This window comes from Pseudorasbora parva, chromosome 23 (genome assembly GCF_024679245.1).
Source record: "Pseudorasbora parva isolate DD20220531a chromosome 23, ASM2467924v1, whole genome shotgun sequence".
In the NCBI taxonomy this organism is placed as follows: domain Eukaryota; kingdom Metazoa; phylum Chordata; class Actinopteri; order Cypriniformes; family Gobionidae; genus Pseudorasbora; species Pseudorasbora parva.
Window position 1 is genome coordinate 27,668,321 of NC_090194.1, and position 144,179 is coordinate 27,812,499.

The 144,179-nt window shown below is 38.4% G+C and overlaps 5 protein-coding genes across 8 annotated transcripts; 4 read left to right on the forward strand and 1 right to left on the reverse strand.

Moving 5' to 3' along the window:
* Positions 1-4,661: 4,661 nt before the first annotated feature.
* samsn1b (SAM domain, SH3 domain and nuclear localisation signals 1b) lies at positions 4,662-23,759 on the forward strand. Of its 2 annotated transcripts, XM_067433153.1 has the most exons (16): positions 4,662-4,824; positions 8,667-8,813; positions 9,128-9,192; positions 10,653-10,690; positions 12,636-12,716; positions 13,026-13,120; positions 13,392-13,454; positions 14,042-14,165; positions 14,240-14,643; positions 18,107-18,181; positions 18,261-18,386; positions 19,904-20,024; positions 20,181-20,332; positions 20,777-20,983; positions 21,152-21,302; positions 23,253-23,759. In XM_067433153.1, the coding sequence occupies exons 1-16, from the start codon at positions 4,801-4,803 to the stop codon at positions 23,435-23,437; spliced, it is 2,058 nt and encodes a 685-aa protein (XP_067289254.1). In that variant the 5' UTR covers positions 4,662-4,800; the 3' UTR covers positions 23,438-23,759. The 2 variants fall into 2 exon arrangements, with proteins under 2 accessions (XP_067289254.1, XP_067289255.1); XM_067433154.1 differs by lacking the exons at positions 4,662-4,824; positions 8,667-8,813; positions 9,128-9,192; ... (4 more) ...; positions 14,042-14,165; positions 14,240-14,643 and adding an exon at positions 17,669-17,834.
* A 5,612-nt stretch (positions 23,760-29,371) lies between these two features.
* On the reverse strand, positions 29,372-95,431 carry gdpd5a (glycerophosphodiester phosphodiesterase domain containing 5a). Of its 3 annotated transcripts, XM_067433677.1 has the most exons (17): positions 94,922-95,427; positions 70,006-70,170; positions 46,280-46,383; positions 45,840-45,933; positions 43,319-43,378; positions 43,141-43,239; positions 42,925-43,018; positions 42,311-42,456; positions 41,961-42,043; positions 40,317-40,467; positions 40,015-40,236; positions 38,861-39,018; positions 38,128-38,275; positions 34,339-34,421; positions 33,993-34,007; positions 33,625-33,737; positions 29,372-30,066 (listed from the first exon to the last, which is right to left on the reverse strand). In XM_067433677.1, exons 2-17 carry the CDS (start codon positions 70,120-70,122, stop codon positions 29,951-29,953), a joined length of 1,803 nt encoding a protein of 600 aa, XP_067289778.1. In that variant the 5' UTR covers positions 70,123-70,170; positions 94,922-95,427; the 3' UTR covers positions 29,372-29,950. The 3 variants fall into 3 exon arrangements, 2 of the variants coding, with proteins under 2 accessions (XP_067289778.1, XP_067289779.1); XM_067433678.1 differs by lacking the exon at positions 33,993-34,007 and having other exon boundaries at positions 94,922-95,424; XR_010901279.1 differs by lacking the exon at positions 33,993-34,007 and having other exon boundaries at positions 30,034-30,066; positions 33,625-33,760; positions 94,922-95,431.
* On the forward strand, positions 61,266-63,741 carry LOC137063142 (uncharacterized). The gene has a single exon (XM_067434215.1). The coding sequence runs from the start codon at positions 61,266-61,268 to the stop codon at positions 63,630-63,632; it is 2,367 nt and encodes a 788-aa protein (XP_067290316.1). The 3' UTR covers positions 63,633-63,741.
* Positions 95,432-113,331: 17,900 nt separating the features above from the next.
* On the forward strand, positions 113,332-120,005 carry serpinh1a (serpin peptidase inhibitor, clade H (heat shock protein 47), member 1a). The gene is made up of 5 exons (XM_067432780.1): positions 113,332-113,758; positions 115,088-115,690; positions 115,772-115,870; positions 119,055-119,287; positions 119,373-120,005. Exons 1-5 carry the CDS (start codon positions 113,689-113,691, stop codon positions 119,673-119,675), a joined length of 1,308 nt encoding a protein of 435 aa, XP_067288881.1. The 5' UTR covers positions 113,332-113,688; the 3' UTR covers positions 119,676-120,005.
* A 2,974-nt stretch (positions 120,006-122,979) lies between these two features.
* Positions 122,980-140,109, forward strand: acer3 (alkaline ceramidase 3). The gene is made up of 10 exons (XM_067433437.1): positions 122,980-123,188; positions 126,653-126,763; positions 126,896-126,948; positions 127,140-127,192; positions 127,622-127,703; positions 128,499-128,534; positions 128,891-128,949; positions 135,052-135,153; positions 135,657-135,761; positions 138,193-140,109. Exons 1-10 carry the CDS (start codon positions 123,086-123,088, stop codon positions 138,290-138,292), a joined length of 804 nt encoding a protein of 267 aa, XP_067289538.1. The 5' UTR covers positions 122,980-123,085; the 3' UTR covers positions 138,293-140,109.
* The last annotated feature ends 4,070 nt before the right edge of the window (positions 140,110-144,179 follow it).

Consider the following 144,179-nt stretch of genomic DNA (forward strand, 5'->3'; position numbering starts at 1 on the left):
TTGGAGCAACAACGACCTCAAGTGGGGAAGAGTTTAAAAAACAAGCTAGATTGACTAATAGATAAACGTCTTCCTCAACTTTTGAGTGTGGCAGTTTTACATGTGCTGGTCAACAATTTGTTGCTTGTTGGGTGAATATTTTGCAAAGATTTTTAAAAGCTAAGCCCTGAAAAATTAAGGTTACCCTAGTCTCAGGTGGACGAAACATTTACCATGGTAACCAGAGTTTTATCTAAAAATCACAAAATAATTTCTGCAAGTTGGAAAATACGAAAAAGAGGCTACAATTTGCACAAGCTCACCAAAATTGGACAGTTGAAGACTGAAGAAATTTTGCCTGGTCTGATGAGTCTCGATTTCTGTTGAGACATTCAGATGGTAGAGTCAGAATTTGGCGTAAACAGAATGAGAACATGGATCCATCATGCCTTTCTTAAAAAATCTTTCTTTTCATCATGCAGGCTGGTGGTGGTGGTGTAATGGTGTGGGGGATGTTTTCTTGACACACTTTCGGCCCCTTAGTGTCAATTAGGCATCGTTTAAATGCCACGGCCTCCCTGAGCATTGTTTCTGACCATGTCCATCCCTTTATGACCACCATGTACTCATCCTCTGATGGCTACATCCAGTAGGATAATGCACCATGTCACAAAGCTTGAATCATTTCAAATTGGTTTCTTAAACATGAAAATTAGTTCACTGTACTAAAATAACCCCCACAGTCACCAGATCTCAAACCAATAGAGCATCTTTGGGATGTGGTGGAACGGGAGCTTCGTGCCCTAGATGTGCATCCCACAAATCTCCATCAACTGCAAGATGCTATCCTATCAATATGGACCAACATTTCTAAAGAATGTTTTCAGCACCTTGTTGAATCAATGCCACATAGAATTAAGGCAGTTCTGTAGGCGAAAGGGGGTCAAACACAGTATTAGTATGGTGTTCCTAATAATCCTTTAGGTGAGTGTATAGACAGTTTCAACAGCAGCAACATAAACAAACGTGACTGCGCATCATGCACGCTTTTGTGGCCCAAACTTAACTTCCGGTAAACGGCAATTATAACAGAGGCTGCGTTTTCTTTCTTATGCGTTATCATCTTTAATTTTAATTGTGCAACATTATCTTAATTTATTTGTTTTTGATGTTTTCGCATGTTTAATTATAAATAATCTTCCTTTTCTGTCTTCAATATAGAGTGGGGGAAACACCTTAAAGGATAGTTCATCCATAATTACTCACCCTCATGTCGATCCCAACCTGTAAATATCTTAAATTGTGTGTCTTGGAACGACATGAGGGTGTGTAATAATGACAGAATTATTATTATTATTTCTCAAAACAAACAAATAAATAACAAGTAAATCACATAAGACATACAGTCTAAATTACATTAGACGCCTATCTCATATACAGTCAGATTGGACATTTAATACGCTTTTAAGGCTTTTTGGTGAGTCACACACGCTGTTTTTATGTTGATGTCATGTGCTGTCTGCTTTATTTGTAATATGTGTATCATGTTATCCAAGAATAGTACGTCAAAAATGTGTTTCTACTGAGTAGTGCGCCATACTATCCACTAGCCAGACCAATAAACAAACACAGACCAGAAGTTAACTACGGGTCAGTCACGTAACCGTAGCAACGCATGTGCCTTCGATGAAACCGTCTATAGAGTCCTCATTAATGCCTGCACGGATCTGTCGAATGAGACATATATATCTATTTCATATATCTATGATCTATAAATATATCTATGATCGCGTAGGTATTTTTACCTTCTTTGAGTATTGGCGCTGGGGCATACTAGATGAGATTCGTCTGAAATCTTAATTTGTGTTTTAATGAAGAGACAAACACACCTACATCTTGGATGCCCTGGGGGTAAGCAGATAAACATCAAATTTTCATTTCTGGGTTAACTCTCCCTTTAAGGATTTTGGATCAAATGGCGAATTCCTGTTTGTCTATAGCTAATTTCACAGCTAGCACTTAATGTATCCTAAACAAACACAGCTCAGAAGTATTTTCACACTTTTTCTTCTTAATTGAAAAATAAAATATTATTTTCAAAGATATTCTTTTCACTCCTTACTTGCTTCACATTTCATTTGGGGATCTTTATCGATGTATAACCAGGTATACTAATTTTTGGAAAAGACTACTCAAGCAAAGTTGCTGGTCGCTCGAGCAAACGTCACATTTGAGATGTAATTTATTCAACTGATTTCCACACAATAAATACTGAATTTAAAAAAAAAAAATGGTTTTAAACACAGCAAGTTTAATATTATATTAAAAATATTAAAATCTAAAGATACATTGTCAAATTGAAAGTCTGTCCTCTGGGATAAAAGTCTCCTTAGACCAGGAATAGATCATATACTAGTATTATTATTTTACTGTAATAACTGGTATTTATTATATATTTATATATAATATATTATTTTGTACTTTTTATTTAATTTTATTCTTCACCCAGAAGGGGGCGCTAACAGATGAAAAATCCATACTCTGAGACTCCACAACCTGTGAAAAAAGGCACAAGTAGGCCTACCGCAAACACCTCTCCGACCTTGTTCACACTTGTTCAACTGACTTTTAGCATCCGCTATTTTTGTCTGTGGCCAGTCAATTTATCTGTGTGTGTGTGCCCAGAGATAATGTTCATACTGTAGGCTACATACAAGTACCAATTCAAAACCTGCATGTTCAGGAAATGATTCCAATTCAAAAGTCTTTAGCCGCTCACTGTCCTGTTCTGAAGAACGGAATTCCTGTGATTGACTAACCTTGAAACACATCCATGATGAGCATAAGAAAAGCACTTTAAGTACATGGTCAAAAATAGAGCTGCCGGTCATTGATCTCACAGCTAATCCTGACCAACTAATGTCTTACATTTAACCCTTATGCGCTATTCGTTTGTAATGTACACTCAGGATGTTGTGTTCTTCAGAGACACCAGACAATAAAATGTGATGATTAAGGGTTTTATTTTATTTATTTTTTAAGAAATGTAATATCACTCACTTAATTAATGTTTTTATTTACATTTATGCAGTGTTGGGGGGATTTAAGATATTTTTAAAAAATGTTTATGATTAATACGTTTTTATTAAAACCAACTTTATATGTAAAATTCACTTTAAAAAAATCCACATGTCTCATTTTTATTCATATGATAACATGCCATGGACAGTGTGCCATGGTTTAATGGAAGATTGCTGCCATCAACTGGAGAACAAGCCAGATGGCTTCAAAGCATTACTCAATGGCTCATGTGTTTTTTATTTAGATTTATTGTTAGACATTATAAAATAATTATTCAAAAAATAAAAATGACATTTTTTTTTGTACTGAAGTTTTTTGTTGCAATTATGACATTATAGTCAAACCTAAACATAGTGTTTATATATGTTTTATATGTGTGTGTTTGCATTTGTTTTCCATTTTGGATGTATTGCGTGTCATCATTTCTGTGTGTGTTTTTGACACATGTATTTTTGACAAATGATGTAACAGAGAGCAAATGCCAATTTTCCCTTTCTTATGCGTGATTTTGTGGGATGGGGGGGGGGGGTGTTGACTTCATATGGGATGCGTTGTTTTATCGCCCCTTCATTTTGTGTGTGTGTGTGTGTGTGTGTGTGTGTGTGTGTGTGTGTGTGTGTGTTTCCTGCATTGTAACTACATTTTTTGACAAATTATGTAACAAAAATCTATTTTTTATATTTTCCTTTTTTATAGTGTCCCACTGATGTCTAGGGTGATGTTTGGGGGGGGTCGAGCAGTGTGTGTGTGTGTGTGTGTGTGTGTGTGTGTGTGTGTGTGAGCACAAGTTTTCCACATTGTGGATGTGCTATAGGGTTGCCACTTTTGTGTTCTGTGTTGTGGCTGATTTAGTTTTTTTTTATTTGACAAAAAAAGTATCAATTTTTTTTGTATTATTTCCACATTTGTCTTTAAATTCTCCTGACACTGTAAAAATGTAGAGTAAAAACATTAATAAAGTGAGTGATATTACATTTGTTTAAAAAAATTAAAAATAATACATTATTATGTTACAAAATTATTCAGATTAATAATTTTTCTTTGTAGATCCGAGAGTGTCAACCACAACATCAAGTCTCATACCATTTAGCTGAAGGGATTTTTTTATTTCAGCAAACCTTATTTAGGGTCAAATAGGTTCAATACCCTGAATAGTGCCTGAGAGTCAAAGGGAATCAAGTTTTATGGTTTTGACTTTTATGATTATATCTTGTTTTTGGCAGCTACTTTAAAGTTAAAGTTACTTTAAACGATGATATAATGAGTACTGTAATAATTTAGCTCTATGGTACATGTCAAAATAGCATGGTTTTACCAGTACCTTTTTGTAGGCCAAATTCACTCTTAAACTTTGTTCTCACTTATCATTACTTGATTAATATCCAACTAAAAACACAACCGACATCATGTCAAAGGGATGCCCACCTCTCCCACATGTTCTCCTGTCCGCTGCTGATGGCACGTGGACGGCACGTTTGTTTTTGTGAAGGAAGGTTGGGGGTATTTGCAGCTCATTAACAGGCAGGGACGAGGCACCTAGAGAATGACGGCTACTGCCGCTATTGGATTATGGGAGGGATTTTCAACTTGCATTAATCTGAGGCCAGGCCACAGTCAGTACAACAGCCACTCAATCCCATCGCTCTTTGTGTGCGGGAGCTCACACACACACTCACGCACATACGCACCTCTCCGATAAAAGTGTGTGAAACGGTAAGGACTCAGACGAAAACTTGGAAAATGAACCTCTTCTGCTTCACTCTGGTAAGAGAACGTTTCCTTGCTTGATAATTTATACTGACAACAGGATATAGACACGATCTTTATCAGGAGTGATTCATCAGCTATTCCAGAAGATTAACAGAAATGAGAGGTTGACATATCTCGTCTGAATTGTTTCACACTGACAGTGTATGCCATATCAGATTGAACTGATTATCTGCGTCTCTGCCGGTAAAAGAACAAGATTAGATCATTGATTCCAGTGCTGTTCATTTAACTTGAGCTTTACTTAGTGCTTTTGTTTAACAGCAATGCCTTGGTGTATTCAAGTGTTGATTTTTCAATAAACTTTTATACTACAAAGCAATGTTTACCAGAAAAAGTTGCTAAAGTGCTAATTTTAGATGCGCTCATGGTATTGTCTTAAGGCAAGCGAAAGTGGGATAGATTTGGATTGGATTGGGCATGTATGGAAACTTTGAGCGGAGGTAAGGATTACCGTGAGTCAGAGCTCCTTATAGCAGATCACGGGTCAGCAGAATGTCAGGAAAATGTCCTATTCATGGATCAGGAATCCTACAGCACCTCTGACTGTCCTGAGCGAACACTGAATCCCCTGAATCCAGATGCATCCTTCCTTTTCAACAACAGCCTGCAGCTCCTGAACATGTGTGAGAGGAGTCTCTGGACAATCCATGCTTTATTTTCAGAGTACAGATCTAAAAATCATGGAGCAAGACTTTTAGCCACACATCTGCTGTTTGAATTAAATAAATAAAATAATATAAAAAAAAAAAAAAAAAAAAAATTATATATATATATATATATATATATATATATATATATATATATATATATATATATAAATTACAATTTACAATGGTACTTTTTCGGATTATGAAGTAATAAACATGATTAATTTACCAATTTATTTATTAATAATTACATTAATATAAAATTATATTGAATAATTATTAGGCCTAGGCCTATAAGTTAGGCCATTTGACACTATTAAAAGAACTATATGTAAGAAATGTATTTCAATTAGTCATAAAATGGCCCTGATATGTCACTAGACATTTAGAAATCATGTTAAAGGTCCCATTCTTCGCGTGTTTTCGAAGCTTTGATTATGTTTACAGTGTGCAATATAACATGAGTTCATGTTTCGAGTGTAAAAAAACACAGTATTTTTCACACAATTTACTTATCTGTACAGCGCTGTTTCCTCTGTCCTAAAAACGGCCTGATGATTTCTCTGTTCTATGAAGTCCCTCCTTCAGAAATATGTAACGAGTTCTGATTGGGCCAGCGCTTACCGTGTTGTGATTGGACAGCAGCTTAGCGCACTTTGCCTGGAAAGGTCCCGCCTCTTACCATAACGGGGAAATGCAAGCGCTGAATGCGTGCTCTTCTCCGCGTGGGAGAGAAACAAGACCACGCCCTCTATTTTGCATGTACTTGTGGCGGAGGGTTAGTCAACAAACGGTTCTAGTGACGTCATTACATCCCTGCACTTCCTGCTGTAGTCCAAACCGGCCGTTCGCTGTAGGCTTTGAAAGGGAACTTCTGTTAAATAAAATATCTCGCTTGGCATTGAACTTTGAGCTTTATAATTCTACAGGTATTATTTATGCTCTAACAGCAGCATTTCACACTAACTAAAGTTTGAAAGATAGAATCGCGAAGAACGGGGCCTTTAATTTCAAATACTTATATCACTGACAACAGTAGTCCGACCAGGATATTGTCATTTAAAAGTCGTTGTTGCAGCCCTCAACTGATGTTGATGTTGTCATGTTGTGTTTTGACCTGAAGCTCCACCCTCAACCTATCTACCAATCACAAAGTCAGTAGTGTTTGGGCATCCGGGTTGCCAGATCTGCTCTCACTCTTAGAAGAAAAGGTTCTATCGGCGCTACGTATTTGGAACCATTAAAAGTTTATATGTTGAGTATACTCCAAAGACCCTTTTATGCTTAAAGGGTTCTATAATGACAAGAAAGAACCCCATTGGCACTTAAAAAGGGTTCTATATAGAACACTGCAAATCAAAGAGAAAAAAAAGTCTTATCTTAGCAAAAACTCTCTTAATTTTGAGTTATTTTTCCCCAAAATAAGACAATTACTTGCTTGTCTAGTAAATACTTCTTGTTTTAAGAATGTTTAGATGTTTGGACTAGAAACAAGACAAAAAAAACTAAGTAAGAAAAGCCTTTTAGGAAGTGAACCTTTTAGGGGTTCCAACTACGTAGTGCCGATAGAACCTTTTCTTCTAAGAGTGTAGTTACCACAGCTGTAGCTACAAACGTTCCTGCTGGATCCTGCAGCCAATCTGGCAACCTTGAGTCAGCGGGAGACACCGCTCTAGTAATTCAAAAGTGATTGCAGTAGCAGTTTTGGCCACAATCTTACATACACTTTTAAAATACCGTCAACAGACACCGTCATCGTGCCGAAAGACAAGACAAAGCAGGTGTATTTTTTATATAAAACAAATTATTTTACATTTTGAAGTCAATTTAATGTGAAATTCAAACAGGTTTCTTATGATCGTGGCAAATCGATAATGCCTCAGTTCAAGCGCCACCTGAACCGATCATCTCTTAATCTTACCAACCAACTAGCCACACGAAATAAACATGAATAAACATAAGAAGGAATTTTGAAAGAAACAGTCGAACTTACTGAAATGTAGTACCATGTCTCATGTAATCTTTCAACCTGTGTTTCAACCGCGGAAAGACGTCATCAATAAAACAGCTGAAACAATGTCACGTGACGTAACGTTACATTTACCTCAGAAAAACCATGACCACAAAATCAATTATATTACATACATATTCATATTTTAGTCTTATTCAAAAAAGTTGTTATTTCCTTATATGCAATTAATGAGTTGTTTATTTTAACCTTTAATATTATAGCAGCTATACCAGCTGACTGGGTTCCCAATTCCCTGTATAGTTACAGCATTATATATTTTTTTCCTTTAGAAAAAGTATGTAGGCCTTATCCAAACGAAACAATATTAAATCTAATTGAATCTATAACGGGAAATAATCACATATTTTTGAATAGAAAATGTGCTAATATAAATTACTTGAAATATATTTTAATATATTGTAAATATATGGAATAATATATTGATGGTATTATAAAATATATAATATATTCATTAAATATATTGCAAAATATACAAATGTTGCCGAGTTCAATATATTGCAATATTTTGGAAAATATAAATATTAAATCCCATATATGTGAATATATTGCCTATAATGTATTGCATGATATTTTCCAATATACTGCAATATATTTTTGTTTCGTAAGGGATAGCCTGTCAGTCATTCTCATTGCAGCAGTTGGACGGACTATTGATGTCTTCTGAGGAGGACAGAAAACCTGAAGCAGATTGTGTATGTGTGTGTGTGTGTGTGTGTGTGTGTGTGTGTAGGCTACCATACACATATACATGTATGTATATGATTTAAAAAACTATTTTTCAATAAATCAATCGAAGTAATAAACCATTAACAATTAAAGAATGTAAAAAAGAGAGAGGCATAAACTAGTCTACAATAACAGACTTTTACTCAAATTGATAAAAAATATTTTTTAAATCAGAATAATGATTCATCACCTTTTACCTGTCATAGATCAGCTCCTCAATCTTAGTTACTCTGCTTTAAAGGGATAATTTGTGAAATTTTGGAGGTATTTCCACTCAGGTTACTATATACTGTGGTTCATGTTAGAAGCTAAACACAAAATGCATTATTGCTTTTTTAATATATGCTTAAATATTGCTTTATTTATATATGCTTATTTTTTTATATTGAATGTCTTTCTTACTATTTTTAATTTTTTTCTGTCTGGTCCAGGATGGCTCTACGGACAGCCTTTACGAACCAGCCCAGATTAGCCTGAAAAGTCAAGACCCATTACCCAGAAGACTTCCCAGCCCAAACCCTGCAAAGAACATGGGTGTGTGGAGTGGATCTGAGCCCTGCATAGCCATGGTGGGATCTGTACGTGCTTAGTAACGCAAGGGAATTCACATGCTATTTCATGAGACTCTGAACTGCAGTTTTGTTGAATGTGACATTGAGGACAATATTAATAAGCAAAAGTGCTGCCACCTGTATAACCGCTGATTAATCTGTGAGTGACGTGGGTGGGGTACAGCAGGGCACTCATTAGAAAATTACCAAAATCCCAGCATGACTTTTTATCCAGACGAGGTGCCGCATGAGCTTAAACACATTTCATGTGTCATATGGCCGTCTCATATAAATATCAAAATGAAGTCAGACATTAAATATGTTCTGGTCTCTCATTCCAGAAGCTTCCAGAGACTCACACAAGGAAGACTCAGGAAAAAAAGACTTTGGAAAAGGCAAAGAGAAAGTAAGTTCTGGATCTTTTGGTCTGTTAATGATACTTCAAGAACTGTAAAATGTTTCCTTTTCGATTTATTGAAAAAAATTGTATATAATTTATTGAAAAATGAAAATCATTTTAAATCATGGGAAGTTTAATTAACAACTTTGTATAACATAACAATACAATGATACAATGAATATTAATGCATTTCTCAAAACTACAACTCTAATGGAAATTATAATGTTAACATCTCTTCTCTGAAACTGTTACAGTCAGTGCGTCCGCCATTAGATCATGATGTGCTGTATGCAGCCTTTTATGAGAGAATGAGAGAGCTGGATTAGGATTATATTAATTGCGACAAGTGTGAGGGATTTAGATACTGTTCTAACCCACCGGTTTAAACCATTGTCAGATTTGTCCGTCGCAGCATCACATACTGGATTCAGACCGTTTCGCTCAACCTGTTTCATCTCAAAGACTTGACTTCAGTCAGAGTAGAGCGCAGTCTCGGGAGTGCCCCCCGGCCTGCGAGGGGTGATGGGGGTATGTGGTGTGGCAAGCAGCGGGGCGAGGGACCGCGAGAGCGGGCCGGTGATTAATGTTAACGAGTGCCAGCTGCGTGGCACACCGGTCTCGTCTCGCGGCCATGTGACGGGAGCATATAAGGAGGAGCAAGGACAGCGAAAGACGAGAGAGGACCAGGCCTGGACTTTATGTTTAGTTTTGTTTATGTGTTAGTGGGCAGTCGTCCGTGAGGGGCTGCCCACGGTTTTACTTTCATTTTGTTTATTTATTTTGAATAAATGTTTGTTGAACGTTCGCCGGTTCCCGCCTCCTTCCTTCCCATGAACGAACTTCTCTACAGTGGCCTTGTCTGATGAATCATGTTTTCTTTGACATCACGATGATGCACTATGGGAAGAAGGCTAGCCGGCAGAGGCAGTCAGATGCTTTGGGCAATGTTCTGCTGGGAAACCTTAAATCCTGCCATCCATGTGGATGTTACTTTGACATGTACCTTCCTAAGCATTGTTGCAGACCATGGACACCCTTTCATGGAAACAGTATTCTCTAGAGGCTGTGGCCTCATTCAGCAGGATAATGCGCCCTGCCACAATGCAAAAATGGTTCAGGAATGTTTGCAGAGCACAACAACGAGTTTGAGGTCTTGACTTGGCCTCCAAATTCCCCAGATCTCAATCAAATCGATTATCTGTGGGATGAGCTGAACAAACAAGTCTGATTCTTGGAGGCCCCACCTCACAACTTGCAGGACTTATCTGCTGCTAACATCTCGGTGCCAGATACCACAGCACATCTTCAGGGGTCTAGTGGAGTCCATGCCTCGAAGGGTTAGGGCTGTTTTGGCAGCAAAAGTGGGACCAACACTATATTAGGAAATCGTAATGTTATGCCTGATCTAACACTCTATTTTATATTTTAATTTATTCATCTTATGTTTTTTCTTATTCACATTACAGATCCCAAATACTATCCACATCTGAAGATGAGGCTACAGGTTTGTCTACTTGTTTTAATTTGAATGTATACCCATAATTCCTTGCTGATTAACTTCATTACTTCAGTAGGCCTGTAATCTAAAGGGATAGTTCACCTAAAAATGAAAATGTTTATCTGCTTACCCCCAGTGCATCCAAGATGTAGGTGTCTTTGTTTCTTCAGTGGAACACAAATAAAGATTTTTTTTAATTCCAGTTGCAGTCTGCCAGTCATAATGCATGTGAATGGGTAACAACTCTATCAGAGTAAAAAAAAAAAAAACATGCTTAGAAAACATGCGCAAAAACCCTGCTGCTCGTGACGACACATTGGGTGCGTTTACATGCACGTTCTTAAGCCGATTATGCCCAATAAGCCGACAATGAACATGGTCATGTAAATGCAGTAACCCGTTTTCTTGTATCGGAGTAATGTCAGTAAGCATATACCAGTCGGGACAGGTAGTTTTCTTCCTCTTACCTCGATTTCGTGCTGCATGTAAACGCATTAACCTGCTTTCTGTCGGCTTATTGAGGTAAAAAAACTTAAACTTAGAGCAGATTTAAACGCATCCAAACATATAAGGACATATCACAAACGCAGACTCGTTTAAGACCCAGAAAATTGTAAAGAGGTGTCCTCTTTTCTTATGCAGCAGAAGTAGCCTAGAAGAGGTTCAGTCAAAAAGCTGCATAACTGCATAAGGGATAATATGAGCCGTAAATCTCCCGCTGACACGGTGCACGCTTTATTTAACATCACAATTGACGTAACATTTGAAAAACTGAGAGTCAGTTATACGGACATTATTATTTTTGACATCACTACAAGGAAATTACCTGGTTTATTAATAAAGTCATGTAAACAGGGTTTACTTGCATTGTCACTGGTTTGCATGTAAATGGGGAAAACTTGTATATTTAAATAAGCTGATTTTTTGAAGTTATCAGCTTACGTGTGTGAATGTAAACGCACCCAGTGATGTCTTAAATTCGTCAGGAAAAGTTTTTTTTACCTCATATCCAGGCGAATCCCATCTAGTGTTCCCATCCATCATAACTTCCGTCTGGTAAGGTAAAACTGGCGCGATCATATATTTATGTAGTCGTATATTATGTAGATGCCTCATTCGGCCGATCCGTACATGGACTTATGAGGGATATATATATATATATATATATATATATATATATATATATATATATGATTGCACCAGTTTTGACCTTACCAGACAGAAGTAATAATGGATGGGAATACTAGATGAGATTCGTCTGGATATGAGGTAAAAAAAAACAAAAAAAAAACATAAATACTCTTTGGTTTCTCACAGAAACCGATCGGTTCATGTCTTAAGACATCAATGTGTCGTCATGAACAGCACAAGTGCATGTTGTATAAGCATAATTTTTTTACTCTCATAGAGTTGTTAGCCATTCACATGCATTATGACTGGCAGACAGCAACGGTTGAATTTAAAAATCATAATTTGTGTTCTACTGAAGAAACAGACACACCTACATGTTGGATGCACTGGGGGTAAGCAGATAAACATCACATTTTCATTTTTGGTGAACTATCCCTTTACTACATGCCTAAAACTACAGTACTAATAATACCGCTGGTCATAGAACAAAGGTCATAGAGTTTAAAAGTCTGTCAAATCCATAATCCGAGGGTCCGTTATTTCATTCAGGGCATCATCTGTCTGGACCTGTAGCTTTAAGCTTTATCTTTGTCTGATTTTTTGCTTTGTTTCAGGATTGAGGATTGAAATTGATAAAAATGAACTGATTTTTGCATTTGACCTACTGAATTCCAGCAAAGCACTTCTGCCTTATATTTTCGAGCACTGTAACCCAAATGCCAGTCCTGCTGACCTACTTGGCAGTGGCTTCTTTTGATAAAACCATTTCATTTGCCTTCCATGTTTTGCTCTTAAAATAACCCGTTATTATCTCCGACAGATCATATAGAGTCTAATGCGCACTGGCCGTCCACCAGGAAAAAAGATGGCTTTGTACACGGCAAGAACCATTCGAACACAGGTACCAGGTCTAAAGAGGTTGCAGTGTGTGTGTTTGTTAGCCGAGGAAGTAGGGTGGGCTAGGGGTGAGAGAAAGTCGTGTGTGTCAAATAGTCTTAGTGGATTAGATCCGTGACGACACAAAGCAATTCCAAAAGCCCATGTGAAACAGAGGATTTGATTTGGGCTCAGACTGATTCACTGACAGTCAGATAAAATCTGATCAGGGTCATACTCTCTTTCCCAGACTTCCCAAGTTTCCATCTAAATCTAAAGTCTGAATTGTCATAAATCCAGGGCTTCAGCTAAATTGTGCTGTATTTTAATCTAGAGACGGTCAAAGATCACCAACGGTCAAAACTCACTAGAGAAGAGAAAGATGCGCCGGGGAATTCAGAGAAAACTGTTAAAAATCCTCCTGTCCAGGTAAATCTCAGCAGCGACACAGAACAAATATTCCACAGTTTCACTTTCATGTGACAAAAACATAAAACACCATCAAATATTAATTTAAAAGTGGCATCCGGAGAATATTCCTCCCGATAATAATAGAGGATATTTCTCTGATTAAATTCTCCATTACACTAATGCGAGGCATTCATCTGTGTAATATTGCACTTTTATCATTCTTCCAATGTCTTCCAATGTTCCAAGACAATATCACGTATTAATGTAGCGTTGGTGTTTTTTTTCACAGGGCGTGAATTTTGAAGCCTGGAATCCCAATAGAGAAAACTCTGAAGGCAGACAGCAAGACTTGGTGAGTTTCTTCTCTGACAACAGCTATACAACTTGAACTTTTTAATAGTTTTTGCACTTTATTGTGAACTAAATGTATTTTTTCTATCTTTTCCATTATAATTTTAAGTAAAAATATGCAAAAGTATGCATAAACCATCAAACAATGTAAAATAAATTTAGAAATCTGTGGGCACAGAGCTTGCTTGTGCCTGCTTATGTTCTCTGAGATGTAAAGATAATCAAATTGAAAGTAAAAAAAAGACGTTTTGAAGGTCTGAGGAACATTCAGAAATAATATTTTCATAATGTAATGGGAACATTATTATATTATTCTTAGAATATATTTTGTTAGCTTATAAGAAATCATTTTTCCCACCCATAGAAATAGAGGTCAGATTATGAGGAACTGAAATGAAATGTGTTAAAAGAATGCACATCTGTGAAAGGCCTCTAATAAGGTCAGAGCCTGAGGGCAGAGCGTTAGTATTACCCAGAAGCCCCAGCAGTTCGTGGAATCTCATGTGTGTTGATCATCATGAGGCAGATTGAGAGAGGTCAACTGTACGGAGCATCTCTGATCTCCCTCTCGTGCTGTAATTATTTCAGACCAGGAGGTCAGAGAGCGAGGACGAGACGCAAGGCACGCTGAAGAAAATACAGAAACTGGTAGGAGTAAAAAAGGGGGGTCAAAGCATCACGGAGGAGTCGAGGAACAACACAGAGCCTGGCGGTGAGAAACCTCAAAAAAATGTTTTAAACTAAATAATAATACAAAAGCTGCATTATCTATGTTACTTCTTTTAGGTCATTTGACAGAATCCAATGGCAAAGATCACAGTCCTATCATAACCTGCATCAATCTGACCAAAAAAGCTGAGAAGAAGCCTACAAGACAACCACCACAATCCCAACAGCCCCTGCAGGAGAAGGATGTGCATACAACAGAAACAGAGGGTTCCTGCAGTCCAGGGCTCTTCCAGGAGTACTGGAATCCCGTGGCTTATTCTCCAGCGTGGGAGACGTCCACACACACCTGCCACAGGTCAACGGCTGAACAGGTCATGTACAACTTCAACTTCACCCTCCCCAGAGACACAGACTGGGATAAATACGAGGAGCTCTTTCACCGATTGGACCCCTACAAACGAGACCAGCAAACTAGATGGATCACCCACTCTGTCATGGACCTGGACATGCCAGACGCCCTGGTGAGATACTGATCAGAACTGCACTTCCTGTTGAAAAGACACACAAGTAGGCCTAGGAGTCCTAGCATTCAGAACACAAAATTCTGGTGTTTCAGGGAGAGTTGAAGAAGCTACAAAAAATGTAAAACAGGAAGCTAATTGTGTTTAACTAAATACCAATTTAATTAGGCAAAATGTTTTTCTTTTTATTAATACGTTCTTTGATTCCCAATGCAATCTGTGGTGCATACTAGACTGTGTAAACCCAGCCTGATCTGCCGGCAATTTGATTTCGCCCTGCAGCTCAGTCTGGAAACCTGTACAATAATTTCTACTGCTTCTGTAACATTTTTGCGGGAACCAATCACAGACTGGCTTATCCACCTTGTCGGGTTTAACACGATGGCAGATCGGATCGTTGCCCGTTGATCACGCCTCTTGTGGTCTGATTGGTTCAAGGACTATCCAATTGTGTACAGAGTCATTTGAATTATGCTCGTTTATCACGCCTCTTGTGCAGAAGAAAATACAGAGCAGACTCCCCAGACCAATGTTCAATCTTAAATTGAGCTTGGTCTGGTGATACCATACAGTTTAAAAGAACAATATTTTGTTTGTTCTGAGGAATTCTATAAACGTAAAATATATATAAAATTGCCTTTATATAATAGGTTTTATACACCAATTTTTTATATCGGTATATATATATATATATATATATATATATATATTAGGGACGGGACTCGATAAAAAAAAAAAAATCTAATTTAAAATTTTTTCAATTTTTCAAATCTAAAGGCTTTGTAATTAATTATTCGAAATTAATCGCATTTTAATTGCATATGAATATTTGACCTGAGAACAATGAGAAGTAATTTTTCACATGGATTTTTAGTATACCATTGAATAATGACTGAATACATAAGCTTAATCAACAAAATATTGTTTATTTATTTCAGTCCAGCGCAATGTTTCCCATTAAGTGTAGCAATAGCGTTTTTGGGATATCTGAGGCTCGATGTGCTGCGGTGATACACAAATTCGTTGTTGTATAGCTTGCACACAACCATGCTCCTGTCGACGCTTCCATCCTTTCGTTTTTTAAAACAAAATTTCCCATCGACGGGGCCAAGCAAAGCGGTCTCATCAGCTTCTTCGTTCATGTTCACTATGGTTTGTTGCTGTTGTGACTCGTGAGCGCTAGTTGGTGTTCCAGTATAATCGGCCCGTCGAAACTCATTCATTGAAAAACATTCCACGGTGCAAAAATAAGTGTGATTAAAATTATGTTATTTATTTTTTGCGTAATTAATCTTAATTAACACGTTAAAGTCCCGGCCCTACGATCAGGCATAATGATTTTACATACAGCCAATACAGCCCTGACCTGTCAAGGCATGGACTCCAATAGACCCCCTGAAGGTGTGCTGCGGTATCTTGCACTAATATGTAAGCAGCAGATCCTTTAATTCCTGTAAGTTGCGAGGTGGGGCCTCCATAGATCAGACTTGTTTGTTCAGCTCATCCCACAGATGCTCGATGGGATTGAGATCTGGGGAAGTTATAGGCCAAGTCAACAGCTCAAACTCGATGTTGTGCTCCTTAAACTATTCTTGAACCATTTTTGCTTTGTGGCAGGGCACATTATCCTGCTGAAAGAGGCCACAGCCACCAGGGAATACCATTTCCATGAAAGGGTGTACATGTTCTGCAACAATCATAGGTAAATGGTACGTGTCAAAGTAACATCCACATGGATGGCAGGATCCAAGTTTTCCTAGCAGAACATTGCCCAAAGCATCACACTGCCTCCGCCAGCTTGCCTTCTTTCCATAGTGCATCCTGGTGCCATGTATTCCCCAAGAGACGCACATCCACATGATGTAAAAGAATATGTGATTCTTCAGACCAGGCCACATTCTTCCATACTTCCAATCTTCCTCTGTGTTCCAGTTCTGATGCTCACTGTTGCTTAGCGCTTTTGGTGGTGGACACGGGTCACCATGGGCACCCTGACTGGTCTGCGGCTATGAAGCCCCATACACAACAAACTGCAATGCACTGTACATTCTGACACCTTTTTATCAGAACCAGCATTAAATTCTTGAGCAATTTGAGCTACAATGGCTCGTTCGTTTGATCGAACCACACCGGCCAGCCTTAACTCCCAATGTGCATCAATGAGCCTTGGCCGCCCATGACCCTGTCACCAGTTCATCACTGTTCCTTCCTTGGACCACTTTTGGACCAGATGCCCTGACCCAGTCTAGCCATCGCAGTTTGGCCCTGATAAAACTCAGTCAAATCCATATGTTTGCCAATTTTTCCTACTCCTAACACATCAGCTTTAAGGACAAAATGTTCGCTTGCTGTCTAATATATCCCACCCACTAACAGGTGCCGTGATGAAGAGATAATCAGTGCCACCTGTGAGTGGTCATAATGTTATGCCTGAATCGGTTCACAAATGACTAAAGTAACACATTGAATTAAACATGAATTTTTAGGGTACTTTTTTTAGAAAGTAATAATTTAATTTATCAAGGATGTATTACATTGCTCAAAAGGGACATTAAAGACATTTAAAATGTTACAAACTATTTCAATTTCAAATAAAAGCACTTTAAAAAAATCCTTAAAAAAATGTATCACAGTTTCCACAAAAATATTAAGCAGCACAAATGTTTTAACATTGTGTTTTGTAATAATATTTCACAATATAACAGTTTTTACTGTATTTTATGAAAAAAAAAAAAACAGTTTAAGCATAAGAGACTTCTTTCAAAAACACAAAACAATTTTTGGAATGGTAGTGTACATATTAATTCATGAATTGATAATAACTTAAACTCTCAGTCACAGTGATTTCTTATTTACGCAGATCACATAAACATTACATCAGAATAACTCCGTGTTGTGCTCTGAAACGCTGTTGATGCTGATAAGCCCGCATTATTTTCTCTTGAAAAGACGCATTAAAGTCCCTGATTAGAGATGTCAGAGTAGACGCTCATATCCTGTGTGCGGTTGAGGAAGTGTGTTTAGACTCATCTGCGTGTGTGAGTTGCTTCAGGCCAGCGCTGGTATCTTCAAGTAAGAGTTGAGCTGTTTTTTTGTCAAGAGAACTTAATAGAAAAACATTTAACACAATTGGCAGAATGCTTCAAAGGAAACCATCCAATGCCTCTGACAAATCAAGATCCAAACCTAAGGTAAAAACACTTTTTTTATTCCAAAAACAAACAGCTTGTCCATCTGTTGTGGTGAAATGATACATTACGCAAGTACTAACAGTTCGCTCGCTTAACCGTTTATTATTCTGTTTTTGACCTTTTATATTTGCAAACAAAAGCCATGAGAAATTGTCATTTTGTTGGCCATTAGTGATCTCTTTTGTGATCACAAAACTGTGGTGATCAACCCAAGATGCAATCAAGACAGCTGCAGACCACCATTAACATATTTTATAATCATTTTGTTTCAGCGATCCACCAGTTTTGGGATTTTTGACAGACAGCACCCGACGCAGGTCAAGGCAGAAGATAAGGGAGAAAGTTTGGTGAGTGTTTCTCTTTTCAATAATGCACAAACAGTATAAAAAACTGAACTTGTACTGAACTCCATGCATGTCTGTGTAGCCCGTGGAAGCCCCTGAGGTGGATCCCAATAAATCAGGAGGCCTCGGGAAGAAAATGAAGAACATCTCACTGACCATGCGTAAAAAGATGGGCCGGAAATACACTAAAGCCCTGTCAGAGGAAATGGTAAGCGCTTGCTTGACAGCTCAGCACCTTTAAAACAGCATCAAAACTCATCAGCCGTGTTGCTACACTCAGAATGAAGGTTCTTTAGGTTCAGCAAAGGACACTTTTTTTAGCAAAACATCTTTTTCCATAGCATTTGATTCAAGTTATTTTTGAGAACTTGACGTTCCATCGTAGGTTGTATATTCCATTGTATATTTTTTATATACAGATTTTTTTTTATATTTCTTTGACAAATTAAAGAAAAAAATCCTCACATTCCATTCATTTCCTAGAGGTCAAATTGACCCGCGAGTGAAGGATTTGTTACTTTTTTTCATTTCAACCACATAAACACTTTGAATCAGTACATTTTTTTGTGTGTTCCAAGTGTAAAAAAAATGTCTTAGGTCTTTCATGAACACTATTTTATTTATTTTTTTAAATGTAAAAATGAATTTTGGATCAAAATGACACGGGAAAAGGATGAAACTAGCTTGTTGGTCTTTTGTGTGGTCAATTTGGGTTTAAACCAATTTTTTTAAACATCAAAAAATGACAGAGTAAACACGGTTTCCACTCGTCCTGGAAAACCTTGACAACCTAGAAAAATGGATTTTCCAATCCTGAAAAAAAACACATTGAAGATTGAAGAAAATGTCAAATGAAATTTTTTTGAAAATTAAAAAAACTATTGAAGCTTGTTTCTGCCACTGACTAAAAAATAACTTTTTATCTCACAATTCTAATTTTTTTTGTATTAAGTCAGAATTGCATGATATAAACTCGCAATTGTGTTTCTATCTTGTAACTCTTACTTATTTTCTCAGAATTGTAGTCATAAAGTCCAATTCTAGGGAAAAAGACTGACTTGTATCTCACAATTCTGACTTTATAACTTGCAATTGCGAGAAAAAGAGTCTGAATAGCAAGATAAAAAGTCCCAATTACCTTTTTTATACTGTGGTGTAAACAAGCTTCCATAGTCATAAAATATGATTAAGAGCTCATTAAAAACGTTTATAGTAACTTTTTAATTTTATAGTTAAGTCATGGCAATAAGCTGTATGCCTTTTTAAGACTTAGACAGCAATATATTACTTTAGGATGTGATCTCTGTCTTTTATTCTCGCCATAGTAAAATTGAAAATGTCCTTGGAAAGTCCTGGAAAATGGCAGCTAAAAAAAAAAGAGTTCTTTGAACTTGAACGTTTCTCCTACCCCATTTTTCTCGAGTAAACAGTGTGAGGTATTAAAGCAGTAAAAACCAGAATGCACAACGTCTCTGTAGTTTTCTGATTATTTCTATTTAAAGCTGGTTCGTGAAGCAGTGCACCTTTATTTGCCGCTGTACTATAAAGAGCTTCTAAGGATGTGTGGGTGGATTACACACAGCAGGTAAAAATGGCATTGCAGCTCTCGCGGATTAAAGACTTTGCTCCCTCGAGTGGCCTTGCACGACCTGATTTGGCCTGAAGACTCAGCTTTTGGTTGGGACTCTCATCTGAGACTTTCTCTGCTCACAATATTTTTCACAGGGCGAGGAGAATGAACCTGCGGCGGCTGAAGTCGTGGACGGCATTCTGGCAAAAGGCAGCCACCACTCCAGCAACTCCGTGGAGAGTTTGTTCAGTTTGCACAGCGGCCAGAGTTCATCTAGTAAGCTGATCTTCTAACTAGTACCACTTATTATTGGACCTTGTGCATTTTAAAAAGTAAAACAGAGCTGCCGATCTGACATTTTGGTGCAGATGTGCTATTTCAGCCATGTGGTTTGTGTTTCACTGGTTGTTTTTGCATTTCCTGATGCTCTAGGTGGCGTGACCAGCAGTTCTGAAGGTTATAGTAACAGGGACAGCCTGCGTTTAGAAGAAGACGTGCCCTATACAGGACAGTTTTGCGGGAGAGCCAAGGTCCACACCGACTTCGTTCCCAGTCCGTATGACACAGAGTCTCTCAAACTCAAGGTAAAAACCAACCTGAGATGTTTAACTCAACTCAAAGGCTGTTCTTTTAAACATTCTGTTCATCAAAGAATCCTGAAAAACACGTACAACGTGGATTCCACATTTATAATAATGTTTCTTGAGCTCCAAATCAGCATATTCTAATAATGTCTGACTTAGTTCCCAATCCATATGACACAGCCTCTCAAACTCAAGGTAAAAACCAACCTGAGATGTTTAACTCAACTCAAATGCTGTTCTTTTAAACATTCTGTTCATCAAAGAATCCTGAAAAAAACGTATATGATGGTTTCCACATTTGTAAAAATCAGCATGTTAGAATTATTTCTGACTTCGTTCCCAGTCCGTATGACACAGAGTCTCTCAAACCCAAGATAAAAACACTCTGAGATGACCAGAAACAAGCTCAGAAGATTGATAGTTTGCATTCTGTTTGTTTGTAAGGCTGGAGATGTTATTGAGATCATCAGTAAACCCGCGATGGGAATCTGGACTGGGATGCTGAACGGTAAAGTGGGAAACTTCAAGTTCATCTACGTTGACATTCTGGTCGAGGAAAGCGTGCCTGAACCGAGGATTCGCTCTCACCGGAGGAGCAGAAGACCTCGACCCAAAACCCTTCAGGAGTTTCTGGAAAGGCTCAGTCTGGAGGTGCTTAAACTATTACATTTCATACTATAGCTGATGATCAAACTGCACCTTTCAGAACAGCCAAAAACATCCAGCTGTTAGATTCACTTTCAAAGATCTCATAAACAGGATGTCATGCATTATCTGTGAAGTTGGTGGTACTTTAACAGACCAAATTGTTAATTGCAGGAGCACATTTCATCTCTGCTGTTGAACGGGTATCAGACGGTGGAAGATCTTCGGGATTTGAAGGAGCAGCACCTCGTAGAGCTGAACGTGACCGACCCTGAACACAGACTGCGGCTGCTAGCAGCGGCAGAAAACCTGCTGGACTCTGAATGTAAGTGGTTGAACCTCAAGTCATCAAAATTAATATATAAAAAAATATGTAGAAAAAAGGAAATCCAAGGCACTCGCATCTTCAAAACGATTTTATTGGCTCGCTACGCGTGTGCTGCTTTTCAATTTTCTGTTATGAAAAGGCTTTTTACTCATTTTGAGATTTTCTTAGAAAATCCTAATTTGGATTTCCTTTTTTCTACATTCATTTGAAATCCCGACCCCAAAGAGCCCATTCAAACACCTGACTGAACTCCCTGAGACCCGGACTTTTTTGTATTTCCAATAATAATAAAAAAAAAATGTCAAGGAAATGCACATAAATGATGCTATCTTTGTTGAGATAAGACCTGTTATTGAATTTTCACTTTTATATAAAAGCTTTCACAGTTAAAGTGCTGGTGTAGAATGAGCTCCTCACCGCTCTGATCGTTTCAGAAGCTCAAAAACAAACCTCATCTAAGCCACAATGATGAAGCGACAGGCTGAAAACGCAAGTTTTCACATGTTTTCCCCTAGATACAAATCTAGTTTCTTCTCACTCTGTGATAACCACAGTGAGATACAAATTGAACACAAAAACATAATATATTAAAAAACATAATATTAAATATATATTTTAAAATTAAATATAGTATTTAATTTTAAAATATATATTTAATATTATGTTTTTTAATATATTATCTTTTTTGTGTTCAATTTTTATTTTATATATAAATATAAATAAACACACACACACACACACACACACACACACACACACACACGTTTGTTTTTGTGACAAAACTGTCAGAAAAAAAGGTACATTGCTGTCACTGGGGCGGTACCCTAAGGTACAAAACCGAAAAGGTACTAATATGTACCTTTAGGGTACTACTATGTACCTTAAAGGTACTAATTTGCACTCTTAAAGTACTGATATGTACCTTTTAAGGTACTAATATGTACCATTTAGGGGTGAGTAGGTACAAAGATGTACCTTTTTACTTTTGTACCTTAGGGTACCGCCCTAGTGACAGCACTGTACCATTTTTTCTGAGAGTGTGGGGACATTCCATACATAATGTTTTTTATACTGTACAAAACGTATTTTCTATCCCCTTACACTGCCCCTGCCCCTAAACCTACCCATCACATGAAACATTCTGCATTTTTACTTTCTAAAAAAACTCATCCTGTATGATTTATAAGCATTTTGAAAAGTGGGGACATGGCCAATGTCCTCATATTTCACCCTCTCCTTGTAATACCTGTGTCATACCCATGTCATTATACACATTTGTGTCCTCATATGTCACAAAAACATGCCCCCACACACACACACACACACACACACACACACACACACACACACACACACACACACACACACACACACACACAAAACAAAATAATATAATATTAAATTAATTATATGAAATATATATTTAATATATTTAACTAAAAGTGTTAACTTTAATATATTGAAACACATAATATAAAATACTTGAAAGTTAAATTAAAAAAAATCTAATTAATTTGTAAATAAACAATTTACAAAACATTTTAATAAAAAAAAATACTAAATTGATTTGTATTTTTTTTATATATATATCTTTAAAATGGTCCACAATGACTTGAAATGGGGTTTCAGTGTTTTTTAATTAGTGTAAAAAAAAAAAAAAAAAACCTGCTAGTGGAAAAAACTGAATGTCATTGAGGCCAGTTGCCTGCATGTGATGAAAGACCCGACAGGAAGTGCGTTGAGCAGTGAGTTTGTGGGTATCCGTCTTATTTAGCCACACCTCACGAACAGCATCAAATGCTGCAATACACTAAAAACATTTCATGTGTTACGTGTCAACAACATAATTCCAAGTAATGCATGAATGTTAATGACATTATCGGATGTTACATCTGTCTGTCTACAAGGCCAGAACTTGTGAAAGCCTTGTTTTTTTTTCTGATGCAGATATTAATCAGAGCCTGGGAGAGACAAATGAAGAGCCCGAATCTCCCTCTGAACAAGTCAAAGTCGAACTGAATGATTGTCCCAGAGACTCAGGCTGTTACATCAGCTCGGACTGTTCAGACAACAGTAAAGAGGACACAGAGACACAGCTGGCCCCTCTCAGTCCCCCTGCAACAGAAGCATAAACCACAGCCCTGCATAATGCTTTTTTCTTTCCTTTTTTTGGTGCAAAAACTGTTACCCGCTGACCACAACCTATTTTGGCTGGAGTTTTTGACTCTGTAAAGAAGCCTTTGTGTTTGCAATAAGGAGTTTTAGTCCAGGGTTTGCCCCTGATGACACTGAACTCTCACATCATGGACACTGTGAGAGGACTTTATTAGAGATATACAGATATTAACGATGACGTGTAAATATACTGTAAATATGATGAGAGGTAAAGCTTTGTTCTTGGAAACCATTTCAACTTTGCCTTGCACTAGACAAAACAAACTACTGAGATTACAAATGCATTATTTTATGAAATAAAAAAAGATTCTTTATATTGTACCAACTTAATCTGTTATATATCAAGTCATATTAATATAATGATAGTAACTGTTTATATCAGTGGCTTCCTGAAACTAAAAGCGTCACTGAAATGCTAAAAAAAGAGATCAGAAATACTCTTTCCCACTAGTGACTCTTGAGTGGTTGCTGCCATCTAGTGTGAGCACTTACTAACTACATCCATAAAAAAAGAGCAAACTATATATTTTATAGCAAACATGTAACTCAAAAGTGTTGAAACAGACTTTAGTAAGACCTATCTTAAAGCATAAAAATGGGTTACTCCCATTATTGACAAGTATGACACGCTATACTGGCAAAAGTTTTGGGACGCCTGCCATGCAGATGAACTTTAGTGACATCCCATTCTTAATCTGTAGGGTTTAATATAGAGTTGGTTCACCCTATAACAGCTTCAACTCTTCTGGGAAGGCTTTCCACAAGGTGTAGGAGTGTGTTTATGGGATTGTTTTTTTGTTTTTTTTACAATTCTTGAAGTCAGGCACTGATGTTCGACGAGAAGGCCTGGCTCAGTCTCCGCTCTAATTCATCTCAAAGCTGTTCTATTGAGTTGAGGTCAGGACTCTATGCGGGCCAGTTAATTTCATCCAAACAAAACTCTCATCCATATCTTTATGGATCTTGCTTTGTGCAATGGTGCGCAGTCATTTTGGAGCAGGAAGGATCCCCAACTGTTCCCACAAAGTTAGGAGCATGAAATTGTCCAAAATGTCTTGGTATGCTGAAGCATTAAGGCCCTATTCTCACTGCAGGCAAAAGTGGCCCAAATCTGATTTTTTTGGGGTCAAGTGACCAGGTCAGCCCTCTTCAGAGGTAGTGTGAACACTCAAATCTAGCCCAGATCTGATTTTTTAAAATCAGATTTAGACCACATACATACAGTCTTGTTCAAAATAATAGCAGTACAATGTGACTAACCAGAATAATCAAGGTTTTTAGTATATTTTTTTATTGCTACGTGGCAAACAAGTTACCAGTAGGTTCAGTAGATTGTCAGAAAACAAATGAGACCCAGCATTCATGATATGCACGCTCTTAAGGCTGTGCAATTGGGCAATTAGTTGAATTAGTTGAAAGGGGTGTGTTCAAAAAAATAGCAGTGTGGCATTCAATCACTGAGGTCATCAATTTTGTGAAGAAACAGGTGTGAATCAGGTGGCCCCTATTTAAGGATGAAGCCAACACTTGTTAAACATGCATTTGAAAGCTGAGGAAAATGGGTCGTAGAATAGCCAGAATGGCAAAGGCTCAGCCAATGATCACCTCCAGGATGATCAAAGACAGTCTGGAGTTACCTGTAAGTACTGTGACAGTTAGAAGACGTCTGTGTGAAGCTAATCTATTTTCAAGAATCCCCCGCAAAGTCCCTCTGTTAAAAAAAAGGCATGTGCAGAAGAGGTTACAATTTGCCAAAGAACACATCAACTGACCTAAAGAGAAATGGAGGAACATTTTGTGGACTGATGAGAGTAAAATTGTTCTTTTTGGGTCCAAGGGCCACAAGCAGTTTGTGAGACGACCCCCAAACTCTGAATTCAAGCCACAGTACACAGTGAAGACAGTGAAGCATGGAGGTGCAAGCATCATGACATGGGCATGTTTCTCCTACTATGGTGTTGGGCCTATTTATCGCATACCAGGGATCATGGATCAGTTTGCATATGTTAAAATACTTGAAGAGGTCATGTTGCCCTATGCTGAAGAGGACATGCCCTTGAAACGGTTGTTTCAACAAGACAATGACCCAAAACACACTAGTAAACGGGCAAAGTCTTGGTTCCAAACCAACAAAATTAATGTTATGGAGTGGCCAGCCCAATCTCCAGACCTTAATCCAATTGAGAACTTGTGGGGTGATATCAAAAATGCTGTTTCTGAAGCAAAACCAAGAAATGTGAATGAATTGTGGAATGTTGTTAAAGAATCATGGAGTGGAATAACAGCTGAGAGGTGCCACAAGTTGGTTGACTCCATGCCACACAGATGTCAAGCAGTTTTAAAAAACTGTGTTCATACAACTAAATATTAGTTTAGTGATTCACAGGATTGCTAAATCCCAGAAAAAAAAATGTTTGTACAAAATAGTTTTGAGTTTGTACAGTCAAAGGTAGACACTGCTATTTTTTTAAACACACCCCTTTCAACTAATTGCCCAATTGCACAGCCTTAAAGGTGCACTATGTAGTATTTTTGCAGTAAAATATCCAAAAACCACTAGGCCGGTGTTATATATTTTGTTCAGTTGAGTACCTACAATATCCCAGAAGTTTCCAACTATTTGTAAATTGTGAGAAAATTGCTATTTTAACTAAGGACCGGGACGTTTTAACATTGCATGTGAGAGAGTCGCCTGTCAATTGCGTCATATCTGCGTTACCCTCGGTTTCGGCTTTTATTTGGCAGGAGCGCTTTACTCTTAGCAGTGTGAACAAGTTAACGCACGGAGTAACGTCATAACATAGTTTTAAACACACTTAAATGTATCTAATATGATAAACAGACCTACATTACCTCAAAATCATAACCGGAAGAGCGGATCTGTGCAGGCGCCCGGCGAATGTCTCCCGTCCCGTCATAATAAAAGTCCCGGCATTCGCGAGGCGGGTATTTGTTTAACAATCGCTACAGCAGCTGTGCTCAGGTCCATAACACTCGGCCCTGCTCTGCTTTAGACTACAGTAACGTTAATAACCGCATGCATGAACGTGATTTCTGCCCGAGTCCTATTTTCCACCGGCTGTGATGAGGAGACCACATCTCCCAAGATGCTGCTCTCACACAATGCGTCATCAAACCACGATTTGTTTTGAATAGGCGCCCTCTAGTGGACGGAAAGCTCCATAGTGCACCTTTAAGAGCGTGCATATCATGAATGCTGGGTCTTGTTTGTTTTCTGACAATCTACTGAACCTACTGGTAACTTGTTTGCCACGTAGCAATAAAAAATATACTAAAAACCTTGATTATTCTGGTTAGTCACATTGTACTGCTATTATTTTGAACAATACTGTATGCTGAAGCATTAAGGCCCCGTTCACACTGCAGGCAAAAGTGGCCCAAATCTGATTTTTTGGGGGTCAAGTGACCAGGTCAGACCTCTTCAGAGGTAGTGTGAACACTCAAATCTAGCCCAGATCTGATTTTTTAAAATCAGATTTAGACCACATACATATGTGATCCTGAATCAGACCCAGATCTGTTTTTTCCCAATGCAGCCGCAGTGTGAACAACCAAAGCGGATTTCATGCGGATATGATGTGTATTTTACATCTATCTATGTAGACATTTGTCACAATTATGCACCAGCGAGTTAGCCCTACACACAACAGACACAGACAGTAACATTAAATAACTTGACTAGATATGGAGAACAGCGGTGGAGCAAGTAAATGGAGGGAGAGTGAGGTGTTAGACCTAATTGGTATATGGGGAGATACTTCGATTCAAGCTAAACTAGAAGGATCCTACCGTAACCGCTCCATTTTTTAAAACAAAGCACATGAAATGGAAGGACGGGGACACAGAAAAACGTGGCTTCAGTACCAAAGGAAGGTGACAAAAGGCCAAAATAACCAATTTTGCTCTCTTTCTTTTCTTTCTTCTCCTCTTCAGCACCTGCTCATTAATGTTATGGCTTCCATTACACAAACATGTTTAAATAAAAGCGAAAATGCTTACTTCCTCTATAACCTCCCGAACTTTAGTGCAACATTGTGCTACGTCTGATGTCATTGATATTGTTCTTTTACATGCGGGTTAGTTTGAAACCTCAAACAGTTCACACTGGAATCAGATTTAGGCCACATTTTAAAAGGTAATGTGAACAGCCAAACAAAAAATCAGATCTGAGCAAAAAATCTGAATTGATCATTAGGACATGCAGTGTGAACGGGGCCTGAGAGTTTCTTTCACTGAAACCAGGGCCAATCTCAACCCCTGAACACCCCCTCCAACAAACAGAGTGCCTAGGTGCTTTATTTTATAAACCTGTGTCCATGGAAGTGATTGGAACACCTGAATTCAATGATTTGGAGGGGTGTTCTGATACTTTGGCAATATAGTGAATAATGGTTTAGTAATCATTAGTTAATGGACAAATAGTTCAACTTTGATTTATTTTTGAGTAAGCATAAACTATGGATGTGTTAATAATTATACAGTAGAGTCCAAAGGTTTGGAGTCTGTATGTTCAGAAAAAAATCATTTCAAGTCTGCATTCCTTTTCATAAAAATTACAGTAAAACAGTAATATTGTGAAATATAATTACAATATAAAATACATGTTTTCTATTTAATATATTTTATTTAGGTACAAGGCAGATTTTTTTTAGCAGCTATTAATGTCAAATGATCATTCAGAAATCATTCCAATATTTTGTTTATTATTATCAATTTTGAAAATGGCTGTGCTGCTTAATATTTTTTTCTGAGAAAACGATATAATTATTTTCAGGATAGTTTGAAAGCTCAAAAGAGCAGCATTTATTTGAAACTGAAATACTATCATGTTCCTTCAATTTAATCCTCTTTGCTGAATTAAAGTATTAATTTATTTTCAAAAAAATCTCACTGACCGCGTGAACGATTTGCATATATGTTCTTCACATGAATGTATATGGCCAATGTTACACATTAGTATACAAACAATTCTGAAGTTTAAGGGTCTGTTTACACAACAACATTAAACTTAGAAACGTTTTTCATTCACTTTTTTTTCTGTACAGATAACAATATTGTCAAAACAATCCTGTTCACAAGGATCCGAGAGAATTATTAAAAATGCTGTCATATGCTGCCAGGCCAGTAGATGGCGATTTAACTTTTTAAAGAAACACCAAGCGCTTAAAGACTGAACATGTAATACGCATGCACATGAAATCATAGTTTTCACAAATTCGTGTTTTTTGTTGTTTACACACAGACAATAACAACGCAGGTTTCAAAAACGTGCCCTTTTAAAGAAATGTTTCAAATGTTCACATTTTTAGGCACCCAGAATGCCATTGTAGTGCTATGTAGTTGAACTTTGGTGTTGTGTAAACAGCCCATTAAAGGTGCAATGTGTAATACTTGGGATGATCTATTGCCAGAAATGCAATATAAAATATACATATTTGTGGTGTATAAAGATCTTACATAATGAACCGTTATGTTTTTATTACCTTAGAACGAGCCATTTCTATCTCCATACACCGCAGGTCCCTTTACAGTGAAGTCGCCATTTTGCGGCACCATGTTTCTACAGTAGCCCTAAATGGACAAACTGTTCTACAGAGCGCTAGCTACTCTCTGCTGTCTCAGACGACGACATCTTAGTCCTCGGTTGGCCACCGTAGCTTCTCTATGAGCTTTGAAATGGAGCGGTGTGCTGTTACAAATCACAACCTCACCACTAGATGTTGCTAAAATGTACACACTGCACCTTTAAATTACAAAAAGAGGATTTTTTTTTTTTTTTTTTTACTGAAGCAAAATGATTTTTTTGGGCCAATTTGAGGTGGCCCATTTTACTAAATCATTTTCCTAAACATAAATGACTTCACGAAAAACACTCAACGAAAGAGATTTCATTACAAAATAAATCACTTAGAAAGACATCAATACAGCAATGTAGAAGAAAACTGATCTTAAGCTACTGCAATGAGATATGAATCATTTGGAAGCAAATGCTACGTTACAAAAATAAAACAAATAAATACAAAATAAATAATGATATCAGCCTACAATCAAGCTTTACAATCTGGCTAGTTTGGGGTTCAAAACATTTCTGCATGCTTTAACATTTAATCCATCATCCTTCAGTCTGTGCTTCAAGAACATTAATCATAGGACACATTTATTACCTGCTTTCAACAGTTTAAACTCTAAAATTTACAGTGCACGATAACTCAGCTCCATTTGAAATACAACTTTTATACAGAAAAAAATACACCAGTACATAAGGCATCAAAGCAGAACACTGAATCCGTGGAATACCGTCCCCAGAGAGTCTGTGAACCGATGAAAACCACCAACCAAAATGAACATCCATCAGAGATTCCCGTTCAAAAAAGCAACTCTGCCTAAAATAATGAATGAACGGTTTTGAGCTTGAGATGTTCATGCCATAAAGTGGATTCAAGTCTTCACTACAGCTTCGCTGCATGACGTGCGGGCATCATGATGTCTTCGTGTGTGTACGAGTCCAGTCCGTTTTGTGTGTACATGGAGAGCTCGTCTGTGCTTCCGACACCGTTGTTGATCTCTAAAGGATGACACGAGCACAGGACACATTAGCTGAGGGAGAGTTTCACAGGGCATACTACTCCACTAGGGGGTGTTATGTGGTCTTTTTTAAAATTAGTAAAAATTCACAGAATCCGCAATGACATTTTATAGAATAGATCTTCTGATACATCGAGTAACAACGGTCCTGGTAATCAGCCTGGACTTTTGTGTGCAAGTATAAAGACTGAGTGATGTGAAAATGTTTCAGAACTGTAAATTGCGCAGGCGATCTATCTTAACATTATTTCTAAACATTTTGGTTGATTTCAATCATATAGGCCTAATGTTTTGGCAAATAAACATATAAATGTAACATATATAAATGTCTGTGCACAGTGTTCTACACATAACATCTGAAATTAACAACAGCATATTCATTAGTTTATATATATATATATATATATATATATATATATATATATATATATATATATATATATATATATATATATATATATATATATATATATATATAAAGGCACAGATCTGGCCAAGGTTACAAAAAAATCTGCTGCACTTAAGGTTCCTAAGAGCACAGTGGCCTCCATAATCCTTAAACGGAAGATGTTTGGGACGACCAGAACCCTTCTTAGAGCTGGCCGCCAAGCCAAACTGAGCTATCGGGGGGAGAAGAGCCTTGGTGAGAGAGGTAAAGAAGAACCCAATGATCACTGTGGCTGAGCTCCAGAGATGCAGTCGGGAGATGGGAGAATGTTGTGGAAAGTCAACTGTCACTGCAGCCCTCCACCAGTCAGGGCTTTTTGGAAGAGTGGCACATGAAAGTTTACTAAAAAAAACACCTGAAGGGCTCCAAAATGGTGAGAAATAAGATTCTCTTGTCTGATGAGATCAGGATAGAACTTTTTGACCTTAATTGTAAGCAGTATGTGTGGAGAAAAATACCACCTGTCCAATACAGTCCCAACAGTGAAGCATGGTGGTGGCAGCATAATGCTGTGGGGGTGTTTTTCAGCTGCAGGGACAGGGCGACTGGTTGCAATCGAGGAAAAGATTAATGCGGCCAAGTACAGGGATATCCTGGATGAAAACCTTCTCCAGAGTGCTCAAGACCTCAGACTGGGTTGAAGGTTCACCTTCCAACAAGACAATGACCCTAAGCACACAGCTAAAATAACGAAGGAGTGGCTTTACAGCAACTCCATGACTGTTCTTGAATGGCCCAGCCAGAGCCCTGACTTAAACCCAATTGAGCATCTCTGGAGAGACCTGAAAATGGCTGTCCACCAACGTTAACCATCCAACCTGACAGAATTGGAGAGGATCTGGAAGGAGGAATGGCAGAAGATCCCCAAATCCAGGTGTGAAAAACTTGTTGCATCTTTCCCAAAAAGACTCATGGCTGTATTAGATCAAAATGGTGCTTCTACTAAATACTGAGCAAAGGGTCTGAATACTTAGGACCATGCGATATTTCAGTTCTTCTTTTTTGATAAAGCTGCAAAAATGTCAACAATTCTGTCGGGTGCTGTGTGTATATTAATGGAAAAAAAAAAAGAATTTAAATGATTTAAGCAAATGGCTGCAATATAACAAAGCATTAATAATAAAAAAAAATGTATTTATTAATAACTGCATATATACATACACAGATCAGGCATAACATTATGACCACCTTTTAATATTTTGTTGGTCCAAATTTTTCTGCCAAAACAGCCCTGACCCATCAAGGCACGGACTCCAATAAGACCCCTAAAGGTGTGCTGTTGTATCTGGCACCAAGATGTTGGCAGCAGATCCCTTAAGTCCTGTAAGTTGTGAGGTGTGGCCTCCATGGATTAGGGCTGGGATGGTTACCATTTTACCGTAATACCGCGGTCACATGACGCCTACCACGGGTCTTAGATTTTCACCACCATCCCAGAAGAGAAGACAATGCTGAATAAAGTCGTAGTTTTTGTTATTTTTGGACCAAAATGTCATTCATAAAGCATCATATTTTCGATGCTTCACGAGATTCTAATGAACTAACTGATATCACATATGGACTACTTTGATAATGTTTTTATTCCCTTTCTAGACATGGAGAGTATAGTGTGCATACACTCTTGAAGGAAGAGAAAAGCTCTCAGACTAAATATAAAATATCTTAAACTGTATTCCAATGATGAACAGAGGTCTTACGGGTGTGGAACGACATTGGGGTGAGTCATTAATGACATCAATTTCATTTTTGGGTGAACTAACCCTTTAAGTCTATTATACACATTCACATCTTTTATTGTGGTAAAGTACAAAAACACTACCGCTGAACTGTGGGAATTTCTTGCTTTTCAATCGCGGTAAGAAAAAATCCAAACCGTCTCAGCCCTACCATAGATCGGACTTGTTTGTTCAGCACATCCCACAGATGCTCGATTGGATTGAGATCTGGGGAATTTGCAGGCCAAGTCAACATCTCAAACTCGTTGTTGTGCTCTTCAAACCATTCCTGAACCATTTTTGCTTTGTGGCAGGGCACTTTATCCTGCTGGAAGAGGACACAGCCACCAGGGAATACCGTTTCCATGAAAGGGAGTACATGGTCTGCAAGAATGTTTAGGTAGGTGGTACATGTCAAGGTAACATCCACATTGATGGCAGGACCCAAGCATCACACTACCTCCGGTGGCTTGCCTTCTTCCCATAGTATATTCTGGTGCCATGTGTTCCATGCGTACTTGGCCATCCATGTAATGTCAAAGAAAACGTGATTCATCAGACCAGGCCACCTTCTTCCATTGCTCTGTAGTTCAGTTCTGATGCTCACATGTCCACTGTTGGCCCTTTCGGCAGTGGACAGGGGTCACCATGGGCACCCTGACTGGTCTGCAGCTATGCAGCCCCATACGCAACAAACTGTGATGCACTGTCTATTCTGACACCTTTCTATCAGAACCAGCATTAACTTCTTGAGCAATTTGAGCTACAGCAGCCCATCTGTTTGACCGGGCCACACGAGCCTTTGCTCCCCACGTGCATCAATGAGCCTTGACCACCCATGACCCTGTCGCCAGTTCACCACTCCTTCCTTTGACAACTTTTGATTGATCCTGACCACTGCAGAACAGGAACACCCCACAAGAGCTGCAGTTTTTAAGATGCTCTTACCCAGTTCTCTAGCCATCACAATTTGGCCCTTGTCAAACTCACTCAAATCCTTACACTTGCCCATTTTTCCTGCTTCTAACACATTAACTTAGAGGGCAAAATGTTCACTTGCTGCCTAATATATCTCACCCACTAACATGGAAGAAATAATCAGTATTATTCACTTCACCTGGTCATAAGGTTATTGCTGATCATTATATATATATATATTATTAGTGCCATTATTAATGCCATTATTAGTTTCTTTAATAATTGGTTAAACAAATTGAAAATTGTTAGTGTTACCATATGCAGATATGAATACAGATATTAGCAGTGGATTATGACTGCCAGCAGGAGGCAATGTGCAGCAGCTATTTGCTGAGGTCAGTTGTGGCTTTATTAGCCAGGGTTTATCTCTCCACACAGCTGTGCTCATGAGTCTCACCTGAGAAGATCAGTTTCTCCTTCATGTGGTTGACGTCACGGCTCGGCCGACGCACTACAGCGCTCAGCATGATCTGCTCAGGGTTGTAGCTGCGCATGCCACTCATTTTCCACCTGCGGAAAAAGATGACAACACACTGTCGCAGAAACACACTTGTGAGGGTTTGAAAGTGCCAAAAAGTTTAGAGTATCGTATCTGGAGATATTTGATGAGATAAAGTGAGGTAGAAAACATATAAGGGTTAAAGGGAGAGAAGAACAGAGCTAAGAACTGAGATAAACACACGAGACGGATAATTAGAAAGAACTGAAAAACCACCTAACAACATGTTTAAAGAATTCTATCCCTAAAATACTCATCCTCATTACCTGATCAGGTGATAGCTGAGCAATTTCAGCGTGCAGCGGAGGACAGGCGCATGCAAAGAGCAGAGGACAGCGAGAAAATGGAGGGAAAGTAGATTGAGCCGTCAGTTGAAAAGCTCCCTGCCGCCCAGCAGAGAAATAGCAAGCATGCTAACTACAAAACAATCTAACATTAATGCCGAGGACTGCTCTGAAAATCAGGCAGGCGTTCGTGCAAACGTTTTTGAGTGCAGAAATCGACATATCTGACATTAAAGCCTCTACCGACACAGCAAAAGCATATTGATTTCAGTATTCAAAAGTATTAAGAAACACCTCAAAGCAAATGAAAAAAAAGAGATGCACTTACTTCTGAAATATGAAAATGCCAATGACAGTCGCCACAGAGATTAAATCTGAAGTGATCCATATCAGGCCATATTCATCTGCACTCTATAAAACATATTACAGCAGCAATCTGCCATTAGATATCAATATAAATACATAAAAGAACTTATGAGGAAGAATACAATACAGGCAGAATAGAATAAAGAAGAGTAAAATATAATACAATAAACAGATTAATATAAAAAAATTAAGATTTTTTATATATATATATTATATATATATATATATATATATATATATATATATATATATATATATATATATATATATATATATATATATATATATATATATATATATATATATATATATATATATATATATATACAGTCCCTCCAGGATTTCACAATATTTTTTTTTTGTGATTTTTGCGATCAATATGATTGAATTTGTGGAGGTAATTTCCAGAAATTTGCGAAAAATTTTGCGATGTTTTTTTTAAATAATTAAGATACCACATTTACCATATTATGTATTATGTTAGATGCACAATAGTCATACACAACGATAGAACAAACAAAATGCACAAATCTTGTTTATTTTGGTATCTTACAAAAAAAGGCCAGTGGTGTACTATTAGCTTTAATAACATGATCGCTTAGGGTGGGAAATATCTGGGAAAAGTAAATACAGCAATAAGCAATTGCCTTAGGCTATATAAAAAGTTCTCAAATAATTATTTCCGGTAATCAAGTAAACAGTCAGAAATAAAATAAGAACTAATAAACAAATGATATGAGGACAAATAACTACAATGATAAATAAATACAAAAATGCTTTTTTAAGTCGTTTTTTTCGTTGCTTTCACTTTAAAGATTACTGCCTACAGTAATACATGGACCTAATAGCCTATACTGACACACTTCCCAAACCTATTCACTCAAGACACTGCCAAGACGGACATTTAGACATAATAATGGATAGGCTATTTGATTATGATTGTTCAAGGGCATAAGCCTATATAGAACAGATCTGTCTACTCGCGAGCACTGTCGACAGACGGCAAACAATCCTCCGCCAGTCTGACATCGGTCCGTCACCGTGTGTCAGGAGCGAATTGAGTTCGTGGTATACAACGCTTTTATTAACTCTTTTTTTAGTGTTATCGGGCATATCATACTTTTATTTGGTCATTCATCCATCTAGAGTAATCAATTCGTCAGGTCCTGGCACTTAGGCCTATGCGAGACGAGATTGCAGACGAGAAAGATTTACTTTCACTTTTACAAAGACACACCGTGCAAGCACCCCAACGTCTGTAATCCTCATGAAAACAATGTATTTAAGCTTTAAATAAATTAGAGATAGTTCAGTTAGATATTTTTTTTTTTTGTTATTGAAAATATTTTTTTTGTGATTATTTTGCGGTGAAAAATTATGCAGGATCGCAAAAAAATGCAACATTTTTCTGATTTTGCGTTGTATTCAGCGATCGCGGAATCGCGGAAAACTGGAGGGACTGATTATAACTTCTATAATTATAAAATTGTATTTATTGAACTTTTAAATGTTGTCTAAAAGTTTCTAAACATCGAGTCTGAAAATAGTATACAAAGGGTACTTAGTGTACTATTTTCTAGGAGATTTTCTAGAAGTAGGCATGCTCCTTGAAGCTGTTTTTCTGATGTAAATGTATGCAACTAGGTTGCATTATTTCCCAATCCTGGATTACTAGTCTTTCATCATATATGAAGTAGGCCAAGACTCAGTGGCGTAACTTACTAATGATGGGCCCCAGTGCAGGCTGTGCAGTAGGCCCCCCCTAACCTAGCATGTAACACTTTAGGTTTAGGTTTCATTTCTATATCAGGATATCGGTTGTTTATTATTATTTACAAATCAAATATTAATGGCTTATTCTGTGTCACCGTAATGTAGGGCCTTCATCCCTTAATCGTAAAAAAGACACTGTTTTATAATCACGAAGGTTCCAAATGTGAGTTATTTACGGGGGTTGGGGGCATGCTCCCCCGAGAAAATTTAGCTTTCTAGGATCTACATATGTGCATTTTAAGATGTTCTGAAGGCCAAAAAAAGTAGATAACAATATTACTAGAGACTCATCAAGATGGACATGTTGACTTAGGCTACTTTTTTGTGAGTTTGTCCGTTCAAACGCAAGACTTGTAAGATAAATCTATATGCGCCCGATGTGAGACTGCGCGCTTTCAGATGAGTGCACAGAGACAGATGTTCTCATTCGCGTCTTCTGGCACTACACGCGGGTGATGATGGTGAAAATGACTGTCCATATTCCAACCTAAGGCAGCACTCGCATGCATTGAACAAAGTTTATAAAGGGAGACCGTTTTGCCCACATTTTTCTTTTATAATCGCTGGTGTTAGTGTACCACTGAGGAGCCCTTGCGTGTATCAATCAAGAGAAACATAAACAAAGTATTATTTTCAAGTTACAACCCATAGATGCGTCATCAGATGTGAGATGAACCACATCTTTAGACAAGCACGCATGTTGCAGTTTCTGTTTCCGTCATCACATTTCGGACGTATTGTTTCGGTGATGAAAGTCTTTCGGCCAAGAATGCACCGAGAATGCACATGGTCCATTTTCGGCCGAATATTTGATGCATCCCTAAAATAATAATAATAATAATAATAATAATAATAATAATAATAATAATAATAATAATAATAATAATAATAATAATACATTATATTATGGGCTATTATTTAAACATAAATATGAAACTAAATAGGCTACGGTTTCTTTAACCCTCTGGCTGAAGAACGCACCGGCTGTTTTTTCCCCCTCACGAGTCATGACGGGGGATAGCCTATAACTCGCAATACTCCGTAATTTTTGGTCATACAGATAAATGTGAGACATAATTATAAACTATAAATTGTCTACGTTTATTTGTGTACACTCACATAACAACAAAACTTTGTGCTTTAGTAAAATAAATAAAAAAGGTGCGCTTTCTATCTGCGAGAATCTGAAACTCGGTGAATACATGACATAAACATGAACGTCTAATGAAAGCTTGAAATCGCTAGATTTAAATCAAATAATTCACATTTTATAGTGAATTGTGGAGCTCGCTGGCATAGAGCGGAATATCTAGCGCAGCGTCACGCAACTGTGCTCCGCTCACATGCTGAAAAAGGTGGTCAGTAGCCTATCTAAGCGTGACGGTAGAGCGCGACAGCCGTGTGAAATCTGAAACAAGTGCTTTTCATTTGAAATGTGAGTGTCACAATATTCTGTGGAGTCACTTTGTCGCCAGGGGCACGTTTGCAATGTGGGCATGGGCCCGTGTGCGCTGCGGGCCCCCCTGCCGCACGGGCCCCAGTGCGACTGCACTGCCTGCACTGTCTATAGTTACGCCCCTGCCAAGACTCAATCTAGAGTCTTTTTGTACATATTATGTGTTGTTTTTAGATGGTAAATTGTTAAACGGAGCCAAGATTCACTACGTTTTTCTTGGAAGCTTACGACATAATCAAATTAGTCATTAAATGAACGTGGCCGAGGACTTTATGAATGACAGGCGTTGGGCCTGCTTGATTGTGGCCAGAAGAGAATGTACTTTTCGTATGTAATTGAAGTATGTGAATTGGGATTCAGCCAGGGAGAGAAAGAGAGAGAGAGAGAGAGAGAGAGAGAGAGAGAGAGAGAGAGAGAGAGAGAGAGAGAGAGAGAGAGAGAGAGAGAGAGAGAGAGAGAGAGAGAGAGAGAGAGAGAGAGAGAGAGAGAGAGAGAGAGAGAGACAGAGAGAGAGATCAGTACCATGATCCAGAGAGGATTAGGCACTTTCTTCAGGATGTGTGGGGCATCAGAGGAGACAGATTGAACCCCGCTGCACCACATGAGCGAATAGAGCCATGGCTCGTTCACCGGATACACGTTTACACTCACATTACTGCCAGAAAACCGCCTGCTCACAACACACACAGAGAGAGAGAGAGAGAGAGAGAGAGAGAGAGAGAGAGAGAGAGAGAGAGAGAGAGAGAGAGAGAGAGAGAGAGAGAGAGAGAGAGAGAGCGAGAGCGAGAGCGAGGAGCGAGAGCGAGAGAGGATCAAATTTATGATAAAATGTATATAAAGAGCAATAAATAATTACACATTAAAAACATTCAAATATATACAGTATTATTAAAAATATAAAACTACAAAACAATGCATTATAAGATAAAATGAAGTTATGCAAATTATAATAAACATATATAAACACAAAAATGTAAAACATTATACAGACCCGTCAATTATCTAAATACATCCATTTTAATATGGATAAAATATTAAATAATGACAGATGATAAATTAATATATTTTCAATAACTGTATCCCATAATAATATAACATTTTAATATAGGCTACTATGATTCCGTCTGTAATAGTGATAGTAAACGTTCGAGAGTAACAGAAATTGAGAACATCTGATGTTATATTTCACTGCATAGTGCATAATGCTTTAGGTATGATATTCAATAGAGATTGAGAAAGGCTGATGTGTGTGTACCTGATATCCTGAGGTCTGGCCTGGCTGTAATGCAGGGTCAGAGTACTGATCCCTCTTTCTTTCAACTCAGCCACAGGAAGTTTCTCATCTGACGTCTGCTGAAGGAGAGGAACTGCTGCACGCACCTTCTTCCTGTACCAGTCAGGCGTCCACATCACCTTAACACAGAGACAGTGGCTTGTTAAAAACATGGTTCTGAATATTTAGGACTTGCACTGAATATTAAGGCAAAACTGCATTGCAACCAGCTATATAAAAATTGTTTCATTTAGGTTAATTAGTAATTTATTACAAATAATTCAGCAGATAATGTATCTGATATAGGTCTTTTCTCATTTTAGAAGCTTATTAAGAATATTTTTCTCAATATTTATTTAAGATTTAGACTGACTAATAAGACATCAGACAAGATTTCAACAAATTATATAAAAATAAAATACATTTTATTTATTTTTATTATTTATTTGCACATTTTAAAAAGTATTTTTAGATGAATTCTGAATATTTTAGAAATTGTTTGCCAAATAACAATTATATCTTTAAACAAATTAATATTTTTTGGTTTTTGATTGTTAATAAACTTATTACATTAAATATTGTTAAATAAATTCAGAATTTATTAGACATTATTTGACTAATAAAATGATAATAAAGGCCTTTTCTCATTTTATAAGCGTATTTAGATAACATTTCAAGAAACTGTAAGAAAAAAAACTAATTATTATTTAGTATATATCTGTAAAAAAAATGTTTTAATAAATTCTGAATTTATTAGAAAGTATTTGGCTAATAAAATTATAATAAAGGTATTTTCTCATTTTATAAGCTTATTTAGATAACATTTAAAGAAACTGTATGATACAATGAGGATAAAGGTCTTCTCTAGTAAAAGCGTATTCAAAATATTTTTCTAAATATTAAATATTTAGACTAAATATTAAGATAACATTTCAACAAACTAAATAAACAAAATAAAATAAGTTAAAAACAACAACAAACAAACAAATAAATACTTGTTAATCTCAATTATTGATAGATAAATTATGAATTTATTTGAAATGATTTGGCTCATTCAGAACATTTATTTTATAATATTCACATTATTCTGTCATTTATAACACTGCTAAATGTCTCCATGAATTTTGTCCACTCACCTGTTCTGGTTGGATGCTGGATCTCTGAATCACCTTCAGTGCGTCACTGACCCAGAGCTGGTGCCGGGGATGCTGGGGTGGAGGCCGCCGCAGGCTGAAGATCACAGAGCGGTTCGTTCTAGCAGCCAGGCGCAGCAGCTCCGCGAGGCTACACACCGTCTGATTGGCTGTGCGGTTGCGGTCCTTCTCGGACATGTACTGCGCTGTCCAGTATGGGTCATCCTGAGGGACAAATAGCATCAAAATCATTGTAATCAGTGAATGTAGACAACAAAAAATGAGAAAGGAATATAAACCAATACCCTGAGGAACCAAAGTCCAGCATTGAGACTGCGAATCTCTGTCCAGTTAAAGAATGAGGCGTCGTGGTCCTGACGGTCAGGAAACAGTTTGTCCACGTTGGTGGTCCTGCGTAGCGTGCGGTCCCTCAACAGAAAGGGCACTCCATCCAGACTGAAGGGAAAAAAAGCATCCGATCACATGCGAGTCTGGTTATTGAGAGTCAATCAGAGCTGCTGTCATCCTTTTCTCATATTTTAAAAGGTATGATAAAATACAACCCAAACAAACAAACAAACAAACAAATTCATAATTTGTGACACTGGACCACAAAACCAGTCATAAGGGTCAATTTTTTGAAATTGATGCATACATCCCTTGATGTATGGTTTGTTAGGATAAGACAATATTTGGCTACTATTTGAAAATCTGGAATCTGAGGATGCAAAAAATCTAAATATTGAGAAAATTGCCTATAAAATTGTCCAAATGAAGTCTTTAGCAATGCATATTACTAATTAGAATACATTTTTGATATAGTTACAGCAGGACATTTTAAATATTAAAATATCTTGATGGAACATGATTTTTACTTAATATCGTTATGATTTTTGGCTTAAAGAAAAATCTATATTTTGAACCATACAATGTATTGTTGGCTATTGCCACAAATATAACCGTGCGTATACATATTAGACATTATTTCAACAAAATATATAAAAATACATACATACATACTATTATTATTTTTTTTAGATTTAAATCCTGAATGTATTAGAAATTGGTTATCTCAAAGTAAAAAGGCCCTTTCTAATGTTGGAAGCTAATTAAGAATATTTTTCTCAATTTGTCTCATATTCAAAAAAGTAATTAAATAGACAAATCAACCAATCAATCAAAGTCAGTCAGTCAGTCAATGAATGAATGAATGAATGAATGAATGAATGAATGAATGAATGAATGAATGAATGAATGAATGAATGAATGAATGAATCAATCAATCAATCAGTCAGTCAAACAAACAAAAAACAAAGTCAGTCAGTCAGTCAGTCAAACAAACAAACAAACAAAAAACAAACAGAAACAAAAAGTCAATCAGTCAAACAAACAAACAAACACAAACAAAGTCAATCAGTCAGATAAACAAACAAACAAAAAACAAACAAAGCCAGTCAGTCAGTCAGATAAACAAACAAACAAACAAACAAACAAACACAAACAAAGTCAATCAGTTAGTCAGTCAGATAAACAAACAAACAAACAAACAAAAAACAAACAAAGTCAGTCAGTCAATCAGTCAGTCAGATAAACAAACAAACAAACAAAAAACAAACAAAGTCAGTCAGTCAGTCAATCAGTCAGTCAGTCAGATAAACAAACAAACAAACAAAAAACAAACAAAGTCAGTCAGTCAATCAGTCAGATAAACAAACAAACAAAAAACAAACAAAGTCAGTCAGTCAATCAGTCAGATAAACAAACAAACAAAAAACAAACAAAGTCAGTCAGTCAGTCAAACAAACAAACAAAAAACAAACAAACAAAAACAAACAAAGTCAGTCAGTCAATCAGTCAGATAAACAAACAAACAGACAAAGTCACTCAGACAAACAAACAAACAAAATAGGTATATGAAATTTCATTTAAAAAGTCAACAAAATGGATACCTAATGGCAACATCTGCTTCCAGGCCAACGACTTTCTGTTGCAGTGCTTTACTAAAGGACATAATAGTGTGTTCTGGAGCGAGCTGAGAGAGAGAGAGACAGAGAGAGAGCGAGTAATGAGTGTGTAACGTAAAGAAGTCAAACAAACAGGTTTAAGCTTCATCATACAATCGGCTTAATGCTTAGAGTAAGTGTAAGTGTTACTCTCTACAGCAGGGATATGCCATCCTTCCAGCTCTTTCTATTTGTTGCTAAACTTCCAAAAGAAACCACAAACAAGCCGTGTCACAGCCCTTGGGCTCAAACAAAGGGAATGTTCCGGCCTGGAAAACCAGGATTATGAAACACACCATTGGAGCTCCACGGCGGCCAATGACAGCAGGACGGGGAACGAGCTTGGACCGGTCCATGATGCAGGGAGAAGTGATGAAGAGGGGAATCAGATACAAAACCAGGAGAATGCTCACATAAAGCACCAGCGTTACAACCTGGAGTCCTGAACAAACACACAAACACGTGTCAAAAAAACACACAAAAAAAAAACACAATTCAAAAGGTTGGTGGTCGGTACATTTTTTTTAAACGCATTTGAAATAAAATCACCAATACCTGATCACCAAGACTACATTTATCTGATCAAAAATATGCTGTGAAATATTATCGTAATTTAAAATAATAGTTTTCTCATTTTATATATTTTAAAATGCAATTTATTCCAGTGATGTCTTCAGTGTCACAAGATTCTTCAGAAATCATTTTAATATGTTGATTTGGTGGTAAGTAACATTTATTATTATTATTATTATTATTATTATTATTATTATTATTAATGTTTTATGTTATGGTTTAATTTTTGTGGAAATTAAACCATATTTTTGCAGAAATTTTGTGCACCTTATTCAAATTACAGTTGTCCTGGCTTTGACCCGATCTTTCATTTCCCCTCACATGACCTTCAACTCACTTGATCTCTCTCCGCGGACCACCAGACCTGCGATGACCCACCCTAATGCGGTGACCACAGCTAAAGCCCCGATGTGCAGAAATGGCCCAGTGAACTACACCAGCAAAAATATGAGACAGAGAAGACAGGAGACACTTTTAAATATTACACTACAGGATAAAACACATTTGTAGTAAGACTTCAAGACATTGGACAGTAATATGCTGAGGATCCAACCTGAAGAGAAATGATGACAATGTCCCATTCGTCCTGCCAGAAATCGTCAATGGACACCACTCCCGTAATGGTGGTGAGCAGAACAGCCAAAACTACAATCTGCGGGAAATATTTTTTTTTTTAATGTACATACAGAACCCCAGTCTGGTTTTAAACTTCCAAAGAGGTTCCATCTTACCTTATGCATCCAGTATAGGTTAAGCTGCTGCCCCAGTGCAATGTGACAAAGTGCAAGAATCTGAAAAAAGATATGGACTGCATTTATATAGCGCTTTTAACAGACCCTGTGGCCACCCAAAGCGCTTTACATTTTGCCTCACATTCACCCATTCATACACCGACGGCGATGCCAGCCATGTAAGGCACCATCCAGCTTGTCAGGAGCAGCTGGGGTTAGGTGTCTTGCTCAAGGACACTTCGACACTTGGTCAGGTGGAACCGGGGATCGAACCACCAACCTTTCGGTTTGTAGACAACCTACATGAACCACTGAGCCACTGCCACCCCACTGAGCCAAATAATAAAATAAAATTTGAATAATAATATTCTTCTTCTTTTTTTTCAGGCTGTTCCCTTCAGGGGTCGCCACAGTGAATCATCTGCCTCCATCTAGTCCTTTCCTCTGTATCCTCTTCTCTCAGACCGACTACCTTCATGTCCTCCTTCACTACATCCATAAACATCCTCTTTGGTCTTCCTCTTGACCTTCTGCCTGGCAGCTCTAACTTCAGCATACTTTTACCGATATACTCACTCTCCTCCTCTGAACATGTCCAAACCATCTCAACTTGGCCTCTCTAACTTTGTCTCCAAAACATCTCACATGTGCTGTTCCTCTGATGTACTCATTCCTGATCCTATCCATCCTCGTCACTCCCAAAGAGAACCTCAACATCTTCAGCTCTGCTACCTTGAATAAATGTAAATAGTAATATAAAATAATATATTATTAGTATATTATTAATGGTATGTTATTGAATATTAATATACAAATAAAGTTATAATACAATAAAGCTACATAAAAATCTAGAGGATCACCAGTGTCATATTGCCCAGCCCTAAAACTTGCTCTACGGTAAAGTACTATGGTCATAACATTATGAATTTCTGTTAAGCTGCTTTTGAAATTATGCATATTGTGAAAAGCGTGATGTAAATTAATTTAAAAAAACAACACTTTTGTCATTTATGTATTTATGCATGTATGTATGTATGCGTGTAATGTGTATATACTGTATTTACACTGATCAGGTATATTCATTGTGACCACCTTACTAATATAGTGTTGGTTCCCCGTTTAGCTGCCAAAACAGCCTTGACCCATCGAGACACGGACTCCACTAGACCCCTGAAGGTGTGCTGTGATAACTGGCACCAAGATGTTAGCAGCAAAACCTTTAAGTCCTGAAATTTGTCCTCCATGGATGTGTTTGTTCTGCACATCCCACAGATGCTCGATTGGATTGAGATCTGGGGAGTTTGGAGGCCAAGTAAATATCTCAAACTCAATGTTGTGCTCCTCAAACCATTACCGAAAAATTCTTGCTTTGTGGCAAGGATATTATCCTGCTGAAAGAGGCCACAGCCACCAGGGAATACCGTTTCCATGAAAGAGTGTACATGGTCTGCAACAATGCTTAGGTAGGTGGTAGGTAGATATCAAAGTTACAACCACATGGATGGCAGGACCCAAAGTTTCTCAGCGGAACATTGCCCAAAGCATCACACTGCCTCCGCCAGCAATGCCGTCATTCCCATAGTGCATCCTGGTGCCATGTGTTCCCCTGGTAAGCGACACATCCATGTGATGTAAAAGAAAACGTGATTCATCAGACCAGGCCACCTTCTTCCATTGCTCTGTGGTCCAGTTCTGATACTCACGTGTTTCCGGTGGTGGACAGGGGTCACCATGGGCACCCTGACTGGTCTGCAGCTATGCAGCCCCATTCACAACAAACTGTGATGCACTGTGTATTCTGACACCTTTTTATCAAAACCAGCATTAACTTCGAGCAATTTGAGCTACAGTAGCCCATCTGTTTGTTCGGACAACACGAGCCAACCTTTGCTCCCCACGTGCACCAATGAGCCATGACCCTGTCGCCGGTTCACCACCGATCCTTCCTTGGACCACTTTTGATAGATCCGGACCACTGCAAACCAGGAACACCCCACAAGAGCTGCAATTATGGAGATGCTCTGACCCAGTAATCTAGCCATCACAGTTTGGCCCTTGTCAAACTCGCTCAAATCCTTACACTTGCCCATTTTTCCTGCTTCTAACAAAACAACTTTGCGTACAGAATGTTCACTTGCTGCCTAATATAGCCAACCCACTAACAGGTGCCATGAAGGTTATTCACTTCACCTGGCAGTGGTCATAATGTTATAAAGTTATCAAATGTAATACTCTTATACAGATCATACAAATTTTCTAATTGTTTGTCATAAATCAACATCTTAGGTTTCTAATTAAAATATGACTGTTACAAAACAAGGCATTCATTTGATTATATATCAATATTCCTATAGCTATTAGATATTATTATTAGCATGTTGCTAATTATTACTCCCATTATTGTAGTTCTTTTGTCATTGCATGTTGCCCCAAGAACATATCCATATGCAAATTAAATACAGTGTATATATACATTGTATTGAATGGGACTGTCACATGTGTGTGTGTGAAGAGTGCTCACCATTAAAAATGCAGTGTAAGCGAATCCTGTGAGTGTTGTGGCGAGAATAGGGACTGTGCCATCCTTCCAAAGGGCCGAACGATTATATAACAACCTGCCAGAGAAACAAAACCAACAAGAGCGGCTCACACACACACACACACAGGGGGAGAACAAAAAACACAAAGCATGCTTTACACACATGGGAAAGATGTTTTTCAACCCCCAGTGTGTAAAATTAATTGAGAAACTTATGCAATCCAATTTTTGCAAATATAATGAACAGTAAACCTGCCAATTAAAGTAGGTATTTATAGTAAACTCCTAGAACATGCTTTAGCTATGAAATGTGTAATCAAATGTGTTGATGTCAGATGTGTGGCGAGGACACAGCAGGGTCCAGAGTTAATGACCAGCTGATGTCACTTCCAAAACAGCAGGTTCCTCCGGGCTGAACTCACCAGTTGAACTCATTGTAGTCATTACGAACCTCCAACCAGAAGTAGGACCAGATGAGGAGGAGGAAAAACGAACAGCAGAGAAGGAAGAACCATGAACATTCCCACTGAAAAGCAAAAACAGGAACAGATGTATACACACATGCACTGCAGGATAGATTCTCGGTATGAGACAGACATTTAAGGTGCATCCCAATTTGCGTACTTGTGCAATATTCTAAGCCATTTTGTAGTATGCATAGTGAAACTAGATACTACATGCATGGATACTACATGTCTGTCTAGCTGATTATTATTTATTATCAGAATTATATCTGCCGAATACGATACTGATGCTGATACCAATACTTTGATTTTCATAAGGGGGGAAGAATCTCTCCCAACTAATGCCGTAAAGCGTAAACTATACAAGGAACCCTTTCATTTGTTACTGTAATATTAGAAGTTAAAATTAACAACAGAGCCCAAACTATTGCATTTAACTGATGTTAATTACACAGAAAAATAATACAACTTAGTTGCACAGTGTACTTTTCATAAATACTTGTCTTCATGATAAAACGCATACATAGGCCTAATTAACAGTAAATAAGCACATCTTTAGTGTTTTTATAGCTAGCTAACCAACGAACTGTGAACATTAGATAACTTTCCTGAGGTAAATGCAACTTTAAAGGGATAGTTCACCCCAAAATTAAAATTAGCCCATGAATTGCTCTCCTTCAAGCCATCCTAGGTATATATGACCTTCTTCTTTCAGACGAATACAATCAGAATTATATATAAAAAGTCCTGGCTAATCCAAGCTTTATAATGGCAGGAATTGTTGCCATAAAAGTTCATAAAAATGTATCTGTCCGTCAAATAACGTGCTCCAAACAGCTCTGGGAGGTTAACAAATGCCTTAAGAAGTGAATTGATGCAGTTTTGATAGGAAAAAGTGTTGAAAGTGCCTTATGCACTTGTGCAAGGCTTATGCACTTGTCCGTTGTCACGTACGCATCTTGAACTCTGAGAAGGCACTTTCAGCACTTTTCCACGGAAGGCGATTGGCCGGAACTTCAATTAAAAAAGTTAAATATGGATATTTTTCTTACACAAATGCAACGATTTGCTTCAGAAGTCCTTTATTAAAGGCGGTATGAAATCAAATTTTACAATTCGTATTTTTATATGTAATATTGTAGTGTTTACTATAAATGATTTATCTGTGCACTTGATTCATTAAAAAAACATGTATTAACCCTTATAATCTTTATCTCTTATTTCAGAGTCCGTTTCACTCAGATATACGTCACAATAAGGAGAAAAAGACGATCTCAACTCGGGGGTGGGGGATGGGACACTCAGTTTCAGTCAATCTTGAGTACCTATAGAGTAGTATTGCATCCTTCATAGCTCCGAAAAGTCGTTAGTTTTATTATATTTATAAAAGAAAGACAGGCTGTACCGAGTCTTTCTGGAAAAAAACGAGCGGCTGGAGGCATATCGTGTGGGCGGCGTTAAAGAATCACTAGCGCGCGCAGCTGTTGCATTGAGAGCGTCTGAAAGCTGACATACTCAAGCGTGGAAAAGAAAACGTTACCCTAATAAACCATGGCTATCAATCAGATTCAACTAATACAGATATGATCCAGAATCAGATCCGGAGGCTGAAATAAATTGAACAGGAGAAACAGCAACAGCAGGACGTCCGTCTCTGTGGTATGTACTGTATTTAGTGGCCTGTCAATATTTGTGTGTGTTTACTCGCAGTTTATGAGGACATGATTCGGTTTATGGACTATTGTATGCGACTAAACCTTAGCAGTAGCAAGCAAAACGGTTTTGCACGTCAGACTAGTGTAACGTTATACTTAGAACAACAATGGAGTAACGTTAGCGCATTTGAATGACGAAGCTCGCTTTGTGAGAACGCTAGGTTTATGTTTGGGTGGTTTTACAATAAACAAACTGACACCTATAGTGGTCAGCTAAACAAATGTTTTCAAACAGACACCATACATCGCATGCTTCATTGATAAATTAACTAACGCTATACACGATTGTGTTGTTTACTGATGTTTACTTCATGTTGTTGTTTTTGGAGAGAGCAGAGAGTGACAGTTTATGAGCATGAACATGACAGATGAACCAGATTATGCACTTATTTTACAGATAAAAATTAAGTATGGAACATACACTCAATGGTCACACTTTTACTTGTTTAGCTAAAGGGGAAAAACCGTCCTTATTTTGTATTTATTTGTTTTTATTTCCCTCTTTATATCCTTCACAACATGTTCACATTATCCCAAAAAACAACATTTATCACATATCAGGTGTGGAAAGGGAAAGTAAAAAGCCGTTGAGGTCAAATATGTAGCTTTTAAGATGCCTTACATTTTTAGAGAGCCTATTAAATTGTGCAGTTAAGTAACACCTAATAAGTTTAAGTTGCCAATTAAATTCCTTCACTATAGAAACCACAGAGCGTTCCACAGCAATGGATTTTCAGCACAGCAGGATCTTTGAGAGAGAGCGAGAGAGAGCGAGAGAGAGATTTGGTGTCTGGCACCAAAGTGCATTTCCTTGGAGACCAGGAAAGGTAGCCGTTAGGAGACAGAGAGGGCGGAGCTTCATTGTTCTGTTAACAGGAATTAAAGGGTGCTGTGATAATCCAACTCAATACGGCTCACCTGATGCGGATAGTGTAAAAGATCTCACTCAGTGAATGGGGATGTCATGCAGACATTAAATAACATTTGAGAATCATACCTAAGTTATATAGTGTCCTGTGGCATAGTCAAGTCACCTTTATTTATGTAGCACATTTACAATGCCACTTGCTTCAAAGCATCTTCACAGTCTTAAAAGGAATATAATGCATCAGAATTTGATTCGGCTGTACAGCCGCTCTGGTGAAAATGGTGATGTCATCAGCTCATTTCAATTATCATATAGTGTCAATGCGGACAGATCAGTAATATAGTTGAAATTTAAGTGTCCCCAACTGAGCAAGCCAAAAGCCAAAGGTGACCCAAAACTCCTTCAGGGCCAGAATGGAGAAAAAACCTTTGGAGAAACCAGGCTCAGTCGGAGTGCCACTTCTCTGACCGATGAACAAATAGTGTATGATTATGATTCTGGCAACATTACAGGTCAGAAGTCATATTAGATCAATAGATATTCGTAAGATTATTCGAAAGATTGGAGTTGTCACACTGGAGACGGGTTTAAAGGACAACTCCGGTGAAAAATTAACCTAGGGCTTGGTGAACATTAAGAACTTTGTAAGTGTACAAACAGTTTAATAAGAAGATACTTTATAAAGACAGTCTATTCCGTTTACGGACAGGCGCCATCTTGGAAAAAAGTCTCGACGGGTCGAGCAACGAACGCTGTGCCAAGTGAGCTGATCAATAGGAATTAAGTTTGTGAAATCTAATTACATGGACATTGGTTTTTTTTCTTTTTTTTCTCTGTTGCATTCAGTGCTTTCTTCCGGAAACAATGGACCATATGAACAGTGGTGGAGGAAGTACTGAATCTCAGTACTTAAGTAAAAGTACAAGTAACCAGAGCCATATTTACTTAAGTAAAAGTAGAAGTACTACAACGACAATACTACTTAAGTAAAAGTAAAAAAGTACTTTTAGTATTAAAAGTAAAAGTACTTGTAGAACTATTTATTTTCTTAATGTCTATATTCTAATAATTAAAAAGAAGAAAACAGTATGGGCTGTTGCGTTTTAATTCAGTTAGTTTGGGGCTAATTGTGCGTATCATCTGTTGCCCCGTTTACATTCTGACTCACAATATCAGGGCGATCTGCAGAGTTAAATATCAATATTTTATCAATACTTTGATGTATTTAAATCTTCATATTTATGAGGATTAATCTTAAATATAGGATATTCTTCAGCTTTCCTTTTATATTCTTAAATTTGATCAATAAATTAAATTAGAATAACGCTATATGGTTGTTAAATTAAATAATTTACACTGACAAATTACAACTGCATTAAATAATGTTATGAGATTGTTTTAACTAGGCCTATATATGTTTAATACAATAAGAAACGTTGGAAAGATTGTTTAAACCATAGAACCTCCAGTAGGTGGCGGCAGGTCTTAATGAGTGAGTCATTGAGTCGGTTCGTTCAAACGGCTGATTCGTTCATGAATGAGGCAGTCGTTTACTAACATGTCATTGAATCTTTGATTCAACCGATTCATTCGAACGCTGAATCATTCATTACCACACTGTGAGATGCATTGTGGTTCTGATGTGGAAAATTGATCTGATCTTGGAAATATTTTCGCTGCTGTAATAGAACAAAAGCAGTTTATATTGCATCTAAAATGTAAGTGACTAATTTTAATTAATTGTTTATGGAACTGTCATGAAATCAGTGTCACATTTTCAGGCGTGATGGTATTCAGGAAAACAGCATTCTTGGTCGTGTCATATGATGTTTTTTAACTATATTATACGTTATCAAATATAAAAACCTTCACATTTTGAATATTTACTGCAGTGTGTTACTGAGTTTCTCTGTACGAGCGCCGTTGGTTTGTTTCCATTTCTCCTCGAGACGCTGCGCGATTGTCAAAAGCGCAACCGTCAGTTCATACATTAGCCTATTATTATCCATTAATTATCCGAACAAACCTTAATCTCGAGCCCTGAAACTGATCAGAAAATGTAACAAAATGCTGTAGAAATGTAGTGGAGTAGAAAGTAAAATATTTGCTGCAAAATGTAACGAAGTAAAAGTAAAAAGTATGCACTATTGATTCTACTTACGTACAGATACGTGAAAAATTTACTTAAGTAAAGTAACGAAGTATTAGTACTTTGTTACATTCCACCACTGCATATGAGATTCCAAGTCACAGTTCATCACTTTAGCTCAAGACTTTTTTCCAAGATGGCGCCTGTCCAGTATCTTCTTATTCAACTGTTTGTATACTTACAAAGTTCTCAAAGCTTCGGTTTGCATGTAGGGACCCTCATTATGCTACCGTGTTAGTGTGAGGCTATTTTGAGCCTTGTTATTGGTATTAACTAGCGATTTAATTTCACTTACTCAGTAGACAAGCGTTATAAGCTAAACTGTTTTTAAAGATAAAACTCTTTACGTTCGATTTTCATGAAAATGCATCCCAGAGAATGATCTACACGGTAACCATGTGCTAATTACCCCTAGGTTCATTTCTCACCGGAGTTGTCCTTTAATGAGGCTGTCGTGTTGATGCGGCATTTATAGGGGGGATCTACTGGACACAGTAGAGAAAGGGGTTACTTTTAATAATAATTGAAATGTATAATTATAACATTTAGAATGAATAATTAAATATATAATTATTACTGAAAATGTTGTAATTTAAAATGTATTATAATTGGGCAAGGATGTAATCAAATATTCAAAGTAGTTTATTAAAATATAAAAATAAATTAATTCAGGGTTTCAGGATTTGTCAATCCGTTACTCATTAAGAGTAATTTGCTCATGAATTGGACTATAGTGGTTGCACTGTACATTTCTGCATGTGACATGGAAGAAAGCCATTTTATTTGCCACTATTTCGCAGTACATGAATCTGTTGGGTAAAACAAGGTGCAGAGAGACATTCAAGTTCAGTTACCAGATCAGATGGCTCGCATCCTGCTGGCACGCAGACTCTCAGAACCCAAAAAGACCTTTCACTCCTCTGGAGGTGTGGAAGAGATCTAATGACCTCGTCCTCAGATTTAGTAGGTGTTTTGTTCAGACGCAGGGTGAATTAGGGAAACTTTTAACTTGTGAAATGTACTATGATTCTCACCCCAGCCCAGTTCGAATATACTTATATTTTGAAGACAGACATCTTTTATGCTCACCTAGTTTCTATTTTAAAGGGGTCCTTGACTATGATTTCACTTTTTAAACTTTAGTTAGTGTAATATTGCTGTTTGAGCATAAACAACACCTGCAAAGTTACGACCCTCAAAGTGCTTTTTAGGGATTACAACAAACAGCTAGTAGGGACTGCAGCATGCTTCTTCCCGGATTGGTGATATCACAAACCCTAAACTGTACATAAACCTGCCCCTGGGAACATGCAACAAAGAGGTGAGGCCATGTTGGGCTGCTTCAGAGAAGAGGAAGATTTGCTGTAGCAGAGGACATTTAGGAGTCTGCTCAAGTTGTCGCATTCGTCTTTTCACATTTATTGCAATACAGTACGTAACACGAATGCAAAAGCATGTCATAAAAACAAGATGACAACATGCATTCTAACTAGGGATGTAACGATATCAAAATCTCATGATACGATACAATTTCGATATTGACCTCACGGTACGATGTTTATTGCGATATTGCGGAAAAGCTCACGGTGTTGTTAAATAGCTCACGGTAGTGTTTGTGATGATAATAGCGAAAAAATACTGACATTTATTCTGCTTTTGCCAGTCAACAGGCAATTTATTGTTGTATTCATGGATCCATGACAACATAAAACGCTGATCACAGTGCTTTTAACCCTTAAATGCATACCCCGGGTCTCGCCATTCACTACCCTGCTCCTCATTCATTTTTTAAAGTTATACATCAACATTCTTAGTATTCCTCAATCAATCCATTTTAAACAATATAACAAGAAAACAATCATAGCATTATAATTGAATGCCTGTTTTTTCACTAGTATTTGTCAAAATTGTATAGGGTCGCTAACGACCCGAGGTGTGTAGGATTGTACATATATTTTTTTTGCACACTGATAAATGAATCTATAATAAGGAAATTGGGCGCAATTCAACAATGTCTGATACGCAATGATGAAATGACGTTTCACTCAGTTCCCTCTGACAGAAAATGAAACTATAATTATAATCTGAAATGGAAAACTTGAAATGGCTTAGTGATTTACAGCAGAGAGGAAGTACTCAACACAAGCAAATATTAGTGTCACTGTCTCTTGATGATGGATGTGGTCAAGAAGCTGTCAGTGATCAAAATATTGATTTTGAAGACATGGAAAATGAGTTTGGAGAATATGCTTGAGATCGCGAATATGAGCAGATACTGAATATACTGGTAAACGAGCTCTGACGAGGACAGATGATGATGGTATTAAACATCTGCTCAAACTTAATCCTTCCAAGCTCCAAAAGGTAACGACATAGGTTTTATTTTATTCTTCTGTAAGTGTAACTAACATCAGGAGTTTTATATATTATCATGACAGGCAGAGGTCTATCCATGTTAAATATAGATCCGGGTCGCTAACGATCATGGTATATGCAGTTAACAATGATTTGTTCTGCGGGACTGTGTTTATTCCTCTTGCTTTTTGACGGACACCTGTCCTTTTGATATTGTAACCCAACCACGACGATAGAGACACGTTTACCACCGCGATATCGTCAATATCGTTACATCCCTAATTCTAACCGTAATTAAACTGAACTACACTTGTTCTAACTTCATGCAGCATATACACATTATTTACAACAGTTCCCACACGAAAATGTATAGATTATCATGACAGAACATGCTAATCAATGTCTTAAATATAGTTAACTCCACATCAGCTACATACATTCATCAACTAACCATTCAGAAATGTCCTGTTGCATTCTACATCTTTGTCCGACTGTGGTTTGAGCATAAAAGGCTGAACAGTTTCTGACATTTTCAGTACATGTCTGCATTTAAAGGGACACACACAGAAACTACAAAAAGTGAACATTTTTGCATGCTATAAAATACCTGTGGGGTATTTTGAACTAAAATTTTACGTACACACTCTAGAGACTTCAGAGACCTATTTTACATCTTGTAAATAGTGGCATGATAGGAGCCCTTTAATATATTTAAAAAAAATATATTAATTTATGTATTAAGTCTTCAGTGTAACATACTACTTTAGAAATGATTTTAATATGCTGGGAAATATTAGATATTTATGGGAGAGGACAGGGCATTATGGTATGCATGTCCACCATATGGATGCAGATGTTTATAAAAAGAGAGATGAGAGATTTATTATCTTTAGCATTAAACAATCTTATTTGTAACCAATGAAGCATTTCACCAACATTTCAAAGACCCCAATAACAGTCATCTGACATGCCTTAAATACAATTCCCAACATAAACAACTCGCATATAGTTTTATAATGATTCCATACATCCTTTTGAATTTAATAATGGATGGACTGAATGTTTTATTTGTCATGTTTGTGGATTGTAGCGGAGTCACTCTACAGCAAAGAACACATTTCATTGTTCTGTTCATTCATTCTGCACAGCTGACAGCTGTTAATCTCTCAATCCAATCAGCCCCACCAGACCTGCTCATGAGCACATCGGGTAGGACACATCGTCACCGTGCTCTAATTATAGAGTGGGCGGGGCTAGGAGTAATCACATTGAGTATGCCAGCCAATCACAGGGCTTCTGCTGAGTTCGCTCTCAATGCCGAGATGTTATTTTAGAGAGTCTCTTCAAATGGAAAGATGAACTAATGGCCGGGGGTTTGCATGAGTGTTCTCTTTTTTTTCTGAGCTTTTTTTTTTTTTGAAAAAAAAAAAAAAAAAGCCCACAAACTGAATCATTGCAAGCTTCAAACCAGACCGGCATGGAAAAAACAACCAAACACAGATCTGCTAAATGCAAATTTTATATCAACATACACACTGTGTAAAAAAATATATATATTAATATACAACTAATATTTTTCTTTGCAGTTCAGAACAGTCCCAGATTAACTCCCTGGATGAAACTGAGCTTGATTTTTATCATTAAATCAAAAACTGTTCCTACATTTAAGCTTGCTACCCTATGAATATTAAAAGACTTTCTGTAAAGATTAGATAAGGGGTGATTTCCAATCTGACTGCGCCTCAGTTCAGGTCAGAACATTTGATCGCTGTGCTGGAATAGATGCTTAAAATAACAGGCATTTCTGGTTGAATAACTTTGCTAAATAATGTCAGTATCCAGTTTGGTGTCACCCGACATTGAACGGACAAGTCAAAGAGAGACCTGACTAAGCCTCTCGCTGTGTTGTATACAGATTGGAATTGACCTACAACACGTCCTCCATGGAATCTGAAACCCTGGCTTGAGTTTCTCTCGGTCTGATAGAGAGACAGTCAGACAGCAGAGGAGAAAGGGAAGGGACTTCATTACAGACAGCCAAGTTTGTTTGTTTGTTTGTTTAGAGCTTTATTTATCCCCTTGGGGCAATTAGTTTAGGCTCACATGGTGCTTCACATTTAACACCAACACATATACATTCAATCATTCATTCAAAACACACACACAAAAAAAAAAAAAAAAAAAAAAAAAAAGTATAATAATAATACTAATATTAAAAATAAATAAATAAATAAATAAATCAACCAAATTTGTTACATAAACGAACCGCCTCAGGGACAAAAGTAAATTTATAACGATTTGTCGAACATTTAATTGTCCTTAAACGCCTCCCCAGGGGCATCCACTCAAAATCCAAATACAACGGGTGTGTGCTGTCTCCCATTATTTTGTGCGCCGTTCTCAGCACTTGCTGTTCATAGTACACTGTGAGGCTTCGTAAGGGAACTCCCGTAATTTTTGAGCACATAATGACAATACCTTGTAGACGACTTTTGTTCTTAGTAGACAATGATGAAAACCAACAAATAAAGGAAAAAGACAGAATACTTTCAATGAATGAGTTATAAAAAGACCTGAGAATGCCTCTCTGTACATTAAAAGAATTAAGCTTTCGTAGTGCAAACAATCTCTGATGTGACTTTCCGATAATTGCATCAACATTTTGATCAAACTTCAACTTGTCATCAAAAATCGTTCCTAGGTACTTATATTCCTCTACTACATCCACTTGTGCATTATTAATGACCACCGGTTGAAGCATCAGTGGTCTTTTACTAAAATTAATAATCATCTCTTTAGTTTTTGATACATTCAAATCTAATTTCATACTATTACACCAAGAGGTAAAATCATATAAGACCGAACCATATTCCTGATCTGAATGTGAAAGTAAAGAGAGAAGCACAGTATCATCTGCATATTTCACCAAATAACTATTATCTTGTGAACTCTGACAATCATTTGTATATAGTATGAACAAAATCGGAGAAAGTACACAACCCTGTGGTGTGCCTACAGAGGTATTTACTATATCAGATAAGACCCCATTAACCCTAACCCTCTGTTGCCTATCTGCTAAAAAACTCATGATCCATGAGACTATACCATGATCAAAATTAAACTGACTAATAAGTTTTTGTCCTAAAATGACTGGCTGCAGAAGATTAAATGCAGACGACAAGTCCACAAACAAAAGCCGCGCAAAGGCCCCACTTTTTTCCACGTGACGACAGACAGTATTTAACAAAAACAGCTTTGCATCATCTACACCTCTTCCAGCGCGATATGCAAATTGCAACTGATCTAGTAGCGGTCCAGCAATCTTCAGTAGAAACTTATTAATCTCTTTTTCCAAGGCCTTCATGACCAAAGAGGTCAAGGCAATAGGACGATAATCGTTCAAAGATTTCGGATTTGCTTTTTTAGGTATTGGCACAATAATTGAACTTTTCCACAAATCAGGTACTAGTCCTAGATCTAAGGAAGACTGATAAAGTAAGTGGAAAACTCCACTGAGCTGTTCAGCACAGTGGTTTAATGTTCTACCACAAATACCGTCTGGACCTGGGGCCTTATTGAGCGGTGTGGACTTCAACTGTCTCAATATATTAACCTGATTAATTTCAATTTTATTACGAGAGCTCAAAGTGTTTTTAAAAACTGTTAAATCATCAACTATAAACGATTTAGCAAAACGTGAAAAAAATTCATTAAACTCATTACTTAAAATTAAATTAGTGTTATAGTTTTGTTCCATTGGTACATGATGATTTGATGCAAATGTACTCACTGAAGCCATATTCTTAATTCCCTTCCAAGCATCTTTAAGATTACCTTTCATAAACACACCCTCAATCTTATTTTTATAATTATCTTTAGCTATTTTTATTGCCCTTTTTACTTCCCTATTTATCTGTTTTTTTTCCTCATTGGTCCCTACAAAAAATACCCTCTTCTTCATATTCAATATGCTCTTTAACTCCTTTGTGACCCATGGTTTGTTATTTGGATACAAGGTGATCTGTTTTGTAGGAATAATAGTATCGACACAAAAAGTAATATATCTAGAAATTGTAAGCACCTGTTCGTTCAGATCGGAACATGTGTTCAAAAACAAATTCCAATTGGTGCACTCAAAACAACCCTTCAAAACTTCGATATTAGAAGGTTTCCATTCTTTAACATATCGTACTTCTCTTTTTGCCTTTTTTACGATAGGAGTATACACAGAATACAATAAAATCATATTATGATCGGCTGAACCAAGAGGAGGTAAAGACAGAGATCTGTAAACTCCCGGAATCGGGCCATAACATCTGTCCAAGACTTTATCAGCGCGTGTAGCGCATGTAACATATTGATGATAGCCTTTTAGATGTTTGTCCATAATACACTGGTTAAAATCACCTAAAACAAATTTTGGTGCATCGGGAGATAGATTGTCCAGTTTATCCAGGGTGTTTTTAACAGTCTCAAAAGCCACATCAAAGCTGGCACGAGGATGTATATATACTAAAATAAAAAACAACTGAGGGAACTCACGAGGGAGGTAAAAAGGACGTACAGAAACAGCAATAAGTTCAATGTCCGACTTGCAAACCGTATGTCGTACTATTGCTGTATTACACCAGCTATCCTTAATATAAACACACACGCCTCCACCGCGACTTTTCCCCGTCGTATTTTTGTCTCTGTCCAGCCGGATAGGTGTTCCAAAACCCTCAATTCGTAGGGTACTATCACAAACTGAGTCATCCAGCCAAGTTTCTGTGAATACCATCATATGTGTGTTCTTTTTCTAACTTCGCTCGGTGTTTCACTATGGGAATCGCTTTGGGCGTGACCAACTACGGAAGCTCCAATGACACCACGTCTGTCCTGACAGACAGGTTGACCTGAGATCAGGCTCCGCCTCCACCTATATTACTCAGGTCGACCCCTCACAAAGTCATTCGCGCTTTCTTCCCGTGAGGGACTACAACAAGCTCTCTCAGCACGTCCGACTTCGTTGCTGATCTCGCTGAACTGTTCAACAGGCGGACCGTTATTGGATTACGCCACCGAACGCGACATCAGTGGATTGGACTGTGTTGAGCGACATCGGAAACACCGAATAGTGTCCGCGTCAAGGCGAGCTATTCTCTTCGGACTATCGCGTACTAAACTACGGCGGTAGGTTTTTCAGTGACGTCGAGTCATCTTTTTGGGCTTTTCGCGTTGAGGCGAGCCGTTTGAAAGGGCTAAATTACCCTACTTTATCATCAGACTAACGTGTTGTGACGAGTCGTTGAATCACTCCTCCAGACATTATGTCGACGGTCATTACCCCCGCCAAAGGGAATGAGTCGAAAAGCAGGGATGTGGCATCCCGCCCGTGTCCATCGTCATGTGGAGCAACAATCTCGGGCAGGGACCCCCATCCTATGTGCATCGTGTGCATGGGCTCGAAGCACGCTCAAACGTCGCTTGCGGACCCTCAAACATGCGTCCACTGTGCGTCAATGCCGGTGAAAATTCTGGAGAGAAGGCTGAGAGTGGCGGTGGCTAGTAGCCAACAAGACCCATGTCTGTCCGGCGCCACCGCGAAGCCTAAGACAACCGACCATCAAACGCGAGCTACCTCTAGCTGGGCTGAAATGATGGAAGCCGAATCCCCGGATATGCCTCCTCTGTTCGATGGCCTTCTCGCACACGAAGAGGAAGAGCAGGGGGACGAGGACGCAGAGGGCGATGCTAACTCTGACCTCCTCGACTTGGATATGGAAGACGAGGAGGAAGATGACAACTCTCCCTTCCCCGCTCAACAGTCTAGACCCCCGAGCGCGACTGACTCGGGTCCTCAGGCTGACAGTAACCTACACGAGGTGTGCAAACGAGCCGCGGCTAAACTGGGCCTAGCTTGGCCCACGGCACAGGACGCCGAAGGAGCAGAGAGGGACCTTTACGACGGGAAAAGGCTGCCGCCTGCTCAACCCACAGCGAGACAATTACTGCCCGCCGTGCCGGCATGCATGAAAGAAATGTCTCGCCATTGGAGTACCCCCTTTAAGAATAAGCTCCCGGCCAAGGGATGCTCTAAGCTGGAGATTCAAGGGATGGTGGAGCTGGGGTTGGCCGGACCCCCAGCGGTAGAGTCTTCAGTGGCCTATCACCTCCACCCGAAGCGACGCTCCATTTCTGCCTCCTCTCAGATTTCGCTGCCGAGCAAGATGGAACGTTTGACCGCGTCCGTCTATCAGAGGATATATAAGTATGCGGCCCAGTCAGTGTGCTCGCTGAACGCTGTGACTTTACTGTCAGCGTATCAGGCAGAAATTTTGGAGGAAATGGGGCGACAGCTGGATACAGGGGTGCCGAACCCAGCACTATGGGATGAAATATGTGTGGTAAACGATCTAATTCTCCGCTCTTCCCGCGGTGCGGTTCAAGGCTGTGGCCGTGTGATGGGCCTGGCCGTGTCAGGTGAGAGAGCGTTATGGCTGAACCTGTCAGGATTGAGCGACGCTCAGAAAGCGGAGGTGATGGACGCAGCGTTCGACCCAACTAAGGGCCTGTTCGGACCAGCTCTCGAGAAAATGAGAGAAACCAGCTCCCTGAGGAAACAAGAGGATGAAGCTTTTAACCTCTGTTTACCACGGAAGCAAACACCGCGACCACCCTCTCAACCAGCGCGGCAGGGCTTTGTTGCAGCCGCTGCAGTGAGAGGGAGACAGATAGGGGCCAGGAATGTGAGACCCGCTCCCAGCGGACAACAATCTGGCCATCGTCCAAGGTCGGAGAGCTCCGGACCATGGGGTAAGCATTCATTTGCGGCCGCGGCGGCCAGAAACCGACCGCCCCACCCCGAGGACCGGAAGAAGAAGCGTGCGACCTGACACGCGAATGTTCCCCTGCACTTCTCTCTCCGCCCGCAAAGAGAAGAAAGGGGTCCAACCCTGTTGTTCTGAGTTCAGTAAGGGCTCTCGCTGTAAGTTACCCAGTTCAAAAACAGGGAGAAAATGTTCAACAGTGTCACCAAGCACTCACACAGTGTTCTCAAACGCCCATCGTTTCAGGGGAATACTTAATAAAGAATGCACTATCGCATCCAAGCCACGAGCTAAGGGCGATATGCTCCCCGAATATAACAAACACACAAATAAATGTTTTTCTATCGCAGCCAGGCAGTCAGCCGAGGGCGATAGATTGCAAAGAAATCCAAAAATTAAAACGCGTCTCTCTAGCTTCGCCGCTGGAGGGAGCGCACGCTTCTCAAAAGGGGGTCAGCGCAGTGACAATAATGACGTCATCAACGCGCGCCCGCGAGGGAGAAGTGTACAAGGGACCCCTCTCGGCTCGCATACTCAGTTGGCGCGCATGCGCAGCTCATCCGTGGGTTTTAAACACAATTTCACGGGGATACAGACTTCAATTTGCCATGAAACCACCCAGATTCAATGGCATTATAGTCTCAGCGGCCGAGGGAGAAGCAGCTCGCGTCCTGACGGCCGAGATAGACACTCTTTTAGACAAACGAGCAATCAGAGTGCTGCCAAAGGAAGTGAGCTGTCAGGGTTTTTACTCCCGTTACTTCGTGATCCCAAAGAAAGGGAGCACATCTCTGCGCCCAATTTTAGATCTCCGTGTGCTAAACAAGCACCTACGGAAGTATTCATTCAAGATGTTAACACACAAAACACTTTGTCGATCTATCCGCCAGAACGACTGGTTTGTGACGATCGATCTGTCAGACGCGTATTTTCACATAGATGTTTATCCGTCTCACAGAAAATATCTCAGGTTTGCATACCGAAACACAGCGTACGAGTTTCAAACCATTCCATTTGGTCTGTCCTTAGCGCCAAGAGTTTTCAGCAAATGTGTGGAAGCAGCGCTATTTCCGTTGAGAAACAAAGGAATAAGAATATTGTCGTATATAGACGATTATCTGATTTGCGCCTCGTCAAAAGAACAAGCGATCAGAGACACAAACATGGTATTAGTGCATCTCGACAGCTTGGGATTCAGAATAAACATGAAAAAGAGCCGTTTAGAGCCAGCTCAGAACACAGAATATCTGGGGCTCAGTATAAACTCCCTCTCTTATCAGGTCACTCTGACAGAGGGGAGGATCACGTCCTTCATGCAGTGTCTCTCCCGTTTTCAGACGGGGAAAACTGTTCCGTTCAGACTGTGCCTACGAATGCTGGGTCTAATGGCCTCAGTGATTTCAGTAGTACATCTAGGACTACTAATGATGAGAGACTTTCAGCGCTGGGTCGCGCATCTGCGTCTGTGTTCTCGGCGACATCTCGGTCGACCGGTGAAAGTAACGCATGTGTGCGTCAGAGCGCTCAGACATTGGAGAAGCCCCGAGACTCTCAGAAAGGGGATCCCCTTGGGGGCGGTGTCGGCGAGGGTCACTATAACAACGGATGCGTCATTAAAAGGCTGGGGAGCAACTCTGATGGGCAGAGCGGTGAATGGTGTGTGGCCTCCACATCTGATTCACAAGCACATAAATTACTTAGAACTGCTGGCAGTGTTTTTAGCGCTAAAACATTTTCTGAGCTACATCAAGAGCCAGCATGTTTTAGTGAAAACAGACAATTCTACAGTGGTCGCTTATATCAACCGACAGGGAGGCACACGCTCGCTTCAACTGCACCAGTTAGCGAAAAAGCTGATCGTGTGGTGCAACACGAGGCTTTTATCCATCAGGGCAACCCATGTTCCAGGGATATTGAACAGAGGGGCAGATCTGTTGTCCAGGGGAAATCCTCTGTACGGGGAGTGGAAGCTTCATCCCCAGGTGGTGAAGCAGATATGGCAGAAGTACGGTCAGGCTGCCGTAGATCTCTTCGCCTCGCAGGAAAACGCTCAATGTCCTCTGTATTTCTCTCTGGTGGACGGAAATGCACCATTGGGTGTGGATGCGTTAGCCCACCCATGGCCGAACGTCCTACTGTATGCATTCCCTCCTCTGAGCCTGATTTCACCCACTCTAGCCAGGGTGAGGGAAATGGGGTTGTCACTGATACTGATAGCTCCACGGTGGCCATCCAGACATTGGGTAGCCGAGATAGTTCAACTACTGTCGGGTCAGCCGTGGCCCCTCCCTCCCCGGAGGGACCTCCTGTCACAAGCAGGAGGGGAAATCTACCATCCTCACCCGGACAGAATAGCTCTCTGGGCCTGGCCCGTGAGAGGTGGAATTTGAGTGCGGCAGGTTTACCCCCATCTGTCATTCACACAATACAGAGTGCCAGAGCCTCTTCCACTCGCTCACTTTATAGTAATAAATGGCGAGTCTTTGAAGAATGGTGTGGAAGGAGTAATATTGTCCCTTTTCAATGCTCAGTGAGGGACATATTATGTTTTCTCCAGGATCTGTTGGATAAGGGGAAGGCTTTTTCGACAATGAAGGTATATTTAGCTGCCATTTCCGCTTGTCATGTTGGTTTTGGTGACAAGACGGCAGGTCAACACCCTTTAATATGTCGTTTTATGAAAGGGGCACGGCGTAAGAGGCCAGTGGCCAGGAGGATGGTCCCGTTGTGGGATTTGTCCATGGTGTTAGAGGCCCTATCTCAACATCCTTTTGAGCCGTTAGAAGCCATAGGGTTGAAGTTTCTCTCTCTTAAGACAGCACTGTTGTTAGCGCTGGTGACAGCTAAGCGTGTGAGCGACTTACAGGCCTTGTCTATCAGCCCGTCTTGTTTACAGTTTGCTCCAGGGCTCACAAGGGTTTCCTTTCGCCCTAACCCTGCTTTTGTACCTAAAGTGGTGGACTCATCTTATAGATGTTCTACTACAGAACTTACAGCTTTCCACCCTCCTCCGTTCTCTTCGCCAGAGGAGAAGAGATGGAATTCTTTATGTCCGGTACGGGCGCTTCATAGGTACATGGAAAGAACAGCAGGATTCAGAAAGAATGACCAGCTTTTTGTATCTTGGGCTACTCCTCACAAAGGGAAGCCGTTGTCACGTCAACGGCTGTCCCATTGGATTGTAGAAGCTATATCTATAGCTTATGAATGTAGAGGTTCTCTACCTCCTGAGGGCTTAAGGGCCCACTCCACTAGGGGCATGGCTACATCATGGGCCCTACTTAAGGGAGTTTCGGTTCAGGAGATATGTGCAGCAGCAAGTTGGGCTACGCCCCACACATTTGTGCGGTTTTATAGACTAGATGTGTCTGAGCCATCCTTAGCTCATGCAGTGCTAGGGGCAAGCACACTGTGATATGTTTGATTAAGCATAGCATATGTTGTGCAATCCGGGAGTGGTCTATATCTCCCATAGTGAAACACCGAGCGAAGTTAGAAAAAGAACGATGGGTTACTTAACGTAATCCCGGGTTCTTTGATAACAGAGTGAGGTGTTTCACCAACACTTCCCTTCTCGCACAGGACGGGAAGAAATCTCTCTATAATGACTTTGTGAGGGGTCGACCTGAGTAATATAGGTGGAGGCGGAGCCTGATCTCAGGTCAACCTGTCTGTCAGGACAGACGTGGTGTCATTGGAGCTTCCGTAGTTGGTCACGCCCAAAGCGATTCCCATAGTGAAACACCTCACTCTGTTATCAAAGAACCCGGGATTACGTTAAGTAACCCATCGTTTCTGTATTCATGCATAAAACTCACATTGGCTTGTAGTTCGTCAAGTTTATGGCGAAGCGAGCGGACATTGCCTAGGAGTATTCCAGGCAGCGGGGTAAATCTTTGCGCTCTCTTTAGCCTGCGTCGAACTCCTCCTCGATTCCCGCGTTTCCTCTTTGTTCTCCTTTTCGGGACTCGGATGTCCACAGAAGGCTGAATCAGTTCTTCTGGAATATCCCAAACGGGATCAACAGCACCAACATTCGAACGCAGACCTAGCAGGAACTCCCTGGTCATCACTGGCATGCTCTCTGCCAAAACTCCGCCAAACGCAAAAACTGCGGTCGTTCCCCAGATAATCAACAGCACCAAAGTTGTCCTTTGTCAGCCTTTAAAGGGTCAATATAATCGGTTTCAGCAACAGCCAGTTCTCACCACAGTTTTGAAAAGTGCTACAAAAGACGTCTTAATAAGTCAGTAATTCTCATTGAGCATGAAAAGCGTGAAAGCTTCCAACAAATGCCTGCTGCAATTTACCATTACACGCAACACAATATATACAACAAGGCTTGACATTAACACCTGCCAAAATGGGTGGATTTTAGCAGTCGTGTGTAACAAAGTCCCTCATACTAGCCACTTTAGCAGGTTGAATTTAATATATAATCTACCGTATACATTTTTTAATTGTAGTCTTTTAAAAAGTAATCTGGAATAATAAACTAAGAGGTTTTGCAGAGCTGCACGATCATGACAAATCATAATTGTCGATTATTCCCCTGAAATTGTAATTGTGATTAGAAATTACGATTATCACAATTTACAAAGTTTTGAATAGCTTTATAACAATTTGAAGCGACTGCATGACATATTGTTATATCAAAAGAATCAAGCTGAAAACAGTCCAATAATTTGGTTTCTTTAAATAAAAAAATCGTAAAATATGCATTGTATTATGTTATACTAAAAATAAAAATTAAACAATGGGGAAAAAACAACAAAGAGGAAAACAAACAAACAGTCAGCACAGAAGTGGACTTATTTTGTAATTGTGATTACATTTTATTAAACGATTACATAATTGAGACATCAGTAATTGTAATCACGATTACAAACTCGATTCATTGTGCAGCCCTATGGTGTTGTAAAAAAATAGATTTTTCCGATAGGCTACTACTTAAACATCTGAAATAGAAAAGACTATAGATACACAATACCAGCTGCACTTTCTTGTTCAACAAAACCTGCCTCCCCTCACCCACTTCATTTGCTCTGGATGAATATTGTTGTTCACAGGGCGCGAATTTCGGCATGGGATTGTGCATAATTTTAATCAGGGTATATGCAGGAATCCTGAAGTTAATTTCAATACCTTTTTAAGACTTTTTAAAGACCTTCTCAAAATATTTTAAGACCTCATCGCACTTCAAGTTCTAATCGGCAACAAACCTTTAATAAACAGTTGTAGTAGAATGTAGACTTAAAATCTCTATCGTAGGCCAATTTTGTATAGTTTATATTGCATATCTGTTTTGCAACGTATGGAGGGCTACACATCACCTAACTGCGCATTTTGCAAAATACACGACCAAGACGTCACCCGTAGACAGTGCTCGGCAGGGATGGAAATTAACTTTGTTCAAAGTCTACCACTCAATGTATTTTACCAGCCACTTTTTTGTTTTTAACTGACAATGTGTAACTGCATGTGAAAATTAATACTACAAGCTCTACAATGGCTTCCAGTTTTATGGTTTTTAGTCCCAACAATGAAACTATTCGTTCTGGCATCTTTGAAGCATGTTGACAACATACCGAGCAGAACATTATCAGAATGGGATGCACCGAAATCAAAATTCTTGGCCGAAACCAAAGCCGAAAACCGAAAAATAAAATTCAAACTAGAATGTTTAACTTGACCTCACTCATGTGTACATTAAATAATAATGCACATGCCTACTGGCCTGTAGAAAGGTACAGAAATTGAATTAAGTAATCAAATGTAAAATAACTGCATATTTAACTGTTTAAATTAAAGATTAATCCTTATTAAACTTACAAAAGCTATTCACTCAAGAACAGTGTTTAATGTCAAACTAAATATAAGGACATCACTCAGGCAGCAGTAAAGGCTACTGCGCCTTTAAGACCTGATGCAGGGATATGCTCGTCTTTCTCGACTGTGCATACTATACAGTTCACTTAAGGCATATTCAGACTATGTCTGCTAGGATACTCATCAAGATGGACACGTTGACATACTTCTTGTGTGAGTTTGTCCGTTTAAGCACAAGACTTGAAAGATAACTCAATATTTGCGCGCTGTGAGACGAGTGCGCGCTCTCGGATGATGCACAGCGTCAGATCTACTCTAAAGCCTCGTTCACACCGCCAGCGATTTTGTCGCTGCATGTCGCCAGCGCCAGAGATTCATGTCGCTAGTGGGCGTTCCCACTACACGGGTTGCATATAAACGTCATTAAATATATTTGTACTATAGTACCGTTTTTATTACTAGTGTTTTGCAGAACAGAGCAAGTTATTAGAATACATACACACTGTACTGTAATAGGTAGACCATATTGCATGCAGTTTAGTCAAAACTTACTTTATATCCCCACAATCCCAGACACGTTTTTCCATGCATCATTTTTTTAAATGTGTCTCTGTATGTAGGCTACACAGAGACATATTATAAAGAACAGGGGGCTTGCTAAAAGCTAATATCAACAACTCCTCCGGACACCGCAGTAAAGCAGACGGATCACGTGCACTCCACTGACTTCACTCCTATTGGTTGTCGCTCGCGAAAATCGCTTCTCGTTTGCATAAAGTTGAAATTTCTGAACTTTTGTCGCGCGTCTCGTGTCGCTTGACACGCCCACATTCTGTCGCCAACGGTCACTGTCGCTCGTGTCGCCGGAAGTCGCCAGCGCTCCATTGAAATGAATGGGATCGTGTCGCTTTGTCGCTGCGTGTCGCTGGCGGTGTGAACGAGGCTTCAGAGTGCGCGAGTCTCACAGCGCGTCTTCACGCAAGTGATGACGGAGAAAACGACTGCTCATATGCGCACATACGGCAGCACTCGCATGCATTGAACAAAGTTTACAAAGAGGTGAAACAGCTCGGTAGGTGAATCTTAGGAGTTTACCCGCCACAACTCAAAATCAGCCGCATTTGGCTGGTGGCGGCGCTAATGTCCATCCCTGGCGCGCGCGCTCCGAGCCGATCTCAGACTGAGCGCCCCGTTGTTTTTTAATACTTATGGGGATGAAAATAAATATATTCATAAATACTTTTTGAAGTCAAACTCTTTTGACGAAGCTCGAACAAAATACTTTCAAAATTTAAGACTTTATAAAGCCGTGATAAGACTTTTTAATACTTTATAAGGGTCTTAATTTTCCCAAAATTGATTTATCACCTTTTAAGACTTTTCAAGACCCCGCGGATACCCTGTTAATGGTATTTCACAATATTACTGTTTTAACTGTATTTTTGACTCAATAAATGCAGCTTTGTAGAGCAGAAGATAAACATTTAAGAAGCTGTCAGTTAGCACTGCATTATTCATATGATATAGGCCTACTTTATTGTCAATAAATAGCCTACACTGAGATGGACTGAAAAACACACATAAAAGCATATTGTCGCAATCGTCTGATTGTCGTCGTCACGTTTCAGATCATAACGATTGTTTTCTTTCAGCTGCAGCTCCAGTGTGACAGTAAGTTTCTACGAATCCGCTTTTGGGACTTTCTTTGAGAGTGCCCTTCTCATATTTAGATACGAATAAAATGACAGGTCATGCATAGATTATTTTTTTTGTCTTTGAATTTAAATCTTGATGTATTCACATTGGTTTCTATGTATAAATACACTTGCCCGTGACCTCAAGAATCGAGCAATCAACCGAGGTGGAGAAAGCTGTCTTGTCTGTTGCAATAGCTTACACACAGCACAAGAAAGCTTGATTTCGAATGGTAAATTGAATTTAAAAAGACGAGTAAACAGTAATAAAATAAGAACAAATAAACAGATTACAAACAATAGCACAAATAAATGCAATAGAATAGAAGATACAAATTAAATAGACTGCTTTATTTTTTCAGGTAGGTCTAACATTCAGATAAGAAACTGAATAAAAAAATGCATAGTAATTACATTTAAAACAACATTGAATAATGTTCTTTGTAAAAAAAAATTCAATAGCGTACAGATGAAACTATTAAAGTTACACAAGTTGATCAGCAAGAGCAGCGTGATCATTTGTCTTTTTGTAGTTTGAATAACAAATGACTGCGGTCCCTTTAAGACTAACGGACGCATGGATCCTAAACACTGTTCCTGTTACTCGTTCTTCCTGAACTGTTTGCGACTGTGTTTACGTTAATACTCTTCCAGATGTGCACTGATAATTTTTTGAGTGTATTTGACCAATAATAAGCTGGAAAAAGAAGCAAATGTTTGCACTTGTGTCATGTCAGAGACGGCTTTATTACGGTAGGCTATGTGTGTGCTTCAGATGTGAGCACGAAATCTGCGGGGATTAGTAGAATTAATTTATGTGCAATCCCGCGTGAAATTCAGACCGATCACACACTAACACACACTGTCATGAGGAAAAAGTCCAGCAGAACGCGCGTTCGCTGTGCTCGGAGGTTAACCGGGCTGAGTGAGAATATGCCGGTGTGTGTCAACTCGCTTTCGGTGGGAGAGGAGAGCGCAGCTGGTATCGATACTGTATCGTTTCAGATATTCCAGTATCGATACATATCGAAATATCGATATTTTTGACAACACTATTACAGTCTACAAAACAGTGTCTGTGCTCACAGCGTCACAAACATTAATATTTTATTTTATAAAAGTATCACTGTCTGGCCATCTGGAATTTTGGTATGGAGATTATTTGGAGATGGAGGTAATTTTTTGTAGTATTATACCACATTGTGTGTGTATATTAGCACTGTTTGGACATGGAAGCGCTGCCTCGTGATGTCAGACTTAAAGCTACACTGTGTGATATTTTCCCCCATCTAGCGGTGAAACGGTATATTACAATCCAGTGAATATTAGTTTCTGTTCCTCTCAATTCTGACTTCGTTTTAACTCCTACGGTGGCTGATTTAGTCCAAGATTAACATGGCAAGCCCCCTCTTCACATTCGACACGGTGCCATCGAGTGTTAAAACGCGAAAGGCGAAGCTTGAATTTACGGGTATGTCCCTCTTTGGCTAATGTACTTTCAAGATGGAGAGGCAACATGGCGACCAGCATTCGAACCCCTCACCCGTATGTATGTTCAATGGCATATTATAAACTTACGAGAATACTTTATTACTTGAAAGAAGTAAATATGCATTAACGAGCACATATATTTTTGAAGGAACGAAGTGTTTTTAGCTAAGAATAAACTAAAAAATGTACACAGTGTAGCTTTAAACCATATACCCCCCCCCCCCCCCCCCCTTCCCTTAGGTGATTGTTAACAGTTGAGAAAGAAAACGCATGTGAACCCGTATATTGGATCTATGTGTCAGGTCTTAAAATGACAGCAACCTGATACCAGACTAAAAATTTAGACGCACCCTAGTGGCAGCAAATCTAATCTGCTGCGAGTTGCATGCTACTTGAAAATAAAAATTGCATACGCACTGCGCACGCACTGCAGACGGTGTATGTGTGAAACGGGCGTAAAGCCAACTTGAACAAAGAAAAGCTTCATTTGACAGCTATTACATGTTACAAGGGACCACAACGTTGATACAACCTGAATCAATTTGCTAAAATTAATGAACATTACTTTGTCTTGGATCAAATTATGGTGTTCTTTATTGATGCTATGTTCATTTGGACACATACAGTATCTCCACAGTTACATTAGAAGACATGATTGGTCTGTAAGTGTTTAAAGTAGGTCAATTACTCAACAGGTCAGAGTCATTTTTGCCTCTATTTCGGTCAATGTGGTTAGCATACAATGGCTTCTCCCAAAATTGATGCTGTGGTTACCTTGGAGCTGTCGTCATGGGAGCGTTGGTACCGTTTCCAGCGGCAGCCGTAGATCCCGGTCAGACAGGACAAACACAGCTGTCTCTCATACACCTGTAACGGTTGGTGTTTCACCATAGTCAGGCCACAGCTGATCTGCAGACATCCCACTCACACACTGCAGACCTGCAGAGATGACACACATCGGTAAGAAACTAATTTATCTGTAACAAGACACTGAGATGAATCCCTTTCTTCAACTAAATTATACTCTGAATGTTGACATTGCATCGAAAAACCTGTGGAGGATTTCGCCTTTTAGCTTTGAGTCTGGGAAACTTGCCTTAGGAAAACATACCAGAGAAAATCCTACAGCGCCGGAGCATAAACAATACGTCAGTAATAACTGTAGGAATCTGTAGGTCAACAGTAATGTGAGTTAAACTTGTCATTTTATGCCAAGTAAAGTGAAAAGTACAAAATCGTTTCATAATAAAACCATTATGGATAATACAGGAAATTACATCAAACAGTAGCTGAAAAGAAAGGCTACACACATTTTAAAACACACATAAAACACATTTACGTTAGACTGTGTAAACCCAGCCTGATCTGCCGGCGATTTGATTTCGCCCTGCAACTCGGTCTGGAAACCTGTATATTCATTTCTACTGCTTCTGTTACACTTTTGCGGGAACCAATCACAGACTGGCTTATCCACCAGCATGCCTTGGAGGGGTTTAACATGATGACGGATAGAGAAGCGATGGGTCAAGCCCGTTGATCAGGCCTCTTGTGATCTGATTGGTTGAAGGACTATCCAATTGCGTACAGAGTCATTTGAATTAAGCCCGATGATCACATCTCTTGAGCAGTAGAAAATACAGAGCAGACTCCCTAGACCAATGTTCAATCTTAAATTGAGCTTGGTCTGGTGATAAGCCAGACAACATTTATGGACCATTTGTTTCAATTTATAATTTCATTTTTATTAGATTTTTAAATGTACTTAAAATATTTGGCATAAATTACAAAAAAAAAAAAAAAACTATTTATGCCAAATATTTTAGAAGAATTTTAACATTGGCCATTTATCGGTTATCAGCCATAAAATAATAATTATCAGCTTAATCAGTATCAAGAAAACTGTAAATATTGTACAGAAATGTACATGTAGATTTTGACTTTCTAATCAAGAAAGTACTATCAAAATAAGTACTGATCATTTTGGACATGCGAGTAACTCAGAAATAAAGAAGAATATATGGTTATTCCACCATCCTGGCCAATCAGATAAGATCTAGCTGAATCTAGACATGTGCCGATTTTCGATAATGCGATTTATCACGATAATGAATATGCACGATATTGTTATCGTGGGCACTTTAAAATATCGTAAATAATAATTTATTAACAATTTATAATTTTTTTATAATGAACTCAAGAATACTTTGCCCATCAACCGTATAAATGCTCAACACCACTGTATTCTGCGTCAAAGGGACACCCGCTCAGATATAAACAAGCCCAACGTGGGTTTGCACACGACTGAACCGGTGAAGCAGACGCGCTGCTGAAGAGCCGCTCAGTGACAGCAGAGGGCGCTGATGAACTGCAGAATGCAGCCGGTTACCCCGGAAACCAGCAAACAAACAAAAAAACGCATGTAGTTTTTAAAACAGGTATTCGTTTTTGTAATCTCAATGTTGTTCATCACAGCACCAAATACTTAATACTTAAAGACTTAATAGGCTATTTATTTTCAAATTTAAACATTTTTATGTTTTAATCTGGGCTACAACATACCCTAATATTAACATGTTAACATGTTAATTCATTATTACCAAACACAATGAAAAATACTTATGAAGAATGAATCATTCTATGTTAATTTCTTAGTTACTTTTTAATAACATTAAAATCAAAATCAAAATAACTTTTTTAATGGACCTAAGATAAAACTAACAATGATCAGTATTTCTTAACTAACATTAACAAAAACATTATACTTTCTGTATCAAATGTAGCTATTGCTCAATCTTAGTTAATGCATTAAATAATGAGACCTTATTGTAATTTGTAAGCCTACCTGTTGTTCTTTATAGCCTAATTCTTTTGCACTTAAATCTGTTTGAAAATTGTACTTTTACAGCTCTGAAAAAAATCAAGAGACCACATAACATTGATTTCTCAAGAGGGATCTCTTATTTTTTTTTTTACCAGAGCTGTATATATTTTTGGTGCATTATTGTATTTGAACATTCACTTATTTTTGTTCTTACAAAAATAGTTCTTAAAGCTGTTATGCTATGGCAACACTTTTTATTGCAACTTATTTCAATATCGTGATAATATCGTATATCGTGATAAAACTTCATCAATTAATCGCAACATGAAAAATTGATATCGGCACATGCCTAGCTGAATCACAAATGTTCTTAGCAGGTTTGTGCGCAATTTGCATCTGATAGTCGGTGAACAGAGTGTGAGCCAGAGTCCTGCACGGGTCCATTTTTGGAGACCCGCCCCCGCCCGTACCCGCAAGGTTTAGCACCAGATCCGACCCGTGACCCGTGAAAATATCAAAATTAAATCCGTGCCCGCCCAGACCCGTTAATATTTGGCCCGTTACCCGACCCGTGCCCGCAATAAATCACACACTCTAAAACATTCAAATTAAAATGCTTTATTTTTTATCCTGCCCCTCTCTCAACATCAACAGCGTCATGAATGGGCTAATGAAACAGGCAAAAGTGCCTTTAAAGACTCATTGTCAACAATTTCATATAGCTACTCCACTCACCAACTTTACTTTTACTTCATCCATTGCTACTCCTGCAACGCTCGCTTCATCCGCGCTACGAGAGGCATCAACAAAGGTTTCAATGTCGCAGTGATGGTGACGTGATGGGTCAAATGGCATATCGTTGTTGCGTGTGTGTGTTATGATAATTTGGACATAGAAATTGTAAAAGCCTACAATATGTTCGATGGGGGAAGAGGGAGGCGGAAACCGGCGAACATTTAAAAGACTTTACCCAAACAAAACGGAAGTAACATGGGCAGCCCCTCATAGACATCTGCCAAGCGCACACACATAATAAAACGTAAACAACTCAACGTCAAATCCAGGTGTGGTGATCTCTCGTCCTTATATGCTTCCGAGCTCCCTCAGAGGACTCGAGACCGGTGTGGCTCGCAGGTGACGCTCATTCACAATCACGCCCTGGTCTCGCTGTCGCTCTCGCTCTCTCTCTCTCGTTCACTTTGCCACAGAAATATTGCACATATTTTTCATCCGCCCATACGCGCAACTACCCGCCCGCACAGAGTTAATTATCCGCCCGCATCCCCGCCTGTGAATTTTATAAATGTCACAATCCACCCGTTTTAGACACTTTTATGCGGGTACCCGCGGATACCCGCGGGTACCCGACCCGTTGCAGGACTCTGGTGTGAGCGGCCCGTCTGAGGTTGAGAGCAGGTCCTACAGGATGCCATGTGACAGCTTTTTGATTATGAGCTGTGAGACACACGTAAAGAATTCCAGATTTTACAAAATCAGATATTCAGATGCGAACTGACGGATTGAAAGCAGCTCTCTGTCAGTCTACAGGTCACCGAATAGACAACTTTATAATATTATTTTCAAATAAACTATATTATTATTATTATTTAAAATTATTATTGTCCCTGGCTATGTAAGGAACTCTTGTAATAAAGTTGTATTAATAAAGAGTTAAACTAACTCTTGTTACAGTGGCTGAGACAGATTTTAAGTATCACCTCAAGATGCAGTCTAATCCTGTTTAAATGAAATAAGCCTGCTCCCGAGCACGTTTAAGCTAATGGACTTGTTGCTATGACAACAAATCCAAGATCCGAGAACCAAACAATCCGAAATCATGTCAGATTGTCAACAATCAAATCTAGCTAACTGAGTTAGCCATGTACGAAGAACGGCCCCCTGAACGCCCATGGGCGTGAGTGCATTTGCTATTTAAACAGCATAATGTGAAAATGATAACTGAGTCGCACTGCACCAGGTGTATGATAGGGCCAAGGGGGTAATCTAGCACTCGGAAAGCGTACCGTCCATAGGAGCGGCCATTGCTAACCAAGCCATCACCTGCTGTTAGCCTCCCATTGACTCCCATTCATTTTTGAGTCACTTTGACAGTGAATAACTTCACATCTGAGGCGTTTAAAGACTCCATTTGTCCACTGTTTATTTCTAAAGAAACACAACAAATGCATAAAAGGCTCCATTACCTTGTATCTTACACTATCACCCCGTAGAAGCCGTTTTTGTCAAAAATAGGCTAACGATTGCATCATAACCAATGCGACTCTGTCGCACAGTTGAGAAATTACCGTATAGACAGGAGGAGACGCTCAGAGGCAATCTTTTACTGTCTATGAGACAGTCGGGGGGACGTGGAGACAAAGTCCGATAAAGTCAAGGGGAAAAATGGGAAGAAGCCCATAGTGAGCTTAGACTTCACTTGCTGATGAGCGTCTGAGCGTAGATTTCAACGTTAATTCAGATTTCACTTTCCACAACAACTAGAAGACTTACAACTGTCAGACAGGTTGCTCACGTCACATCTACGTCGTCAAGCTCAGTCTGAGCCTGCGCAGTTCGCTCAGCCATCAGGAAGTGAGAGCTTCTAATTGACTTCATTTTCCGCTGTTGAAGTCTATATGGGATCGCTGTGTCCATTTCTTTTACTGTCTATGGATAGGGCCCATAGTGTTTCTTTACAAAGTGACATCAACAACTACTGGCCCAGTAGCACAACAAAGCTTCTTTTTTTCCGCTTTTGTGGATCAGGGTATAGTTTTGACAACATTACTGTCTGTACGTAATTAACACAAAGGTAAAACTTTCCAAAAATCTTTTTTTGTACATTGTAGTAGTGTAGATGGACAGTTCATTTCAACATTCAATAATGCATTTTTAACAAAATCTCAAAACAAATCAACTTGAACAAACAATGAATACATAATTTTTTTGTTAACTAACATTAGCAAGGATTAATAAATGATGTAAAAATAGTTATTTTGCATGGTAATGGATACACTGTAAAAAAGAAAAAGAAAAAAAGGTTGCCTCAATTAGTGTACAATCAACTTGGTTGTTTAAGCCATTTCAAATTAAATTGGAAAGAGAGCATGACTGCATGAAGAAAGGCAATAAAAACTGCTAGATCTGCTTATTTCTCAACTCTTTTAGAAGAAAACAAGCACAACCTTAGGTATTTATTCGATACAGTGGCTAAAATAACAACCAAAAAAGCTTCAAATTCTGATGCTTGTAAACAGCACAGCAGTAATGACTTTATGAACTTCTTTACTAGTAAGATTGATAATATTAGGAATAAAACTATAACCATTATTATAAGCCATCTACTACAGTATCACTTTAGACAGAGCATTGTAGTGTCACTGAGGAAAAAATACACTCATTCACTGCTATAGGAGGAGAAGAATTGGCTAAACTCATCAAAATCGTTGACCCTATACCGACTAGGCTATTAAAAGAGATGCTTCCAGAGGTCATAGATCCTCTGCTTAATATCATTAATTCATCCTTAATATTAAGATATACCAAAAACTTTCAAGTTGATTATAATTAAACCACTTATTAAAAAAAACGCAACTTAATCCTAAATAATTAGTCAATTACAGGCCAATCTTAAATCTACCGTTTCTATCAAAAATACTAGAAAAGGCCGTGTCTTCACAATTATGTTCCTTTTTAGAAAGAAATGGTATATGTGAGGATTTCCAGTCAGGATTTAGACCGTATCATAGTACTGAGACTGCTCTAATTAGAGTTACAAATGATTTACTCTCCGATCGTGGTTGTATCCCTCTATTAATGTTACTCAATCTTAGCGCTGCATTTGATACCATCGATCACAATATTCTTCTGAATAGACTGGAAAATTATCTTGGCATTAGTGGAACTGCATTGGCATGGTTTAAAAATTTACTGTTTTGACCGTTATCAGTTTGTAGCAGTAAATGAAGAGATGTCACACGATCACAAGTTCAGTATGGAGTACCGCAAAGACCAGTGTTAGGACTGTTGCTCTATATATGCTACCACTGGGAGATATCATTAGGAAGCATGGCGTTAGTTTTCATTGTTATGCTGACGATACTCAGCTCTATATTTCTTCACGCTCTGACAAAACTTACCAATTCACAAGATTAACGGAATGCATAGCTGATATATAAAAAAAAATGGATGAATAGTAATTTCCTGCAACTTAATTCAGATAAAACTGAATTTTTAATTATTGGACAGAAAAGCTCCACAAGTAGTAACCGAGAATACTGTCTAACACTTGATGACTGCTCTGTCAAGCCCTCGTCGTCAGTGAGGAACCTGGGTGTGCTCTTTGATACCAATCTTTCATTTGAAAGCCACGTTTCTAGCATCTGTAAAACCGCATTCTATCATCTTAAAAATATATCTAAATTACGGCACATGCTTTCAATGCAAAATGCTGAACAGTTAGTACATGCGTTCATGAGCTCAAGGCTAGATTATTGTAATGCTCTACTGGGTGGTTGCCCTGCTCGCTTAATAAACAAAGTCCAACTGGTCCAAAACACAGCAGCTCGAGTTCGTACTAGAACCAGGAAGTATGATCATATTAGTCCAGTTCTGTCAACACTGCACTGGCTCCCTATTAAACATCACATACATTTTAAAATCGGTCTTCCTAGCATTTGTTCGGGAAGCAGACACACATTGTCAGTTTAAATCTAGACTAAAAAAGCATCTCTTGGCATACTATGGCATACACGTAGAACATTTTTAACTTACATTATTCAAATCAACTGACTGATTGTTAGGCTGCATTAACTAGGTCAGCCGGAACCGGGAAAACATCCCATAACACCTGATGTACTCGTTACATCACAAAAAGAATGGCAACTACGCTAATGTTAGTCTCTCTGTTTATCCCGAGGTTTACTGCAGTCGGCAGGATCCAGGCCGTGTCCGGATAGGATAGTGGACCTGGACATGACCAGCTCATCCGGGAGTGTCTGCTGAGTCCGTGTCAATTGGTGTCTCCGCTGAATTTATCCTCAACGGCATGTCATCCTCAATAAACCCGTCTTTGGAGCGTCGACACCATTCCTTATAATATTCATACTCTTCTGTAATCGACACACCATCCTAAATAAACCCGTCTCTTGCGGGATAGCCAGAAATTTGGAATATTCCGATCTAATATGATTTCTGACCTGTAAGGTTGCCAGAATAATAATCATACACTGTTTGATAACAGGCCAGAGGAGAACTGGCACCCCGACTGAGCTTGGTTTGTCCCAAGGTTTATTTTTCTCCATCATGCCCTGGTGGAGTTTTGGTTCCTTGCCACTGTCACTTTAGCTTGCTTATAGTTAACTAAATATACAAATAAAATATATTAATTAGTTCTTATTTAATTCTATAAACTATAATACTGATCTGCCAACATTGTTGCTATATGATAAATTAAAATAAGCTGATAACATCACTGTTTTCTCCAGAACGACTGTACAGCCAAAGCAAATTTTGTTGCAATATTGTCCTGTTTAACACTGGGAAGCTGCTTTGAAACAATCGTCATTGTAAAAGCACTATATAGATAAAGTTGATTGATTGATTGATTTAATTTAGGGGTGTCCCTGACTAAGGATTTACACATTCGAATCAGAATTTTCTAATCTCTCTATGGTCGACCGATAGTCAAATCATCTTTATGTGTGTAAACCATAGACCGGAAAAAAATAAACGGTATAAACGGGTTGGGAAGGGCAGGACACTAGTCAGCAGGAGGCTAAGACTATTTTTATTTTACTTTACACACGGCACACAGCCATCACTTTTAATAAAGTGATCAAAACAGGCTAACGTTACACTACACATTCGTAAATTAACCGTTCTCTCATAACATTTAAAAGTCGCGATCGAAACACAGAACATCACAGAAATATATAAAAGAACTTTTTGATAAATAAACCTAAAAACATACCTGCCTAGAGAGGAAAAGAAGACTGAGTGCGTTTATATGCACGTTCTTAAGCCGATTGTGCCTAAAGGGGGTCGCACACCGGACTGAAGCTCAGCGCTGTGTCTCAGGTATCTCACACCAGGCAGACGTGAACATTATATACGCGCAAGCTCAATTTTGAATCGACCTCTGACAGAAGAGCTGCACGATGAGTATCTTGTAGCACAGGGTGAAATCAGTACGTACAGTCACGATTTGAAGGAAATTTACATTTAATCGCCACGGAAAGGCGTCGAATGCCGCCGGCGGTGTATGCGTTCGAATTTTAAAGCCGCGGCGCGTCAGGTGCGAAGCTCAGTGCCCTGAAAGGGGCGATCGCTCAGCGCCGCGACACGTCTTTATAACACTAATATTGAGCATCCCCATATTGCCAAAATGGTATGATCCTCGTTTCATAACACCCGTGAAGATTCGACCATGAGGTCAGTGGTCGAATCCGGTCCTGCATATCGATGCATCGAATCTTCGACTATTAGGGGTCACCCCTAATTTAATAACTTTAAACTGACTTTAAAAAATTCAGTTGAATCGTGTATAACTTATAAAAAAAAGTTGAAGATTGCTTAACTTACTTTGATGAGTTAAAGCAATGTAAAAACATATGCTGTCATAACGTATTATTCATATAATTTTTTACAGCATACACAAATTACCCATAGCAGATACAAGTGGATCTGGGGAAGGTGGAGGGTTTCTTAAAGCGTGCTGCAACTGCTACAGCAAATGCTAACTCAGCGAGCTCATTGGCTACTGACAAAGCAGGAACCAATCAGATGTGCATTATCGAGAATGATGTGTTTGCAAACCTGAGGTTAATTTAAATTTTTACATATTATTAGAAAGATATAAAAGCATAATTGATAGTTTCCTCAAATGCATAAATAAAGCCATCACAAACCCATAAGTCAACCACTGACCCAGCATTACCACACCAGATGCTTCAATGAAAAACAACAGATTTCAATGACAGTAATTAAAGAGGGCTATCAAGACGCAGCCAGTACAGACTTGATCTTTGTCCACCAGAAGCGCCCACACAGCCAGATTAACATTTCATTAGCATCTTCAATAACCCTACTCAAATACACAAACAAGATACTAAGAGTTTTCATTAAGCATTTCCTTCAAATCCTGCTTCATATTTCCCAATAATCACATTCCTTTGAGTAATTCAGAACACGCTCATCACTCAACGCAAATGCCCTGCCATTAACACATGATTCCTCCCATCCCATAACCGCAGTTCAAGTCACGATGGATCTGTTACAAATCAGTATGAAAATGCTAATGTGAATGTGTGTGAAAATCTGAAGGAATCAGTGTTCTTCTTTTCCACACTTCCTTCTGCGTGACCAAGAGGGGTGTAACCCGTCAGTATTGGTGATTAGAGTTGATGTACTATCCTTTGTTTTTGGAAGTCGGGGGTTTTACGTATATCACTTAGTACGTCTACAGCGTCCCAAATATCTGCAACGAGCCAGTAAAATCATTCACATGCATCCTGTCCAGTGTCAAACAAAGAAGTCATTATCTCTTTCAGACATGTCTTCCTGTTGAAAATGGCCCTGTCTGAGTGAGGTAACACTGGTGTGAGTGCCTGCCAGGGGTCTCAGAACACACGCACGCACGCATAGTGTTTCCATGTTTTATGGGGACTTTCCATAGGCGTAATAGATTTCATACTGTACAAACCGTATTTTCTATCCCCTACACTGCCCCTGCCCCTAAACCTACCCATCACAGGAAACATTCTGCATTTTTACTTTCTCAGAAAAACTCATTCTGTATGATTTATAAGATTTTTTCCTCATGGGGACCTAAAAATGCCCCCACAAGGACAAGGATTTCGGATATTGCCATCTTTGTGGGGACATTTTGTCCCCATATCGTAGGGATTACAAGCCCACACACACACACACACGTGCTGTTAACCTGATGTTAAGATCGCATCTGTCGCCCTATTCCTAAAGGGACAATTCTGAAAAAAGTGTTTAGTTTTTTTTGTTTGACTAAACAATGGGCGCCAACAATGTGCACACCGACACGCAAACTGACAGGCGTAAAAGCGTAATTTTTAAAAGGTTTGTCGCACCACGTTAAAACTGGCTGACGAATGAGATTGACGCATTTGTTCACATTCCTGGATCTGACATAACAGTAAAACACGACTTGTAATGGCGAGTTTATATCTAGATCCTCCTGCCGGTGTTGGTCATCTGTGTTTTCTGAGGTCCAAGGTCAACGTGGCCGTATACCAGGAAGTTCTAGAGCACTTCATGCTTCCTGCTGCTGACCAACTATATGAAGATGCTGATTTCATTTTCCAACAGGTCTTGGCACCTGCACACAGTGCCAAAGCAACCAGTACCTGGTTTAAGGACCATCGTATCCGTTCTTTATTGGCCAGCAAACTCGCCTGACCTTAACCCCATAGACAATCTATGAGGTATTGTGAAGAGGAAGATGTGATATGCCAGACCCAACAATGCAGAAGAACTGAAGGCCACTCTCAGAGCAACCTGGGCTCTCATAACACCTGAGCAGTGCCACAGACTGATCGACTCCATGCCTTGTCACATTACTGCGGTAATTCAGGCAAAAGAAGCTCCAACTAAGTATTGAGTGCTGTACATGCTCATACTTTTTCATGTTCATACTTTTCAGTTGGCCGATATTTCTAAAAATCCTTTCTTTGTATTGGTCCTAAGTAATAATCAAATTTTCTGAAATACTGAATTTAAGGTTTTTGTCAGTTATAATCTTTAATATTTAAAGAAATAAACATTTGAAATGTATCAGTCTGTGTGTAATGAATGAATACAATATACAAGTTTAACTTTTTTAATGGAATTAGTGAAATAAATCAACTTTTTAATGATATTCTAATTATATGACCAGCACCTGTATAAGAAATTATCCCGTGTGCATTCAAACTCATTTTGGTAGCACGGGGTCACATATGTTGATGAACATTGGGGTTCCTACAACAACTCAGTCAGTGGGGTCATACAACCATTTTCAACTAAAAACCCTTTTTAGTTTACATGGCAACAACATTTTAGAGGCCTGAAAATGCAAACTTTTAAAAATGTGACAAAGAATTTTACTTAAAATTCTTTACTTAAAATTATACAAAGACAGTAACAATACCGTTATTGTCTTTGTATAGATACACATTTGTGAAAACAATGGCGTCACACATGCATATTACGTGTTCCGTCCATAGGCGCATTATGTTTATTTACACAGTTTATTCACATTTTTAATCATTTTAATTTTGACAACGCTGCCGTCTGTACACGAAAAACACAAAGGAACATAATTTTTAGTACATCATTGTTGTGTTTTCAAAAGTTCTGGTGAACTATCATTGATGAGCTAAAGGTATCTGAATGAACTTCAGTCTTTAAAGCTTTAGATAAATTCAGATAGTCTACAGTGTTATTCCCAGCTGGAAAGTAAATGGGATAAAGTTCATTTCCAACTAAATTGGAGTTGACAAGTTGAGGACGCTTCACACCTGGGGAGTTTAGTGTAAACACACTTTTTTTAAGATATTTTATTCAGCAAGGGTTCGTTAAATTGATCAAAAGTGTCAGTAAAGACATTACCAAACTCACAAAATTACCAAACTCTATTCTTTGGAACATTTCATTCATCATAAAATGTTTTCCACAAAGATATGTAGCAGCAAACCAGGGTTCCGTTCTTCGCACGTAGCTAAATCAGTTAGCTGGATTTGATTGTTGATGATTTGGCATTATCTCAGATTGTTTGGTTCTTTGACACTCATCCTGGACCTGGACTGGTCATAGCAACATGTCCGTTAGCTTAAACCTGCTCGGGAGCAGGCTTATTTCATGTAAACAGGATTAGACTGCATCTTGAGGTAATACTTAAAATCTGAGTCAGCCACTGCTACTTTATTACAAGAGTTCCTTACTGAACCAGGAGCAATAGTAATTTTAAATAATGATAATGATAATAATAATAATAATAATAATAATAATAATAATAATAATAATAATAATAATATAAAAGTTTATTTGAAAATAATATTATAATTTTGTGTAAAAGGTGCGTATATAGACACAGTCACTCGATTGAGAGATTTATTTGTGATGGAATAATTACTTTATAGTTGTATTGGAGGTTCACACGTTTTGCAGTTAATCTGCATCATGCATTAAAACTGCACTATCTAATTTTTCCTTCAGCTACAAGGCGTAGTTTGATGACGCCAAGTTTGAGCTCACAATCTTCCACAGCCGGTGGAAAAGAATCGGGCTAGGACTCGGGCAGAAATCGTGTTGATGGATGCGGTTATTAACATTACTGTAGTATGAAGCAGAGCAGGATCGAGTGCTGTGGAGTTGAGCAAGGCCGCTGGTTTAATTGTTGTGCAACACACCTCGTGAGCAGCCAGACTTTTATTATGACGGGACACAGTTGCCGGCGCCATTTCTGCTTTTCCGGTAATGAGTATGAGGTAACGCAGTTCTGTTTAACATATTAGATACGTTTAAGTGTGTTTGAAAAGATGTTATGACGTTACTCTGTGCGTTCACTCAGCAGCTGCTATGACACTTGTCCACACTACTAAGATTAACGCCGGCTTCACACTGCACGCGCAAGCAGGGCGTAGGCAGCGCCGAAGCAGCGCGTGTGTAAAGCAGTAGCAGCGCGCGCACTTTTTGCTTTCACACAGGCAGCGTTTGTCACGCGCAGTTGTGTACAGAGTAGGTTACTCTATAATGGATAAGTTTGCATTTCTCTTTAATGTATTTGAAATGGAAATAAAGCAAAGATTCAGATTTATCATGAAGCATTTACCATTATTTTTAAAAAATCGTTTCACTTGTTTCTGATGTTTTTTTTTATTTCGTTAAGTGCGAGTTTTTGATAGAAGAAAGGCCATCGCACTATATGTCCATGAAAAGCACACTGCTAAAAAGAGAAACTTCAGGAAATTGTCTTGAAATATTGGATAGGCATCAAATTTACATGCATTACCCATCATAAACCTCTTAAAGATAATTCATAAATGACTGTAATAACTAAGAGGAAACTTCTTAATGATTTATCGAATAATTAATAACTAAATGAGCAAATTATCTAACAACGTTTTTAAAAAAAATGACAAAATAACGCACATCATAGTCTATCTACATGTCCATACTGTTTGTGTGCTATATTAATGTGTGCATATTCTATTTACCTATCCATATTTAGTTGTTCGTTCGTGAGACAACAAAAGACTGTCAAAAACACTTAAAAATGACGTACCATCAGCACCAAGAGCCGCTCACGCTCACCAACTTCCTCCCATGCTTTTTCCTTCACTTGCAAGTCTTTATAAAGCAAACTGTGTGGATCACAGAGAACTGTGTGCTTCTCAACCTCCACGATGAGAGTGTCATCCATTGCTGTCTTTCCAGGACAGGTGCACTCTGAAGAACACTGCCTGTGACACCACTTGCTTTTTGTTTATCGTTTCTGTTATGCCAGCATATAGTTATAATATATACATAATTTAATTCATATTTAATTTAAGCTAAACTGGCATACATTATTTAAAATTAGTTTTGTAGTTCAGGCAAAAACTTATGGCAGTGACTTCGGTTTTTGTGTAGAACTTTTTTTTCTTCCACAGCGCCGGATGTCATGGTGACTGAGAAACACACGGAACACTTCACTAAATTATTTAATGGTTAAATGTGTTATTTTTCATGTTAACCAGGTTAATTTTGATCAGAACAATGCACTGTGGCTTTAATTCATCGTGAGCAGCGCGTCAAAAATAGACCTGGCGCCGAAACGATCGCGGCACTGCCGCTTCTGCTCTGCTCCTGCTACGCGCCGCTGCGCTGCCTCTGCTGCCGGTGTGAATGCACTCATTGATTAACAAGGGCGCCGAAAAAAATACGCGCTGCTTACGCCCTGCTTACGCGTGCAGTGTGAAGCCGGCGTAAAGAGTTTCTTGCAAATTAAACTGGAAACCGAGGGTAATGCAGATATGACGCAATTGGCGATGATTCCCTCAGACGCCCCGGCTCCTTAATTAAAATAGCAATTTTCTCACAATTTATAAATAGTTGGAAACATCTGGCATATTGTAAAAACTCAACTGAACAAAATATATAACTCTGGCCTAGTGGTTTTTAATCTTGACCGTTAAGAAACTTTAATACTGTCAGGTAACAAATCTGCTTCAAACTGAATTAAAAATTAAATTACAACATTGAAATAAAAATTTAAAGGGTGTACAAATACTATAAAATTGTGAATATAAATAATTGGGAATCATGTTCATCAAATAGTTAATTTATCTAGCTTATGTTGGTTTGGTCATGTGGCTGTTTCCTTATAAAAGGTCCAGAAATTTGTGTTTTTTCTTTGTCAAGTTTTTTTTTTTTTGCCAGGTGTCTTTTTTAAAGCTACACTGTGTAACTTTTTTAGTTTATTCTTAGCTAAAATCACTTAGTTCTTTCAAAAATATATGTGCTCATTAATGTATATTTACTTCTTTCAAGTAATAATGCACTCTCATAATTTTATAATATACCATTGAAAATACATAAGTGTTGAGGGTTCGGATGGCGGTCGCCATGTTGCTCCTCCATCTTGAAAGTACATTTGCCAAAGAGGGACATACCCGTAAATTCAAGCTTCGCTTTTCGCGTTTTTACACTCGATGGCACCGTGTCGAATGTGAAGAGGAGGATTGCTTGAGGCTGCTATATGATGATGGAGGATCACTCTTAAGCCCCTTTCACACTGCACGTCGGACCCGCAATATTCCCGGAACATTGCCGGGTCGCCTTCTGTGTAAAAGCAACCACGTCCCGGAATTGATTACCGAATTTGACCCCGGTCGGGGACCTAGTAACATTGCGGGATATGTATCAGAGTCGCCAAGGAAGCGGAAAAGAGAATTAAGACGGCAACGCGACAGGCAAATCAACAAGACAAAAGTAAATACTGGAGTGGCCTTTCCAAGATGGAAAGAGCTCATGAGGAGCAACGATTTTAAAAAGGACGCCGACGTTGCCTGCTTTCTTCTCGACAGGTAATATTAATTCAGCCTATTTGTGTATATTGGAAGTTTTATTGTTGCTTGGCTAATTATATCATGGTGTGCTGTGCATAACACTAGAACGACGTCTAGGATAGTTTTCCTCGCGTCAATGATGAAAAAGTATTGTTTACCTTATAACATAAATCCGTGTTCTATGATGGATAACATGAGATTAATATTTTAATTGCATTATAATTTGTTTGCCTTACGCTAGTGGTGTTGTACAATATACAGAATAACGATAGCACTGATAAAAGTTACTTTACTAAGAGCTTGCATTCGTCTGGGAACCTGATAGCTGATGTTAGCAATGAACTGGTTATTATTCAGTTCTATTATTCATTTTACATAGATTAACTTGATCATAGATCATTTGGTAAATTAAATAACTGCAAATTATAATAGTTTTCAAAAATTACCTCATCACTTGAGTTGACGCAACACTCACCGAAAAGGTCGAACTGAAAGCCATGACTAAATCGGCCACCGTAGGAGTTGAAACGAAATCGAAATTGAGAGGAGCAGAAACAATTATTCACTGGATGGTCATATACCGTTTCACCACTAGATGGGAGAAAATATCACACAGTGTAGCTTTAATTATATGATGTCATTAAGTTGTCTTGACGCCAGCCAATCGCTGCATTGCTGATCGTGGTTTCGAGTATCGATGCATCTGCCCTCTTCAGGGAACACTAGACTTTGCAATGATCTCAGATAACTTAATCTAGATATTTTAATGCAATACACAAATTCATTTGAAGAATCAAATTAGCCAGATAACAGTTATCATCATCTCATATGTCTTAAAGGGGGGGTGAAACACTCAGTTTCAGTCAATCTCATGTCAATCTTGAGTACCTCTAGAGTAGTATTGCATCCTTCATATCTCCGAAAAGTCTTTAGTTTTATTATATTTCTAAAAGAAATATAGGCTGTACCGAGTCTTCCGGAAAAAACCGAGCGCCTGGAGGCGTATCGAGTGGGCGGAGCTAAAGAATGACGAGTGCGCACAAAGCGGTGACGTCCTCAAGCGTGGAGAAGAAAACGCTACCCTAAATAAACCATGGCTATCAATCAGATTAAACTGATACAGATATGATCCAGAATCAGATCCGGAGGCTGAAATAAATTGAACAGGAGAAACAGCAGCAGCAGGACGTCCGTCTCTGTGGTATGTACTGTATTTAGCGGCCTGTCAACATTTGTGTGTGTTTACTCGCAGTTTATGAGGACATGATTTAGTTTATGGACTATTGTATGCGACTAAACCTTAGCAGTAGCAAGCAAACCGGTTTTGCACGTCAGACTAGTGTAACGTTATACATAGAACAACAATGGAGTAACGTTAGCGCATTTGAATGACGAAGCACGCTTTGTGAGAACGCTAGGTTTATGTTTGGGTGGTTTTACAATAAACAAACTGACACCTATAGTGGTCAGCTAAACAAATGTATTTAAACACACACCATAGAGCGCATGCTCCATTGATAAATTAACTATACACGATCGTGTTGTTTACTTACGCGACGATAGCCAACAACATAGACATTTGAAGCAGTTTTACTCACCGCGCACGACCGTGAACCTTTATCGCTGGGACTGCTCCGACAAAAACACACTTCTTTGGTAACTGTTGATTTCGTGAAGTCCTGTGACAGCAGTGACCGTGGAGATACACTTTTGCGACATGACTGAAGCGATGTTGTGAAGCTTCTCGTCATTTCGGCGTTCAAATCAGTTCAAATGCAGCGCTGCCTTCCCGGAATGCTATGCGGCCGCGTTAAAGTCGTTTGATGTCACCCGTAGGAATAAAGTGGAGCGCGGCGTGACAGAAGTGTTGCACGGACGAGTGGATCTGCAGCTGAGAGAGTTTATGGGCGTGCATTTCCTCTCTCACTCTAGTCACGCGCGCACCCTTACGGGAGAAGAGTCCGTACAGCCCATACAAAGACCTTCCGCTCTGTCGACGTCAAGCGGACCCATACTCGAAAAAAACTCTCCGAAACTTGTGAGAAACCGGAAGGAGTATTTTCGACACAGAAATACTCCATCAAACGTCCAACATTAGTTTTTTGAAACTTTGTCTATGTTTAGGATGGGAATCCAAGTCTTTAACAGTGTAAAAATTTCAGTATGCATGGAACAGCATTTCACCCTCCCTTTAAGCAAGGTTCGAAGAACGGACCCGTTTTCAACACTGATAATGATAATAACTGTTTCTTGAGCAGCAAATCAGCATATCAGAATGATTTTTGAAGGATCATGTGACTCTAAAAACTTGAGTAATGATGCTGAAAATTCAGCTTTACCATCACAGGAATAGATTACATTTTAAATTATATTAAACTAGAAAAAACATGTAATATTACACAATATTAGCTTTTGCATTTTTGCATTTTTGATAAAAAAAACTGCAACCTTGTTGAACATAAAGAGACTTCTTTCAAAAACTAACCCCAAACTTTTGAACTGTAGTGTATGTAATATTTTTAATCAGTAATTAACACACTAAATTATAAATTTAGCAAGCTTATACTCACCTTCACTATCTATTATGTCTCCCTATTCTCAGTACAGTGCAGCTGCATGACTTATGGAAGAGCCAAACTGATCCTTCAACCTCAATATTAAAACAGAATCTTTATAAATCCATTTAAAACCATGTCTCTCAATGTTCATAGTGGCAGACACACACTTGAGCAGAAGAGATGTAGTGTATGTCTATATGTGCTTGTGTGTGCGCAGCTGTATTGGTGTGGGGCTTCATGCTTCAGCTTGTTTCCATGACACTGAGCTGTCCATGAGCTTTTAAGACTCACAAAAGCCTGAATTCTCCGACATCAGGAGTGTAAAATGAGTCTGCTGCTTCGAGTCCCATTCCCTCCAGCTCTAACTGCAGACCCTCTTGCCCTTATACGCCTGATGGACTTTCCCGACAGGTATGATCGCCAGAAACAGGAAGCTTCTTTTTGTCTGTTTAATTTCCTGCCTTACTCCAGGCCCTCTCATCAAGTGACCAAAGGGACTAAACACAACTGAGTGCTGGGCTTCAGCAGTGAAGTGTTTTCCCCATTAATTTCTGTATTGTTAAAAATCTTTACTTTTTATAATAATTTTTTGATACAAAAATGTATCAAACCAAGTTTCTCAGAGATTAATTGCAAAATTACAAACTCAAAACCTGAACTATTAACAGCTAATGAAGCATTGCAAATGATAATAACAAATGACAATGTAACATTATTGACTTATTGAATCATTGATTGATGTAGCCGATAAAATATTTTATATGTGTATACAATTAATATATTTTAAAAGTATTTAAAGTTTATTGTAAAATATTCAAATATGGAAGTTCTTTGAGAGTGTATAGAGACTTATGATTATGACATTTGCAATGCTTCATGGAAGAGGGAGGACGTTGCAAAGCTCTTTTGTCGCAGTTCTCATTTCCATGGTAACAGGGAATCCTTTGATCAGTGGATCCAAGGGGAATCTCAAGATTATGAGCAACATAGTTTTCCCACAGAGAATATCCAATAACATGAATTTGAAATGAAAAAATTAAGCCAAGACATCTAAATGCGAAATATGCTCATTTAACAATCAGCTCATGGAAATCAGTTTGTTTTTGATGTTATCATTAACATCATTTCTCTATGGAGAAAATGAATGGGATTTGTAATTCTGAAATCTTAACTGTAAACCCTAACACTCAAAATAATGAATTGGTTTGAGTAGAGCCAACTCAAATTAAACAAAACTTTTGAGTATTTAGAACTTTCTTTTTCTTTTGAGTTCTCAAAACTGACACAAGTTAAGTAATTTGAATTGTTTCACCGTTTTGAGTTTTATGAACATTTCTTTTTATTTAGACAAACTTAAATTTAACTGAAACTGGGCTGGGATTTATATTTCCCAGCAGATTTTTCCATGCCACTCAAAAGAGATGAAAAGAGAAATGCCCAAATTAAGTTTTATATTATGTTTTATAATCAATCTGCGAGATTAATGTTAGGGAGATTTAGAAGTGTTTAATGTTTTGTTATGCTAGTTTAGATGAGTTTCTTTTTTTTCTTGTTTTTGTAGTTATGTGACGAGTGAAGCATGAGCTTAGTTTGAGAACAGACATGCATGTGTGACCCTGGACCACAAAACCAGTTAATAAGGATCTTTTTTTATTTTTATAAAAATGTGATTTATATGATTTATTTATAAATCATCTGAAAGCTGGAATCTGAGGGAACATATATACACACACACACACACAAACATACATATACATATATATATATACATAGACATATATATATATATATATATATATATATATATATATATATATATATATATATATATATATATATATATATATATATATATATATATATATACATACATACATACATACATACATACATACATACATACATACATACATACATACATACATACATACATACATACATACATACATACATACATACATACATACATACATACATACATACATACATACATACATACATACATACATACATACATACATACATACATACATACATACATACATACATACATATATATATATATATATATATATATATATATATATATATATATATATATATATATATATATATATATATATATATATATATTAGGGCTGTCCTCGACTAAGGATTTAGACAATCGAATTAGAATTGTCGAATCTCTCTATGGTCGACTGATAGTTGCATCATCTGTGTGTGTGAATGGGTTGGGAGGGGCACGACACTAGCCAGCAGGAGGGTTAAACTATTTTTATTTTCCTTTACACACTGCACACAGCATCAACTTTTAATAAAGCGACCAAAACTGCCTGCCAACTGACAGACGAACTGACAATGGCTTTCTTATTTAGGTTTAAATAGCCTAAAAGGTAATGTGGTGGATAAACATTCATAAACCGTTCTCATAACGTTAAAGCCGCGATCGAAATACAGAACATCAAACAAATATATAAAAGAACATTTTGATAAATAAACCTAAAAAAAGTACCTGCCTAGAGAGGAAAAGAACACTTTGAGTGCGTTTACATGCACGTACCGATTGTGCCTAAAGCGAGTGAAGACGAACGCGAAGCTCAGCCCCGCGCCTCAGGATCTCACACCGCCACCTGACGCGCACATTATATACACGCGAGCTCAATTTTGAATTGACTGACAGATGAGCTGCACGAAAGCGCTCTGTGGAGCGGCAGGATTTTAAACAACTTCCCGAGTGGCCGCGGACAGGCGCTGAATGCTGCCGCCGGTGTGTGTACACTCATTGAACGTGTTCTAATTTTAAAGGCGCTGTGCGAAGCTCGGCGCCCTTAAAGGGGTCGCACACCGATGCTCATCTCTGCTCAGCGCCGCGACACGTCTTTAAAATATTGAGCACCCCCATATTGCCAAAATGGTATGATCCTCATTTCATAACACCCGCGAAGATTCGACCGTGAGATCGGTGGTCGAATCATCAGGCTCCGCATATCAATGCATCGAATCTTCGACTTTTCGGGGTCACCCCTAATATATATATATATTATATATATATGGTAGGAAATGTACAAAATACTTTCAAGGAACATGATCTTTACTTAATACCCTAATGATTTTTGGCATAAAAGAAAAATAGATAATTTTGACCCACACAATCATGTATTGTTGGCTACTGCCACAAATGTGCAAATTATGACTGGTTTTGTGGTCCAGCTGGGTCACGTGTTAAATGTATAATAATGCTGTCCTCATTCAGCAAGTGCTATGCTAATGCTAGCAAAGGATTGTGTAACCAATTAGCAAGGTGGCATTTATTGAATTAGCTAGTTAAAGCTAGCCAAGTTTCCATTACTAAAATTTGACATTACATGACATTAAGTTAAATGTATGAATTATCTTACTCAAATATTTCAAGTTCAGCAAAATTAAAATGTATGATTACAAAGTAAAAATCCACAAGATGGTCTAATTAAACTTTAAATGTATTAACTTAAAATAAATTGAGGCAACTGATTGCCTCAATTTCTTTGAGTTTTGCCAACTTATTCGGGTTTATAGTGTACACAAGACACCAAGAATTAAAAGACGTAACAGACCTGCATTTAAAAGTGATGAAAAATGTTGTTCATCTACTAGCATTCAAACATTTGTGGTCAGTAAGATTTTGTTTTTTCCTGAAAAATTCAATTTCTTCAAATAATTTTTCAAATAAATGCTGTTTTGAGCTTTCTATTCATCATTTATTATTTTATTTTTTTATTCATTAAGCAGCATGTCTGTTTTCAACACTGACATCAATAATAAAAATTTCTTGAGCAGCAGTTCAGCATATTAGAATGATTTATGCTGTTTGCCTAACACATAAATAAATTCCTTTTTAAAAAACTGTTAAAATACTATACATTTTACATTGGAATAATATTTCACAATATTACTTTTTCTAATGTATTTTATTATCAAATAAACACAGCATTGGTGAGCGGCATATAAAAGACTTCTTTCAAAAATGATCAAAAGATCTTACAGACTCCAAACTTTTGAATGGTATAGTCAGTGTAGAAAAACTGCAACACTTTCTATTCCTCCAACAGCAAATACAGCAGTTTGGATCTGACTGAGACAACCATGCTTGAAAAATGCTAAACTTTCAGACACTTCAGAGAAGCATGCGCACAAACAGAATCATTGTTCGTTCCTGATGGGATTTTATAGAAAACTACTGTCAAAAGCCTAGCTAACCGGGTAGGATTTACTTTAATATTAATATTAAAAAGGTTTTATCACATAAAATAATTAAAATAAAATAAAAAATACATGTACAAATATGATCATATATAATAAATAAAAGTAATTATTTTACACCAAAAACAAATGTTGTAAAACAATGAATATGCATGTTTATTAGTAATCAGGCTTGCTGTTTTTTGTAAAAAAAGAAATGTATAAAAAAAGGAAAGTTCAACGGGAATTTCGGTTGTGTTGCACAGAAGAAATATAAGGTTTATTTTACATGACAACGGTGTACTAAAAACAGACAAACAGACAACGCCATTGTCAAAACAATTCCAGTTCACAAGGATCCATGGAAAATGCTGTATAATGCATGTCAGGCCAGTAGTTGGCAATGTCAATTTAGTAAAGAAATGACGCACCTATAGACTGAAACGCGTAATATGAATGCAGTCAATGCACATTATGTCACCGTTTTTACAACTTCGCGATTTTGTTGTTTACATGGAGACAATTAGGGTATAGTTTTCAGGCCCCCAAAATGCAGTCGTCATGTAAATAAATGGCCAAAATGCCTAAAAAGTTTTCTGTATTTTGTTGAAAACTGAGTCATATAAACGGTTATACAGTCTTGGAACAACATGATAAAGGTGATGCCAGATTGTGATCTGATAATATGATGACAGCCCTTGGGATGCAACAATACTGTCCATTTTCCATTCACAAACAACTCTTTCCTCATGTGATCCAATGTTTTTCACCTCTGATTTTGAGTCCAGAATCTTTCATTAACTCCAGCATGACATTAACAAGAAAATGAACACTGTTTCTATTCAAGGACTCATGCATGATTTAGAAGTCTGAAAATAGAGAGCCATTAAGTCATTGTACAGCTTCTGATTAGACAGGGCAGAACAGCGGTGACATATTGAAGAATGGGTCAAACGACTTTGGGAAGTTTCTGTGGGAACTCATCCAACAGGTTTGATGGATCCTCCGCACTGAGGAAGGGTTTACTTTCCCATGGATGAATCGAGCCCTTTGTATTCCCACTCCTCTGGTGGGCCCTCTGTGGATTTATCTGAGATAATGTGAGCAAAGACAACCTAACTTATCTCTCTAGTTATGCTGCTTTTGTTTTGGCATCTTCTCACCTGAGAAACAGCAATCTTATAATTTGGATGTTAAACATGGTTGGTTGTTGTGGAGAGCTCATAATGACAGTACCTGACGTAGATACCATAGAACTAGTGAAATATGATACAAAGACTGTATTTGTGAACGTGCCAACACCATAATGAAGGTGGAATCAGGCGACAATTTCTCAGGAGACCTGAAATAGCTTGTTATGAACAAGTCTACAGTCAGAGCTTGGGTCTGGAGAAGATGAAAGACATCAACATCCAACACCCTTCGTCTGGTTGCTCCCGTCTCTTGTTATTCCTTTCTCTCTTGGACACTTCCTGAGGAGCAGTCTGCACCACTTCCCTAAACATTCAGACCAAAACTTTTGAAGCTGCAGAGAAATGATCTGCTCTCATTAGATTCTGGAAGTTCATTAACAATTGGGCCAAAAGCCGCGGAAAATTATGAGGGGTATGGGACATAAAATGTAAAGCCCAAAATGAATTTGTCTTAACTGGAACTTTTCTTAACTCGTTCCACAACCGTAAGACCTCCGTTCATCTTCAGAACACAGTTTAAGATATTTTATATTTAGTCCGAGAGCGTATCCAAGTGTAGGCACACTATACTGTCCATGTCCAGAAAGGGAATAAAAACATCAAAGTAGTCCACATGTGAGGTTAGTTAGTTCATTAGAATCTCTTGAAGCATTGAAAATACAATTTGATTCATGAATAACAAAAACTACGACTTTATTCAGCATTGTCCTCTCTTCCGCGTTTGTTTTCAAACCTAAAATAATGATTCAAACGGTAATGAATCAGCGGATTGATTCATGATTCGGATCGCCAATGTCACATGATTTCAGCATTTTGACAGTTTGACACGTGATCCGAATCATGAATCAATCCGCAGATTCATTACCATTTTAATCTTTATTTGAGGTTTGAAAACAAACACGGAAGAGAAGACAATGCCGAATAAAGGCATAGTTTTTGTTATTTTTGGACCAAAATGTATTTCCGATGCTTCAAGAGATTCAAGAAAAGACATTGTCAGACTAAATATAAAATATCTTAAACTGGGTTATGAAGATGAACGGAGGTCTTACAGGTGTGGAACAACATAGGGTGAGTCATTAATGTCATCAATTTAATTTTTGGGTGAACTAACACTTGTGTGAAGAATTTAGAAACTAGAAATGTATTTGTTCTTTAACTTGCTATTTTGTTTTTTTATTTAGATATTTTGCTTTGGTCACGATTACAGCTTTTGTGTATACTATTAATAACTTAAAATAAAATAGAAACGAGAAAATGTACTGCTTGAATTTAGCAACATTTTAGAGAAAAAAAGGAAAACACTGTGACAACTTACCCCATCTCTGCTTTATGTAAACAAATACTATACACATAGGAAGTATAATTTTAAGTTAAGAGAAACTTAAAACAGACAAAGAGGAACATCCAGGTTTATTTGGGACACTTTTCCTAAGTCATCTCAATTGCAAAAAGTGTCGCAATCAACCTGAATTCACCCTACTTAACAAAAGTACCATGTTTGTACCATAGTAGGCTATTTTTTCTGGGCCTTTGTGCATAGATACGTATCAATTCGTGTATAAATACATGAATTTAAAACCATGGAGTAGCCTATCAAAGTGTTATGGTATTGCCATCTAATATCGTACAATCGCATACTTTTTAAAAGGACTCAGTTATAAGATTAATCTTATAAACAGAAGTTAGAAATAAACGAAACGGAACTTTACTTATTGGATATTGTTGCAATACATAGCCTACATCACATATAAATCAACCGACTAATAAGCGTAGCCTACTACATATGCATGTGATAGTAAACATGCTTAAGGCTACTTAGCTCCTTCTCCTTCTTACCTTCTCGTCGGCAAGATGACCAGCGCAGGTAGCCGAGTTCTTTTTCTCCAGTATTCTCCTCTTAACTTGTAATGTCGTTTGTCTGTCTCTTTCTCTAAATGTTAAACAGCACTTCAACACACTAAACGCGTAAAGGTGTGTGACATTAGTGGAAGTAAACTACATTAAAGTGTCGGACGCGCGCATTGCTTTAAATCCAATCTGACTGGCTATGGCACGATCTCCAGCAAGATGGTTCATATGAATATTTCACTGCAACATGTTATCACGTTGTGTTTGGGGGATTGTGATTCACCGAAGACATTCAGTACAGATCGGGAGAGTAAATCCATCCGACCCAAAAAAAGCCCGTGGGAGGAGCTGCGCGCCTCCTCTTCCCCTCCTCTTGATCAAGCGTCATCAACGCGCCCCTGGTAATTAACAACCTACAATACTCGTGATTAGTGCTGAATTTAACTTCATACACGATATCTGTTAATTACGTTTTAAACTGTCTGTTTAAAATAATAAACAAAGCATCAACAGCTCCAACTTCCCCGCAAAGAAAACACCGGTATTTGATTCACCAATAATTTGTTCACTACAAATATTTATTCCCTTATTCTTATGGTGTGTTTGGTTATGTTTAAACTCGCCCCCTATACCACTATTCCCTACACCGCCTACTTGAGGGAGTGAAATGAATGATTTAAGTCAGGTGTAGGACATTCTTCTTTCAGATGAATACAATCAGAGTTATATAAAAAAATGTCCTGGTTCTTCAAACTTTATAGTAAATGGCTGTTTCTGTTTTGAAGTCCATAAAAGTGCATCTATCCATTATAAAAGTGTTCCACACTGCTCCGGTGGGTTAATAAAGGCCATTTTGAAGCTAAACATCTTTTACTAACCAGTCTCTCGTGCATTCACGCGAGACATGGTATTCCAAAGTATGATGCAGGGCACAACCTAACGCTTTTTGACTGTCTCAGTTTGTGCAGTAAATCCATTTGGGCTTAGAGCATATAATTTTCTCCCACATTAATTGCAATTATGTGGTTTTGTTTCATTGTTTTATACAGTGTATCCTTTTTCTTGATTTACCCCGAAAGAATGGAAGTGAAATGTGACAACAACATGGCCCATGCGTGGGGTATTGTAACATGTGAGTGGGCACATTGTAACATGAGCAAATTACATCTTAAAATGTTATCTGATATAATCAAAACATAAACAAACAAAAAAAAATATTTTGTCAATAAAATACAATTATTAACTTTCTGAGATAAAATAATGGCATTTTTTTATCATTAAAAATACACATTTTTGATTTTGACAACAAACACATCGCTAATACAGCTATACAGCATAGTTAAAAACTAAAAAAAGTAATAAATAAAAATGTCTGAACATTGAATCTCAGTCATTATTCACCCTTTTCTCGTGGTTTCTCAAAAGAATTCATTAAAAAGTATAGAATATAATATTCTATATAATAATATATAGAATATTATAGAATATGATATTTCTAATAGGGGCTCATTGTAATGCAGTGTTACAACCAAGCGGCAACCTCCCGCGATCTCTCTTGAAGCCAATACGGAAGTAATGTAAACTGCAATTCCTTAACTGAGCACTAGGGACAGGCTCCAGAAGGGAGCAGAATCTCATTGAGCCCCATGTTAAAATTCCCAACTTTACAGCAGACAAAAACATGTACAAAATTGTGGTTTTGTTCTATACGGCTAATTTTGCCCTTCATGACAACTGTGAGGGGGGTGATTTTTTTATTTTTATAACTCATACATTTACATTATATAAAGCCTTAGATTTCTGCATAATTAAGGGTGTGGTTACTTGGACAGCCATTTATCCGCCGTAGTCATTGCGTCACCTAAGCTCCGCCCATATCCTGCCTTTTTGCCCATTTTCTGTTATCCGGGAGTGACGCGCGATGATACGCTAGCAAGATGTCAAAGCCCAGCTCGTCTCTACTTTACACTTCAGAATTGCTTATCGGATGTATGACGTCACGGACACTACGTTCATATTTTTTTACAGTCTATGGTTACAACACACCCCACCTGCGCGACTGGGATTTAAACCGTGGCTTGTAACTTTTTCTGTTAGATCAGCATTAAAAAACTATCTCAACTGTTAAATAGCATATAGCTGATACAATAATATTAGATTTGTCTTATTTTAAATAAACACAAAAAACAGAGATGGAAAATAAACTTAAGTAAGAAAATTTACATTGATATTGTAAAATACACTCACCTAAAGGATTATTAGGAACACCTGTTGAATTTCTCATTAATGCAATTATCTAATCAACCAATCACATGGCAGTTGCTTCAATGCATTTAGGGGTGTGGTCCTGGTCAAGACAATCTCTTTGAACTCCAAACTGAATGTCAGAATGGGAAAGAAAAGTGATTTATGCAATTTTGAGCGTTGCATGGTTGTTGGTGCCAGACGGGCCGGTCTGAGTATTTCACAATCTGCTCAGTTACTGGGATTTTCACACACAACCATTTCTAGGGTTTACAAAGAATGGTGTGAAAAGGGAAAAACATCCAGTATGCGACAGTCCTGTGGGCGAAAATGCCTTGTTGATGCTAGAGCTCAGAGGAGAATGGGCCGACTGATTCAAGCTGATAGAAGAGCAACTTTGACTGAAATAACCATTCATTACAACCAAGGTATGCAGCAAAGCATTTGTGAAGCCACAAAAGCCACAGTGATATGTGAAAAAGAGGCCGCAATTTGCACAAGCTCACCAAAATTGGACAGTTGAAGACTAGAAAAATGTTGCCTGGTCTGATGAGTCTTGATTTCTGTTGAGACATTCAGATGGTAGAGTCAGAATTTGGCGTAAACAGAATGAGAACATGGATCCATCATACCTTGTTTCCACTGTGCAGGCTGGTGGTGGTGGCATAATGGTGTGGGTGATGTTTTCTTGGCACATTTTATGCCAATGATACATGGGGCAACTTTTTGAGCAATGTTGCCGGGCAATTTTGCCAAGTGATATGGCTGTGGGCGTTGTCCCATAGAGCATGGGCAACACATTTCTTTTTGGATATCCAGATAGAAATGTGTTGCCCATTCTCAATGGGAAAGTACCCAAGCAACATCTTTCAGCAACTTTGCCCGGCAACATTGCTCAAAAAGTAGCCCCATGGATCATCAGCTTTAGGCCCCTTAGTGCCAATTGGGCATTGTTTAAATGCCACAGCCTACCTGAGCATTGTTTCTGACCATGTCCATCCCTTTATGACCACCATGTACCCATCCTCTAATGGCTACTTCCAACAGGATAATTTACCATGTCACAAAGCTCAAATCATTTCAAATGGATTTATTGAACATGACAATGAGTTCACTGTACTAAAATGGTCCCACAATCACCAGATCTCAACCCAATAGAGCATCTTTGGGATGTTGAGATGTGGTGGATCGGGAGCTTCGTGCCCTGGATGTGCATCCCACAAATCTCCATCAACTGCAAGATGCTATCCTATCAATATGGGCCAACATTTCTAAAGAATGCTTTCAGCACTCTTATTAGTGTTCCTAATATCTTCCAAAGATTGTTAAATTTTGGTGCTATTTTTTCTCTATATATAGAGTTGATATGGCAACTAGTAAATACACAAAGTTTCGTCATTCTGTCATGTGTCTAAAGTTTTAAACCATGCGTGTTATAACTAACCCACTTTAGGTTGTGCCCTGTGCTCCTAGCTCCTACACAGGCAAGTTACAGTGATGAATGCAGAAGCGCAGAGGATAGACCATAACAAAACTTGGTTTCTTGCGAGAACTAGCATATTTTCACCAGAGCATCCTACGTCATTTGCTGGAACGCCAGTCTATTGTGAACAGGTGTACAACATTTAGCAGAAGTTAGAGTTTACAGTTTGTAAAGTTTCAAATATGTATATGTTTCAGAAGGCCTTACACCATCTTCTGGAGAAACACGGGAATTCATTAGGTGCAAATCTCACAGTGCATTGTGGGTATTCTCCTATTTAAAGGGTATTCCCACCCTCATATCATTACAAACCCGTTAAAAAAATGTTATCTTCAGAACACAAATTAAGATATATTTGATGAAATCAGAGAGCTCTCTGACCCCTTCATAGACAGGAATTTAATTCACAGATTAACAAATGAATTAAGGTAGTAAAGACATTGTTAAAATAGTCCATGACTACAGTGGTTCAACCTTAATTTTACGGAGCGATGAGAATACTTTTTGTGCACAAACTTTATTCAAAAATGACTACTTTACATGTTCCCTCATAATGCGATTATAATAGGATTTAGACAATATTGCAATTAAACTTTACCTCATGTAAACGCAATACTTTAATCAAACTAATGTGATTAAGCTCATAATCTTAGTAACCATATCCAGTAAGCTACATCCATAAAAATGTATTATGAATTTGATGCGAGTATATTAAAACAATGGCCAGTATACTGTATGCCTATCTGAGTGTGGTATAACCATACTTATTAGCGAATAATCAGAATAATGAAAATTGCATGTAAACTGGAGTGAAAAGTTCTGGGGTCTCATTTATAAAACTTTGTGTAGATTTCATCCTAAAAGTGTATGTACGTATAAAGCTAGATTTTGCGTACACAATTTTTTTTTCAGATTTATGAAACCATGCGTACGCCAGAAGCTGCTCAAAAATCCCATTATAAATCACAGCCAGCAGCAGCTTGTACCTGCTTCTCCACCCTGACTCCTCCCCGAAATCACCATATATGGAGCTGACAACGCCTAGTTTTACTATGCATGACCTCATCTGCATATCATTTGCATGCATATTCCCATCCACGTGACACCATGTTTAACACTGTCAAAGGTAAACGACATTGAAAAATATTAGATACGGACTATAAATGCCATTTGTGCTTTACACATTACATTGCTGAAAATCATTCAATATCCTTTTTATGTTGTAGAATACATACATCAAAATATCCATAAAAACAAAATTGTATTAAATACTTCTCAGGTATTTTTTTAAATAAGTGTTATTTTAATTAAAAATATTTCGTTAATTTTAAACACTTCAAATCAAATAAAATTCATGCAGTTTTGCTGATAATGTCCCTGAATGAAAACTCGTTCTTTCCTTATTCTGCCATTAGCGTAATCCTCCAACAGTCCCAGCAGTGCCATCATGAAGCATTACATACCCGGGTCACCGGAGGATTTATATAGACTGGTCGTTAACACCTTGACAAAAATCACAGAATGAATTTGTAGGTGAAAATGATGAAATGTTGAGGGGGGGTTCTCAATCTCATGTCAATCTTGAGTACCTATAGAGTAGTATTGCAGTATTGCATCCTTCATATCTCCGAAAAGTCTTTAGTTTTATTATATTTATAAAAGAAATATAGGCTGTACCGAGTCTTTCCGAAAAAAAACCGAGCACCTGGAGGTGTATCGTGTGGGCGGAGCTAAAGAATGACGAGTGCGCACAAAGCGGTGACGTCCTCAAGCGTGGAGAAGAAAACGCTACCCTAAAAAAACCATGGCTATCAATCAGATTCAACTGATACAGATATGATCCAGAATCAGATCCGGAGGCTGAAATAAATTGAACAGGAGAAGCAACAACAGCAGGACGTCCGTCTCTGTGGTATGTACTGTATTTAGTGGCCTGTCAACATTTGTGTGTGTTTACTCGCAGTTTATGAGGACATGATTCAGTTTATGGACTATTGTATGCGACTAAACCTTAGCAGTAGCAAGCAAAACGGTTTTGCACGTCAGACTAGTGTAACGTTATACATAGAACAACAATGGAGTAACCGTTAGAGCATTTGAATGACGAAGCACGCTTTGTGAGAACGCTAGGTTTATGTTTGGGTGGTTTTACAATAAACAAAATGACACCTATAGTGGTCAGCTAAACAAATGTATTTAAACACACACCATAGATCGCATGCTCCATTGATAAATTAACTATACACGATCGTGTCGTTTACTGATATTTACTTACGCGACGATAGCAACACATTTTGCGACATACGCGACACACTTCTTTGGTAACATTGTTGATTTGGTGAAGTCCTGACAGCAGTGACCGTGGAGCTCCACTTTTGCGACGCGACTGAAGCGTGATGTGAAGCTTCTCGTCATTTCTGTGTTCAAATCGGTTCAAATGCAGCGCTGCCTTCCCGGAATGCTGTGCTGAAGCGTTGAAGTCGCTTGATGTCACCCATAGGAATAAAGTGGAGCGCGGCGCCACAGAAGTGTTGCTCAGACGAGTGGATCTGCACCTACCTGAGAGCAGTGTTTATGGGCGTGCATTTCCTCTCTCGCTCTGGTCACGCGGTCACTATCGACGTCAAGCTGACCCATACTCGAAAAAACCTCTCTAAACAAACTGCACTAAAGACTCATCCCGTAGGCTACTCTCACAACAAAAGACAAACACTCAGAGCATGAATGTCTAAATCCCGACACAAAACCGAAACCAGAGGCCGAAGTGCCGGGATCTGAACGCCACGCCCCGAACACAAAACAACTCTGAGGACAGGACACAAGAGAGAGTAATTCGCTTCGGTGAGTAATGTAGCCAATCACAAACATGTCGGTAGACTTCTACAACGCAATTGGCCAATCATAGATGTTGAAGTTGGAATCCCCTCACTGCTCGAGTGTTTGTCCAGGTGCTGAGTTCAGTTAACATGCACGTCAATCCACTGTATGCAGACATTGTGAAAATAAATAAGAGATTCATTGTATACCAGCTTCACTGATTAATATAGCGGAACTTTGTGAGATCACGCTCATTGAATGAGTGACAGTTTTTAGTGCTTATAAAAGGAGCACTCTTTGCACGCTGTCTTGGCGATATCATATTTTTTTAATTTTCTATTTTAGTTCTGTAATATATTCAGAATTTGTATGAAACGTTTGTTTTTCATTCTTGACAAGCAGCCACATACATGCTTCAATGTACTTACCCTTCAGCAAATACATGCGGGATTCACAGGATTCAATGTGATGTCTGACAGTAAATATTCATGTTGAAATCAGGCTCACAAAAATGTCAGGAAAACACGATTCCTGGCTGCATGCCATTATCCATGTTTTAATCCGAGCCCCCACCCCAGAACACAATTTCAACTGAGGGGCAAGAACACGATTTCAAGGAGGCTGACAGCAGCAACCTGCATGGGGACCCGGATAGCCCAGCTACAACCCTGTAATAATAATTGACAAAGAAACCCATAGAAACTCCTAAAAACCATTTAATGGTTGCTGTGTCTCTGTTCCCCAGCTCCGTCAGTCTACCTGAACAAAGAAGGAGTTTTGTGAAGCGGTGCATGGAGAGCCCACCTCTGTCAGGCACAGCGGCTACTTATCCAGACTGCAGGCAGAGAGCCAGAGCAGAGCATCCACTGCTTCTATTCCAGGATGACAGTGAGAGATTAACCTCTGGCCTGAGCCAAGCTTGCATCACATCCTAATCTTTAACAACCTACTGGTGGACTGAAGCCGTCCTTCAGCAAGCGTGACTTTGAGTTAGACACACTAGCCGGGCACATCTGTACGGGGTCACATGTGTTCGTTGTGGTATTTTCTGATGTGATGAGATGTCAGGATGAATGTTCTGCTCCAGTCTAAGCAAGTCTAGTTTTAAAAGTCGAGAACATTCATTCAACAACATTGATTACTGTCTAAGTGTTATATATTAAACTATTATACATTCATTTTATTTATATATATATATATATATATATATATATATATATATATATATATATATATATATATATATATATATATATATACACACACACAATTATAAGACTAAAATAATTTTCTGATTTTATAATATATTAGTAGTAGTGGAATGATGATACCATGTTACATTTATTTATCAAATATAAATCAGTACTTGTTTATTATAACCATTTGATTATGACATATCGGTGAGGGGAATCATAATAAACTGAAATAAGCAAACCTTCCACAGTAGTTTGTGCAGGTTTAGACGTGTGAAACTAGCAGCACCTAGTGGTCACATTCGTAGCTGCAGGAACATGCGGTCAAACACATGCTAAACAAAAGAGCTGACGTTTTCACACTTGCCAACAAGTTGTCATTCATCTATTTTGATTTTTCTCTCTCACAAGATTGTGGCATGTGCACACAGTACTATTTATCTTAATTGTGTCTTTTAGAAAATAAATATTCCTGTTATATAGTTTATACTGCTTTGTTCGATCGTGAAGGGATAGTTCACCCAAAAATTAAAATTAGCCCATGATTCACTCACCTTCAAGTCATCCTGGGTGTAAATGACATTCTTTTTTCAGACGAAAACAATCTTTTAAAATGTTTTATATAATGTTATAAGAGATTAAAAATGGTGTGGCTCTTCCAAGTTTTATAATGGCTGTTTCTGTTTTGAAGTCCATAAAAGTACATCTATCCATTATAAAACTACTGCATATGGCTCCAGGGGGTTAATAAAGACCATTTGAAGTGAAGCGATGCGTTTCTTTAAGAAAAAATATCCATATTTAACAGGTTATAAACTGTAATCTCTAACTTACGCTAACTGTTGTACGCACGTTCATGAGAAAATGCCACTGTGCTAGTTCTTGGGAGAACTACGCTTTGTTTTGCTCTATCCTCTGCGTCACTCGAACTTACTCTACACCTGCGTCCTACGTCATGCGTTCGAACGCCAGTTTCTCATGAAAGCACGTGTTTACAAATTACAGTTTGTAAAGTTTTAAATATGGCTTTTTCTTTTCTTACACAAACATATCGCTTCGCTTCATTAACCACCCGGAGTTGTGTGGATCACTTTAATGTTGGATAGATGCACTTTTTTCTCCAAACAGAAACAGCCATTATACCGCTTGGATTAGCCAGGACATTTTTAATATAACTCAGATTGTATTCATAGAAAGTCATATACATGTACATATTCTAGTGTAATCCCTCCTGTTTGAACCCCGCACTCCAAGCGGGACTCAAACCCAGGTTTGTTAGCATGAGAGTCAGACGCTCTTGCACTAGGAGGGCTTGAGGGCAGAGATGGGCATAAATACATGGAAATGTATTTAAATACAAATACAAAATACTGTGAGGAAAATGTATTTAAATACAAATACAAAATACTGTGTGGAAAAATGTATTTAAATACAAATACAGTATTTTGTATTTTGAAAATACACCAAATACATGTGAAATTGGCAATTCAGTGAAGGTATCCATATTAGGCTGTAATCTATCTGGGCCTATTCTGAATGCCAAAAAGCATTTAGATGTGTGCAACTGCTTAAAAACTTTCCTTTTGAATTTGAATTTGAATTTCCTTTAGCGGCAGTTATAATAACACAAATTACGTCAATAACTCATTCGCCCTCACTTCTTTTTCCACTCCAACATTCCAATTATTCCTGCCCACTAAAAGCTGCACAGATATATGTGCTTACCCCGATAGGCCTATCTATGTAAATGATTTAGAAAAAGTTCCATCGATTCACATTTTATATTATTGCTACGAATCTACGATATGTATTGTCATATGATATCACTCATCCCTAACATGCAGTAACGTTAATACTTCAGAAACATTTGACAAGCTACTTTAATCAACAAGTAGAATTGACCATGACATCCTCACCTTATTCCAACAATTTTGTAAAGTTGCCGATCCAAGGCTGGGTTGTACTAGCCTAGAAATCTAGACGCAGTCTAGATCTAATCTGCCCTGAGTGTCGTCTAGCAACTCTCAATACACTTCTGAGCTGTAAAAACCAAACTCTGGTCGGGCCAATCACATCGTGTATAGAGTCGGTGGGCGGGGCTTAACATAATGACGGCAGAGTTGCGTTTGCGTGCTTCTAGTAAACACAGACGCTGGCGAACGGCAGTCTTTCGAATCAGCTTTGGCCGTGACTCTGGAAGACTTGAGTTAAGCTTTTCTCTGAGAAAAGAACAAAGAACGGCACTGAAGTCATTCTTAAGAAGGGAAGATGTGTTCTGAGTTTTGCTGACTGGATACGGCGAATGTTTAATCTATCAATGAGCTCCGCTTCACGTTGCTCTGGATGGTTGTAGCGCTATCGCGTGCAGAGGGAGTTTAAAAGACAACCGTATATCCGCCCCTCGGATTGAGCTGTCAATGGTGAGTTTCCAGACCAAACATCTTGATGTGGGTCTGGCTTGTCAGGCTAGGGTTGTACAGCTGTGGCTCACCTGAATGAATGTTGAGGGGAGGGGCGTGTCTGGTCTGAACTAGTAGATGCATGAAAACAGCTCCTGATAAAGAGGTTGCCTGGCTCAAAGTATTTTGAGTATTTTGAAAATACAAAATTACTCATCTTAAATGTATTTAAATACAAATTACATTCGATTTTTTCCAAAGGCTTTAAAATACAAAATACAAAATAGTATTTTGTATTTCAAATACATATTTTAAATACATGTATTTGAAATACTGCCCATCCCTGCTTGAGGGTAAGTAAATCATGGACTAATTTTCATTTTTGGGTGAACTATCCCTTTAACGTAGTCACAACACAGTATCGGCTTCCAATGACTGCTCACAATCATTTAAAATTCTTGAAGTATATAGAGATCAGTGACACCATTGAGGTAGAACTTTAAGGACACTGTACGTTTACAGTTAAGACAGACCATGACATAGCGATTTTATCTGCTCTGGATTTGCTCTGCCTCCAGCACAAAGAACAGACAAAATATTTAACATGTTGAATTTGTTGAAAGCGAAATTCCTTCTGTGTGAGAGAAAAGCTCACAATAGCTGGGCAGGTTTCCACCGATCTGAACCTCTGATGCATTAGTCATTCATTCAGAACAGAACATTCATTCATAACTTGATATATCACACCCAACAGACATATTAATGTCGCAATGAACAGAAACACAACCACAGTAAAATGCAGTCAAAAGGAAGGCTGCTTTGAATGAAGCATGGAGTTTTTGGCAGGCCCTGCCCCTGGTAATGTGCTATTTATGGATATGTGGATGTAAACAGGACTACAGGAAGAGCATCCTGTCATTTACCCGGTGCTCATTGTCTAGTTTGGGGTCTAAAAATATTTTTTCTTAAAGACATGAAAACTTTTATTCAGTAGTGATCCATTAAAGGGTTAGTTCACCCAAAAATGAAATTTATGTCATTAAAGACTCACCGTAATGTTGTTCATCTTCAGAACACATTTTAAGACATTTTATATTTAGTCCGAGAGCGTATTCAAGAGTATGCACACTTTACAGTCCATATCCAGAAAGGGAATAAAAACATCATCAAAGTAGTCCATATGTGACATCAGTTAGTTCATTAGAATCTTTTGAAGCATCGAAAATACATTTTGGTCCAAAAATAGCAAAAACTAGGCCTTTATTCAGCATTGTCTTCTCTTCCGCGTTTGTTTTCAAACCTCAAATAAAGATTAAAACGGTCATGAATCAGCATATTTATTCATGATTCCGATCGCCAATGTCACGTGATTTCAGCATTTTGGCAGTTTGACACGCGATCTGAATCATGAATCAATAAACTGATTCATGACCGTTTGACGCTTTATTTGAGGATGTCTCAAATTAAAGACACACCAAAAATTAAACTCAATCTGCTTTAACATTATGCTTATAATTGTGCTCTTATAAAGTAGTTTAACTCAAACGTTCTGTTAAAAAAATTTTGAGATAAAAAACGAAAGGGTTATCGGAAGGTGACGTTGGAGTAGGGACTGTGGTGTGGTTCGTTTATAGCCTATGTTTAGCCTTTTATTTCTTGTGACTGCATTTAGGCTTCAAAATGAATAAAAGTTGTGTTCATCTATGATAATTATCTTGATGGACAAAACGTTTAAGTAGAAGGTGTGTATGTATTATAAACTTTTGTTGATCACAGAGCATTTTTTTCCCTTTCTTTTTTTGCAATAATCCAAAAGCCCATTGGAAAACCCTTTTGGGTTTTTCTCAAGGGAACCAGTGTGATGCTAATTGCCAGTTGGCCTACAAAGTGATGTCATACCTACACCAATCTATTTGGACAGCATTCGTCACACCGGTGTGATGCATTCAGCATTCAAATGTGACCTTTGCAGGATGCAGCTACTGTTTAAATGTAGAACTTTCTACTACTCATCAAAGACTCCTGAAAAAAATCACATTTTCTATGAAAATATTAAGCAGCACAGCTGTTTTTAACATGGATAATAATCAGAAATGTTTCATGAACAGCAAAACAACGAATGATTTCTGAAGGATCATGAGACACTGAAGACGGGTAATGATGCTAAAAAAATTCAGCTTTGCAATCACAGAAATTAAATATATTTAAATAGAAAAGTTATGTTAAATTTTAATAATATTTCACAATATTAATGTATTATACACACTGTCTTGGTCATCAGTTTTTGTCCCTGGGTTTGGTTCTGAGTACAAGAATAACAGTAAATAGATAGCATTTTCTGACCTGCTTTCTGCTTGTTTTAGATAGATAGTGCTATCATTTATATCCATTAAACTTCAGTAAGTTTGAGCAAAAGGGGTTATAGGTGCTTTAGCAACATTAATATAAATTATAGTTATTTCCAAATGGAAACCAAAGAAGCAAATAAAAGGACATAAATGTAGTTGTTTGAGGATCTATAGTAATCTTGCGTTCTTTTGTTCACGGCAGTTAATCAGTGACTGTCAATCTGGGTTAAACCTCAAGCTATGCGGATCTAACAACACAATGAGACACGTAAAGCAGCAAATCCGAAAAGAAACCCTGACAAGTGAAGCGAGCAGCATTCTTTCAACATTCCATTGCCTGAGGAAAGCTATTGCCATCAGTTCTGTTTTCACTGATCTTTACAAAGTGGCCTGGAGGTGTATACTTTGAAAGCTGTGCTGTTAATGGTTTTTATCTTTGAACAGTGTCATGTTAGATGCTAATGAGGTGCAGCCTGTTCAGCTCACATGCAGCTAATGAGATCTGTTTTATGATGACACGCGTTTTAAAATCAAATTTTAACAATGTCATAATAGAAGAACATTTTTCATCAAATTCGTACAAAGCCAAATTATCTGAGATTTGCTATTTACATTAAAGGTAGGCCTACGCTATATGTAACATTTCAAAATATCAAAATTCAAGTAACGAGTCAAAATCATCAATCCTTCCAAACCCCCAAAAATAGGGTTTTATTACCCTAATTCACTATTATACATTGTTTATATTTTAGACCTGACAGGATGGTTTTGTGCACATCTCGTCGTATCTGCAAACAGACAACAACTCCAGCTACTTTGACGTTATTTTGCTAATGTATTTTTTTTTGTTGTTGCATGTTTTGCAAGCATGGATTAGTTAGTCAAGTCACTTTCATTTATATAGCACCGACTAGTCGACTAATCGACTAGTCGACCTTAATGCTCTGTCAAGACAATATACTGTAAAAAAAAATGGTCATCATGACGCTTTAAGCTTGACGTCGACTAGTCGCTGGCCTATAGAGGGCGCAACACGATAAACAATTTCCTGACAGGCTCTGTTTTGACCAGTTAAAAACGACAAATAAATGTATACTCCATGAGCTCTCCACAAGACATGTTTGATTATATATCTGAATGCTCAAAATTGATCGGGAGAATGCAGGCTTATTGTACATGTAAGTTAATAATCGCGCTAAACTGCTGCAACGCACACACACACATAGCCTGGTCACGCGGAGATCGCGCGCACCTCACACAAAACCATTCAGTAGCACAAATGTATTATCAACACTGTTCTGTGATTTATAAATAAAATAGCTTAGAAACTGAAAAGTTCTAGCATATATTTCTTGATCATTAAAACTCACACCTTCACTATTAGTAGAGAGACGCTGCCAGGTAGAATCAATTCACACACAATCACTCACTAATGCATTCATATCTTTATTGTGCCACTTTATCTATCTTATTCAGAACGAGCAGAAATCTGTGAGAAATATAACGTCCTTAAGACAAAAGAACTGATACAGAATCTGTTATGTAGGACCAATAACCGTATGGGCAGTGCTCATTTGCCATAGCTGTGCACAAGAAGACCCGAGTTCGAGTCTCAGCTCGAGGATCATGGTTATTTGTTTATTAATGATGTCATCAGCGACTAGTCGACGTCGACTCGACTTTCATCACATAAATGTCGACTTTAAAAAAATGGAAGTCGTTCAACCCCTATTTTACAGTACAGATTCTTTCAAAGCAGCTTTACAGTGATAATTGGAAAATAATGGAAGAGAGATTGTTTTGGTTGTACAGCAGCTCAATAAAAAAGTTATTGTCCAGCTAAAGTTTTTGATTGAATAATTTCTGTTGTAAAATATCATTAGTGTCACGTCACAGACAAAGGAAATGGTGCGAGGACTCAAGTGCAGAAAAGGATATATTTATTTATAACAAATAAAACATAAACTCAAAACAAAACCCACGAGGGGGAAAAACACACAATAGAATAATAAAATATAACTTAAACAAACCAACAGAATCACAGGGAGAACGGGAGACGCAGACATTACACAAGGATCCAACACAGACTGACAAACACAAGGAGATTATAAAGGGAACAAACAAGGCAGATAATGAGGGAGAACAGGTGGGGCAAATAAACCAATAATCAGATAACAAGAAGGGCGGGGTTGACAGTAGACCGGAGACATGACAAAACCCACATGTGCACACAAGACAGGACAGGCATGTGACATTACCCCCTCCTTAAGGAGCGGCTACCAGACGCTCCACTAGGGACGGGCGGGACAGACCAGGGCGGGACGGGAGGGACAGACCAGGGGGGCACGGGAGGGACAGACCAGGGGGGCACGGGAGGGACAGACCAGGGGGGCACGGGAGGGACAGACCAGGGGGGCACGGGAGGGACTGACCAGGGGGGCACGGGAGGGACTGACCAGGGGGGCACGGGAGGGACAGACCAGGAAGAAACAGACAAGGGAGGGGTAAACAAGGGAGGGACAAAAACAAAAAGTTCAAGAGGCAACGGTGGCACACAAAGTTCGAATGGCCAGGACGGCCCGCCGAGGTCGGGAGGCCCACCGAGTTCAGGCGGCCCGCAGAGTTCAGGCGGCCAGGGTGGCGCGGTGAGAGCAGGACTCCTGGGTGGCGCGGTGAGTGCAGGGGGCGCCAGGGAGGAGCGGTGAGAGCAGGACGCCTCAGCGGCGCACGGAGAGCAGGACGCCTCAGCGGCGCACGGAGAGCAGGACGCCTCAGCGGCGCACGGAGAGCAGGACGCCTCAGCGGCGCACGGAGAGCAGGACGCCTCAGCGGCGCACGGGGAGCAGGACGCCTCAGCGGCGCACGGGGAGCAGGACGCCTCAGCGGCGCACGGGGAGCAGGACGCCTCAGCGGCGCACGGGGAGCAGGACGCCTCAGCGGCGCACGGGGAGCAGGACGCCTCAGCGGCGCACGGGGAGCAGGACGCCTCAGCGGCGCACGGGGAGCAGGACGCCTCAGCGGCGCACGGGGAGCAGGACGCCTCAGCGGCGCACGGGGAGCAGGACGCCTCAGCGGAGCACGGGGAGCAGGACGCCTCAGCGGCGCACGGGGAGCAGGACGCCTCAGCGGCGCACGGGGAGCAGGGCGCCTCAGCGGCGCACGGGGAGCAGGGCGCCTCAGCGGCGCACGGGGAGCAGGGCGCCTCAGCGGCGCACGGAGAGCAGGGCGCCTCAGCGGCGCACGGAGAGCAGGGCGCCTCAGCGGCGCACGGAGAGCAGGGCGCCTCAGCGGCGCACGGAGAGCAGGGCGCCTCAGCGGCGCACGGAGAGCAGGGCGCCTCAGCGGCGCACGGAGAGCAGGGCGCCTCAGCGGCGCACGGAGAGCAGGGCGCCTCAGCGGCGCACGGAGAGCAGGGCGCCTCAGCGGCGCACGGAGAGCAGGGCGCCTCAGCGGCGCACGGAGAGCAGGGCGCCTCAGCGGCGCACGGAGAGCAGGGCGCCTCAGCGGCGCACGGAGAGCAGGGCGCCTCAGCGGCGCACGGAGAGCAGGGCGCCTCAGCGGCGCACGGAGAGCAGGGCGCCTCAGGGGCGCAGGGAGAGCAGGGCGCCTCAGGGGCGCAGGGAGAGCAGGGCGCCTCAGGGGCGCAGGGAGAGCAGGGCGCCTCAGGGGCGCAGGGAGAGCAGGGCGCCTCAGGGGCGCAGGGAGAGCAGGGCGCCTCAGGGGCGCAGGGAGAGCAGGGCGCCTCAGGGGCGCAGGGAGAGCAGGGCGCCTCAGGGGCGCAGGGAGAGCAGGGCGCCTCAGCGGCGCAGGGAGAGCAGGGCGCCTCAGCGGCGCAGGGAGGGCGTTGGGGAAACTTCTCCAGTCCAGCAGTATCCACCGGCACTGGGACCACCGGAATACGATCTGCTGGCATTGGGACCACCGGAACATGATCTGCCGGAACTGGGACCACCGGAACACGATCCACCGGCACAGGGACCACCGGAACACGATCCACCGGCACAGGGACCACCGGAACACGATCCGCCGGAACTGAGACCACCGGCACACGATCCACCGGAACTGGGACCACCGGAACTGCCTCCGGGGCTTCGGATAAAGCCCTGTGCTCCTTCCACGCATGCAGGACTGCCACCACAAAGCATCCCATCACAGCCCTCCAGGCCGTTTCCGGACTCGGGACCACCGGAACGGAGTCCACCGGCACAGGGACCACCGGAACACGATCCACCGGCACAGGGACCACCGGAACACGATCCACCGGCACAGGGACCACCGGAGCACGATCCACCGGCACAGGGACCACCGGAGCACGATCCACCGGCACAGGGACCACCGGAGCACGATCCACCGGCACAGGGACCACCGGAGCACGATCCACCGGAACTGGGACCACCGGAGTGGTGGATGACACCCTGTGCTTTTCCCAAGCATGCAGGACTGCCACCACAAACCCTCCCATTACGGCCCTCCAGGCCATGTCCGGACTCGGGATTCCCGGACTCGGGACCCCCGGAACTGGCACCGAGAGAGAACTTCTCTGCTGAGTCCTCATTGTATGGTTGGATCCTTCTGTCACGTCACAGACAAAGGAAATGGTGCGAGGACTCAAGTGCAGAAAAGGATATATTTATTTATAACAAATAAAACATAAACTCAAAACAAAACCCACGAGGGGGAAAAACACACAATAGAATAATAAAATATAACTTAAACAAACCAACAGAATCACAGGGAGAACGGGAGACGCAGACATTACACAAGGATCCAACACAGACTGACAAACACAAGGAGATTATAAAGGGAACAAACAAGGCAGATAATGAGGGAGAACAGGTGGGGCAAATAAACCAATAATCAGATAACAAGAAGGGCGGGGTTGACAGTAGACCGGAGACATGACAAAACCCACATGTGCACACAAGACAGGACAGGCATGTGACAATTAGTTATTTACTTTGGGGCCGCTTATACAACACCATTTTCAACTAAAATAGAAAACTTTTAATTTGTTCTGGCCATTCACATGTAGAATGTTTTAATACATTGTTAGTATTAATTATCATGCCGCTAGTATGATTTAGCATGTTGATAACATTAAGTTAGTATTTTTTTAACACGTTTTAGCATGTAGAATTTTTTAATACATAATTAGTACAAATTACCATGATTTTTACACGTTACTAACATAGCACATTTCTAGCAGGAATTAACATGTTGCTAGCATGAATTACCATATTAATTTAACACATTACTAGCATGTATATTTGATCATATCTGTAAGTGTAAATAAAGATTGTCACAACAAATGAGACACAAAAATCTCAAATCTCCAGGGAATCACCTGTTTAGAAAACGCAGAACAGAGGAGAGTCTGCTGGCGAAACGAGAACGCATCCGAGCTCATAATAAAACAAGAACCAACATTTTTTTTTGGAGATGGCGCGAGCTGAGGGATTTGAAATGCTATAAAAGCGACCTAGAGATGCTGTTTTATTACAACCAAAAAAAATGTTCTCACACAAAATGCATGCAGTATTGTTTTTTAACAGTTAGAGAGCCAAAAGTTGTAAACAGCTGTCAAAAAATATAATTTCTATTAAGGAAGTTTAAATATTTTTGCTGCAAAACAAGACAAAAAAGTATCCTGAGCTTTAAAAAATCAACTTCTAAGCAATAAAAATAGGCGTTGTTTTTTTTAAATGGGGACAAATGAGAACTATAAAGTTTGCTTCACACCCAAAGTGAGATAAAATCTCTGCCCTGTTTTGTCTGCTGTCCGCTTGCAGGCCTAGACACGACCCAGTTCAAACGTGGCATGCAGAAAAGAGAGGGACAAGAGACGGACAGGGTAGGGCTGGAAGGAGAATAGCCTCTTGTCTTAACCTTACAAGTTTTTTTTAGTTCATTTTATAATATAAATGGTAAACTCTCCTTACCAATCAAATACAAATACTAAAAAATGTAGTGCCAGATTTAAGAATTAATTGCATTTTGCTTCTTGCTAAAATATTATAATTAGTAAATCTGATTCTGTATTAAATCCACCTTTTTCATACACACCATTTTCCTTGCATGGAAAAGCACTTTAGTTTCTTTTATAGTCATTGTGTGAGCAGGAAAAGGGTCAGTTTCTGCTGCCTTTAGGACCTTGCGGAGAGTCTAGTTCCCACAGTAACTGGATCTGGGGGAGGTCTCACAGAACACGGGAACCATTATATTACTCCTTTCCCAACTTCCAGAGGATTCTTTTCCAGATTATAAAATCTGCATGAAGGATTTGATGTCAGGGGAAGCCAACAGATCCGAGAGATTGCAAAAGTTTTCGGAAGCTCTGAGAGGTGAGTAACAGATGCCATTACAGCTGTGAAAACATTTTGCATTCAGGTATCATTAACTGCATGGCATTTTTTTGTTGTTGCAGTATTCCATAGCAGTCCTTCTTTTAAAATGTAGAAATGTAAAATAAATGTTTGCATGAGACTTGTATAGTTTTACACAAATATAAACGTAATAAGCAGTGAAGTGCTTTGATTAACTGATGATTCAAAAGGTTTGTTTGCATATGTAACAGTCCCAAATAAAGCTCTGACTCACCCATATGGGATAATACAAGTCCATTTAGGTGCATTTGCATGGCTGAAGGCCACATTTTTGGGTTGATCTTTTGCTAAAGGGGTGGGGGAAAGCTGCACAAACTATAACATGTCTGAAGTCTGACGTTCCCACACTATTGTAAGAACTTCCTGCCATCCTGGCAGTGCTGATTGGATAACGGTTATCCGGCGTAAGATGACTCCGGGGGCCGTGAAATCTGTATATGTGGCTGCTAGAGCTTTTCCCACAATGAATATAGATTTGCATCTTGGGTACGTGTGATATTATACAAGGTCGTTCAAAAGTTTTGAAAAATAATACTTCTACTTAGCAAGGATGCATTCAATTGATCAAAAAGTAACAGTAAAAAGACATTTATAATGTTACAAAAAGATTTATAATTTAAATAAATGATATATTGAGCAACAGAACTGTTTTCTACATTGATAACTGTCTTAATGTCTGGTTAATGTCTTTTTAAGCAGCAAATCATCATATTAGAATAATTTCTGAAGGACCATGTGACACTGAAGACTGGAGTGATGATGCTGAAAATTCAGCTTTGTCATCAGGATATAAACCATATTAAAAAAAATAGTAATATAGAAAACATTTAGTTTAAATTTGTAATAATTTTCACAATTCAACTTTATTTTTGATCAAATGGTGAGAATGAGACGTCTTCCAAAAACATTAAAATATCTTACCGACCACAAACTTTTGAACGGTAAACATTCTTTAAAACATATTTTCAGTGTTTCCTAAGGAATATGTCTTGTTTTTAAGCAAAAGCATGTTGTGATGAAGGATCTCAGATCTTCTGAGAGCTTAGAGAGTGAGGTTACAACTGTGCACGTGGCAGTTATGTAACATTTCTGGCGTCCTTTTGCATAGCCTGTCATTAAAAGTCTGTGGAAATTGTAGCTTGAAATTACAGCGTTAATATATATTGGCGCTACTCTTGGTTCTGTGGTCTGAAACTTAAACAGTTCCCAGCTCTACACATATAGAAAATCATCTCATATGTAAAATTGATTTGCACCTCACTAACTAGTTTTTTGTTACTCTTACAGGGTGTAAACTTACCACCTATAAAATCATGTTGGTGTCAAGTGTGGTTCTCCTGTGCCTAATGGCCACCGTGAGCGCAGACAAGACCCTCAGCAGCCATGCCAACATGTTGGCAGACAACAGTGCCACTTTGGCCTTCAACCTGTACCAGAACATGGCAAAGGAGAAGGACGTCGAGAACATACTGATTTCCCCTGTGGTAGTGGCTTCCTCGCTGGGTTTGGTGGCTCTTGGAGGGAAATCCAACACTGCTTCTCAGGTCAAAACTGTCCTGAGCGCCACTACGGTGAAGGACGAGCAGCTGCACTCTGGGCTGTCTGAGCTTCTCACCGAGGTCAGTAACTCAACGGCACGTAACGTCACCTGGAAGATCAGCAACCGCTTCTACGGGCCCAGCTCGGTTAGCTTCGTCGACAACTTCCTGAAGAGCAGCAAGAAGCATTATAACTACGAGCACTCCAAAATAAACTTCCGTGACAAGCGCAGCGCGGTGAAAGCCATCAACGAATGGGCATCGAAGTCCACCGACGGAAAGCTCCCCGAGGTGACCAAAGATGTGGAGAAGACGGATGGAGCCATGATCATCAACGCCATGTTCTATAAACGTAAGACTCGACCACCTTAAGAATGAGAAGCAATTTGTAAAATCTTTAAAAAACTAAAATGAAACTCTGTTTTCTCTCCAGCACACTGGGATGAGCAGTTCCACCATAAGATGGTAGACAATCGTGTTTTCTTAGTGCATCGCTCCTACACTGTCTCTGTACCCATGATGCACCGCACAGGTGAGCCCATGGTTAAAGGTCCACTATGTAGTATTTTTGCAGTAAAATATCCAAAAACCACTAGGCCAGTGTTATATATTTTGTTCAGTTGAGTACCTACAATATCCCAGATGTTTCCAACTATTTGGAAATTGTGAGAAAATTGCTATTTTAACTAAGGACCGGGACATTTCAGCATAGCGTTTGAGCGAGTTGCCTTTCAATTGCATCATATCTGGAGCGCTTTACTCTTAGCAGTGTGAACAAGTGAAAGTTAACGTCATAACATCATTTTCAACACACTTAAATGTATCTAATATGTTATTATAGTTACACTATAATACACTTTTGTTATAGTTTTTGTTTTGATGGAAGTAAATAAACTTTACATTCAGACAATATTTAGTCATAACAATCTAATGATGGGACGAGGTGGAGTACAGGAGGGTACTTGAGGATTTCACACACTGGAGCAGGTGCAATGGCCTCAACCTTAATATAACTAAAACAAAGGAGATGATTGTAGACTTTAGAAGGCAGAAGACTCATCATCCGTCTGTGTTGATCGGTGGAGAAAGCATCGAGGTGGTCCCCACCTATAAATATCTGGGTGTCCATCTCGATAACAAACTTGACTGGTCCGTTCATGCTAATGTAGCATATAAGAAAGGTCAGAGCAGACTCTTCTTTCTCAGAAGACTCAAATCATTCGATGTCTGCAATGATATGTTGTACCTTTTTTATCAGTCTGTTGTTGCCAGTGCTATATTCTTCAGTGTTGTGTGCTGGGGGAACTGCCTGACTGTCAGAGACAGTAAACGGCTAGATAAACTGGTCAAAAAATGTGGGTCGGTCCTGGGGAGAGGCGTGGACTCTGTGGGAGTTTTGGCAGAGAGAAGAATGATGAGCATGACACAGGCCATCCTCAACAACAGCAGTCATCCTTTACATGACTTTTTGGTAGCTCAGAAGAGCACACGTAGCGATCGGCTTCTCTCTCTGTGCTGTAGGACTGAACGATTCCGGAGATCTTTTGTACCGGCTGCTATAAGACTTTACAATGAATGCCGATGATTTGCTCTTTATTACTATTGATAGTAACTCTTAACTAAATTTATGTATTTATTTATTATTTGTCGTTATTTATTTATTGCTTGGGCAGAATGTGTTTTTGTTTTTATTTTTATCTGTTTTTAATTCTTGTACTTACTGTGTCTGTTTCTTATGGAATGCTACTCGACACCTGAATTTCCCCTGCTGGGGATGAATAAAGTATTTATCTATCTATCTATCTATCTAATGTAATTTTAGTCAACAAAAGTCTTACAAGTGCAAAATTAAGCTAAAAATTCAAATGTTATATTATTTTTTGTAATATTCAATTTATTTATAATTAAATAGATTAAAATATATTAATATTTAATGTTAATATATTAGTTTTTTGTGTTTTGACATTTGTTTTGACAAAATTGAAATTTTGTCAATATTTTGTCACGTCATATAATTTTAAGTCAATTTATCTTAAAGCCGCACTTGGCTACTTTTGCTCTCGGGGTCCCCCTACAGTTTGGAAAAAATAATGTCCTCAACTACTGTCCTAAGAGCTGTCATCCTACAACAGGGGATGCCATCGCGCATACATTTGTTGACATGACAACCCTGATAGCCCTGAACTAGTGATGCGTGGCTCGTCTCATAACCCGCGGACCCCGTATGTCTATTTAATGGTCGCGGGTGCGCGGCGGGTTGTAAAAATATATACAGTGGTGCGGTGCGGGCCAAATAACTTCATAAAAGCGTCCCGCGGGTCGGTGCAGCACTAACAGTTCCCCTGAACACTGCAGGAGGAGTTCTTCTGGCGTCGCGTGTGAAATGTCTTCATCCCAGGTAACGTTACAGTCAGTGGCATGTTTCAGCATGTCATATGAATATAATTTCATGGGTTTTATTTTTTTCAAACGCCAAATAATCACGATGCTCACGTTTACAAGCCAGCGTCATTATTGGTTACCGTTTTACAGAATCTATATGATACTTCAGTTCAATGTTTGAGTGGTAGCTCACCGTAACAAGCAGGACAGCATCGGTCGGGCACGCCTCCTTCAGCTCACGCCGACGAGCAAACCCTGGTCACATGTTGATTCTCGTCCTGCCTTTAATCCCATCACTTTTTCATTTCCTCTTATTGCTTTCCTCCAACAAAACCTTTTCTTTCTTATTTGTCTGTGCTGCTTCGACCATGACTATATTATCCGACGAACAAAGTTGGGCTCGCACGTCCGAATGTAAGGAAGTGTGTGTGTTGGTGGAAGTGACGTATATGCCGTAAAGCAGTCGAATTTTGTAGTTCATTTTTTTTCTCGGGTTACTACCCGAAACCCGAAGTTTAAAAGTAAGATTAAAAACGATACAGACCCCATCAGGCTATGGCAGACGTGTCATTCAACCTATTGTAAGTCGATTTATCATCACAAGAGTCTTAAAAAATATATTATGAAGGTTGAAAAGTTACCTAGTGCCGCTTTAATAAAAAGGCATGTAATTTTAGCCAAGGAAAAATTTGTGGTTAAAAATATTTTAAATATTGAACTTCTATTTTCAAACATTGAATATATATATATATATATTGAAATATGTGATTCAATATATATTCAATATATTGAATATATATTCAATAAACTATAGATTCAACAAACTAAAGGTTTTATATATATATATATATATATATATATATATATATATATATATAACATTTAGTTTGTTGAATATATATATATAACATTTGAATATTTAGTTTAAAAACACTTTTGTTAAAACACATATCAACAAAGAAATATAGAAAAATGTTTTTTTGTGTTTGACGGAAATATTGCTTAAGTTTATTTAATATTTCATCATGTCATATTCTTTAATTTTGGTCTGTTTATTTGAACAAAATAGCATGTAATTTAAGTTAACGGAAAAACATATTTTAGTTTACAAAAAATATTTTTCATCAGTTGTTTTGTTATAGATATATTTTTTATAATATATAAAATATGTTTAAGATATATCATATTTCAATATATAGTTTGATTTTGAAACAACTTGATTCACTATAGTAAGCCGATCATTTATATCCAACACTGCTGTTTGATTAAGCGGGCAATTTCAGTTTTTGTAATTTTCCCTTGCATGTACATCATATGTTTATGCTGTCTTTCAGGCATTTATGGCTTCTTTGACGACGCAACAAACCAGCTTTTAGTTCTGAACATGCCACTGGCCCACAAGATGTCATCTGTGGTGTTTATCATGCCATACCACGTAGAATCCCTGGAGAGAGCGGAGAAACTGTTGACACGTCAACAACTGAACACCTGGATCGGTAAGATGGAGCAGAGGGCGGTTGCGGTTTCGCTGCCCAAAATCAGCGTGGAAGTCAGCCACAACCTGCAGGTATGAAGAGTGCAATTTCAGCAAGTGTTTGTTATAAACACACCTGTGATTTCAGTTACTTTTATAACACCACGCCATCTTGCAGAAACATCTAGCTGAGCTGGGTCTGACGGAAGCTGTGGACAAGGCCAAAGCAGATCTGTCCAACATCTCAGGGAAGAAAGACCTCTACCTGTCCAACGTGTTCCATGCCTCTGCAATGGAGTGGGACACGGAGGGAAATCCACCCGATACTAGCATCTTTGGTACCGACAAGCTCAAAAACCCCAAACTCTTCTACGCTGACCATCCCTTCATCTTCCTGGTGAAAGACAACAAGACTAACTCCATTCTTTTCATGGGCAGGCTGGTCCGACCGAAGGGTGATAAAATGAGGGATGAGTTGTAGGTTGTTAATTTAAATATGAGTGAATGTGGTTAATGTGTGTGGGCATGTTTTTGTGACATATGAGGACACAAATGTGTATAAAGACATGGGTATGACACAGGTATTACAAGGAGAGGTTGAAATATGAGGACATTGACCATGTCCCCACTTTTCAAAATGCTTATAAATCATACAGGATGATTTTTTTTTAATGTTTCCTGTGATTGGTAGGTTTAGGGGTAGTGTTAGGGGCAGTGTAGGGGGATAGAAAATATGGTTTGTACAGTATAAAAGCCATCACGCCTATATGGAATGTCCCCATATGTCACAAAAACAAACGTGTGTGTGTGTGTGTGTGTGTGTGTACACCTGTGTTTGTTTTATGAGATCAGTGGACCACCATGTGTTATCTGTTACGTTTACTTTGAAAATGAAAATTTTAGGTGCCTCATAATGTTTTATGTTACAAACAATGCAAGTGTACTAGACAAAGTATCGTAAATTCACACCTGAATCGCTTTCTGAGAAGTGCAGCATGCTTATATTAAGTATGAGCTCTATGAAATTGCTTTAAATCCACACAAACAGCATTTTTGCTCAGGGGTTTCTCTTTTACTATTTGCATTTCGACGGCTTGAGCGACTAACTCACAATGCCGAGTGTTTGATTTCCGAAAAACTCTTGTTGCACAATTTTACTGCACAAAGTGCCTAAGAGTTCACCACTCCATGCTGTAACATTCCTCTCAGAAGTGCACACTGAATGTCTGCACTGAATACTGCGTCTGCACTAGACAGCATGTGATAGGAGTCTATTCTCATCACATCTATTCTGCACCATGTTAAAGCTTGTATTCACGTTGTACCTAAACACGGTTGTCTGAATGGATAGTTCCATTTTTTCAATAAAATCAGCATCACTGAGATCATGTGTGGGTTTTTATGCATGCCATACATCTTTTAACGTCAAAGTAAGTTTGTAGTTATGTATACCACGCTACACTTAATATTTCTCAAGTAAACAGTATGTATGATGTGAATTATGAAGTATACAAAAAGCTTACTGTGTGGAACACTACAGGTATATCTCATAATGCATTGTGCATGACCTGACTTTTATCTGTGTGATGATGAATGATTTAGAAATAATGGCTGTATCAGAAATCGCATACTTCCCAAACAACAGTATGTGACAAGAGTACACTCGAATGCTGGGTTAAAAATAACTCAAGTTGGGTTGAAAATGGACAACCCAGAAACTGCGTTATTTGAATGAGTCCATTCACTGTGGGTTCAAAAACAACCCAATTTCTGGGTTTGTCCATTTTTAACCCAGGATTTTTTAGACTGTATTATGTCTGAATTAACAGTACTCATCAAAGAGCATGCACAAAGTACCTGGATGACCTACTTCTTCAGTGAGATTCCAAAAAAGTGATTCCTACACATTCCACAAAAGTTGGGACAGGTAGCAATAAGTGTCTCTCAGAAGTCAAGTTGGGCAGAGGATCACCAATTCCTTCATCAATGCTGAATATCCAAGTTCTAGAACAACATATCCTCCCATCCAGACGTCGTCTCTTTCAGGGAAGATCTTGCATTTTCCAACATGACAATACCAGACCACATACAGCATCAATTACAACATCATGGCTGCGTAGAAGAAGGATCCGGGTACTGAAATGGCCAGCCTTAAGTCCAGATCTTTCACCAATAGAAAATATTTTGCGCATCATAAAGAGGAAGACGCTACAAAGGATATTTTTCTTACACAAACCCATCGATTCACTTCAGGCCTTTAATAAGCCCTGGCCTGGGGCCAATGGATGCACTTTTTTTGGGCTGCCATTCACTGCCATTATAATGCTTGGATTAGCCAGGGCATTTTTTAATATAACTCAGATTGTATTCGTCTGAAAAAAGAATATCATAAATAGGATGGGTTGAGGGTCAGTAAATCATGTGATATTTTTTGGGGGGTGGGGGTGGGTGAACTAACCCTTTAACATGTTACTTGATAAGGCTGGTGACGTTAAAAACTAGCTATTGTTAATTCTGAAAAATCAACTGGATGGAACTTGCTGAATTATACAAATGCAGTCTGGCCATGTACAGTATAGTAGCCTGGTGTTTGAAACTAAAGGTTTAAACTTTTGTCTGCAAAAAGCTTTGGCGACATCTAGCGTGATTTAATGAAATTACATCAATACTTTTACTGATAATGGCTTTTGAAGCAGCAAAAAACTGCGTAATTTGGATGTATCTGGTTAGAAAGAGAATCCTTTCCACCGTACAAAACATAAATGTATTTACTGTCCCTTCAACAAGTCTCTGGAGAGACTGACAATCCAAAAGAAACAGGTTTGTCTGTATTCTCAACTGTATCAACTCTGTTATCTGATCAGATGAGAATGTGTTCAACTAGTATGTTTAACCTTAAACCTACACAAAAGAATACATAACATGATGAAAAATTACACTGTGTACAATTTTAAAGAAAACAACAGGTAAATAATTCCAATACAATCCCAATATTGAAGGGAAAAAAGCAAGAAATATCCCATGATGAACAAAATATGTCTAATAAAAATATTGGTAACACTTTACAGTCCCATTAGTTAAAATTAGTAAATGCGTCAACTTATAATAAGCAATATACATTTGTAACAGTATTTATAAATCTTTGTTAATGTTAGTTAATTATAAGCTCAGGTTCATTAAATAATACTATCAGACACAACTTTTGTTTTAATAATGCAATAGTAGGCCTAAATGTTGAAAATAATATTAACTCGGATTAATCAATGTGTTAATATTAAGTAGGCTATTTTATTTGTTGTAATGTAGTCAAATAATGTAAACAAACAGAACCTTAAGTGTTACCAAAATATTTTAACAAAAAAATAATGAAAAATAAGTCATTAAGTTATCATAAATTATAGTTCTTAAAGAGATCAATAGTTTATGAACACAATAATACAGAAACATTTTATTTCAAGGTGTCATTGTTACATATGAATTAACAACATATAGCCTACTTACTATGCAGGATTAGAGTTTGGTTAAGGGTTAGTTGCATGTAACGATGCATATTTTACTTACTACGGTAAGTATATGAAATAGGTCTATATGTAAAAAAGCCACTGTAAAATAAAGTGTTAACCCATGACAATAATCAAAGTATAATGTACATTAACTATTGATCTTTTTATGCTAATATAGGCCTATTATTTGTATGTGTGTGTGTACAATGTGGATTGTCCTTTCAGAGCAACGATTATTTTGTTGTATAGAATGTCAGAAGGCTATTGTTTGGAATGCAACTGTTATAGCACGTAGGCCCTTACAGATTGGATGGAGCACTGAATCCGTTACTGTACAAGCCAACTCCTCCCCTCCGCCCGTCCGACCTATCTGAATCTCTCTCTCATCATGGCTCCGGCGGCGGACAGGCCGGGCTACTGGGGAACACCGACCTCAACTCTCGACTGGTGCGAGGAGAATTATGTGGTCTCGTATTACATCGCAGAATTCTGTAAGTACGTTTGAACGATCAGCTTGTGCTCGGGACACACGGTTCATGGTCGTGTAGGGTGGTAAACACGGATGTTAAAACGGGACAGAGGAGTATGACGAATCCTACTATGAGAAGGGTTGGTGCTTAATATTCATGAGGCAATCATCCGCTATTGGACGCTTACGACGCATCGTAAGCACAGCCTAATTAATATTGATAGAATAGTTATTTTTCCATTGGAAGGTTTTGAAGCAACGTCAAAATAACGTAATTAATATTAAAAAGCCAAGTTGCGAAACAACGTCAGCGTAACCTACTTCAAATTCATAAGCGTTTGCCATAGTAGGATTCGTAACTAGCAGCGAAGAGGCCAGCGACCCTCTGTACGCGGTGAACTCGTATCATAAAGCACAATAACACATAGGAAAAACAAAACATAACCGTAAAGAAGATTATTTAAACGCAGTGTGTGGCGACATTTGGGGAAGAGCACGCCGTCGAAAAGCTATTCTCATTGAAATCAAAAGAGTATGAACTGAACAACATTCTTTATTTCTGTTTTCTTATGCTAAACGTTATTTAATTATAAACTAAATACTGTCTTAAAATCGGAGCAATAACTTGTGTCAGAGCTGCTGGAGATCAGTCAGTTGAACGTACAGTTAGTTATAAAGGATATATCAGCGTAACCACATACATTTTACTGTAAATATGTAAGTTATGCGAGAGCCAATGCGAACATTATTAATACGCGAAGATTACTTTAATGCAATTCAATGGGATGTTTTGCTCACTGATGGAATAAAAATCAAAATACCATTTTAAGTACCATTTATTAGGCTACTTTCAGTATTTTTTGTAAGAATAATAATATACTTTGCATATTTCCAACCAGTACGTTAACCTCAAGCTAACAAACCATTACTTTGACCATGGTTGTAGAGATTTAACTGGAGAAGTTCTAAAGGTTTATGTGATTGATTTATTGTGGACTTTTGTTTAACTGCTGATTATATACCAGATATGAAAGTATGGAAGGACACATTGTACATAGCCTATATCTCTGTTGTTTGCTCAAGTACTGTACATTTAAGGCTTGATTAGATGCTCAAAGGGCACAGAGTGACAGTTAACACATTCACACACTAATTCTAGCTTGAATCCCCACTGCAATTCCAAATGGGTTTTTAGGATACCGGTTTTTGGTCAGTCTGGTTATTTGAGCTGTATTGTACAACATAAATTACGCACAGTCATATCTTAAATATAAGTTTTAAAACACTGCTAGAACCAGCAGGTGCCATTGGGATCAGATGGTATTTAGATTCCAGTGGAAACCTGTTGCCTTGTGAAGGAATGTGCCATGTTCGGTATGATGAGATATCAAAACAATAAAACAATAGGCCTGCATACACCATGTTAGCTCTTTCTAACATAGGTTTAGTTTTCTCTCACTCAGCAAAGAGGCACAATAGCAGTCTGCCAGCTGCTGGTGGTGCAAGAGGCCAGTTTGGATGAAGTTCATTCAACTATATGTAGTTGTTACAGTCTTTTCTTCCCTATCAGGGCTTGTCTTGACGCTTGATTTTTTTTCCACAAGGAGCACCAGAGCAGAGCTCCTAATTTAAACAATTTAAGTGGTGGAAATTATGGGCACATCATGATAACAAAACACATTTACATTTACACCCAACACAAGTGTAGTGTGCAAACTTAAAACAACTCAACACGTCAGTTTAAATAGATGTGTGTGTGTGTGTGTGTGTGTGTGTGTGCGCGCGTGCGCGTGTGGGTGTGTGTGTTTTGGGTTTTAGAGATGTTTAGATAACTATAAAAGAGTTCACGTTCCCTTGAACATACTTAGCTATTTAAACCTATATACCGTAATTACTTCAGTTTATTTTTGTTTTTTTCAAATTGAAGCATTTAAGCTGACATAAATAGCTGATATCACTTTAAATACTTCAATTAATTATTATATTATATTATTTTATTATATTATATTATATTATATTATATTATATTATATTATATTATATTATATTATATTATATTATAGGCTCGCTGTTATAATTATATTATATTGTAAGCCTAATAAAGAATTGATCTTACAAGGGGATTCTTAAGGGATCCTTGCCATTAAAAAGTAAAAAACAACAACGACAAAAAACATAGAAAATACTGGAAATTCATAAGCAATAAACAAACATTAAGGTTTGATGGTTTAATGCTGCCTGTCGCCAATAAAAAACAATCTCAGTGTAACTGCTTATTTTTTTCATATATTATATTATTATAAATCATTTAACTGTTTAGGGGGGTGATTTTTAATAGTTTTTCTTGGTAAAGAAGATTTGTACAATTAACAGCATTGTAAAAAATTATTTGATTTAATTTTGCTTCTGAATTAACTGCTTTTAAAAATATATATATTTAAAGGGTTATTTCACCCAAGAAATAAATTGATGTCATTAATGACTCACCCTAATGTCGTTCCACACCCGTAAGACCTCGGTTCAACTTCGAAACACATATATGGAAGTGTATGTACACAACACTGTCCATGTCATGAAAGGGAATAAAAACATCATCAAAGTAGCCACACCATATGTGACATCAGTTAGTTAATTTGAATCTCTTGAAGCATCGAAAATACATTTTGGTCCAAAAAATCCCAAAAAAAAATTTCAGCTTTGTCTTCACTTGCCTGTTTGTTTTCAATCTTCAAATAAAGATTCGAATGGTTATGAATGGGCGTATTTATTAATGATTTGGATCACGTGTCAAACTGCCAAACTGCTGAAATCACGTGACATTGGCGTCACATTTATTTGAGGATTGAAAACAAATCAGGGAATCAACCTCAATTATGTGATGTATTGACCCAGGAATGTGAATTTTAGCAGGCAACTTTGCCAAAATAACACATTTTACCCCCCAAACGCCATTTTTTTCCAGAGACCCCCCCCAAGAAGCTATTGTTTTGGGCTAGTAGTTGGCAGGTTTTATTGTAAACTTGGCAACCCTGTCTGCACGCATGCTGGAATAAACAATCTGCTGTTGTAAAAAAAAAAAAAAAAATTAAGGATACACAGTTACTTACCAACATGATGATCATTTCAGAGAGAAATAGTGAAGGTGACAAACAAGCTCTCCGTTTAAGATTTGAACAAATTCAATCCAAGTGCCTTTGATGACATGGATGATTACGTTACTGTTTATTATCTGTCCGTCGCCCTCTAAAGCCCGCCCTGACAATTTAAATGGTCTGAACAGTTTTTGTTCGGGCATAATTACTACTCTATGAATCAAGTCCAGACCGAACTGCCCAAGCTCAAATGTTGTGGGTGGGGCTGAGTTCGGCTGGCATCCAGGCTAGCAATATTCATTTAAAAATATATATTTTCAATTGGATTTTATGGTGACTTTAATATTTATTTACATTCATTAACATGAAAACATTGTTTATTTGCTTTCTCCAGGGAATACTGTCAGTAACCTGATAATGATCCTACCTCCCATTTATGGAGCCATTCAGACGTGTAAAGATGGCTTGGAAATACGCTATGTGTGGTCTTTTTTAGGACTCGCTGGTACGAACAGATGCATCATGCACATTATTTTATATACACACAAGTCAGTTTTTCAAAAGGAGTGACCTTTCCCACAGATATGGATTTCCTAACTGTTCTGTTTTTATGTTGTCGCTCTTTTTTCCGTTACAGCCGTAGGTATTGGTTCATGGAGCTTTCACATGACACTACAGTATGAAATGCAGGTAAGCTTGACTTCTCCTCAGCCTTTCAAAGTGTCCATCTTGTTCCCAAGCACATGAAAAACGTATTTCACTTTCATTCGCGTAGCCACAAATCCTCTTCTCTAACAGTACATGCCCAAAGAAATAGCAATGATTCACAAGTGACACACAAATGCTGTCAGTCTCTGGATTATATTGTCTTTTGTTTTTAGTTACTGGATGAGCTGCCGATGATCTACAGCTGCTGCGTGTTTGTCTACTGTCTGTAAGTTGACCTTTCTTACACCTGTGTGCAAAGTCACACAGTCTGCTTTCACCTTTGACCTCTGAATGGATCAGACATTGAATCTGACAAACAGAAAATGTTTTTATCATTAAGATTTTGGATTTGAAAGAAGTCAAAATGTAAAACAAAAATATAACAAAAAAATGTATTTTCAGGACTCTGATATTTTACTCCTTCACCGCTGGTACACCCTAACAAACAGCATTTATTTGAAGTAGAAAACTTTTGTGACATTATAAATATCACTTTGAAGTGTCCTTGCTGAATAAAAGTATTGATTTCTATAAAAGAAACAAATGACTGACCCCAAACTTTTGGACAGTAGTGTATTTTATGTAGGTCATTTATTGTGCTTGCATTTTCTCTGACTTTTTTCTGAGTGGTCTGAATATGTATCTTACGTTACAGATATGAGTGCTTCAAGCAAAAGCGTGCTGTTAACTATTTCTCAATTACACTTTTGCTGACCTTCAGTATTATTGTTAGTGTGGTAAGTTTTTCTTTGCTCTTATGCATTTTCTAAAAATATATACAGAAGAGCTCAAAAATAAAAAAAACTATTTTACTATTTTTTATTTTTTTATTTTTTACAAACAAGTACAAACTTTTTATTTTAAATAGCATGATGGTAACATTTTACTTAAAGAGTTAGTTATTTAGAGAAAACTAAATATAAAATAGTTTTTTTTATTATTATTAAAAAGTGGTTTACTGAACAAATATCATCTGTCCTTAAATTTATTAAATTATAACTAAAAAAATATATATTCTCTGCTAATGCTGTAAAGTGTAAACTATGTAACATTATACATTACTATAATATAACAACAGAGAATTAGCTTAAATTCAGTTGCTATTTATTTTTAGATAAAATAATCAACTCTCAAATAACACATTGTATGCATTATAATATTTGCAGATCCTTTGTCACATCTGAATTTACTTTTATGTTATGTTTTTTAGGCATTATACTTAACGTGTAAAAATCATGTATAATGTATTAAAACTGTTTATATTCATGAGACCATATAATGCACAATAAGGTGCATTGCAAGGCATAATTAATGCATTAAAGATAATTGTAAAAAAAAAAAACAAGAAGAAAAGTATTACATAAGTTAATAACATCATTTGAAATAATAATAATAAAAAAAATTAATTAAAAAACTATACAACATTGTTTATTTCCTTGTTTTAAATGAATACAATCAGAAATTTTCAACTAAAAAACCTCATATATATTTATTTATATTTTTAATTATTCTTTCTCATTTGTCTTTTGCAGATTTACCTGATATGGAAAGAGCCTGTCTTTCATCAGGTGAGGCCTGACTCTCATGTTAAGAACCTCTTTAGTTTGGTTTATCCTACTTGACCATGTCATGTTTCTTTAAGAGCATGGCAATGTTTTGTCAAAAAAAACTGGCTCTTCTGCAGTCTGTGTTTGTTGTCCTTTTTTATTGTTTAAGGGCATGACAGTTAGGTGTGGCTCTATTCATGCTCAGGGTATTGAATGGTACATAAGCTTCTGTAAACACACACTGCTGTGATGTCTTTTATTTAAAACTGCCAGCACAACACATTCATGTGAAAAGAAATTACCATTTAAACAACCAAATTGTTTACATATAAGATGGTGATGTTACAGGTTAACAGCAGTTTTATCATTTCCCCCAGGTCATGTATGCTGTACTAGTGGCTTTCTTGGTGATTCGCTCAGTTTTCATAGTCACATGGTGAGTGAATTAATCTGTATTGGCCCACCAATTTTACTTCCATAAAATGATGTATTTGTTAATGAAACAGGATATTTATCAAGAAAGGGGAGGGACTGAAAGAGGAAGGTACACTCAGATTAATTATGAATGGGAGAAAGCACAAAGCCCAATATTGCGAATAAGTCAAGCCAGCTAAAAAATGCTAGACACTCTGCTAAAACGCCTAGTTCTTATGGAAGCCCATTTCCGCCATTAAATAAAAAAAAATTAAAGAGTAATTGTGACTTTTTATTTCAGAATTCTGTCTTTTTTTCTTACAATTGTGAGTTATAAAGTCACAATTCTGACATTTTTTCTCACAATTGCAAGTTAAAGGGCCCTATTTTAACGATCTGAAACGGAAGTGTCAAAGCCCGAAGCGCAAGTAACTTTGTGGGCGGGTCTCGGCGCTGTTGCTATTTTCCCGGCGGGATAAATGGCTCTTGCGCCCGGCGCAAATCTAAAATGGGTTGGTCTGAAGTAGCTTCATTATTCATAGGTGTGGTTTGGGCGTAACGTGAATAAACCAATCAGAGCGGCATCCAACATTCCCTTTAAAAGCAGGTGCGCAAGTTTCATTATGGATTGCTATTATTATGGCGTATTTACCAGGCGCACGCCAGGAGCGGTTCACAGCCGACGTGACTGATGTTCTTGTAAGAGCAGCCCTTACGAAACAAAAATATACTGCAGTATATTGGAAAATTTCATGCAATACATTAGGCAATATATTCACATATATGGGAATTAATATTTATATATTGAAAGCGGCAATCATTTGTATATTTTGCAATATATTACATGAATATATAATATATTTTATAATACCATCAATATATTATTTCATATATTTACAATATAAATAAATATATTTCAATTAATATATTGGTAAATACATTTTCCTTTCGTAAGGGAGTGAAAGACAGAGAAGTTGTGTTGTATGGGGATGGGAGAAACCCACCCAAAATAGCGTCGGTTAAACAGTTTTTTCAGTTTTTCAGTCGATTTTTTTTTTTTTTTCTGGTTCTTGACGTACAAACCAATTTGTCAGATGTCCTTATATACATTTATGTCTTGCCACTATTGGGCAAACAGGTCTGATCCTTAATTACTACAATTAGCCTGAATAATTTGTAAGCTAGTTTTATTCCTATTTTTTCACATCTTCGTGGCACACCACAATGTGTTAATATTTTTTTTTAGTGTAACAATTTATGATTTGCAAAAATAACTGTTGCATCTGTGTAGATTACATGAGCAAAGTGTATGCGCGTTGTACACGCTATACATTATGGTCAAGCATGCGCCCTTAAAATAGCCTAATGAACAACGCGCAACGCGCCACTGACTTTAGACCAGGTTTTTTCTGGTCAGAGGCGCAACTGTTTAATGGAACAGCAAAATAGCACCAGGGATTGTTTGCGCCGGAACACGCCTCCTTTTTTGCGCTGAACCGCTCAGGGAGCGCAAGTTCATTCACTAGTTTAGCGACGTGCTTCTGTGGAGGGAAAAGCGCGCTTTGCGCGGGTGCAAAATAGGAATGACACATGCGTCGGTGTACAAAGTCAATTGCGCTGGGTGCAAGATAGGGCACTTAAAGTCATAATTCAGAGATATAAACTCGCAGTTGCATGATATAAAGTCACAACAGTCAGAATTGTGACTTTATATCACACAATTGCGAGTTTATATCTCTGAATTCCGACTTTATAACTTGCAATTGTGAGATAAAAGTCGCAATTACTCTTTTGATTTTTTTTACTTCATGGCGGAAACGTGCTTCTATAAGTTCTGGGCACTTGAGAGCGTTTTGCAAATGCAGTTTTTTTTCAGTTGAGACTCTTTGCTTGCTATACTATAGAATATCCACACAAGCGTTACTAGTATCTCATTTCACAGATTGTTTGTTTCTGTGTTGTTTCTATATAAAATATTTTGAAAAGTATTTGTTCTGGCTCTTGTTTTAAATAATTTTGTTCTGTTATTATACTTTCGTGGTTGTCATGTGTTGACGTTGTACAAGCAGAATGTGGCGGTTGGTCGGTGTTGTATTTGTCTAATCTTTCCTCCAGTGTTATTGGACAGCTTGGCAAAAAGTGACAGTGATTGGTGCTGCTTTTACTGAAAGTTGAACATTCTTCAACTCTCAGCGACTGCTCTGAGAGTCTCGTTACGCTCATGTCGTTCTAAAAACGCGGCACTCCCATTGGAAAACAGTTGTAAAAATATGCTAGCCACGTAAAAAAAAAATGCTTTGGCGGATACACCTAAGCCCCGCCTTCTAAATTAAAGAGCCAATCATTGATTAGTAAAGTCATTGCGTCACTGCAGCTACCATTAGAAGCTGCGTTTGCTATGGAAACAATCAGTGTTCTGAGATGTGTGTCTATGATTGTGCATTAGCATTGTTCAGGCTGAAAATGCTGTTTATTTGTCATGATTCAAGCCTTGAGACAATTGTTGTCAGATTTCATTGGTGATTTCAAATATAAAATTGAATTGCGAGCTTGGTGAACAGTTTTGGAGAATTTGATGTTTCCCCATTCAGTTTTTTGCAGAATCATGGGTAATGTTAGCCTAGAAATCTAGACGCACCCTAGAGGCAGCAAATTTAATTTGCCCGCAAGTGTCGTCTAGGCACTCTCAATACCATTCTGAGCTGTGTTCCTCAAAATCTGGATGGCCCAATCACATCATGTATAGAGTCGGCGGGCGGGGCCATAATGACGACGGCCGAGTTGCATTTGCGTGCTTCTAGTTAACACAGAAACTGGCGAACGGCGGCGGTCTTTCGAATCAGCTCTGACCGCGACTCTGGAAGACTTGGAGTTAAGCTTTTCTCTGAGAAAAGAACAAAGAGCGGGAAGATGTGTTCGTAGTTTAGCCGACCGGATACGGCGAATGTTTAATCAGTCAGCAAGCTCTGTTTCACCTTCGTTGCTCCGGTTGGTGTAGCGCTATCCTATCGCGTGCAGAGGGAGTTTGAAAGACAACCGTTTATCCCGCCCCTCGGATTGAGCCCCGTCTATGGTGAGTTTCCAGACCAAACATCTTGATGTGGGTCTGGCTTGTCAGGCTAGGGTAATGTAGTTTTTCACCAGGAATTCACCAAAGGCACCAAATTCAAAAATAATTTCACATTTCCACTACATAAACGACCCAGTTAAATACACATTCATCTTCCCAGTGTGGAAGTAACCCTTTAAGAAGGTGTGACTGTGTATTAAAGTTGCCCTAGAATGAGTTGAAACAATATGTTAAATTGTTCTCTGATATCTACATTGAGGGTAATTGGCTTATTTAAGGGCAAAAATTGTCCAGATACAGTTTTACAGGTCCATTTACAACCCCAGAAATTGTCCCTTGGATGTAATGCTCTTTTTTGCCTTATTTGGAAGATTATATTATTGTTGAGCTCTGCTCTGATTGGCTTATTTCAGCAGCTCACAGCAGTTCAGTAAAGCGGCTCGTGAGTCCTGACCCTCCTGACAGAACACAGACTGACTGAATGACACTTTAAGCAGAACATCTCAAATGGAGATTGCTAAAATGCAGCCTACTTGTTAATTGGTGTTTTCAGATCATTTGCGCGCGAGAGAGAGCTTGCATGCATATGGTTGCCGAATTGTACATGTTTAGGTAAAACACAGGATAGTATACGTGTTCTTTTCACAGAAAAGCTCTGATTAAGGGAAATTAAATAATTGAAATCTGGCAACCACACGAATGCTGAAATGACATCAATTGGATAGACCTACAACCAATCAGAGCAACGAAGCGACGCATTGTCAAATGCCAACATAGCTCAACTGCACTGTGTCGACAAGTCCATGTTTTTTCCGCGGGTTGTTTTCTATGTTCGTGGGTTGAAGCATCTATTATGTGATATATAGACCCATGAGTGTGATTTTTAAGAGGCAATCTTGCCAAAATAACACACATTTTACCCCCCAAACGCCATTTTTTTCCCCGGAGAACCCCCGGAGAAGCTGTTGTTTAGGGCTAGTAGTTGGCGGGTTTTGTTGTAAAAACATGGCAACCCTGTCTGCACGTGCGCTGGAATCAAGCTGGAATACACAATCTTTGCCGGTGTTGTAAAAAAATCAAATAATTTAATGATACACAGAGTACTTACCCAACATGATCATCATTTCTGAGAGAAATTGTGAAGGTGAATATACTAACATATACTAGGGCATATACTAACAAGCTCTCCGTTTAGGATTTGAACAAATATAATCCAAGCCCCTTTGATGACGTGCATGATTACGTTACTGTTGATCATCTGTCCGTCATCATCTAAAGCCTGCCCTGAATTCATTGGTCCGAACAGTTTCTGTTCGGGGATAATTACTCCTCTATGGAGTGAGGCCAGACCGAACTGCCCGACGTAAATATTTGGTGGGCGGGGCTAAGTTCGGCTGGCATCCAGGCTAGCATGTTTATATAACGTTAGTCACAATGTAGGCTACGCAGTGACTGTGATGTACTCTGAAATACAAGCATGCAAAAACAAACTTCAGTTCTCAAATATATATATATATATATATATATATATATATATATATATATATATATATATATATATATATTTGTACAAAATGAATAGCCTTGTCAAATGACAATCGTTTTAACTTAAGGTGGAAAAGGTGACTCTTGCTAGAAGGATCGAGTGAACGATCTGTAAGCAAAGTATCTACGGTTGTATTTTGTAATACAAAATTATATTTACCTTTGTCATTAGACAACCTATTTAGTTTTGTATGGTACTTGGAGTTTCCTGTTGTTACTGCACTAGCATCTTGCGTTATCTAGACAATGCTGTCTCTCTAAGAAACTTTCAATTTAATCAGAAATTGTTTAAACAGTCAATAAGTGGATAACATCGGTATACTGCTTGCAGGAATACAGTTGTAATTGCCACTTTCTTCAGTTTAAGACGCTGAGTGAAGCTTGCTTGAAATGGGCCGAACAAACGAACAATCTTGAATTAAATTGTTGTGGTATACGATTATAATAAACATCAACCATGACTGTTGACATTTTTTATCTGTGGGAAGGGTAGAAAAGTCCTCACGTCTCCTGCACAGCCTGGAACATGACGTGTGTCCATGAGAGCTGCTGTTTTTGCCATCCTTGTGTGAAGCTTGTTTACCTGCATTCCCGATGATTAGTTTAGATTAGATTGACGGAACTCCGTCAGTTCCGCCTGACAATGCACATGTTCAGACAGATGCAAATGTTGCAGGCATACATATTTAAGGTCCCGTTCTTCGCGATTCCATCTTTCAAACTTTAGTTAGTGTGAAATGCTGCTGTTAGAGCATAAATAATACCTGTAAAATGATAAAGCTCAAAGTTCAATGCCAAGCGAGATATTTTATTTAACAGAAGTTCCCTTTCAAAGCCTACAGCGAACGGCCGGTTTGGACTCTCTGCACTTCCTGCAGGAATGACGTCACTAAAACCGTTTGTTGACGAACCCTCCGCCCACAAGAACACGCAAAATAGGGGGCGTGGTCTTGTTTCTCTTCCACGTGGAGAAGAGCGCGCATTCAGCGCTTGCATCTTCCCGTTATGGTAAGAGGCGGGACCTTTCCGGGCGAAGTGTGCTAAGCTGCTGTCCAATCACAACACGGGAAGCACTGGCCCAATCAGAACTCGTTACGTATTTCTGAAGGGGGAACTTCATAGAACAAGGAAATCACCGTTTTTAGGACAGAGGAAACAGTGCTGTACAGATAAGTAAATTGTGTGAAAAATACAGTGGGTTTTTTTACACGCGAAACATGAACTCATGTTATATTGCACACTGTAAACATAATCAAAGCTTCGAAAACACGCGAAGAACGGGACCTTAAATGATCCCCAAAGTCACGGTTGGGTTTATGTTGAGAAGCACTTATTTTTCATTCATGATATTTACATATGAAGGAGGAGGCAATGATGTTTGAGACTCACAGTATGTGATGTCAATGTACTAAACTTTTATTATTTCACTATGGCAAGGTTAATTCAATTATTCATTCTCGGGCACCTTTAATAAAGTAAATACTTTAACATCATGTCTTTGCTTTGCAGGGTCTATCCTTGGCTCAGAGCCCTCGGCTTTACTTCATTAACCGTCTTCCTGCTGGGATTCGTATTATGGAATATTGATAATATCATGTGTGACTCTCTAAGGTAGTTCTACAGTTACATTGAATTTACATTTAGCAGTATATTCATTTATTTAAATTTTTAGGAATATATTGAAATATTTGATATATTTTATAAAGATGTTATAGATTTAAAAAATAAGAATCAGTTTGACTGACTGAAATAGCATATAATCTTTTAATATTTTGTTTACAAAAAATTATTAGTTTTAAAGAAAAAGCTAAATTAAATATTCAAATATTTAATATTTTCAAATAAATATTTTGTATATTTAAAAATCGAATAATTAATGTTTTTTTGTATAAAATTCATATGTATAGTTTTGACATTTTAGTCAGTTTTACTCTATTAAAAATATTTAAATTTACCCAAAAAGTGCAAAATTGATCTTAACATTCAAATATTGTATTTATATAGATAAGAATATTTTTTAGATCTACTATGTTCCTTGTGATTAACTTTGTTGTTGGCCAAGAAAAATGACTAAAAAACTAAAGAAGTCATTATTTTGTCATGTTATCTTTCAGAGCCACACGGCAGCGACTGCCTCCTGTGTTTGGAGCGGTTACTCAGCTTCACGCCTGGTGGCACATCCTAACAGGCCTGGGGTCATATTTACACATACTCCTCAGGTACGTATCTGCAGTGTTGGGAGTAACACAATACAAAGTAATGCGTTGCTGTAATTCCACTATTTTTAGCAGTAACACGCATGTAACTAAATCTTTTTTTAAACAAGTAACGCAATTACAATTACTGAAATTTAAATGAGTTTGTCAGTCGTGTTACTCTCTTTTGTGAAAAATTAAGCTCAAATCTAGGCCCTACCTCTGCCTTTATTTTCTATCCTCCCTATTACACATTGTTGCAGTCATTAAAATAGTTCAGTTTTGCTTTTAATGTCCAAGTAGTTATATTTCGTTTCATTTCTTTATTAAGTTAATTTCGAAAAATGTTTGGAGCTTTTTTGTTTGTTTGTTGAATTAAAGTTTTTATTTTTAAAAGTGGCCAGCGGCCGACAGTGAGTTAACCCAAAGCTTTAGCCTCTCAAATCAACACTTGATTTGTCCTGCCTATAATAAAATCCATAGATATATTAAACACTTGTTAGCACTTGTTTAACAGCATCACAATGGTAGTTTAAACGTTTGGTAATACTTTACAATAAGGTTCATTAGTTAACATTAGTTAACTACATAGTAAACATGAACTAATAATGAACTTTACTTATAAAGCATTTATTTATATTTGTTAATGTTCATTTCAACATTTACTAATACTTTATTAAAATCTTGTGAACATTAGTTAATGCACCGTGAACTAGCATGACTAAACCATGAACAGCTGTGTTTTTATTAACTATCATTAACAAAAATTTATAAATTCGGTAAAATTTATTTCTTATGGTTAGTTAATATATTTACTAATGTTAACTAATGAAACCTCATTGTAAAGTGTTTACCAAATGTTTAGTATCACCATCACCACAGTAAAAAGGCATTTTTGATACGTTACAAAAGGCTACACAATCTAAAAAAAAACAAAAAAAAAACATGCAGGTTGTCTTACCTTACACCCTTCCGCAAAATGAATATAAATCCGATCTTAAATTCCCGCGCTATATGCACGGAAGCAATCGATATGAGCTGCATTTATTCATCAGCTAATTTCTAGATTAAAGGCCTCAATAGGAGAAAGATTATTCAATAGGAGTAAGATTATTTAGTGTCATTAGTTTTTATGAAGATTATTGTGTTTTTGAGCATCTAAGACTTATTTTCAGTTTCACTTCTGGCAGTTTGCATGTTGACTTGCTTTACTCATTTGCGGCTACGTGTGTTGCTGTAGCACCGTCATATCTGACTACAACATATAAAGCCTATAACACCCTCTCACACATTTATTTTTTAACAATTTGCCAGGAGTAAAATTTACATACGTGGTTTTTCCTGTTAACTGTCACCCTCCTTTTTGAAAATATACATGAAAATTCACTACCCAAACTTAAAAAATGCTTGGAATATAGACATAAGTTTGGTCTCATTTTAAAGAAGACAGTCAGCAGAGTATTGTCCAAGTGAAATCACTTCAAAATGTTTAAATTTACTGTAAATCGAATATACTGTACTAGATATTTAATATAAAATATATATGTTACAAAATAATTTGTACTCTAATATTACTATCAAATCAAAGTCATATGTCTTATCAATTTGTGTTCCAAATTTGAAGTTGATATCACAAAAATTGAAGTTCCCATGAGATTTTGTTTAGGCGCTGTACCACAAATAGCCACCGGGTGTCATTGAAATTCCATAGATTTTTTTTAATGCAATTTCCTATGTCAAATGTATATATTTTTGTGCAAATATCACAAAACAGTTTGCAGATATAGAACCATGAGACTTAGACCTTTCAGACGATATGTGTTTTGTCAAGATTAGAAAAGGTTTTCATTATTAAGTAGTTAAATAAATATGAAACATGACGACGCCACTTGGGAAGGAGCCCGCTAGAATAATTTAGAGCACCGTTTCCATGGTAACGCAAGGTCCGATTTCAAAACGGTTTTCACAGGATGAATCTTGAGTTCGAAAGCTTTCGAATGATATATAGTTTGACATTAGATTAGGATAAATATAGGATATAATTGTTTTAAACATGCAGTGGCAAATGGGCCAACCGATGGGCCAGCGACAGTTAAGTGACCAAGTGTGAAAAGGCCATTACTGTTTGGTTACAAAAGTAACCAACCGTTGTTGATTATAAAAAATATGATGTGTATTGTGTTTGACCGTTCAGTATTTTTCATACAGTATTTACACTGAATAAGCAGACATAAAAGTAACTTAAAAGTTACTTTCCCTAGTAACTAATTACTTTTGATATACAGTAAATGGCAAAGTAATTCAATTACTTTTAAAATAAGTAACTAGTAATTGTAAATAATTGCACATTTTCCATAACTTGCCTAACACTGCATATATGTGGAAAATTAAATAATTTGAATTGATAATGTACATAAAATATTGGTACAATTAATTTAATTTTTTTTTGCCATAGCCTCCAGATTCGGTCAACCTACCTCAAGCACAGACCAAAAGTGAAGTTCTTATGCGGCGTTTGGCCGATTCTACACATTGAATCTCAGAAGGCGAGTTGAAAGGGACCTGAGAAGAGGAAGATGGACCAATCACAGACCTCAGACAGAAAGAGGTCCAGCCAATGAGCTTCAACAGCAGCAGGAAGTGACCAGCGGCTGTCGGTTTGGTTCCCCTGTTCCCCTTCCGGCTCTGTTTGCCAAGTGCATTACTGAGAAAGCTGCCAAACGAAGGAAAGATTTTGTCTTTATTATAGGTTAGATGAGAGTTTTGTAGTGGTCTTGTGATTTTGCACATTGTAACATGTACATAAGTTGTCCTATAAATCGGAGGGTCTAATTAGCAAGAAAGAAGCGGCCAAAACTATGATTTTGTTCTGGTTAGTATTTCTTTCTGCCTTCATGAGGGAAAATAATATAAATTTGATGGATCATATCTAGTCAGTTTGACATACTCATATTTTGTACTTACTTGAACTTAACATAACTAGCTTGAGATTTTGCAAAATACTCTTTACTTCTCTCTACACTTTTAGAGATTTTGAAGGTCAAATTAAACAGTTATGAAGGTGGTAATACGTAAGATCTTCATCCTTAATCACCAATAAAGCATCTAGGGATGAGATACATGCACATTTTACTGTAATATGGTAATTTTACAGTTTCAGAGATACATTAGCATGTTACATAATTGTCTCCATGTTACACATATTACATATTAACATTTGTAATTAACGTAAGACATATTAACAATAGTCATAAGCTGCTCTGCCAAAAAAAACCAAAACAATTCCATTCCTTTTTGAATGAATCGTTTCAGTCATTAATTTAGTGACTCACTTGTCATGTTTTGTTGCTGAATGAATCAGCATTTTTGAACGAACTGGTTGAATGAGTGACTCAAAGCACAGATGATTCAAGGTGGTATCTGAATTAACGAAAAACGAATGAAAAATAAATAGTTAAACCTTATTTAGTTTGCCCTTCAAACATTTCAAGCCCCTCATGTGACCGATATGCAATTGAATTGAATTAATTTATTATAATTTTTGTTAAAATTGTTAATATGAGATTTTTGTTGAAGGAATTGTCATGTATGCTTAATAACATTGCGCTGAGATACTTTAATGCTTTAATTGCTGTTACTCACTCGGGAGTAAATTCATTAAAATCTTGCTGTCATTAGTAAATGAATGTCTCATAAACTAGATTATATTCTCATCTCTTATACTTACTACTTGAACGGCCACTAGCCGTGCTTGCTGTCAAAAAAGAAACAGTGAAGGGTGGTTACAAATGAAGTTATATATTAATATTGATTCATCATTTGTTTAATGTATTGTGCCAAGTCAATGGTTCAATAACAACACAATCATCTGTGAAGCATAGTTGATTCATTTTTTTTTAAATATAATTCAGTGAGATGCACAGTATTTCAGATAAAGCTCTGGTGTTGGTTTGGAGCCGTGTTTGTACCGTTTTTACCACTGAGAATGCCTTATTAACCTGTGGTTTATTCCTTGTTGCCTTGATGTTCATTATATCAAATAATTATTAATTACATATTCCATATGATTTAAACAAAAAATAAAGAGGTCGACATTTTCGCGGACAGTACAAATGAACAAGCAGCAATTACTGCCACTCTCAGTTTAGTACTTAAATCCACTGATGCAGTTGTTTAGATATTAGTCATCTACATTTTTGGACCTCAAATCTTGCTTATGACTGATATGGTGGTTATAATATGGAATATTGTGGTTAACCTTCTCAGCCTTGTCCTGTAAAGCCTGTGTAATAATGATTTATGTATGTTGTGTGTTTTGTGATTAATTTTTTTTTTTTTTTTTTGCTTCATTAAAATCTATGTTGCCAAAACATTCGATGTTTTATCTTATTTAAATTCATTTGTGCAGCCTGTACGTCTTTATAATTATGGAACATGTCTGTAATGATAATGTAATAATACATTTAGTAACGATTCCATTGTATGCAAATACAAACAATGGTTGTATTGACTGCAGTCTAAAACTTAAGTATTTGTGTATAGCCACACAGCTTTAGAAAACAAACATTTGAAATATATATTTCCCTAGTAACGTTTTATGCTACTATTAGCCTATATCAATATTTTCTCAATAATAATAATAATAATAATAAAAATAGGCAGATTAATTAGGTGTCACATTGTTTGCAGGCAGGAAGGCAAAGACAGGTAAATACAATTCTCAAATGAAGTTTAATGAAAAAGGACATGCAGGTGAGTCATACAGGTAGGTAGCAACACACTATATATCAACGGTACATAACGGAGATCGGACAAAGATTGAATGAACAGGGAAGAACGTGAATAACGAACAGAAACAAAATAACAGAACTGACAAGGGTAACCATGGTGACAGATTAGTGGCGGGAAATTGGAACAAAGGACCATGCTACACGGAAACAGGATTTCAACACAAACAGATAAGCATGTGACATTACTACCCTCCCCGGAAGGCGCGGACTCGCACTGTAAAAGCGCAGCTTGTCGTGTCCATGAGGGAGAAAAAGAAGAGGTGATTTTATGGCTCTTTGTTTCAAACGTGATTCAGTTGATCTGGTCTCATTTATACTCTAATAATGCAACAAACACATGTTGTCTCTAACTAGGATGTGACATACGTGAAAGTGTAAGTCGCAAAGTGAACATTAATCTGATAGGAGACATGACATATATGAGGTAACATAAAATAGAAGTTGTTCATAAGACTTGCATAAACGAAATAACATACAAGCGACATTTTTCAAGACAGTTATACGTGTACATACAATGTCCTGGGGTGCATGTTCATTTACAGATGGTTTGTCTATAACTTGAGGCAAAAGCGTGTTTTACAAGATTTGTGTCGTTAACTCTGGACTTTTTCTGTGACCAAATTCTTTTGGGTCGTAAAACGTCTTATCAGTTGGTTTCCAGGGTAACTGAGGATCTTTCACTGTTGTGTTGGGGGAGGGTCTGTTACTAAGCACAAAGCATTTAAAACATATTTATACTATGGGGCCACTGAACGCTTGAATCTGATTGGCTGATGAACGTTCTGTGTGCAATTATTAAGACAGAGAACATAGTTCCAGGTTGCTCTCTTGACCGCATTACAGTTCCATATCACTTTGCATATTTAACTGAAATTACAGGACTTGAAAAAAGCCACATAAAGCAACTTAAAGGCTACACATGAGTTTTTTTTTTCACTAGCGAGGTAATAACAGCGCTGTTTAGAGACGAACAGAGATAGCCTAACTCACACAATCTCTAATACTGAATGGCTAGCATGTTTAGAAACTAGCCTCAGAATATCAGAATAATACAATAATATGAATATCCATTCACAGCACATGCAGTGCAAATAGAGTGATTGTACTGAAATGTTGAATGGCTAGTATGTTAGAAACTAGCCTCTGATCAGAATAATAAACTTATCACAATTCATAAGCAAATATAGAATGAATTAAGTGTATAGAATAATCACCACAGTTCACAGCACCACTTGGGTGATGAATTGAATGGTGAATTAATAAGATTAATTTGGATACCTGTACCAGGTCTCTAAGGTGAGATAGATAAAGAGAACGAGCTGGAAGTTTATCTCGCCTTTTAAAGCACATGACGTTCGCCTTCTGGGGTCATGGGCATGAGTTTGTTAACATAAGGTCTCGAGAGAAGATGGAACAAAGTTTATCATCCTATACCGTAGAGATGGTCCGAGTGAGTTCAAAACAGATAATCTTTAATCCTCAATCCCGACATATACCCTTAATATATTCTATAAAATGTTTTTTTTTAGCTGCTGTCACGTTAATAATACAGGTCCTTCTCAAAAAAATGTGAAAAAGTGATGCATTTTATAACCACACTGAGAGTAAAAAAAGACAATTTCTCACATCTCAGACACGTTAATGTTGTGATTAGTAATTAATTAGTAATTTTTCCTTGTTACCTATTAGTTATTACTGATGCCAGTCTCATTCAGTAACTATTAATTACCTAATAAGGAACTATCTTAGTCCTGAATTCAATATTACTTACTGATTAGTTTAGCTTGTTTCTATATTAGTTAATAGTAGTAGCTTAAGTGTTAATGTAGAGCTACTTATTAGTCCTGCATTACTTCCTGCATAGTTATCTAATAATAATGGACCATTATTCTAAAGTGTTACCGGATTTTCTTTAAGCACCAATCTTTATGAGTTTTATTTGAGTTTATAGTTCTAAATCCTCGCCCAATGCACAATGCGCTTTATGCAATATTAGCCGTTAGAGTGTGCACTGCACGGGTTTGCACTTTTTTGTATTCTAACCAGAAAAAGCAGACCATCTGGGTATCTTTTGGAAAAGGCCTACTTATTTCAACATATTACAATTCGAGACACACTTAATCTAATTTCGAATAGGCGCGTACTATTTAGGACGGATAGCATGTGAATTGGGATGCAGCACAAGTGTTGGTACTCCAGTGGACCTGACGAAAGGTTGGGGTGTGGAGAAAGGTCTTTATCATTGGTTGCGAAAGTTATCTGCCAGTCAGGGTGTGTGGTGGTGTTAGGGGTTTGTTTCTGTTGTAGCAATTCATCTTTTGACAAGCCTCCTTTTGGCAGGTCCATTATTACGCTGACCTGCAGATATCCCTCTCTCCACACTACTGACACGCACACATGAAGCTGTCTTTGAGTCATATCAGACAGAGATGTCACTGAGTCATTTCCTGGCCTGAAAAATAAGCATGTTTGAACCTCTGGAGTCTCAGCTAAAGCAGGGGAATTATACACGACGTCAGAGATTTCAGGTGAATGCTTGTCTTCAGTTGATTACATGGCTTCTGAGTGTATCAAAATAGGAAACCCCTTGACATCATCCGGATTGTTCTTCAGGCGTCTTAAGTAAAACAGGACACAAAATATACACAAATATGCGGTAACGCTTTATATTACGGCCCGGAAAGTACTGCATAAAAAGTAAAATTTTTTAGAGCATAACTTTCTGTGATTATAGTGTAACTATAAAGTAACTACGTGTAGGTATAAGGGAACAGTATGTAATATTGGGTGAATAAAGGGGTAACTATCTAGCCTGACAAGCCAGACCCACATCAAGATGTTTGGTCTGGAAACTCACCATTGACAGGGCTCAATCCGAGGGGCGGGATAAACGGTTGTCTTTTAAACTCCCTCTGCACGCGATAGGATAGCGCTACCACCAACCAGAGCAACGAAGGTGAAACAGAGCGTGTTGATAGATTAAACATTCGCCGTATCCGGTCGGCAAAACTCCGAACACATCTTCCATTTTTAAGAATGACTTCAGTGCCGCTCTTTGTTCTTTTCTCAGAGAAAAGCTTAACTCCAAGTCTTCCAGAGTCGCCGTCAAAGCTGATTCGAAAGACCGCCGTTCGCCAGTTTCTGTGTTTATTAGAAGCACGCAAACGAAACTCGGCTGTCGTCATTATGGCCCCGCCCACCGACTCTATACACGATGTGATTGGCCTGGCAAGAGTTGGCCGATTACAGCTCAGAAGGGTATTGAGAGTTGCTAGACGACACCCTCGGGCAGATTAGATTTGTTGCCGCTAAGGCGCGTCTAGATTTCTAAGCTAGTAACTATCAGGAAAATTAACACATTATTTATACTGTATTTTTTAATTAAGGGGAAATTATCAGTGTATTTTCAAGGTAAGTCTGAATCTGCGGGTTGTAAATTAAAGTGGCTCTTGTTCCCCTCTTGTTTCATGTAGTTACAGGGTAAGTACAATAAAAATACAATACAACCTGATATACTGACAGATATTACTCGGAAACCTTTATTTATAAATGATTTAAAAAAAAAAACTATCATATTGTTCCCTTATACCTACAAGTACTTACTTTATGGTTAAACTATAATTACCGAAATTTATGCTGTAAATTCGCTTTA

What these genes read in the sequence shown, in the direction of transcription:
- samsn1b (XM_067433153.1), top strand. Translation starts at nt 4,801, where the DNA reads ATGAACCTCTTCTGCTTCACTCTG. An exon ending in GAACAACACAGAGCCTGGCG is followed by an intron (nt 14,166 to 14,239) that starts GTGAGAAACCTC and finishes TACTTCTTTTAG; the next exon opens with GTCATTTGACAGAATCCAAT. An exon ending in AAGCCCTGTCAGAGGAAATG is followed by an intron (nt 18,387 to 19,903) that starts GTAAGCGCTTGC and finishes TATTTTTCACAG; the next exon opens with GGCGAGGAGAATGAACCTGC.
- LOC137063142 (XM_067434215.1), top strand. Translation starts at nt 61,266, where the DNA reads ATGTGTGGAAGCAGCGCTATTTCCGTTGAGAAACAAAGGAATAAGAAT.
- gdpd5a (XM_067433677.1), bottom strand. Translation starts at nt 70,122, where the DNA reads ATGGTGAAACACCAACCGTTACAGGTGTATGAGAGACAGCTGTGTTTG. An exon ending in CCAGCATCCAACCAGAACAG is followed by an intron (nt 39,019 to 40,014) that starts GTGAGTGGACAA and finishes CTCTGTGTTAAG; the next exon opens with GTGATGTGGACGCCTGACTG. An exon ending in GCCAGACCTCAGGATATCAG is followed by an intron (nt 38,276 to 38,860) that starts GTACACACACAT and finishes TGTTGTGAGCAG; the next exon opens with GCGGTTTTCTGGCAGTAATG.
- serpinh1a (XM_067432780.1), top strand. Translation starts at nt 113,689, where the DNA reads ATGAAGGATTTGATGTCAGGGGAAGCCAACAGATCCGAGAGATTGCAA. An exon ending in ACCCATGATGCACCGCACAG is followed by an intron (nt 115,871 to 119,054) that starts GTGAGCCCATGG and finishes GCTGTCTTTCAG; the next exon opens with GCATTTATGGCTTCTTTGAC. An exon ending in AAGTCAGCCACAACCTGCAG is followed by an intron (nt 119,288 to 119,372) that starts GTATGAAGAGTG and finishes GCCATCTTGCAG; the next exon opens with AAACATCTAGCTGAGCTGGG.
- acer3 (XM_067433437.1), top strand. Translation starts at nt 123,086, where the DNA reads ATGGCTCCGGCGGCGGACAGGCCGGGCTACTGGGGAACACCGACCTCA. An exon ending in GTCTTTTTTAGGACTCGCTG is followed by an intron (nt 126,764 to 126,895) that starts GTACGAACAGAT and finishes TTTCCGTTACAG; the next exon opens with CCGTAGGTATTGGTTCATGG. An exon ending in TCAGTTTTCATAGTCACATG is followed by an intron (nt 128,950 to 135,051) that starts GTGAGTGAATTA and finishes TTTGCTTTGCAG; the next exon opens with GGTCTATCCTTGGCTCAGAG.